Source organism: Ictalurus furcatus, chromosome 24 (genome assembly GCF_023375685.1).
Source record: "Ictalurus furcatus strain D&B chromosome 24, Billie_1.0, whole genome shotgun sequence".
NCBI classification, from domain to species: Eukaryota; Metazoa; Chordata; class Actinopteri; order Siluriformes; family Ictaluridae; genus Ictalurus; species Ictalurus furcatus.
The window spans coordinates 9,071,538-9,215,716 of record NC_071278.1 but is presented as its reverse complement, the minus strand read 5'-3'; the positions used below and the strand labels follow the sequence as shown (position 1 = coordinate 9,215,716).

Below are 144,179 nucleotides of genomic sequence, written 5' to 3'. Positions count from 1 at the left end.
AGTAAAATTGCAGTAAAACACAAGTGTTTCTGCTCCCCGTGACATCAGTTTACATGTGCTTGCTATGTAACCAAAGGCTACAAAGGTTTACCAGACTGGTCTTGCAGAAACACATCAGACAATGCTTGTTGTAGCTGGGCTCAAAGTCAAGCATAATAAACAACGTGATTTCTCCCCCCTTTAGACCAGAAAAGCAACATTTAGCATGAATATATCTTTTTCTCAGACATAGAATAGTAAAAAAAAAAAAATAATAATAATAATAATAATAATAATAATAATAATAATAATAATAATAATAATAATAAATTTCAAGAAGTTTTTTTTATCCACATAAAAACTAGAGCTTTTGTACACTGCATATCAGGGGACTGTAAGCAACAAATTAACACGTACTTTCAAAATGTTCTTGCTAACACCTGGTCACAAATCCTTTGCAGCTGATCCATTCACTATCTTTAGTAACCACTATATTTTGGTCAGGGTCATGGTGGGTTCTATCTCTGGAGCACATACATACATACATACATACATACATACATACATACACCCTGCATGAGACACCAGTCTTTGAAACTGCCATGATTATAATGAAGACATTTTTCAGTTAATTCTTTATTTTTTGCTTAAATACCGTGAACATTGTGCTCTAATTAATTATGTTTAGGGGAAAAAAACAAGTAAGAACATTCATTCATTAATCAATCAATTCATTTATTCACTCATTTATTCTTCTTCAGTAAGTGCTTTATCCTGGTCAGGTCCACAGTGAGCCAATCTGCAGCCAATCCCAGGAACATGGAGCACGATGCTACAACACAAATTAAAATAATGTGTCCCAATTGTTCAGTTATTTAACTGTGTGCAGTGACACAGAGCTGACCAAGAAACACCAGAACAGCCAACTTATCTAACTGCATTTGATCTTCCGGCGACAGGGCCGCAGGCCAGTCAGAGTGCCCACGCTGATCCCTGTCCAACCCCAAAAGCAACTACAGTGTTTATGTGAGCTTGAGAATTGGGTAATGGAGCAACGGAAGAAGGTGGCCTGGTCTGATGAATCATGTTTTCTTTTACATCATGGGGATTGTGGATGGTTGTGTGTGTGTGTGTGTGTGTGTGTGTGTGTGTGTGTGTGTGTGTGTGTGTGTGTGTACCTGGGGAAGAGATGGCACCAGGATGCACTATGGGAAGAAGGCAGTGTGATTCTCTGGGAAACCTTGGGTCCTGGCATTCATGTGGATGTTACTTTGACACGTACCATCTACCTACACATTGTTGCAGACCAAGTACAGTACACCTCATTCATTTTATACACACACATGCTGAAATAGTCATTGTTTTCAAACTGAATGTGCTGGAGTACAAAGTCAAAACAACATAAAAGCAACCGTCCTATCATTATGGACTATGCCGTACATCTCGGCTTTTTGGTCACTGGAGAAGGAATCCGTGTTCCAAGCACAACTCATAATAAACTTATGATGCAGCATGGTAGATTTAGAGAGTTATTCTGTATTTACATTTGCATTGGCATTTGCTCATGCTTTTATCCAAAGTGTCTTACAATTCATAATCCCTTTTCTACTGGTTATATACCAAGCTCACTGTTCAGTTAATTGTAGACCCCATGCCATTGTAGCTGGATCTCTGGTGCACATCCTGAAAGTGTAAAGACTCACAAATGAGGAGTTCTGCATGAATTGTACACCATGTTAGAGTTACACCGTTGTTGGTGTGCAATGATGTAATGCCGTGATTGCGTTTGAATCGTGTTAATGATAACTACAATCCCCACAATTCTCTGACATAAAGCTACAAGAGGTGTTTTCGGAGCTCGCGAGTTTCCGTGTTGCCAGATTGTGCGGTTTACTTCCCGATATGGCTGTAATCTGGTTCGGATATAGAAATTGCACTGAGATGGGGGATTTAATATGTGGAAAAGTTGTTATCTTTGCCAAGTTTTTACTGTAGTAAAATGGGATAGTATTAAGCGCTGATAAGGCTGGAAACCGACGCTCCAATCTGGCAACAGTGGGTCTGGGGACTTGACAGGATTTGCCCGCGGCAAGTGTTAACAAGCGCGAGGAGATGAGCTGCTGAGAATGCTGGTGATCCTGCCCCCGTGAACATTATGTGTGAAGTAGAAGAATGGCTGTCGAAGGTAAGATTTTAAACTGAGACGTCGAGGGTGTTATTAGAGTCTCATATTGACCTTCTGGATAAGAAACCGGGGACATCAGTAAGCAACTGATGCGAGGCGCGAGCTAGGGTTTATGATTGGCTTGTGCAGCAGCAGCAGCACGCGCACGCATCCTCGTCCTCTGTGTAGCTGTATTGCATGTGATGGAGATGGACTTGCAAGACCACAGAGAGCGCGCGCGCGCGCGAGAGAGAATCCTGTGCACATACTGTAGGGATTTGTGATCTGGCATGATTAATTCAGCATGCTTTTTTTTTTCTTCAAGCCGCTCGTGCACAGGAGAAGCAGACAAATGCACAGTTAGGACAAGAAGTGTGAAATGCACGCGCGCGCATGGCACAAAGACTATACGGTTTTTGTTGTTGTTGTTGTAAGCAATGGAAGGCTTTAAATGGTTACAATCCTAACACACACACACACACACACACACACACACACACATATATATATATATATATATATAGTTTGCTTATTCTAGACTGATATTCAGACATTACTAAACGTTTCAGTGGTTTTATTCATTGCAAGTGGTATGAAGTGTCATGGCACGCGCGCGCAAAGGGGCCAGAATTGAGTGCGTGACTGATTTGTAAAGAAAGCGCTGCACACAGCTGAACTGAACGGCACTCTGTAGGTCATGATGCTCGGCCAGTCTCCACATCTTGTTGGGGGAATTCTCTGGATTCAGAACCCCATGCGAGGTATGTGCTTTCCGTTCCTAAAGAACTGTGCACTGATAAGCATCGAGCCATCACTGTGATTGAGGAGCATTCCAGCATGTGTAATGAATAATCACGCTTCACTGTTGTCTCTGGGTCTGCTCCGGTCCGACGGCATGCTTAATCAAGAATCTGATCTCGGAGTTAATTACGAATTATTCACGCAATTATGCAAGGACGTTAAGGTTGTGCTCCTGCATGGCTCACGTTGTTGTTGGCTGTAGGTTTATTGGATGGTGAGGACACATACATCATTCAGCCTCAACACATGGTTTAGTGGTTAGCACGTTTTTCTCACAGGGTTGGGGGTTCAAATCCTGCCTCTGCCATGTGTGCACAAAGTTTCCCCTGTGATGGGTTGGCACCCCATCCAAGGTGTTCCCCGTCTTGCGCCTCAATGTCTCAGGTCTCCTCTGCGTCCCTCCCCAGGTTCCAGACCCCCCTGTGACCCTGCATAGGATAAGCAGTATGGAAGATGGAGGGATTAGATAACTGGGACATTTTTGGTCAATGGAGAAAATTGCTTTTGTATATTCTGCAGATTTTACCATTGTTGGTTCTGATGATATACTTACTCTTGGGTTGTTAACTGTTTTATTCTGGGGCGCACGGTGGCTCAGTGGTAAGCATGTTCGCCTCCAGGGTCGGGGGTTCAATTCCCACCGTGGCCCTGTGTGTGTGGAGTTTGCATGTTCTCCCCGTGCTGTGGAGGTTTCCTCCGGGTACCCCGGTTTCCTCCCCCAGTCCAAAGACATGCATGGTAGGCTGATTGGCATGTCTAAAGTGTCCGTAGTGTATGAATGGGTGTGTGAGTGTGTATGTGATTGTGCCCTGCGATGGATTGGCACCCTGTCCAGGGTGTACCCTGCCTTGTGCCTGATACTCCCTGGGATAGGCTCCAGGTTTCCCCGTGACCCTGAAAAGGATAAAGTGGTATAGAAGATGGATGGATGGATGGATGTTTTATCCTGGTCAGGGTTGCGTGGCTCCAGACCCAATCCCCAAACACTCTTTCAAATTTAGGGTCAATTTAGCATAGCCAGTTTACCTACTGGCATGTTTTTGTGAGGTCAAAGGAAATCAGAGAACCTAAAATCAACCCTCAGGAACATAGGGAAAACACATGAAAGTCCACAGAGGGACAGAGCTCAGGACTAAACTTGGATCTGAGCAGCGTCACTTCTAACCACCACTGCTGCTTAAAAATAGGTTGTATTCAGAATAATACTAGTTATTTTACCATCGCCTGGGTGTTTAAGGGGATCGACTTAATGCATGTATTGAAGAGTAAAAATAAGTTGATTTACTCTGCATTTCCTTTACCTCGTAGTGGACATTAAAAAAAATCCATATACATTTTTTTCTGTCATTTTTATTCATACTGCAGTCAGATATTTTTACTTTGCTTTTTTGTAATCATGAAAGTTTCTTTAACGATTAACATCAGAATGGCCTGAGATCTCATCTCAATCACAGGATTTTCTGTTGAGACTGTAGCCACGCTGCTCCAGTCACCCAGATGGGCTTCAGCCTTGAGCTATTGATTTCCTCACTCTAAATCTAGTTTGTCCCTGGGGAATTTTATGGCCATCTTTGCCCCTGGTGTTCATGATATAATTGCTGTGGGTCTTTACAGTGCTTTTACTTTAATGAAGTGCATTCAGGGACATAGCATATAGAAGTACAGCTATGAGGCAGGAATTATCGCAAGTTCGCTGTTCTGCGCATGTCCTGTTAAATGATTCATCATGTGTGGAGAAGAAGCTCAATTCAAGGTTAAAGGAGTTCACATTAACTGGTGTGGAATGTGATGGAAGAATAAAAATAAATAACAACATCACTGAAGACACACGGACACGCTGCTGTAACTATATGTAGCCATGTGGACAGAGTTGTTGTATTGTCTTGCATCAATGTTGCATCACATTCCATGAAATATAATATTTTATCCCACTGTATACATGTACTGTATATAGATGGAATGTGAAATAAGACTTGACTTAGGTTTATGTTAGTGCATTAAGAAAGACAGATGATGAATGAGGTCTGTGATGGAGGGAGGGTTTTTTTTGCAGTAGAAATGATTTGGGAAATATGAATTTAAATATAAGATATATTTATATTGTGTACAGTTTCTTGAAGACAATCATTTGTAAAGTACTAGGCTTACTAAAAAGCAAAATATAACACATGAAATGCCATGGTCTTTTGGATGCCAGGGCGCTCACGCACACCTGATTATCATCCCACTGATTGAAAACATCCTGACTCTAATTTCAGCTTCAAATTAACCACTAATCCTAGAGGTTCACATACTTTTGTAATATTGGATAATTTTCCTTAATAAATAAGTGACTAACTATAATATTTTTGTCTCATTTATTTAGTTGGGTTCTTTTGGTCTACTTTTAGGACTTATGTGAAAATCTGATGATGTTTTAGGTTATATATATATATATATATATAATTCTAAGGGGTTCACAAACTTTCAAGCACCACTGCAGTATGCAGACTGTCTAATTGGAAAAGAAATCCTTTCATTAATACACACATATAGGCTATGCTGACTTGACATGAGAATTTAGATGATTGTTTTCATGTATAAAATCATGAAAACACATTTGATCACATCATGCACTGGGATTTAATTTATCCTGTTTAGGAAATCCTTTGTGATCCTCAGCAATGTTGTGAATAGTTTTAAGCTTTTACTGCCACTTTAAGGAGAACTCTTAGTGGAAAGATAAAATTCTTTGTGAGTATGACCCCTGATCTTTATTGCATTCATCTACTGCCTGTTATAATGATTAAAGTAAATGATGACCTCTGAGGTTCTGCAGTTTGACTGTCTTTAAGGTTTTTCACTCCGCTTCCAATTATTTCCATTTATGGCATTTGGCAGATGCCCTTATCCAGAGCAACTTACATTTATTTCTTTTATACATCTGAGCTGTTGAGGGTTAACTCAAGGGTTCAACAGTCAGTACGTTTACATGGACAACAATAATCCAATATTAACCCGATTAAGACGATACTCTGAATAAGAAACTAGCGATTATCGATGACCTTAATCTGACTAAAGTCATACTCGAAGTAAACACAAATGGAATGAAGACGTGGAGTATTCCTGTATTAGTCACATTATGGACGTGTATTACAGACATGTACACACCTTAATCACACTATTAACATCATGTGGGAGTTTTCACCGCATTATGTGACAGGACACATACACACACGGCAGTGCTCAACCATTTGACGGCAAACAAGAGAGCACGGCTGCGTCCCAAACCATGTACTTACCTACTATATAGTAGGAAAAATACATGTATTTCGGCTACTATATAGTATGTAAGTACACGGTTTAGGACACAGCCCACGGCTTCAAGCAGTCGTCTATTTTCACGTATAGCATGACTAATTATTAACTGCACTTGAAGCTTTCGTAAAAATTAAAATTAAAACACCAAAAACTGTATACGGTACCATAATGAAGACGAACTGTATGTCAATACGTGAAATTCTCGAGGGACGTCGGACGGCGTGGTGTGGGGACGTAATGACATGTGCCGTTAATCGATCTATGTTCTAGAACATGTAAAACAGGAACATGAAAGGAGTATTCTAAAAGCGATTCATGTAAACACCTTAATCACAATATTGTCTTATTCAGAATGAGGTCAATAAATAGTTTACTGCTGTCCATGTAAACGTAGTCAGTGGCAGCTTGGTGGTGCTGGAGTTTGAACTTACGATTTTCCATTTTCTTGGTGAAAAAATGATCGTATTAGATTTAGTCAGCCAGATTGTACACAAGGTCACGAGTGTTTTTTTTTTTTAAAAATCATGTTAATGACAAGCATTTCCTTGTGACATACCTGCTGTTGGTTGTTTTAGTGTTAGTTAGTGGTAGTCATGTAACTTTTCCTCCCACTGTTTCCGCAACAAAGCCACAGCAAAAGTCAAGAAAAAAGCAGCGTCTTCAGTTAATACTGTTTTGATCTTCCCATACTGTGATGACTATAAAGTGTTGGACTATAAATATAAAAAGACAAAGATGTGTCCGTGCTATAGTACTTTTGGAGCTTACTGTTCCTCGTTTTCTTTGTTTCAGATGCTCCAATGAATCATTTGATTGACCAGTCAAGAATGTTCTACAGTGCTGCCATTCTCCCCACACACTATTATGCTGACAGATTTTCTATTCATACGTGACTGACTAAAGGGGACTTATAGTACACAATACACATCTTGTTAACTGTCATCTCAATAATGGCCTTTGTTAAATTCAGAAGCCTACATGAGACTTTTGTTTGATTGTGTTTGATTTGTTTGATAAAGTCTGTGGACTCAGAAAAGATCCATATTAAGATGCTGTGAGTCTTCTGATTGCTTATGAGATTTACTTGTTTAAATAAATGTATACATTCTGATCAATTATGCAGTTCAAATCCAGGTCATATACATTTTAATAAATTGTAATAAAAAGGTACATTGCATTTTTTATCATGTAATCACAATATATTTTGTTAATGCTCTGCACTCCTAGTACATATCCTAGTGTTTCAGTGACATGGTTTTTTCTGTTACGGTCGGCATATTTGGGACTGAATTTCTGGCTTCGCCTCTTGGACATTATCCAGTCTTCAAATGTCCAGTTTGAGTAAACCTGTGCCCACTGTAGGCTCAGATTCCTGTTCTTGGCTGACAGGAGTGGAAGCTGGCATGGTCTTTGCTGTTGTAGACCATCCACCTCAAGGTTTAGTGTGTAGTGCCTTCTGAGATGCTTTTCTACTCATCACGGTCTACTCATCTGATTATTTGAGTTACCGTAGCCTTCCTGTCAGCGTGAACCAGCTGTCTAGGTGGTCAGAAATATAATGAACACAATCACTTAGTAGTTGATCAACAAAGCATGGACAGAACTGTAAAGTGAAATTTAATCAGAGTTTGACTTTGTGGGGTTTAGTGCTTGATCTGGGAATGGTCTCATCTTTAAGCCTGGTAGATCACGCTAATTAAAGCTGGATCAGTAGTGTGTTTGCGGACTGTACCTATTTATACCCTTGTCAGGTCTATTATTACTGAGGTGCTGGTGCTGTTGGCTCAGGGAAAGGAGGCGAGCTAATTTTATCTCTGATTAGCATTTTAGAGAGCTCCAGTTGCTGTGCCGTGATATTTACAGAGGTAGATGTGATGAATCACCCTAGACTTGTCTATAAGAGTAATAATCGATGTCATAGTGAATCGTTTGCAATCTATTCAACAGCAAGTATTGGTGTGGACTCCTTGCGTTACAGCAACAGTGCTATTCAGACCTCACAGGTTTCCTGAGAATATACTCCAGAATATACCATAGAAGCACTTCTTCATCAAAATCAACAATGCAGCTTACACATTTGATAGCAAAAGGCAAGCTTATTTTTACTCGTATTGTCTGCAGAATGTTCTTTAAAGTTGATAGAAGTGGGCAGAGGTGATGAGACCTGTCACTTCTGGAGGAATCAAGAATAGTACTTCACCTCAGTCTCTCTGCCAATAAGATAGAGAGACTGATACAGAGAGGCCGATATCTTTAACACACTTGTCTCCCCACAACCTTCAGAATCTTGAAGGTTGCAATCTGAACGACTTCCTGCACTTCCATGTATACACTGTGATACATTGAGCTTGTAGGAGCATTATATATCGATCAGCCATATCATTAAAACCACCTGTCTAATATTGTGTCCCCCTTGTGCCACCAAAGCAGCTCTGAGCTGTCGAGGCATGGCTTCCACGTGACCTCTGAAGGTGTTTTGTGGTATCTTGAACCAAGACATTAGCACAGATCCTTTAAGCATTGTAAGTCCTTGCGAGGTGGGGAATCCATGGATCAACTTGTTTGTCCAGCACAAGGTCTGCAGCTACGCAGCCTCATACGCAGCATGCTGCAATGCAATGTGTGTTCTGACTCCCTTCTATCACAGTCAACATGAACTTCTTCAGCAATTTGTGCTACAGTAAATCTTCTGTAGGATCGGACCAGACGGGCTAGCCTTCGTTCCTCATGCGCATCAATATCTTGAAAATTGTAAAGTAGCAATTCTTTCAAACAGTAGAAGAATTAGAAAAGCACTGATGTTTGTGTCAAGGGACTTTTTCACATAGCCAAAGTTATTTATCATTATTTAATAGTAATGGGGTAAAAACAATTTAATGCAGAACTGAAAAGCTGAACCTTGTAAAATGCTACAACCTTGTAAAAAGAAACCCTGCTAACTTTAAAGTCAGTTTTCCAAATGAATTGTTTGCCAGCTTTCCCGTTGCTGAATGAGAATATGGGATTTGATAAAAGTGAAACAAAATGAGCTGAAAATGGACGTGTACACATTTCCTTTTGGTTTCCAGGGCTGGAGAGGAGATTTCGGGAGGCGGTTTGTCAGATTTACAGCCTGTCTTGGTTAGGTCACATCACATCAAAGATTTTTGCAATCACTTCAAGGTCCAGGTCCACTTACTTAGTCAACAAGGTAGTATTTTATCTTGATGGAAAATTTATAGCTACTTGTTTCCTTTGTCCATGTTTGCCTTGCATCCTGTTTAGGTACTCTTCCTACAAACGAATAGCATTTATTCAGAGAACAGTACACGGTGTGTTTATCATGTTGTTGTTTGTTTAGAGCATTAGTGGCTGTTAGAAAAGTGAGTCAAGTGTGTGTTTTTGGTAGACTTTGTTTTTTAGGGCTGAACATATCTGTCTCTGAGTCTGACATAACACATTAACAGGCAGAGAGTCATAAACTCAGAGGCCACTATGGCTGGCCATCCTTGTCTTCTGTTAATGTTTGCTTTTGTATCAGGGTGAATTAAAGGGAATTAAAAGGCTCTTTTCCACTGTAAAGACGAATGTACTGCAGTGGTATTACTACATGTATTACAATGAAGAAATATCAAGCCCCTTGAATTAAATGTAATATGAGGCTATAATGTCAACCATTTAGTTTATTTCACTTAGGAATATAGGAGTTGTGTGATTTTATTTTTAAAGGAGACCTATTATGACCCTTTTTACAAGATGAAATATAAGTCTCAGGTGTCCCCAGACTGTGTCTGTGTGAAGTTTCAGCTCAAAATACCCCACGGATCATTTATTATACCCTGCTGTAAATGCCCCTTTTTGGGTGGAAAACATGCTATTTTCTTTGTGTCTCTTTAAATGCAAATGAGCTGCTGCTCCCCGCCCCCTTTCCGGAAAAGGGCTGTGCCTTTACAGCTCTTGCTTCCGACACTGCGGCAACAACAAATCAGGAGAACTAGTATGACTGACACCGTAAATACCGGTGTTTAGCACTATATGTATGAAGGAGAGACTCTGGCAGAAGTAACAACTGTGAGAATGAACCAGTTTCTGAATGGTTACTCCGTGAATACAATCAGAGACAATGGTAACTTTCGCCGCATTAGCCGTGGAATCTGTTTACAAAGCAATCTGGTGTAAAATGATTCGCACAAAACAAAACGTACACAGTTTTCGAAAAGACAATCACCTTACTGTATGCTGCATAATAACGGTGCGGTTATGAATTATACAGACAGTAAGTGTTTTTGGGTTAAAAATAAAAATTATGACATAGCTCTGGTCTCTGTGAATACAATAAGAGACACTGGTAACTTTAGCCGTGGAATCTGCTAACAAGCTCATTCGGAAAGGCGATTTACAAACATTCACAAAATATTAAGTGTGATATTTAAGTCTTCTGGATATGAAGCTGGATCACGAACAGTTAGTACTGATCCATGCTTGAGAATCAACTTTTCAGCAAATCCTGCATTGTGTTGACCCTCGTTCACAAAGCAGTCTGGGGTAAAATGATTCGCACAAAAATGCACGAATTTAGCTATTTTATCTCCTTCAAAAATAAAACTTCTCCACTGCGTCTTCAGTGGCTCTGACACCGAGAGTACATGACGACTCTTATGTTCATTTTCACAGCCAACAAAAGAACACTTACAACGCTTACGAAGCGGAGACATTCTTCTCATCACTACAGCTGATAGAGTCCGTCACCAGTCGTGGGCGGGGCTTGTTCCAGTGTGACATCACATTGGAGACAAAATGAAAACGACTCATTTTGAGACACTGTTTAATATTTATGGGGAATCTAAAAAAAAGGATTGGGTGGATTTGTACCGTTGTAGGGTGGTTGTGTACATACACTGCTGACTCACATTTATGTTCACACACCATGTAAAAGTGAATTTTGCATAATAGGTCCCCTTTAATGCTCATGCATGAGCAGTGTGCTGTTTTGCACAGACTGCATTGTACCTTGCATTTGAATTTTTTTGTGAATCAGCGCTGTATCTCTTTCTTTTTGTGATTCCTCGTGTTGCCACCATTACATATGTTCTATGTGTAAGAGAGAGAGAGAGAGAAAGCGGTTCATCATTTTGTTTTCGGTTACATTCAAATGAACACAGCACAAAATGACATTAAACCTTTTTTTTCCAAGTCTGATGGCTCCGTTCGGCTTTTTGTTGTCTAAGCAATAGCTTAAGCAAAATATGTTACCACGAATAGGGAAAAAAATATCCTTGAATGTGGTTGATTAATTCTGGGATTACAGTGAAACATTTATTTATATAAGAGTAGTTTATCATTTCATCTTATATTTAGACTAGGTTATCTAGGTTTAGACATCATTTCCTTATCATCATCATCATCATGAATATTTTAAACCATATCGCCCCAATGTGGAAGTAGTTACATTAAATAAGTAAGTAAAAGACACAGGTTGGGGTGTCACAATTATTAAATACATCTTCGAGCAGCAGTTAAAAGCTCAAAGAATTTTGCAATAAACTGTGGCATTGTGGAACTTGATCCTTTCTGTCAGGGTCGATAATGAATCCAGGTTATCTTGGATGGAATTTTTTATTTTGGGAGGGAGAGGTTTTCATAAGCATTTTAGTTTGTGTGTTAATTCTAGCACTTGTTGAAGACGTGTAGAGTGAGGTCTTAAGCTCATATATTATGAGCTTATATATTATATTATATATATATATATTGTGTTACTCGACCTTAGTGCAGCTTTTGATACTATAGATCACACTATTCTCCTTGATAGATTAGAAAATGTTGTTGGCATTAAGGGAACAGTCCTCTCCTGGCTCAGGTCTTATCTGACCGATCGTTATCAGTTCGTAGATGTAAATGGTGAATTCTCCATGCGTACTGAGGTTACTTTTGGAGTTCCACAGGGTTCTGTTTTAGGCCCACTGCTCTTTACTTTATATATGCTACTCCTAGGTCAAATTATTCGTAAACATGGAATTAGCTTCCACTGTTATGCTGATGATACACAGTTGTATGTTTCAGCGAAGCCAGAGGACAGACAGAAGCTTAGTAAAGTTGAGGATTGTGTAAAGGACATTAGACATTGGATGTTAACTAACTTCCTTCTACTTAATTCTGATAAAACAGAAATACTTTTATTAGGCCCACGTGTAGCTAGAAGTAATCTTTCTGATCACATGGTTACTCTGGATGGTCTTTCTGTTTCATCATGTGCAGCAGTTAAAGACCTTGGAGTGATTATTGACTCCAGCCTATCATTTGATGCTCATGTAGATAATATTACTAGGATAGCCTTCTTTCATCTCAGAAATATTTCTAAAATAAGAAACATATTGTCACTACACGATGCGGAAATACTACTTCATGCATTCGTCACCTCTAGATTAGATTACTGTAATGCCTTACTGTCTGGATGTTCCAGTAGGAATATAAATAAGCTCCAGTTAGTCCAGAATGCAGCTGCTAGAGTCCTAACTAGAACTAGAAGGTACGACCATATCACACCGATATTATCAATACTGCATTGGCTCCCAGTAAAATCTCGCATTAACTATAAAATACTTTTATTAACCTATAAAGCACTAAATGGTCTCGCGCCACAATATCTAAGCGACCTTTTGGTTTTATATAATCCGCCATGCCTACTTAGATCAAAAGATGCAGGCTATTTGACGGTACCTCGAATAGTGAAGGCTACAGCAGGGGGAAGAGCTGTCTATTATAGAGCCCCACAGTTATGGAACAGTCTTCCTATTAGTGTTCGGGACTCAGACACAGTCTCAGTGTTTAAGTCTAGGCTTAAAACGTATTTGTTTACTCAAGCCTACCCTGACTAGATTCTGTTCTACTACTTCGCAGTCATAATTATCTTTTTTCTCCCTCTCTCCTTTCGCCGAGCCCCACACGAATTTATGGAGATACTAGAGATCCAGATCCTTTCTGCCTCTGGATGGAGCTCAAATCTTCTTTAATTCCAGACTGCTGGGACTACGGCTGCTCCTAAGGCCATACAGACTTCATATAAATCCATAATGAACTTTTTCACACTATCTGTTGTTACCCAGATGAGGATGGGTTCCCTTCTGAGTCGGGTTCCTCTCAAGGTTTCTTCCTCTTAAAACATCTTAGGGAGTTTTTCCTTGCCACCGTCGCCACTCAGTGGCTTGCTCAGTTGGGATAAATTCGCACCTTTAATATCTGTATACCATGTTGATATTTCTGTAAAGCTGCTTTGAGACAATGTCTATTGTAAAAAGCACTATACAAATAAAATTGAATTGAATTGAATTGAATATATAGTCCGAATGCCATAAAGCATTGCTGAGATACAAGCTCACTAACTGGTTGGTCTCCTTGTCATCAACTTTGTTATTGGTTACTGGTTACGAATATAAACCAATCCATCCATCCATCCATCCATCTTCTACCACTTACTCCTTTTCAGGGTCACAGGGAACCTGGAGCCTATCCCAGGGAGCATCGGGCACAAGGCGGGGTACACCCTGGACAGGGTGCCAATACATCGCAGGGCAATATAAACCAAATCATTCTGTAATATTTGTGAGGCCTAAGAGATTAGATTCAAGATGCAAAATGACAGCCAGTCTAATATGGCGGACCTTGAAGCAATCATAACCATAACCTTGTCATGACCTAATGAATCATATGAAAACTGTAATGCTGATTCTGTGACAAGCCCTAATGAAACCACCCTGGACAGACCTGATGTTCCAGTCCTAACCATGTCCAGGTGGCAAAGCCACTGGAACATTTCCCTTTATTCTCAGAATCATTTGGCTCTACAGTGGAAAAGATGCCAAAAAAGAGCAAATCCTATCACCGGTTCCCACGGCCTGAGATGTGCAGAGTGACCTGCTCTGCTTTGAAATCTATCTTAGACATAATGTGGGGTACCATCGCATTCATTTCAAGGGAAAAAAAAAAAAGTTCTGAATCCTTAACCAGTGCTGAAGTGAAGCTGACCTACTTCAGTAGACTGATACAACTCCTTCATCTTGGTCTCTGGTGGGAGAGAGGGAAAGAGAGAGAGAACGTGCTTTTGGCTCTAATATGGCATCATTATTTCCTTCTTTTCTCTGTCTCCTTTCTAGTCTTCAAAGAGCTCAATTAGAACTTTAGTAAGCATGTAACAAGGAACCCCTGCTGACAGGAAAGCTGTTCTTTAGGGCTTAAAAAGCTCCATTGAACTGAACCGTACACATGGCAGAAGAAACTGTCTACATTTTCTCATGTGGCGAATGGGAGACTGATTACTGCTTGAAATCCCAAGATGGCACGACTTGAATAGCTAAATGGAGTCGTCTTCGGCCAGAATGGAAAAAAATGCAAGCAATCCAAATTTACAAGGTTGTGCATTAAGTCAGTTTCATTCACTCTATGAATATGGAATACTGGGTTACTTCCAACAGCTACATAAATGTCCCATGTTAGGAGTAGAAATGCATTGTAGAGTAGAATACAAATGCATTATTTGGAAAGAACAGATAATAAATTCTAAACAGATACAGATATGAAACCTTGCCAGAAAGATTCACAGGGCATCTGGTTCAGATTAAAGATGTGCATCAGGACTGGGATCCTGTGGGATGCGACAGCAAAGTTGCAGAGAATGGGAGGTTTTTTTACTTTCCCGTAGGCACGAGCGAGCAAACCAAAGGCCACGTTCATTAACATGCATTTACAGCATTCATTCATTCATCCTTAGTAACTGCCTGGTTTAAAATAGGCCAGTAGTTTGTTAGAAAATATAGTGGGCAGGTACAAACAAAAATAATAAGTGCACTAATGGGATTGAATAAAATATGTAAAGCCCACAGCTCTAGTTGAGACCAATTATGAACTCGAGGGATGCATCTGAGGTTGTGGAAGGTTTTAAATCTGAACACAGGTACAGGAATTCAGAGTACTAAACAGATATAATTACAGATAGTTGCATTGTGTTACACCCCTAGACCATATTAGAAACATAAATACCCTTTCCCCGTTATTATATGTGTGTGTTCTGATATGTTTGTTGCTTATGTATGGGTCATTGCTCCGACTTGCTAATAGTGAATTGCCTGTTGTGCTGTTTATATTTTCTGACACGGACACAGCGTATATCTTCCTCTTATTCCATGGTCTCTCTGAATACTCGATTCTGATTGGCTGGAAGGCGTGCGTTCAAACGGTTCAATGCACAGGTAGTTCCTGTCAGTTTAATTACCGTTCTAAATTAACGAGTTGCCTATAAGCAATTGTAACCGTAATAACCTACAGTTACAGTTGCATACGGTAGTTAAACTCATAGCTTCGTTATTATTAAAGACGCGGCACAGACGCAGGTTCACACACACACACACACACACACACACACATCTCTCTTTCTCTCTCTCTCTCTCTCTGTCTCTCGCTCTCCCTAATAAATTTAATTTAACTCATTCAAATAAATGTAATCTTATCGCACTACTTTATCAGTAATATTTATCACTGATTTAGAGAGGGCAGAATTCTAGATCTAAAATAACTAGAGAAAATTAACTGTTATTGTTATCCTTTCAGTTAAATTTTGTACTGCAAACATCAGAGACAGCTTTAACTTGTCAATGCTGGCAAGTGACCGTGGTATAAGTGGGATAATGCACAGCTAGGTGTGCCAGTTTGTGCCGGTTGGTTCTTTGCCTCCACATCGTGCGTTAAAATCTGTGGAATAACCCTTACTTATGTTTATACACTATATCTTCCTCCCTTTAATATACACTGAACACGTTCATCCACCTCACTGTAGTCATGTGCTTATTACACTTTCATCAAGTCTCATGCTTTTCTTAGGTGATCCTCCAGGTAGTGAAGCCTTTATCTGAATGCTGTAGGTCACAAATTGCATTGACTGGCCTGTTCAAACCAATCAAACCCAGCTTCACGTCTAATTATGTACTCCTCACAAGCGATATCTACACGAATACTCGATTTATGCAGACGATCTGTTTCGCTGATTGCGTCAGGGTGTGTTCTGCTACCGCTGAGTAGCAGGATCTATCTGGTGTTCATTAACGACTGTTCTTTCTCATCTTCTCCTTCTTGAATGACCTGAGAACAAGGCAGATGGAGGAGGGCTGGGGAGCTCACTGATGTGCCTCTCTTCTCACTGCGCATGTCAGACAAGCAAGGGCAAAAAAATATTCAGAGCTATCTTTAGAAGATGATGTAAATCGAATCCTAACATCACCCCTGATCCCAGCCCAAGATGCTCTCTAACCGCAGAAACAAGACTCTCTTTTTCTCTGTTTTGTTCTGCGTGCCTCCTTTTCTTGTTTCCCTCCGTTCGCTTTTGCCCTCTTCTTTCATTCTGTTTCAGCCAGTCTTGCTCTTTCTACATCATCACTCCCAATATAGCTCAGCCAGATGCATAATTTATTTAAACTGTGGAGCAGGTGAACATTAGGTGGATGGTGCGCTTCATGGATGGAGAGACATGGTGAGAAAGCAAGACAGAAGAAGAGAAAAGGAAGGAGGTGGCAGGGTCTGAGAGAGAGAGATAAGCGCTTTATGTGCTGTGCATGCTAAGTTGCCTTTGTTTAAAAGGCTGTCTCACTGCAGATGTGGGTGTTGTCACTGATACAAAGCAGATATACAAGGGGCAAACAGTTATCCACAGAAGTCTTAATTTAACTCAGTTTACTCCCATTATATTAAAACCACTTTCATTTACTTTATATAGTCCTTCTTTTTTTTCTTTTTTTTTTTATAAACACTGTCACAAAGTGGCTTTACGAATATCTAATCTAGTCCAGGAATTAGCAAGCCAAAGGTAGTCATCTGTGTCAATCAAATGTGCTTTTGAGATTAAGATTGTGCTGAATTACAACGCCTCCGAATGTTATACTGGATGTTAGATACAAGAAAATTGTGTCTCAATACGTGGCATAACAGCAGGTTTTAAACACCGCAGCAGATCTTGATTAGTGCAGATCTCATGGCATGATTCACTACAGCAGGAAGGCACAGTTGGTACATACAAATGGCTCTTAGACTAAATAATTAATTCAATTTCAATTCAAAATCAATTAATTTGATAAAAATTCATCAGATTAATCAAAACACCTTAATGAGTGATCTGACCTGATGAAGTTAACTTTACTCATGTCGTTTTGGCTTTGTTCATTGCCAGCTTTACATAATGCTTTCAACTGCTGATGAAAACAGGTGGTTGGTGTCAGGAGGCACAGAATCGTTCAACTTTGCACAGTGGTTGTTTATAAAAAAAATAATAATAAATAGGTATCTATAATAAATGGGCGGCTGTGGCTCAGGTGGTAGAGCGGGTTGTCCACTAATCGTAGGGTTGGCGGTTCGATTCCTGGCCCACGTGACTCCACATACCAAAGTGTCCTTGGGTAAGGCACTGAACTCCGAGTTGGTCCCGATGGCAAGTCAGCGCCTTGCATGGCAGCTCTGCTACCATTGGTGTGTGAGTGTGTGTGTGTGAATGGGTGAATGAGACACAGTGTAAAGCGCTTTGGAACCTCTAAGGTTAAAAAAAAGGCGCTATATAAGTGCAGACCATTTACCATTACCATCTCATTCAAGTTTTCTGCAAGCAGTGTAGTCGATCAGATGAGTACTAATCACTTTCTCTCTGTCTGTCTGTCTGTCTGTCAGGGAAGTGCTTTGCTTCTGGTATTTACTTTGGGATTTTAATTCCAGACCAGGATTCTTGTAATCCCTGGCAAAACAAGCTTAGCTGCATTGTTCTGATTTCTTCAAAGTCACTTGACCAGCAGTGTCATTTTTCATTTGTTTAGCTCTGATGTTCGGAGCGTGTCAGGGACGTGGCTGGAGAATAATCCTGTAATGTAATGTGTATGGATTAAACACTTCAGCTGACTGGTTTGAGTGGCATAGGGAATTAGATGTTTGACCTTGTGTCTAACGCTCATATGGCAGTTAAAGCTCTATGATCATGGTCTTTTAATAAAGGTTGTTTTGAAAATGATAAAGCTCTGTGCAGGAAATTGTCATGCCCAGGAGCTATCACTTTGAAATAGATTTGGACAATATTATCATTTATTAGAGCTGCAGTAATTAATCAATAGCGGACTAATAGTAAAAAAAAAAAAAAGAAGAGGTATTTGTCAGTCAGCAGATGTGTTGCTTAATTTGAATGAAGGTAGAAGCTAAATCTGTTCATTATTACATTAGTGTAACATGTGGTGAGAGGCAGGACGCAGGTGTGTAAACTCAGTTTGAGCTCCATTAGGGAAAACATTAGGGCTGCAACAACTAATTGATAAAAATCGATAATTATAATAATCGACAGTGAATGTCATTATGGATGAGTCAGGACTGTGATGTCACTGTGGATAACCTCCCTGTCAGTGACGTCACTTCACAACGGTGAAAACGCGTTTCTGAATATGAATAAAACCCATCTGAGAAACACAAAGTCACAGAGTGAGCTGCTGCAGGAAATGTCCACGATCCAGGTCGTCCAAAACATGAGAATGTTTTATATTAAGCGCTTCAAACAAACTCGTAAGTGTATTAACGTGGCTCGTCGTGTCGGATGCTGCGACAGACACGTGTGCTGTTTAATGTGTTCCAGACATGCTTTCTTCAGTGCAGAAAAGACATTTTTATCTTTATATCCTTATAAATGTTAGAAATTCATGCCAGTATTTATTTTACATAAAGCCTCGTCCTGACAGCGAGCGAGTCTCCATTAAACTTCACTGAATGAGCGCGAGTCCACACATGCGCATCAATCAAACAGCGCGCGATAGAAAGGAAGCGCAATAACTCTGACTAAAATATTCATTCTGATTAAATATGTTGTTTGATGCTGTATTTAACGATATTTAGAAACAAAAGTAATTGTGTTCTTTATGAGCGCAGTTATTGTGTAGAAATGTAAGAAGTGTTGTGCATTTACAGAATAAAGGAACATGTTACTGTGTTAAAATGAGTGAATGTGTGTGTCACTGCAGAACATTCAACCTCTTACCAGTTAACACTTAGTTTGTGCTTTTGTTTTTCTTTTTTAGCGTTTTAATATAGTGATTTAACTTGTGGACTTAAAGCTTAACTTATTGCTTGTGGACAATCAGTTGTTTTTTTTGTTTTCAAAATATAAATGTTAATATTTTAAAAAATCCTTTGTATAGCATAGCCCACATAGATACATTTAATACCTTTTTCATAGTCTTCCATTTGCACAATGTTTGAAGGACAACATCGGACAGAATGTGAAATAACGTTTTTTTCGAGAAAAAAAAAATACAGAAAATTAAAATTGGCCAATCAAAATAATTGTTAGTTGCAGCCCTAGAAGACCCACAAATCATAACATAGCCGGGGTCAAAACACAGGCAGGCAATGTTAAATAAAGATAATCTAGAAATGGAAATCAGGAACGAGGGTCAAAATCAGGAAATCTCGGAAATAACAAACACTTTGATATACAGAAAAAAAAGCCTTGGGCTTAATTACAGTAATGCGTGATCAGGTGAACACAGTAAGGTAACAAACCAATGACAGGACAGGGGTGGAGACAGGATTAGAACAGAGACTAAAACATGAACACGTTGTGTTCAGGACCATGGGAATGATTACTCAAAGGGAGGAATCATGAAAGATAAAAGTAAGCTTGTAGCATTTCGATGGATGATTAATTGTCAAGCAATTGCCATTAACAATGTAATGATCTTTTGTGTTGTTTGGGCTATTGGTTTATAATCAACAAACATAACGAGAAGGAAAAGAACCCTGTGTTTGCCGATATGTTCTGCTTGACTGACACCACATACAGACAGGTGATAAATTAAGGTGGGGGGGACCCACAATGGCTTGTATACTACGAGGCATTTTGCTGGCATGGTTTGAGTCTATCCCTCCAAGTCAAAATGAATTTATTCTGACTGATCACCTTCATACTATGATGAAACATTTCTGCCCTGATGGGAATAGTTTCTTCCAGGATGACCCTATCCCCATAAATCATACGCTTTGACTTTCACAGTCACCAGATGTCAAATTGAACACCTATGAGAGAGGCTCCACCATCATCAAAACTCCAGCTGATGGAATGTCTTTTGATAATTGGTGTTCATCCCTCTAGTAGTTTTCTATAGAGCTGTGAATCGAAATCTTAATCGCTACCAGCTCAAATAATCGACATGTGTCTTTGATAGAATTCTTTTCTAGTACACACTGAAATGAGTGCTTTTTGTTTTTTGTACTCAGTTTGTAAAGTTGAAGCCAGGGGTTTTAGCTTACACCTCTGACAGATTAAAGTTCTCTGGTACTGTAAGGGATTTGAATCTTATTGATTTTATAGAGGAAAAAAAAATTCCCAGACGTGGCCATTTCTGGTCTTCGTTGATATATTGTGTCTCCTCTAGAGGTCATTCAGAATGCGGATGCTTGCTTGATTTATAACCTCCTCTCATGTGACTCCCTTGCTGAGGTCAGTCTGCTGGCTCCCTGTGGCAGCAAGAATCAAATTCAGAACTCCTATCCTCATATTCCAGGCCTCAAATGGCTCTGTACCACATTATCGAAGCACCTTGGTTCAGAACAGCACACACGCATCCAGCTTAGGTCATTACCTTCAGGACGAATGTCATGGTCCTTCTCTGAGGTCTAAACAGGCTCATAAGGCTTTGGTGTTCTGGCTGCTCAGTGAGCTTTCCTCTCTACTTCACACAGACTTGTGTCTTAATTCCCTCTGCAAAGCTCGAAAGACCAACATCTTCAGAGAACATGGAGGGTAACACTATGGATTTTCTCTTTTCGTTTTGTATTAATTGCTCTTTTTGTTACTTCTTAGATTTCTGAACTATATATGTTACCAACTAGAACGCTCTATTATTTCTACAAACCAGCATTATTCTTCAGTCATTTCAGGTTATTAAGTCCTTATAGCTGCCTCAAATACTTCTGTAAGTCTGCACTTTCAGCTGTTTGCACATTTACAGGATTGTTGAGGATGAGCGTCTGCCAAATAGCTCAATGTAGTTCTAAACATTTATTGAGGGGCGGTGTGGACACTAAGTCTAAACGAAATGATTTCAACTGAAAGTCTTTATTGATTCTTTATTCATAGCAGACGATTCACTGATTCTCAGGAAAGGGAGAGGCAAAACAAGGGCAGATGTACACACAGGCTCATCTAACGTTCAAATGTTTTCAAGTTTTGCCTGATGTTCTATACACTGATCAGCCATAATATTAAAACCACTGATAGGTGAAGTGATTAACATTGATTATCTCGTTACAGTGGCACCTGTCAATGTGCGGGATATATTAGGCAGCTAGTGAACAGACAGTTCTCGATTTGATGTGTTGGAAGCAGGACAAATGGGCCAGCATAACAATCTTAGTCACTTTGACAAGGGTCAAATTGTGATGGCTAGGCGGCTGGGTCAGAGCAGCTCCAAAACAGCAGATCTTGTGGGGTGTTCTCAGTATGCAGTGGTTCGTACATACCTAATGTTTTCCATAGAACAATGGAAGAAGGTGGCTTTTATCTGATGAATTACATTTTCTTTTACATCATGTGGACAGCCAGGTGTGTGTGCGTCGCTTACCTGGAGAAGAGATGGCACAAGGATGCACTATGGGAAGAAGGTAAATTGGTGGAGGAAGTGTGATGCTCTGGGTAATGTTCTACTGGGAAACCGTGGGTCCTGGCATTCATGTGGATGTTACTTTGACACGCACCACCTTCCTAAACATGGTTGCAGACCAAATGCAACCCTTTATGGCAACGATATTTCCTAATAGCAGTGGCCTCTTTCAGCACACTGCAAAAAGTGTTCAGGAATGGTTTGAAGAACATGACAAAAATTCACAGCGTTGCCTTGGACACCAAATTCCCCAGATCTCAATCCGATCGACGTCCTGGACAAACAAGTCTGATCCATGGAGGCCCCACCTCGCAACTTACAGGACTTAAAGGATAACATCTTGGTGCCAGATACCACAGCACACCTTCAGAGGTCTTGCGGAGTCCATGCCTCGACGGGTCATAGCTGTTTTGGTGGCACGTGCTGTGCACAAGGAGGACCTACGCAATAGTAGGCAGGCGGTTTAATTGTTATGGCTGATCAGTGTAAGAACATTTTTGAGAGAAAGAAGGAATTTGTCTTACAGCCTCAAATCTACTTCCTAATCTGATTTTCATATTTTGTATTAAATCAAATCTATTTTTAGATCCTCACATATTTTCATATCTTTTAGACTTTGGAACTTGGCAAATTTTTTTGAAAGCACATGAATACATAGAAGTCTGCCTGAAAAGAAAAATAATATAATAAAAACTTGAACAGTTATGTTCAGAACTGTTAATAATATACATTTTAAGGTGGCTTTACACTGTGTGATTTTCAGCCTGATTTCAGCCTGATTATTTGGTCATGGGTTGAGATTGGTGGTCTTAAATCACATAATGTGGCATGCTCATTGAAGGCCAGTTTAGTGCCGTGGTGACTGAAGATATTCGATGACAAAGGCACTGTCACAGTGTTTTTAATTCAAATGTCATGACACTAAAAGTCTCTAATAGGAGGACAGCACAGGATTATGAGAAAGTCAGGCAACAGCGATTAACAGAAATAGAAATACAAATAAATCAGATAAATTAATATAACTTTACCAGCCTGCATGTTTGGTCCCTTGTACAATGAGTTGCAAAGCTACCACCTATGTTAATGGACAGAAAAAATATCCTTATTATCTCAGGCCTCAAAAGTGTGCGTTGTCCATGTTGGAGCTGATGGCTCCAGAGTCTTCCTTTTTTAAAACGTGACAAGTGAAAATCTGAAAAAGCTGAAATCACACAGTGTAAACAGTCTTTAGTGGGCATGATGTGGTTTGGGACACAGCCTTAAATTGTGTATTAAATTGTGTATTGAGTGTGTATTGCAGACATGAGATTAACGCTCACACCACTTAATTAATCCGCTTACATGCTGTAGCTTAAAAAATAATTGAAGCTGTATTTGTTCATAGTGGTTGCTCTGATTCATGGTACAGTAGTTGAAGTACTACAGTGAATCCTATTAGGATGTATAAATGTGTATACACCCAGCTCCAGAAAGGTTAGGTTCCAAAATACTTTGTGGTTCATTAATTAATTAGTTAATTAACTGAAAATATGAGAGAAATCTAACATCTAATTAAAGTAAATGTATCTAAGAGAAAACAATTCTCTTTTTTTTTTTAAGACAACCTCATCTACATTTATGGCATTTGGCAGACGCTCTTATCCAGAGTGACTTACATTTATCTCATTTATACAACTGAGCAATTGAGGGTTAAGGGCATTGCTCAAGGCCCCATCAGTGTTAGCTTGGCAGTGCTGGGGCTTGAACTCCTGACCTTCTGATCAGTAACCCAGAGTCTTTAACCACTGCTCATCTGTTGTTATTATTGGCACCCCTGCATTTACTATTTTATGCAACCTTCCTTTGACAGTACTGAAACTGAGTGCTATAATGCTTGACAAGAATATAGAGAAAGCAATCTGAGAGCATTCCTCAATACAGAACTTCCCTGTTAATTCTCCACTTCAGTTCACCCCAAGTGCAGAACTGTGATCACTGAGACATTCTGTCTGGGTTTAGACATTCTATACCAGGGGTGTCCAGTCTTATCCGGAAAGGGCCGGTGTGGGTGCAGGTTTTCATTCCAACCAAGCAGAAGCCACACCTGAGTCTATTGAAAGCCAAGATCAACTGATTAAGCAAGTGGAATCAGGTGTGGCTCCTGCTTGATTGGAATGAAAACCTGCACTCACACCGGCCCTTTGCAGATAAGATTGGACACTTCTGTACTATAAGTCATTGTCCTGCTGGAAGATCCAAGCATGACCTAGTGGCAGTAGTTGAAACAGCCCATCCATCCATCCAGCCTTGTATCCTAACCAGGTTTCCAGTATTTGTGGAGGAAAAACAGCTGCACAACATCACAGATCTTCCACCATAGTAACACTGGTGGAACAAGTAACTTCTTGTTACTGCAGAGTGTTTGTTGCCAGAAAGCTATATTTTTGTCTCATCTTACCAGTCAAAGTTCAGGCAGCCATGGCTGTAACTAGCTATTAGGACACTGAGGTCCAGAAATCTGTAGCATTGGAAGCTTTGGCAGGTTTTCATAGCGTTTAGTTGTAAAATCCAAAGTGGGAACATTGCAACGTCCTGACAACATGATGAAGAGTAAAGTTTACAAGCCTGCATTCCAACACCCACTCAGCAGTGATGGCTGTTTCTCAACTGACCTCAGAGCAGATTAAGAGGACGTTTTAATTTTGCCCATAGACTTAATCATCCATTATGCTTAGCACTCACTAGACACTGTTCTTTCAGACTTACAAACTTCTTGTTGATAGGTATACATGAGCTGCCTGTTTAAGGTCCTGCCATAGCATCTCAATTGGTTCAAGTCAGGAGTTTGACTAGGCCACTCCAAAACTTTCATTTAGCTTTTTTTTGAGTCATTCAGAGGTAGACTTACTCATTTGCTTTGGATCATTCAGTACGTTTACAGGGACAACAATAATCCAATATGAACCTGATTAAGACAATACTCTGATTAAGAAACTACCATGTAAATAGCAATTTTTTATTACCTTAATCCGACTAAAGTCATACTTGAAGTAAACACAAATTGAATTAAGACATGTGGAGTATTCCTGTTTTAGTTGCATTATCGTCGTGCGTTAGACATGTACACACCTTAATCACACTATTAACGGGAGTTTTCACCGCATTTTGCGACAGGACACGTACACACACGGCAGTGCTCAACCATTTGACGGCGAACTAGAGAGCACGGCTGCGTCCCAAACCACGTACTTACCTGCTATATAGTAGGAGAAATACATGTATCTCGGCTACTATATAGTAGGTCAGTACGCGGTTTGGGACGCAGCTCACGGCTCCAAGCAGTCGTCTATTTGCACGTACAGCATGACAAATAATTAACTGCACTTGAAGAGTTCATAAAAATTAAAAATAAAACACCCAGAACTGTATACGGTCCCATAACGAAGACGAACTGTATGTCGATACATGAAATTCTGGAGGGAACGTCGGACGGCGTGGCATGGTGACATAATGACGTGTGACATTAATCGATCTGTGTTCTATAACATGTAACACAGGAACATGAAAGGAATATTCTAAAAGTGACTCATGTAAACACCTTAATCAGAATATTATCTTATTCAGAATAAGGTCAATAAATAGATTACTGCTGTCCATGTAAACATAGTCATTGTCTTGCTGCATAATCCAGTTGCACTTGAGTTTCAACTTATGGACTGAAGACATTCTCCTTTAGGATTTTCAGGTAGAGAGCAGAATTCATGTTTCCCTCAATTACTGCAAGTTGTCCAGGCCCTGAAGCAGCAAGGCATCCCCATATCATCACACTTCCTCCACCATGCTTGACTGTAGGTATGATGATCTTTTGTGGAATTTGGTGTTTGGTTTACGCCAGATGTAACGGGACCCCTGTCTTTCAAACAGTTCCACTTTCGACTCATCAATCCACAGAACATTTTCCCAAAAGGTTTGAGGATCATCAAGGTGTGTTTTGGTGTTAATGTTCTTCTGGGTTAGCAGTGGTTTTCACCTCACCACTCTTCCATGGATGCCATTTTTGCTCAGTGTCTTTCTGATAGTGGAGTCATGAACAGTGACCTTTATTGATGCAAGAGAGGCCTGTAGTTCCTTTGATGTTGTCCTTGGCTCTTTTGTGACTTCCTGGATGAGTAGTTGCCGTGGTCTTGGAGGAATTTTGGAAGGTTGACCACTTCTGGGAAGGTTCAATACTGTCCCGAGTTTTTCCATTTGGAGATAATGGCTCTCACTGTGGTTCTGTTGAGTCCCAGAGCCTTTAATATAGCTTTGATGCTGATGTATTTCAATCACCTTCTTCCTCATCATTTCTAGAATTTTCATGATGTTGAAAAAGTTCTATTTAAGTGTTGATTTGATTGAACAGGCTTTGTAGTAATCAGGCCTGTGAACTCCAGGTGCTTATGATTGTGCTTAGGTGAAAAACAAGGATTTCATCTTGCTTGCCTTTCATATACTGTAGTTTATGAAATAGAGGTAGTGTGGTGTGTAATTATAGATTAAGACACCCCAAAATGCTGCAAACCTGCCAAAAAAAAAAAATCCTCTCTAATCATCATCTTCAATGTTCTAGACAGCTTCAATGCAGCTCTTGTTGCATTAAATCTCTAAATTATTGTCCTAATAGTGGATTGTGGCTATTTCAAGAGTGTACAGTACAGCTTTTATTATAGCGATTGACTGATTTATGAAGATCAACACTCTTTTGTCTCATTTTATTCGTGTATTCTCTAATCTCTCCCATGTTAATGAATGGCTAAGGGAATATGGCTTATGGGTCACCTCCTATTTATATCCTAATAAAACAGGAAGCCATGGATAATCAATTAAGAGTTAAAAAAATATAAATGAGAACATACTTCAGTTACATTTTGCTCCTTCTTTTCTCAGCTTTCTTGGGCTGCCATCAGTTTTAATGTGTGTGTGTGTTTATATATATATATATATATATATATATATATATATATATATATATATATATATAAAGAAAATTAATAAACCATAATACATTTTAAAAATATATAGATACTAAATAATAAGGCTATTGAGGAGTTGAAAAGCAAAAAAAAAAAAATGTGTAGGAAAGCAGAAAAAATAGGAAATGGTTGCATCCAAATCAGGGAAAATCAGTGAGCGAACAAAATCAGTACGCTGCAAGTGTTCAGTATAACTGATGCATAAATTCTGCATCAGGGTTTTTTTTCTTCTGGTTTTGCATTTCTATTTTTTCATGTGCAACTGATATTGATAACCTTGACATTTACTTGAGCTGCAGCGTAGAGTGTAGCAGTGTACTGTGGTGCCACCTAGTGTTTATGAATAGTAAAACAGCAGCAAGGTGATGTTGAGCTTTTCTATATATAACATTACTGACCTAGATGTTTTCATTTTCAGTGACACAGATTTGCAACAACAAAAAAAAACAACCCTCCATGGAGATTCTTTAGAGCGTCCCTCAAGGATTTTGATAAAATATTGTATTAATTGGTTCAGGAACTAAACTTCAGAATAAGTCAAATCTAACCCTGTCCACAGTTTTTAAGTGTCTTTAAGTGTCTTGTCTTTTGTTTATAATGAAAGGTTTTTATAGTGAATAGTCGTTAATGTTGTCCTGGTCTCTCCAGCTGTCCACTGCAACCTGAGTCAGAATGGGATCGATCACCAGGTGTGTATGGCGGATGCAAGCTCACACGTGAAAGAGGAGTCTGTAGGTCGGGGCGCAGGACTGATTGATGACGGCTCGGGTTTTCAACACCTCAGTCCTGGTTTCCAGTGCTGTACTCCACCACAACGCTCCGTCTCTGAATCTGAACTCTCCAAGGTAAACACCAGAGACAGACAAGCACAACCACACACTATCCTCTACTAGTGATGTTGAGAGATTCATGAAGATACAGTAAATCCCCAAACCATAAATGGTGGACAATTTTAGTCTAAATTAAGCCTTAATCTGTGTCTGGAAATGCAGCGGACTTACAGTGCATCCGGAAAGTATTCACAGCGCTTCACTTTTTCCACATTTTGTTATGTTACTGCCTTATTCCAAAATGGATTAAATTCATTATTTTCCTCAAAATTCTACAAACAATACTCCATAATGACAATATGAAAGAAGTTTGTTTGAAATCTTTGCAAATGTATTAAAAATAAAAAACAAAAAATGCACATGTACATAAGTATTCACAGCCTTTGCTCAATACTTTGTTGAAGCACCTTTGGCACCAATTACAGCCTCAAGTCTTTTTGAGTATGATGCTACAAGCTTGGCACACCTATTTTTGGGCAGTTTCTCCCATTCTTCTTTGCAGGACCTCTCAAGCTCCATCAGGTTGGATGGGGAGCGTCGGTGCACAGCCATTTTCAGATCTCTTCAGAGATGTTCAATCGGGTTCAAGTCTGGGCTCTGGCTCGGTCACTCATGGACATTCACAGAGTTGTCCTGTAGCCACTCCTTTGTTATCTTGGCTGTGCGCTTAGGGTCGTTGTCCTGTTGGAAGATGAACCTTCACCCCAGTCTGAGGTCCAGAGCACTCTGGAGCAGGTTTTCATCAAGCATGTCTCTGTACATTGCTGCATTCATCTTTCCCTCGATCCTGACTAGTCTCCCAGTTCCTGCCGCTAAAAAACATCCCCACAGCATGATGCTGCCACCACCATGCTTCACTGTAGGGATGGTATTGGCCAGGTGATGACTGGTGCCTGGTTTCCTCCACACATGATGCTTGCCATTCAGGCCAAAGAGTTCAATCTTTGTTCAAACTTTGGTCTGAGAGTCCTTCAGGTGCCTTTTGGCAAACTCCAGGCGGGCTGTCATAAGCCTTTTACTGAGGAGTGGCTTCTGTCTGGCCACTCTACCATTCAGGCCTGATTGCTGGAGTGCTGCAGAGATGGTTGTTCTTTTAGAAGGTTCTCCTCTCTCCACAGAGACATGCTGGAGCTCTGTCAGAGTGACCATCAGGTTTTTGGTCACCTCCGCGACTAAGGCCCTTCTCCCCCGATCGCTCAGTTTGGCCAGGTGGCCAGCTCTAGGAAGAGTCCTGCTGGTTCCAAGCTTCTTCCATTTACGGATGATGGAGGCCACTGTGCTCATTGGGACCTTCAATGCTGCAGAAATGTTTCTGTATCCTTCCCCAGATCTGTGCCTCGATACAATCCTGTCTCGGAGGGCTACAGACAATTCCTTGGACTTCATGGCTTGGTTTGTGCTCTGACGTGCATTGTTAACTGTGGGACCTTATACAGACAGGTGTGTGCCTTTCCAAATCATGTCCAATCAACTGAATTTACCACAGGTGGACTCCAATCAAGTTGTAGAAACATCTCAAGGATGATCAGTGGAAACAGGATGCACCTGAGCTCAATTTTGAGTGTCATGGCAAAGGCTGTGAATACTTATGTACATGTGCTTTTTTGTTGTTTTTTATTTTTAATAAATTTGCAAAGATTTCAAACAAACTTCTTTCACGTTGTCATTATGGGGTACTGTTTGTAGAATTTTGAGGAAAATAATGAATTTAATCCATTTTGGAATATGGCTATAACAAAACAAAATGTGGGAAAAGTGAAGCGCTGTGAATACTTTCCGGATGCACTGTATTTGTTTATTTGAAGGTCATGGCTACTTTTAGTCCTAGACCCTAATGGTTTTAAGTCAAGATTGGGCAATGTTAATTGTACTGTTTTTATTAAAAGTCATATTATATCCATTTCACTGCAAACAAAAGCATAGAATAATGCACAGCCGTGCAGAATAATCATTAGTGATGCATCGCTGAGCCATGCGTCTGTGCAGCAGTGTTTTATTTTGGTGTTGAGAACTAATGGATTCTATCTCTCTGTCTCTCAGTTGTGCTTTAAAATAAATAACCCATGCCCATATGCAGCGATGATTTGAAACTATGATAAATCATCTACTTACAAAGCTTTGTGTTTTTTAGTAACAAGACAAAAATAGTGCTCGAGCAACTTTACCGTCTGTGTGTGTTTCTATACAGGAAATAGCTGCACGTTCTGTAGTTTTGCAAACTCTAGTGAGAGACAGGGCCTGAACAGCACACCTGCACAGGGGGCGTTATGGGCCTTCAAGCACTATGACAAGACAGTAATACCTGCAGCATTCCAGCTCTGTACAGGAAGTTTGGAATGTGAATTAAAACACTGCTGATCAGGAATGGTTTCCGGACACGGATACCGCTTATGTGTAGAGTACTATCTAAAGTCTACTTTCATTTCACGACTTATCAAATACAACATTTGCTAATTAGATACATATTATTCAGAAATACATTATATAAAACTGACAAATCAATGGTTTGTGTCTTTAGTCTTTAAATCTTTAAACCCATCTGGGTAACGAAATGTATCTGGATATCCTCTTTAGCCACCATTTGCTTCTTTTTAAAATTGAAAGTATAAAACGTTTTTGCTCCTAACAGATTGTTAATTGCTGTCTCTGAGAGCATCTGGTTGTGTTTGTATCTGGTTTAATGAAAGGGTTTCAAATGCGCTTTACTGTCCTACTAGTGATTTATTATTATTATGACTTATTTATTAAGCCTTTATGACTGTGTGTTTTGTGGTAAAGCTTGGCAAGATCAGATTATATAACTTTGTCATATTTTCCGTTTATAATGTCGTGACAAACGCAAAAATAATAATAATAATAAAGTCAGAAACTATAGTCTTAGTTTTTCAATGTGCCCAGGTGTAAATAATGAGTATTATGAAAAAAAATATGGTTAACTAGATAGAAATACAGATTGTCTACCAGTGCTAATTATAGCTGGATCATAGTGCAGCCACTCCCCTCATTCTCATTCATTTCACAGTATATATATATATTTATGTGAGGTAGAACCACTCAATGTTGCCAGATATACAGTAAACTACTACACTTTAAACAGTGTATCTAAAATATTAAAAATGATAACTGGACACAAACAGGCTGAGTGAGCAGGTAGAAGGCAGTTCAGTTTCTGTGCTCAGGGTAAATTAGTTGATGACTAATCTTGTTTGAGAGCTATAACAACTATAAATTGAATTTTCCATAAACAGTCCAGATAGCAGATTCTGACTTCTTAACCCCATTATAACTAGGATTTGGTGTGGGTGTTCGGTGTGGTTCACGTTTTGCACAATGTATTTTGTGCCCCCAACCCCACACCTCAAGAGCACACGACATCTCCATCCATCCCTACATGTACTAAATATACAGATGGGTGACAAATTAAAGGGGAAGAAAGCAACGCCGCTGTGAGAGGCGTTTTGTTGGCGTGGTTTGGGATCACTTGTCCACTTAAAGAGAATGTTCACTGCAAATGAATAGAAAGGTCTTCTGACTAATCATCTTTATACTATCATGAAACATATCTATGTTGATGGGAGTGGTCTCTTCCAGGTTGACTCCTCCCCCATCCACAGAGCATGAGGTCTTAATGAACAGTCTGATAAGTGTGGAAATGATATGCTATGGCCTTCTCAGTCACCAGATCTCTACCCAATGACACCTTTCCTATGGGAGACTTGTAGAGAATTCTAGAGAACCTAGCTGTTCTGGTGGCTCGTAGTGGCTCACCTTACACTTTGTTTTGTTTATTACTTTAATTTGTCACCTGTCTGTATATCTTCCTGAGAACCAAGGTTGAAAACGTTAGCACGTTTGCCTCGCACCTCTGGGGTTGGGGGTCAAAGTCAAAGTCTCCAAAAGAACTGTGACTGGTTCTGCAAGGTGCTCAGTAAATCTTACAGCTCATTTCCTTATAAAACTGCACCTGAGACCTGTACCTGAGAATACGTTTGTTTTTTCTTCTTGACTTTGATTAATTTATTACTGTTTACTGCTCTTTATAGTATTTTCTTAATGCAGAAACATTTCATTTAATTATTTTTGCTCTTTTGCACAATACTGTACTAATGCAGTAACCTCTGGATATACATTAACGTTACAGTGCATTAAAAGTGCTTTATTCCATGAAGCCATAATTACAGACTGCTATCATATAGAGTGTGTTTTTGCATTACTATTGTTATTTAATTTTTATCCATGAACATACTCATTTTATAATTAGGATGTATTACTGAAGAAATGTAAAAAAAAAAAAAAAAAAAAAAGACAGTGATGGTCGGATATGAGAAAGATACTAGCTTAAGGCTGAACTGCTCTAATACACCACACGATGGCGTTGTGCGTTCATTTAAATGGTCATCGTTATAACGGATGGGTTTTTGGCTGTGATCCAATGTGGGGCTCCTTCTGATGAGCACCTCTCTCTGCTTCCTGAAAGTAAATCACTGACATGCTAAAAAAGACTCAACATTTCAAGTGGTTGCACCAGAGAAAAAGGATTCGCCTGAATATTGAAGAACGTAGCCAGTTCATAAGACCGCTTGCCGTTTTTGCAACGTTTTTCACTTGAATGAAAAAACAAAAAAGAAAAAGGTAATCAGTTCTAGTCCTGAAAAAAAGTATGTCCATTATTGTAGTTTACTAATGAATGTGATAGCACTCTGGAGCCACATCGTTTTGAACGTTCCCTCGATATCTCTGAAATCTTGGTGTATTAACATTGAATAAATCAGCACCATCTGTGAGGTTTCAAGAGCAAAGACTTGAAGCTTTGTTGCTATAGGAACATCGAAATACCTGTGTTGTGCAATTATGCAAAGGACTGTGAGTGTGTGTGTATATGTGTGTGTGTTTGTGCGTGTGCTAATATGTATTTGTATATGTATATGAGTGTATTTATTTGTGTAAGTGTCTGAGCAAGAGCTATTTCCACACCGTGTCCAGGTCCCTGTCGCTACCCTACAGCTCTCTCTCTCTCTCTCTCTCTCTCTCTCTCTCTCTCTCTATTATTTTAAATGGAAATCCTTGTACAGTACAGCGAAATTCTATTTTTGGATCTACATGGGTACACACTGCATTTCTTTCCTTAAAACACATTTCTCTCTTTCCCCTCCCAAATCAGAGCATAGCACAACACCAGAGCACACATTAGGAAAATAACACACACCCAGGTGTGTTCTGTTGACAGCTGTGTTATTTCTGAATTAGCACACCTGTGAAAACAAGCTGGAGCTCTAGCAATGTGGTCAGAAGAGTGTGATATCCACAAGATTTCAGATGATTGTTGGTCTGCTATAGATGACAGCCATACCTGTAAATACTGTATATTATGAATTTGGTCGTACTATGCAGTATCATATTTCAAGGGACGTAAATATTTTATTCTCTTGATCATATTGCACTTGCTTAACAATACCCACTGCGTTGACAAGCGAGTTGTAGCAAAGTCGGATGGCACAAGTCCAGATGGCACAACTTCCCAAACAGCACTCATAAATAGTACAAACTCCATAGTTTATTGAGTTTGATTATCACACAAGTATTAATAATACTACTTCCTATTGTGGATGGCTCAGACTGATGCCATAGCACATGGGTTGTGATCAAGCAACATTCAGAAATCTGTGAAGACAGAGCATGGGTTCTGTATGACACTCCTCTTAGTGTTGCCCAGAAAGTAGCCATAGTGTGTATGAACATCATCCATCCATCCATCTTCTACTGCTTACTCCTTTTCACGGTCACGGGGAACCTGGAGCCTATCCCAGGGAGCATGGGGCACAAGGCGGGGTACACACTGGACAGAGTGCCAGTTCATCGCAGGGCACAATCACATACACACTCACACACCCATTCATACACTACGGACACTTTAGACACGCCAATCAGCCTACCATGCATGTCTTTGGACTGGGAGGGAGTACCCGGAGGAAACCCCCGCAGCACGGGGAGAACATGCAAACTCCACACACACAGGGCCACGGTGGGAATCGAACCCCGGACCCTGGAGGTGTGAGGCGAACGTGAACATCATTTTATAGAAAAACTCTTGACAGCTGAAAACATCTTGAATATAGTCAGATTTAGCTAGTATTTCCTATAGATTTAAATAAACAAAATATAAGATTATTAAGACAACTTTTGACATTCCAAGCTTTAAATTGTCTGATACTATTGGCAGATAATTTTGCTTATTTCTCGAAATGAATGCTAAAATAAACTGCAAAGATTTCTGAAAATCAAACGAGACTATTTCACGCTTGAAACTGGTCAATGCTGGCCACATCATCTTCTGGATCTTTACTGGATATTGCAAGTTGCACAAACTACCTAGTGTTAAATCCAGATCTTTCTGTTTCATCAGTGTTTTGCATGAGATGCCAGTGCTTCAGTTGCAGGGGATCCAGCCACGTGATTTCAGAATCACTGCAGGGATCCTCTGGAACTTTTGGTATTTCATGCTTTAGAAGCTTGATCACACTCTGCTGTGGCACAAAACACCCCTATGTTCTGGGCAGCTGTGTTAGCACCATGTCACATAGCTCCTCCATTTGCGTTCTTTGAAACACAACTCTGTGGGAATAATGCGTTGGCATGGTCAAGCACCTAAATTCTGTTGTCTGTTGTCTAACCTGTTGAGACAAATTCTCATGTCTCGGATAGAATGAGGCGATCGTTTAATGGCTCCCGGGCCTGTGAGTCGAAGACCTGCCCAGGCACCAGTGGAAGCTCGTGAAGCATCTTTTTACAACTCTCCACCAGTGGCATTTGACACAACCAAACTTCTCTCATCTTCTGCTTTAACTGCCACAGATTTGCCATACCCTGTTGCTATGACTGCCTTCACTTGAATTTGTACTGTACTGTCTATAAGATCTCTGTGCACACTGCATCTTTTATTTCCTTAAGGCCAGTAGGAACCGTGCCAGCTTCCACTCACCAGCGTATGATATGGTTCACAAATCAGCATGTCAGCTCTTATATAAAGCTTCCTCAGCCTGTACCCCTAATGAGGGGATGCCGAGTCTTTCTGCATCCGCATTCTGCATCGATCACATGCCTAGGGTTTCTGCATCTGTAGTTGCAGACAGTAAGCCTTTTTAAGCATTTTATCAAGTCGCAGCTTCAACCATTTCTGAAATGTGCGTTAGAGATCATCAGGGAAATCAGCCGATTGTGGAGTAAGCGTAGCCATGTGCAAGGGCAGATGGGTTAGGCTTGTGTTCAGTGCACCAGTCTGTGGCGTATTCAGTGCTCCTGCTTTCTTTTCTGCTGTGTAGGGCTGCAACTAACGATTATTTTCATAATCGATTAGTTGGCTGATTATTTTATTATTGTTATTATTATTATTTCGATTAATCGGGGGGGGGGGGCAAACTTTCAGTAGCATTTTTTACATTTATTTAAAATAAAATCCACAAACTGAGTGTTACAAATATAAACTTCAGACTAAAACTTTACACAACTGTTTGTCCAAAACAGAAAAGAACCCAACACACACACACACACACACACACACACACCAGAATATATATTATTAATTTAGGACTGTAGTTTAATTCGGTGCTTTTTGTGCCTCCATAAAAAAATAATGCATAAATACTTGTATACAATATAAACTAGAATGAATAAATAAAATAAATTTACATATATACACCCACACACACACACACACACACACACACACATATATATATATATATATATATATATACACACACACACATATATATATATATATATATATATATATATATATATATATATATATATATATATGTAATTTATTTTATAGTATTTATGCATTACTTTTTATGCACAAAAAGCACTGAATTAAGCTCCAGTCCTAAATGAATAATAAAAACTCCCTTTCACTGCACCTTGTGGTTTCTGTTCCTCACTGCCTTTAGGAATATTATTTTACTTGTGTTTACTTGTGATCATAATGTTTTAATTAGACATTACAGATCTTACTTGCACTACACTGTACATCACCACATCTACACCGCACGTGATCAGCAACGCGGCCTCGTTACTAACACGTCACTTCCGTTATAATAAACAACAGAATTTACACTGCAAGTGCACAAATACAGCATAATGACAATAAACTTAAATTAAACTAAACCTTTTAAGCAGCTTGCACCAGTTTCCCCTGCCCCTTACACACAGTGGAGCATTTTGGATATAAACATAACTTTGTGCTCGTGCAGCACTGTTTGATCTCTGCGGTGTTTAATATAAAATGCTCCCTGCCTTAGAGGACTTTCTTCCTCAGTCACGTGACGATTTCTCCTCCGTCTGATGGAGACTGAGGTCATGTTGGGAATAAAAGGTAACGTTAACATAAACAGTAAATTGAAAAACATCAGTGTCGGTGCTTCTGGGTGTCTGCTAATGCTAGCGTGCGTATGACGTCATGCGCCGTCGACTAGAAGCGGCTTATACGTGTGGTTAGTAAAAAAAAACGCTAGATGATATTACCTTTCTAAAATCCACACACTAGACGGTAGAGTACATAGTGCATAGTGTAAGTGTACAGTACTTCATTTGGGACACAACTTTAGTATTTACTCTCCGAAGCATGTTTTCGGAACAGAAGTAATGTAATGAGTAAACATGCCCCGTGCTGTGCGCAGACCAACTTATCCATAATGAGATTTGTTGACAACGATTTTGATTGATTATTATTGATTTTATCGATTAGTTGTTGCAGCTCTACTGCTGTTCAGCCTGCTTCGGTGACAAGCTACCAGCACTCCTTGCTGAAGTGGCCATCAAATTCAGAGAAGGAGACAATATAGCGCATCGGGGTCTGTCTCTGAATGTGAGGCTCTTGTACTAGGCTGCTTCAGGACACCACTTTTGCATTTGGCCCTTGACTGCTGCCAGCTCAGTGCAATAATGCAGTAAAGACACTTTGTCCTATTCCATGGGATTGCTCAGTGGGGTCTTCTGAGTACTTTTGCTCCTGCTGCTGCAACACAATAGAGGAGCTTACAGTACCTAATTCTTCCTAATGAACTCCATAGCCGTATGTGCTGTTCGTAATGCCGCAATGCCTGTTGCACATTCTCAGGTTTCAAACAGTGTGGGCATTTATATTGTCCATCATCTACTCCATTAGATTCTGGCAGGACAAACAACTTGCCATCCTGCCCTGAAATACACACTATATTGGGAAAGTTGACAATTTTTGAATAATTTGTGAAGCTATAATTTAGTGAACTTGCTAAGATTTTAAGATTAGTCACTCTCTATCCACAGTGCAGAAGAGCACATTTCCTGATTACTAAGAATTTGTTTTGACAGTTAAAATCACAATTTTACTCTTGAGTGACTCGATGTGTATGATACGTTCCAGCCCGGATTATAAACGATGCTGTTGGGTTGCACAGATTTATTTTTTTTTACTTGAGAAAAAGATATGCATTAAACACAAGAGTACTATTCCACTGCATTAGACGATTAGAGATACTGTGTTCTCTATTGCTATATCTTAGTTTTCAGCCATCTGGTTATTTTTAAGACTACAGTATCAATGTGGAATCCAAAAAAAAGCAATCTAATATTGTAATCGTGATGCATTGTGCACAATCAGCTATTATTAAATTTTTATTTATTAAATATAACAGCAGCACACCCAACTGTGAGTTTATTCTAAATAATCCCTCCCCTTTTTACAATTATGTCCATCTGAGCCAGGTTACCGTATACACTAAGGCCACACCCACATGATCACCAAAATAGGGTCCTGTGTGTGAATAGAGGGTGTATTTAATTAATGCAAACTTTTGTCTTGTCTGTTGTCCAGTCAGGGACGGTGAAACTGTCCAAACCAGTGGCTTTGTGGACTCAGCAGGATGTGTGTAAGTGGCTGAAGAAGCACTGCCCAAACCAGCACCAAGTCTACAGTGATGCCTTCAAACAGCACGATATTACAGGTACACACTGTTTCTGTCAATCATCACATAATAAGCCAGGCCAAGTACACACACACACACACACACACACACTGCTTTAATTAACTCATGCATAATGATAGACAAAATTTTCTATTGCTGATCTGCCACAACCTCTTGGCTGAGATCACGGTATTTTTATCATCTCTGTAGTACTTGAGGACGTGATGTAGTTTTATATTGATTAATGTTCAGTGTTATTCAGTGTGAGTGTAAACAGCAGATGAGGAAAATGATTATGCAGTTTTAAGGCAGCATACTTTAGCAAGCTACAGACCTGTTGACACGGATAATATTTGACGTGATCCAGACTCGAACCAGTAAAACAACTAAAATAGCACCTAGTACATTGTATTGGTTTTTTTTTCCCCTTTTCCCCGTAATCAGACATCAAATATTCATTGTCGAAGAAATCTGTCACAACCTGGGCTTTCCTTTTTACATTTTTTACGTCTGATACCGTATATAAACAGCACTGACAACTGAAAAAATTGAGTGTCCTTACCTAAATCATTCTAATGTGTCTCGAAGGATCTCGGTTACACTTTGTGTTAAGGGTCTGGTCAATGCACACGCCAATTAGCTGTAATTTATGCGGAAAATATGGAAGCAACTGAGTTCTACTATCCCGCATTAATGAACAGAATCTCGTTAACAAACACCAGGCCTCACCAATTAGTGACACAATGCAATTTGCATCTCTCTCTCCAGTGATTGTAACATGAAGTACCACTCTACACACTTCATTAGAGTAAACAAAAGATTATGTCTCAGATGTACATAACAGTGTGGGAAAAACTTGCTTTGATCAAGGACACAAATACAAATGGCACACTCAGGAAGTCACTGGTGTCAAATCTGGGTCGCTGTTTTGAATATTAAAGGAATTTCTCTTAAATTCACTAGAGCTGCAACAACTAATCGATAATAATCGATTATGAAAATCGTTGTCAACGAATCTCATTATCGGTTAGTCGGTCTGCGTGTGGAACGAGGGAGATTTACTCACCACGTTATTTCTGTTCCGGAAACACGCTTTGGAGAGTAAATACTAAAGTTGTATCCCAAATGAAGTACTATACACTTACACTATGCACTATATACTCTACCGTCTAGTGTATGAAGTTTAGAAAGGTAATATCATCTCAAATGGAACACTAGCAGGTTTTTTTTAAGTATAAGCCGTTTCCCAGTCGAGGGTGCATGATGTCATACGCATGCAATGCGACACTGCTAGCTTTAGCAGATACCCAGAGTCACCAACAGTGACTTTCTTCAGTTTACTGTTTATATTAGCGTTACCGTTTATGCTCACCATGACCTCAGTCACCGTCAGACGGAGGCGAAATCGTCAAGTGACGGCAGAAAAAAGTGTGTGACCCAAGTCCTCTAAGGCAAGGGAGCATTTTATATTAAACACCATGGAGAAGATCAAACTTTACAAAGTGGAGGTTGTGTAGCAGGGAAGCACAACAGTGATGCACGAGCACAAACTTATGTTTATATCCAAAATGCTCCACTGTGCAAGGGGTTGGGGAAACTGGTTCAAAAGGTTCTGTAATGTCATGTGTAACATCCAGTTAAATGTCCATTACATCTGTAATGCCCAATTAAAACACTACGGTCAAAATAAACAGAAGTAAAACAATATTCCTAATGGTAGTGAGGAACAGAAACCACAAGGTGCAGTGAAAGTGAGTTTTTATTATTAATTTAGGACTGTAGTTTAATTCAGTGCTTTTTTTTGTGCATCCATAAAAATAATGCATAAATACATAAATACTTAAATAAAGTTTTAGTCTGAAGTTTATATTTGTAACACTCAGTTTGTGGATTTTATTTTAAATAAACAAAAAAATGGTACTGAATGTTTAAGCCCCCAGAAACAACCCCCCCCCCCCCCCCCGACCCCCGCCCACCAATCCGATAATCGGCTAAATCGAAAAATAATCAACTGACTAATCTATGATGAAAATAATCGTTAGTTGCAGCCCTATTCACATATTTAAAGCAGAGGTTCTCAAATTTCTTGCAGATCTCTTTAAATGTTTTGGGACCCCTTTAACTGTACAATAAATTTGACCGACCCCAGAATATTCTGGCAATCTACTGGCACGAGAGGGCATTTTTTTCCTTAACTGTCCACGGATAAAACACGTGAGGTCCAGTTTGGCATTATGTATAGGTCTCCATGTTTTGAGTTAGATATAAGGTTATATAAGGGTTGGATTAAACTCATTCGATTTAAGTAACCAGTCAAACAGACTAATACCCATAAGAAGTCAGTAATAAAGAAATGCGTTTGATAATTAGGGGTTCTATCAAAATACAAAAATCATGGACCCCCCTGGCCATACTTCATGTACCGCACTTTGAGATCAATCTAACCTAGTATTATTTCCCTTATAATAACTTTCAAGCTCAATAGAACCCCTGCTGTTTTAATTATATGTCCATTTTAAAGCATACTGAGCTTGATGCATTTTGCCCCTTGGTCTCAGGTTTAATTAGGCCTCATTCTGTTCCCTGAAATATAAAGTAAGATTGTGTTATTGTTTACAAAATTCTCCTTTTTTACTTGGACTGCTGGACATATAATGGATTGGTGTCCCAGGGTGTCATGTCCAGTGTATCCATGATAGTCTCTGGATCCACTACAACCCTGACCACAATAAAATGCCTGCTAAAGATGAATGAAGTCCCCCCTAGAACCTTTCTATAACTAAGAAGATTTCTTAACTTTGATTTGTGCTAACAAGTTTGTCACTTCTTTACCAAACTTCTTTCATCTCCTCTTTAATCCTGAGCTTTTTTACACTGTTCAGTAGTAAATGGTCACAGGTGCAGTATGAGCGATGAGCTTTACAGCCCTAGTAAAATTAACATTCATTTCTGACTCACTGTGAGCGCCTTGTGGGGTTCTCTCAAGTCACGTCTCATGCGGCACCTCCTCACGTACAGTACGTACACTTGGCCCTCACAGTTTCAGAAGATTCCCGTTTACTCAAGGTGAAATCTCACAATTTCAATTCATAAGACATATAATGCGCTTGCTTCAGGCAACTTGTTTCCCTCAGTGCAGACATAAACGTTTCTCACTGGTTCTGTTCTTCTCTCTTCAGACTCCCTGAGATTAATTTGAACACTGAACTGTTATTAAAATTGCATTAATGCATATTAAGGCATAATTAGATATTAGTCGCTAATCTGCAGTAATTACAAAGACAGATCAGGCGAGTCGTTTTGGTAAATGAGTTAAGCACATATTTTTGGTAGCGTAGGAGGAAGTGCACTCTCCCTGTTAATGTGCTGATTTACTGAGCAGACTGTAGCAGAGCACAGTTTTTCGCTCTGTCGCTGCTACCATGGCTTTTGAAAACACCAACGAGTACAAGAATACCGCAAGAACTATTTAGATGGCAGGAGGGAGGAGGTGAGCTATAAAACGGCATTGAAATTAGGCACTCGTTCACATTAAATGCTTTAATAATATAGCTTATAATAATATATTGCTAAATTTACAGCAAGGAGTTCATTTTAATTAAAGCAGATGGATGGAAGATTTGGTTCATTTGCCCAGTCTTGTACAAAAATGTGATTGCAAGGTACTCATTGAAAAACATTTTGCAAAATGCTGTGCCATTCTCAACTGCCTAGGTGTTATCCGAGGGCTGTGAGACGCAAGTGATAGTGAGAATTCAGGGCTGCATCCCAAACCGTATTCTATATACTATTGTACATAGGCAACAATGACATCGTTTCTGACACCTTTTGTGTACTGATAGACTATTTAGTAGTGCAGCGTTAGGGATGCGACCTAAACTAGAGGCTGCTGCTATCATACGGTGTCTTGTGTTTTGAGAATAAAAACGTTATTGTGCACCAAGAACACAGCCAGAAATATAAATGTATGAGTGTCTATAGACATGCAAGGTGTGCCATTGAGGCAGTTGGCTCAATTCACCAATAAGAGCTGACTCAAAGCTGACTTTTTGACCTCAGTTATATCTGAGGATGAGGGTGCACGGTGGCTTAGTGGGTAGCATGTCTGCCTCGCACCTCCATGGTTGGGGGTTCAGTTTCTGCCTTTGCATGTTCACCCCGTGCTTCAGGGGTTTCCTCTGGGTGCTCCGGTTTCTTCCCCCAGTCCAAAGACATGCATTGTAGGCTGATTGGCATTTCCAAATTGTTCGTAGTGTGTGAATGAGTGTACGATTGTGCCCTGCGATGGGCTCCACGCAACCTTGTGTAGGTTAAGCGGTACAGAAAATGGATGGATGGATATCTGAGGATGATACCTGTCCATATAACCCCATGTTCATTTAAAAGAGGTGGCTAAAAAGATTGCTAATTTACGAACAACTTATCACTACAAAGCCCAGAGTATCACACAGAACCAAATTTTTAAAGGCGCAAACCTAGCCCTGGATTATACGTGGTAAAACCATCATAAAGGCCGTAAGCAGTGATGCTCATGATAATTACAGCAACAGCAATACAACAATCCAACCTGACATGAAAGTTTAACTTTACCAGATACATTCATGATGCATTCATGCATTCAGTCAAAAAGATAGTATACTGTAAAAGTATGTTTAAAATGACTGGTACCAGCAGAAAACACAAATTATGCCTAAAGCAGTAGAGGCCAGAAAAGCACTGGAGTGTTGCAATTAGGTCTAAATGGAAAAATTGGCTGCATGCTTCTTTAGGGCTGCTGTGCGGCAGTACAGGAAAATGGCATTATATTCTTGTAATATGAAATTTCAGTAAGCTCTTTCACAAGAAAATAAGTGGTAAATAGTTTAATCATCCAGTGAGCACATTCGTCCTTTAAGAATGCAAGCGTTTCCTCCTTTAGCCTGTCAATAAATTCATTGAATTCATTGAGGAGTCGCTCTTTTAATCCTCTATATCAGGGGTTGTCGACTAGCCTGAAATGTCGACAGCCTGAAATGAACCAACATGAGCACTTGAAAAAATACTGTACCAATCGACGTAAAGCTGAAGGCAGCTTATTGAGATAGGGAAGAGCTTTCACAGACTTTCATTGATAGTTCTTATTTCATTTACCTCCTCTGGTCTGAGTCATAAAGTGTCGACATCCATCCTGATGCCCTACTTCTGGTTGGACTTCTCAGCACTTGGAAATCGCTTGCTGCTGCTGAGGATGGCCCCACACAGACAGCCGTAAAGACACATTGGATTACTGTGGATGGTCCCACTTAAAAACCGTGAAGATGGCTTTGGCCTGCAATTGATACGAACCGTTTTGTTACAATGGCTTAGAATTACAATTGCCATGATAGCCATCCATCAGTGAACAGTTGATAACTTCAACAGAATAGACTTCCTGGTTATACAATTGCACTTTTTGACCATGTAGTACACATTTATAGAAGGGAATTATTTATAATCGCACTATTCGGTGTTACCCAGATGAGGACGGGTTGCCTTTTGAGTCTGGTTCCTCTCATATCGTCTCAGGGAGTTGATAATGACTTTAGTTTCAGTTTTTAACCAAAAAAAAATTGTACTGCAGCTTTATATTGCACTCTTTAACATCTACATTTTCACAGCATGGAAACATTACTAAAACATGATATGCTTGTTGACCTTAGGAAGGATCTTAGAATCTACTCCCACAATATTATAAAATGCTCTGTTAAAATAATTTGGTACAGTGATAGACAAACTGTTTTGACCTCAATGTGGTGTTTTTGATAAAATACAGCATCATCTTTTTTATTTTTTTATTTTTGTAGAGAAGGAATTTATTTCATATTCACACATCTATACTGTAAGGCCAACCAAACGTTTGCGGACACCTGACCATTGCATATGTCCCATATGTGCTTTTTGAACATCCCATTCCAGCTTTAGCTTACCTTTGCTGTTATAATAACCTCCACTCTTTAGGGAAGGCTTTCCTCTAGATTTTGGAGCGTGGCTGTGAGGATTTGTGATCATTCAGCTACAAGAGATCAGGTACTGATGTTAGGTGAGGAGGTCTGGGGTGCAGTCGGTTTTCCGGTTCATCTCAAAGGCGTTCAGTAGTGTTGAGGTCAGTACTCTCGAATTGTGCAGGACACTCGAGTTCTTCCAGTCCAACTTTCTTAAACCATGTCTTCATGGAGCTCGCTTTGTGTCATCGTCATGCTGGCACAGATTTCGGCCTCTTAGTTCCAGTGAAGGGAAATTATAATGTTACAGCATACAAAGACATTCATATACAAATGTGTGCTTCCAACTTTGTGGCAACAGATTGGAAAAGAACCACATATGGATGTGATGGTTAGGTGTCCACATACTTTTGGCCATTTAGTGTATGATGACAAACAGTAGCTTTGTTAAATCTGTTTCAACAGTTTGCATCTTAGTATGATCTTATTAGTTCATTTGATTAATAAGAACAGACTTAACAGCTTTAAGAAAATGGCTGCAGCTTTAAGGCTCATCTTGGAATGATTAGATATGTCTAAACCTCTTTTATCTGTATAGTCATTGCCCTGGTGACCATGTAGTAGAAGGTTCGAGTTGTTTTGAGGTGTTGTATTGTCTGTGTCTGATTTCAGTTAAGACCGCGAGGCATCCTGTTGCAAGCCGAATGTCACTTTTGGAGAGTTTGAACTGGCATTGGTATGACATTTTGAATACCTAGCATTGTTTGGAGGTGCTGTAGCGAGTGCATTACAGCAATTGATTTCTTTATGATCAGTCATATGGAACTCAAACCTCAAATTACTGCCTTAGATCGTCTTTGCTGTGATTCTGTGCCATGCCTCCTGGGTTGTCAATGTGGCATCCTCTGCTTAGGCATTTCCTGTTCAGGGAATTCTTGTTTTTCCACACTACTTGACAAATTGCAGGTGGCACTGAAAAAACTAGAGCAGCACTGCATTAACAGTGCTTTAGTAGGTTTTGTAAGAGCTTTACTTCTCTGAGATTCAGCCCTGGCTGAGTGTAGCATAACACGTGTACAAGTGGCTTGTTAGGTGCTACTGTGACTTTATAGCGCCGTTAATAAGACCTGCATAAGAACTATGTTAATACTTTCATTTCAGTGTTATTGTAGCACACGCTCGTCCAATTTGGAGCATTGCACAAGCTGGGCCCATCAGCTGCAGGACTGTTGTACGATAACCTGGAACGTAATTATATGTCATGAACCGGCTCTCTGAATCTTTTTACACTAAAGCCCAGCAGATTTAATGTACACATGCGTGGAGTTTTCCTAGGACGGGGGCTGCGGCAATGAAGGGAAAGAAGGCAGACAGGAAAGTCAGCCAGCTCTTCTGCTGTCAAGCTAAATGAAACCAGCTGGGATGCTTCTCGTTAACAGGCTGTACTCTCATGTCCTCACTGGAAAGCAAATGAGTCTGGAGCATTTTGGCCCGAAAGGGTTCACGCTCCCGTTGCCAAAAAAACAGTGGGGGGAATTTTTACAGAGGGTGTGTTTTGAAAGCTGGGTTTATTTACGAGCGTTGATGATAGTTTTATAAAGAACCAGCATAAGTGAGGCACTCGCAAGCTGTCATACTATACTCATTCTTGGCTTGAGAATGAAGAAGAATCTGATGCCTCTTGTTTCTCTCTTTTTATTTGCGCACACAGAACCTATGAAGTATTTTTTTATTGCAGACATGAGGTTGTTCAGGGTTCGTCTCTTTTCACCGTCATCCTTTTTCATTCTGCAACGACAGCTTGCATCTAAATATCTTCTAAAAGCTGCTAGATGAAAAACATCATTAAATCAGAGGAGGCTTCAGCAGATGAACTTTGAGAACATCTATGGTCTGAATGGTCTGCACTTATATAGCACTTTTTTAACCTTAGCGGTTCTACAAAGTGCTTTGCGCTGATTCTCATTCACCCATTCACCCACACACACACACACACACTCACACACCAATGATAGCAGAGCTGCCATGCCAGGCTCTAACTTGCCATCGGGACCAACTTGGGGTTCAGTGTCTTGCCCAAGGACACTTCGGTATATGGAGTCATGTGGACCAGAAATCGAACCTCCAACCCTACGACCTGCTAACCCTACTCAAAATTCTACAAATAAAACATTAATATTATAATATATTATTAATATACCCATTAATAAAAGGTGTTCTGAAATCTTTCTATCATAGCCAGCATTATTTTTTCAGCAGTTTGTGCTACAGTAGCTCTTCTGTGGAATCGGACCAGATGGCCTGGCCTTCGCTAGCCACGTGGATCAATAAGCCTTGGACGCCAATGACCCTGTAGCCAGTTCACTAGTTGTCCTTCCTTGGACCACTTTTGATAGGTGCATACCAGGAACATCCCACAAAACCGGTCATTGTGGAGATGCTCTGACCCAGTCGTCTAGCCATCATAATGTGACCTTTGTCAGAGTCTGCTTCCAACATATCAACTTTGAGAACTGACTGTTCACGTGCTGCCTAATATATCCCACCCCTTGACAGGCACGTTGTAATGAGATAATCAATGTTATTCACTTCACCTGTCAGTATTTTGATTTATTTTTATTTTTTTATAGCTGATCAGTGTCTATATATTGTTAATATATATCATAAACCATAACGATGGGAAAATGTACAGTGCATTAATTTCATTTTCAGCCAAACATCCATAAATAATAAACATTATTTATGCAGGTTAATATGAAAGTTTAGTATTACAAATAAAATCTTTAAAGATTTCATACTGTTTCTACAGTTGAAGACCTTTGTGTGATTCACGAACAATGACAATAATGAACATTAATTATGGGAAGATGTATTTGACAGAAAAAAAAAAACTAATATGAAATCTGTCAATATTTTATTTGGAATATCGATCCGTTCAGATTTCTAGCTCAAGTAATGTGAATTTGCAGGTGTTCTGAGAATCTCTGGTGTATTTTGATATATGGTTATATTTGTGATGGCTATTTTGTATGGGTTGAGGTGAAAATGCAGTGTTCCGGAGTGATATAGATATAACTGCAGTGATCTTATAAGCGCATGCATAATGTGACATGGACAGTGCTGTTATTGTTGTTCTGGATCACAAGTAATGCTAGAACTCATGCATTATAATCAGGGCATTTTAGAAACAAGTCCACACTCTGAGAAATAAAGGAATCAAACTGTACTTTTCCTTGTTGCTAGGGTGGTACCATCAAAGGTACATTTTTTGTACCTTTAGTATGTATCTTCCACCTTTAAAATCGTTTAAGGTACATAATTGGACCTTGGACCTTAAAGCTTTACTCTAAAACCAATTAAAGTTACACAACATGCACTTTCCTAGATAAAAGATACATACTAAAGTTACACAAGACCTGCCCTAGATAGTACCACTCCAAAAACAAGGAACGGCACAGTTCCATCCATCCATCCATCTTCTATACCGCTTATCCTTTTCAGGGTCACGGGGAAACCTGGAGCCTATCCCAGGGAGCATGGGGCACAAAGCGGGGTATACCCTGGACAGGGTGCCAATCCATCTCAGGGCACAATCACATGCACACTCACACACCCATTCATACACTACGGACACTTTGGACACGCCAATCAGCCTACTATGCATGTCTTTGGACTGGGCAAGGAAACCGGAGTACCCGGAGGAAACCCCCGCAGCACGGGGAGAACATGCAAACTCCGCACACACAGGGCCACGGTGGGAATCGAACCCCCGACCCTGGAGGTGTGAGGCGAACTTTTATTTCTGAGCGTATATAGCACTATAACATAGTCTTGAGCACAGACAAAATGTTGCATCACTCATTGTTTCGAATACAGTCTCCTATAAACCTTAACAATTTATACTGTATACCAAAGACTGAATTCCAAAATGGTCAAAAAGAAACGTGCATGTATTCTGTAACAAGACAACAATCCAGCGTAAAGCAGAATCAGTGAATAGGTTTCGCGTTGGCTATTTTCACCTTTAGACCTGATTTGAAGAAGGCAATTTCTGACATTTGGTAGGATTATAATAGACATATCAAGAAAAATGCAAATATTGGCCAAGCATCTGGCAGAATAATACAACCTAGAGGAGCCGAAAGCTTTATGGAGGACATGCCGAGGTTGGAGAGAGTTATAAAGTCAAAGGGGGGTATACAAGATATTAGCGGCTATTTATACATATCACATTTCGTAATGAAGATGCAAACCTGTGAATTGCTGTTATTTTTTGTTCGCAGTTAATATCTTAGTGTACAATATTTGACCACTTATCTTCTAACAAATGATTCTCTGTAAAAACCTAATGTGCCTATGTGATCATTTTATCCTACAGATATGCAAACTAAGTTACATTGATACTGTCATGACTTAACACTTAGGCCCACAACATTGCTCTTTGTCTCAGCTATAAAGGCAAAGATGATTAGCACGTTTGGTAACTCATGTTATATGAAATACCACAGCAGGGAGGACAAAGTAGAGAAGAAAACTTTGATCTGTCATTTCAATGTGAAGAAGAGAGCTGTGTGTTCTCTAAGTGGATCACAGCGAGTCTTTCTTAGTTAAGGGATCTCTGTGTGCCTGTACAATGAGGGAGGTGAAGAACAGGCTGTTATTAGGCACTGATTACCATGTGGTTATGGAACTGCTCTCATTATAAAGGAGGAGCTCATAGTCATTAGAATAATGCCCTCCTTTACTCTGTCTTCTCCAGAGAAATCAGTATGTCATCAGAGGGAGATTTGCCGCTTGTAGTCAGTTGGGAGAAGGGGTTAGGGTGGAGGGGTGACGGGTTTCTTTGGATGTGAAACACAATTATAGATGAGAAACAGTAAGCCTGTTCTTATTGACATTTCCTCCCTCCGTCTTTCTCGATCTCGCCTTCATCGTCCCGACACATCGTCACTTTTATCTTACCTGCTTCAAGATTTTAGTATCTTAATGCTTGTCAACCAATTTTGTCCTTTTGTCTAATTATCACCACAGATTTGTCCGTGAAATGAGTCGAGTAAGAATGAAAAAACTTCAGGATGTGCATTTATAGGAAGATATTGCATGATGCAGATTATTCCCTCGTAATGTTAATAAGACAAAAGAAAAAAATGTACCTAGAATCTGGAACGGGTCTTCAATCCTCTGCCCTGAGGACTTTCCTGTGGTGGAAAACTCACTGACTGTTACAGTGCTACAGTTTATTATGAAATATTGCAATCTTACAGGATACAGTCCTCAGTGATTGTTCACACTTTAAGTGTGGTATATCTGTACATGGCAGACATTGCTGGAGGTTTAGTAAAGTAGCCTTGGGGCTAGAACATATTCAGTGTGTACAGTAGAAGCTAGACACTCATACATGCTTTGGTTAAAATGATGGGCCACTATGGTGCCTCCTCTGTTTCTGTCAAAATGAGTTTCTCTATTCAAATTCACATTAGAATTTACAAAATATTTACCTATTGGAGTATAAAAATCCCAATTTGCATCAGGTACAAAAACCTTTGTCTCTTGATGGATGTAGGAAAAGGGGTCTGTCAATGGGGGTCAGTAGGCAAAATCTTTATACTGTAATTTTCCCCCACTTGCTAGCGGGGTTTTTGCTAAATTGCTGGAAAGTGGTAGACAAAACAATGAGAAAAACAAATTACGTGCTAAATGTGGTGACCTAAAATCTTAATTTAAATTGATAGTGCCCTCAAAAATTATTGGCACACATCATAAAAATTTAGCTACATTTATTGTATACAGTAATTAGTTGTTAGAACGTTGTATCTCTGGGGTTGAGGATTTAAATCCCTATTCCACCTTGTGTGCGTGGAGTTTCTCCCCGTGCTTCAGGGGTTTCCTCCGGGCACTCCAGTTTCCTCCCCAATCCAAAGAATTGCGTTGTAGGCTGATTGGCATTCCTAAATTGTCTGAAGTGTGTGATTGTGCCCTGTGATGGGTTGGACCCCAAATTCCTGGGATAGGCTCCCAACCTTGTTTATTCACTTACAGTCAATAAATCTATATAAAAAGTGTAAACACTCATCTAACTACATTAATGTACGAAATCCATGTGATTTAATACTTTTGTAGTGGGATGTCAAGATGAGCAGAATCAGCAGATAGTGTCTGGAGGAACCCATATGAGAATAGGAATTTAAAATGAAATCAGTATTCCGCAGTCCAGAACAGCAAAGTGTTTTAAATCATTTTCACAGTTAAATGAGCAAAAATAAGTGGATCTGGAAGGAAGAAAACAAAAATTTTTGGTAGGTAATTCTCCTGGCTGTGTTCCCAAACAAAAAGCAATGGACACTAACACTATTTCAGTCGTTTAAAAAGATAAACACAGAGTTTCTTCAGCCACACAGGAGTACACAAATGAGTAGTACCCTGGCACTCGTAATAGATCGTGCATACAGCTTGTTTGTTGAGTTTGTTTTTAATGGAAAATCACTACATATAGGATTTTTAAACACTGTTCTGGGTCTCCTACAGTGGAGCGTATAACCAAAAATTCATGAGTACAAAAATATTCTAATTTAGGATTAAAAAGTATAATCATTTAAAAATGTTCCAATGGGACACCTCACAGTTGTGGGAATCTGTCAGCTCATGTATGCATAAGAGGGCAGATAGCAGTTTGCTTCAAATGGGATACACTGCCCTGTGATGCAAGGGGAGCATCCATCCATCTTCTATACTGCTTATCCTTTTCAGGGTCACGGGGAACCTGGAGCCTATCCCAGGGAGCATCGGGCACAAAGCGGGGTACACCCTGGACAGGGTGCCAATCCATCACAGGGCACAATCACATACACACTCACACACCCATTCATACACTACGGACACTTTGGACACGCAAATCAGCCTACCATGCATGTCTTTGGACTGGGGGAGGAAACCGGAGTACCCGGAGGAAACCCCCGCAGCACGGGGAGAACATGCATGCTCCACACACACAGGGCCACGGTGGGAATCGAACCCCCAACCCTGGAGGTGTGAGGCGAACATGCCAACTACTAAGCCACTTGCAAGCAGCAATTCGAAAAAAAAATGGAGGTTGACTTGCTTCATTTGTCTCTGAGGAAGCACATGTTAGCCTTCAACCTCCTTGGTAAGTAGCTAATGGGGAGAGTTGGCTGGTGGGTGGGAATTGGATGGTGATCAAATTGGGGAGAAAATGTTGGGGGGGGGGGGTTAGATGTTACAGGCACATATCAGAGTATGCAGATTTCTTTTAAAATGACATGCAGAAGAAGGTATTCAGGTGATTCTCACCACTCTTGGCAGTTAGGAGGAATGAAATGAAACCAATTATTACCTTACCAGTGATTTTTCTGCATTTATTTCCATACAGGTTTGAGACACATCTGTTTTTCCTCTTGTTACCTAACTTATTTTTGATGGATGCACACTGGTGAGAGTAGAGGTGTAGTAAAAAAGCCATAATCACAGTTGTTGTGACTGAGTACATGTCTCCTCATGGTAAACCGTGGCAGTGTAGCTCCCACAGGCGCAATAACTTTATTGCCTTTTATGGCTTGTTTCTCTCCCACTTGACATGCTTTATAAGATGGCTTGGTGCATTCGGATGAACTGCAACATCTTGCCTGTTTTTCTTTAGTCTTAAGGTAGTGTGGTTGTCTCCCACTCAGTGACCTTTGATGTTCACAGCTGAGCAACATCCATAATATTTTTATAGGACATGTTTATGTTCTGAGCTCTATTTTGAATGGCTTCATTCCCGGTTCCCTTGCTGCTTGTTTGGTTTATAATTTGCCGACTGTCTTCGAATCTCCTCATTTCATCTTCTCTTCTTGTTTCGTCCTCTATTTTCTCATATTCCCTCTAATCTCCCCTCTGTCTTCTCTTCTCCTTCTCTTCTCCTCAGTGTGCTAGTATTAAGCATGGTTTGACTCATCCCTTTCTGCGTCTTTCTGGGATTTTGAAGGCACTGAGTCAGAAAGATGGACTAAGTTCCAGCTCTGGCTGCCAAATGAAGAGCTCGTCTGGCCCACGTCCACTTTACGGAGAAGCCTCAGTCTGATCACGTCCACCCACACAAGAGCCCTCATTCTCTTCTTCCAATGTAGCGTGGCTAAACATAGCACCCAGCCAGAAACTCATTGTAGGCGTTTTTGAAATGTCAGTAAAAATTTTATATGTCCTTTAACGCATCTGTTGCTCAGTGACAGGCCTGGAAGCACTGCTGTTGTCGCTATGCTTTTATATCCATCAATTATATTGTGAACGTGTCCAATTTCAATCAAGCTTACCAAATAATACGCACAGTTTTTTATCTCCTGTTCTCGTTCCTATTGCTTTTATTCTATTGTCACGCTTTCTTTGGTCTGTGCAGGCTCTGTAACCATTGCGCCCATTAAAGGCTTCCTGGAGTCTTTCCACCTACTCTTTCTCATTCAAATATATATATATATATATATAATTTTTTTTCTGCATTTACACATTACGCTCTCTGTGGATAAGGTGGTTAGAAATTTTAGAGGCCTGATTTGTTAGGGAGCTTTAAGCAGGTTTGCACACATGCAGCACACACTTTGCTCTAAATAACTGTCTGGCTGTCAACAACCACTGCTGGCGTAAATGCTTTTGCAGGGCAGGAAAACGGTCACGTCAGCGACACTCTATTGGCTAACCTACTTTGTAGATAATGGTGGCTGGGAGAATTTCACTGAGAGAGAATGTGAGAGAGCTGTCTTCGCTTGCGTCATCCAACAAGAAAAGAGGATTCATAAGAGCACATATTCTGTATCACTGCTGAATGCTGTATACTTAAACTTCTGAGTGAATAAATGTGCAATGTCTTTTTCACAGCTAAAATTCCACTGTTTATCCCATACAAAGCGATGTGCCTCACGTCAAAAGGCAATAAATGCCGAACATCAGATGAAGCAATGAAAATTCATAAGATTTTGGTGTATTCACTTTGCTCTTAGCAATGTCATTAGGAAACAGGAACTGGTGAGAAATTCAGTGAACGTCATCTGACCTTGACTAGTATGTTATCTGGAGCAAGAAAAAAATTCTAGTTCATTTCCTTTCATTAGTGTTTTTCCTTTTTAATATATTGCAGGATAGAGTTGAATGCTACACTGAAGTCTTAACAAGGCAGATCTTGTTCAGGTTCAGTTCATGATGCACATATTAGCCATGGTGAATTAATTACAGGGTGTTTTGTGTAAATACTTGGTAAGCATTAGCTTTGTAATTACTGCCGATATTCATTACGGTGCTGAGTTCTGTCACTCGGAAGTAGTTTGCTACTTGTGTCTGCAGTTATGGTATAAAATTCAAGTTCTTTGTGTCTGCAGGCCGAGCTTTGATGAGGCTGACAGACAGGAAGCTGGAGAGGATGGGGATCATGCAGGAGAGCCAGAGACAGTACATCCTGCAACAGGTCCTGCAGCTCCGCGTCAGAGAGGAGGTCCGCACCCTGCAGCTCCTCACACAAGGTACACACACACGCACACATGTACACACGCACACACAAACGCACACATTCACACATATTCACACATGTGCGCAGACTGGTATTATAAATGAAATCATGTTTAACTGAAGAATTTCTGGGAAGCATTTTTGTAGCCATGATGGATCTAGTATTTCCTATTATAAGATTAGATGAAACCAAATATTACATTATTCTACTTATTTCTAGACATTTTTTTTTTTTACTAATTTCAAGCTTCTATTGGCGGATATTCTGCTTCACTCTAGAAATAATTGCTTAAAATTTTAAACTAAATGTTTTGTCAATAGAGCAAGAAATTAGTAAACAAACTGTCTAGAAATAGGTTTAATAACGATACATTTGGTTTAGTGTAATCGTATAATAGGAAATGCTAGATACATTTGAATATATTCAAGATATTTTCACTTGCTGTCATTTTTTGCTGAGTATACACTGGACTAAAGTTTTTTGAACGTCTCATTCTAGATTTAGTCCCATTTTGCTGTTATAATAACCTCCACTCTTCTGGGAAGGCTTTCCACTAGATTTTGGGGCATGGCTGTGGGGATTTGTGTTCATTCAGCTACAAGAGCATTAGTGATTTTAGGTGAGGAGGTCTGGGGTGCAGTCGGTGTTCCAGTTCATCCCAAAGGTGTTCAGTAGGGTTGAGGTCAGGGATCTGTGCAGGACACTCGAGTTCTTCCAGTCAAATCTTCTCAAACCATGTCTTCATGGAGCTCGCTTTGTGCACAGGAGCAACGTCATGCTGGAACACTTTTGGGCCTCTTAGTTCCAGTGAAAGGAAATTATATTGTTACAGCGTACAAAGACATTCTATACAACTGTGTGCTTCCAACTTTGAGGAAACGGTTTGGGGAAGAACCACATATGGGCGTCTACATACTTTTGGCCATATAATGTATGTCATATGAGCAATAATGAGCAATAGGAAACCAAACGTGGAGGTTTAGAGCAAATTACAGCAAGCTGGCACGTCATTGAAAATGAAATGGAATAAAACTTATGTAATTTGTTTGTATTAAATGGTGCCTATACTGTTTGTGCTGGTTTAGTTTCTGAGATATAAGGTCGCGGGTGACGTCACAGCGTACACGTCACATTAAACCCCACTCATTTCAAAACCAAACCATTTGTGTTGATTTGTGCTGTGCAAAGTGGAGTTTTTTTGTCTCTGAGATTTGGGGATATTACACATTCAGTTCACTGTGATATCAATTTCAGTCGTTCACTTACACTGATGTGCATCCCTAGAATATCTACAAAGCCAAACTGGCAGAATCAAGGCACAAACACAGCACAAACAAATGATACATACATTTCACTTCACCTGTCATTAACAGTGTTTGTATTTTTCAACAGTGTCCATAGTCTCTATAATGTTATGCCCTTTCAAATTAGTTCATCTGTCAGTTTTTATCAAACATTCTCATGGACAGCTATCAATATTAAAATGTTTTGTCTGTTGGAGAATGATTTTAATAAATATAAATGTAGTGGAGCTACACATTGCACAAAATAATATATATAATATATGATATAAACAAATTGTCACTTTATCACATATCTCTGACTGGCAGTTGTACCATTTTTACCATGTAAATCTATATGGAGGTTGAGTGAGACATCTCAGCTTATTATTCAGTTATTCATCTTAGCGCATTTTATTAAATCATTCAGTCAGTACATTTACATGGACAACAATAATCGTATATTAACCCGATTAAGATGATACTCTGATTAAGAAACTACCATGCAAACCACAATTTCTGATGACCTTAAGCCGACTAAAGTCATACTCGAAGTAAACACAAATGGAATTAAGACATGTGGCGTATTCCTGTTTTAGTCGCATTATCGAAGTGTATTACAGACATGTACACACCTTAATCACACTATTAACGTCGTGTGGGAGTTTTCACCGCATTTTGTGACAGGACACGTACACACACGGCAGTGCTCAACCGTTTGACAGTAAACAAGAGAGCACGACTGCATCCCAAACCGCGTACTTGCCTTCTATATAGTAGGTGAAATACATATATTTCGGCGACTATATAGTAGGTAAGTACGCGGTTTGGGACGCAGCCCACGGCTTCAAGCAGTCGTCTATTTGCATGTATAGCATGACAAATAATTAACCACACTTTCCTAAAATTACAAATAAAACACCCAGAACTGTATACGGTCCCATAACGAAGACGAACTGTATGTCGATACGTGGAATTCTGAAGGGAACGTTGGACGGCGTGTCGTGGGGACGTAATGACGTGTGCTGTTAATCCGTCTATGTTCTATAACATGTAAAACCTGAACATGAAAGGAATATTCTAAAAGCGACTCATGTAAACACCTTAATCACAATATTGTCTTATTCAGAATAAGGTCAATAATTAGATTACTGCTGTCCATGTAAACGGAGTCAGTGACTGCAGTGGAGCTACTGGGACTGATAACATGACGAAAATAAACACGATCATGTAAATAGGTACTAAGAGTGTTCCAAAAGCACAGTGGAGTTAGTCAACTACATTCAACACAAGGAAAGGGGTAAAAGCTCTGAACTATTTAGAAAGATTTGGACTTGCTAGAATATATGGGGAAGACTTTGCCACAGGCTGTGGAGAGTGCCATTTATATCATCACTGAGTAAATGAGCTGCAGGTGAGTCAAATGAACCAAGTAACCATGGAAATAGTTCATTATATTACAGGCTACAGGAATCTTCACTGGTAAGTATGATACGTGGATGTGACACCAAAGCTATGCCTTAAATGACAAAGAAATTTGTACAATTTTACTGTGTCCCAATTGGATAGTTTGGGCATGTCTGGAAACTTAAATTGCTGATGCACCAAGTGAGCATAGAAAAGATTTAACTGCACGTTGTTTCTATAGAGCAGGGGAATTCAACTAAAATTTGTCAAGGTCAAGCTAAGTAAAATTCCTTCCTTAGAAATGATACAATAGGCAACAGTAGTTAGCTTTCACTGCTTAACCATTGATGAGCTGTAAATAAGACGTGTTCATTTAAATTGGTTCTGTTTTGTTTCGCCCTTGGTGCTTTACTAGCCTCATGGACTCATGTCTTTAAACATTGTTTTCATTGAGGATTTGAACAAACCATCTTGTCATTTTACTAATCAGATCAGTGAGGATAAATGAATAAAAATCTCTGACAGTCTGTGTAGACTCTTTTCTATCTTGATAAGATGCCTACTGTAATCTGTTTGATTTTCCACAGAAGATGTTCTGCTCTTAAAAAAAATACTAGCTGAACTAGCTGAGCCAGTTATTGGCTTGAAGTACTTCATTTGTCATTTTCTTTTAGTAAAAATGCATTAAAAAAATCCATATGCAGTAGTACATAGTGAAGTACATAGTGTATGATCTGGTAAGAATATATATGATAGGTATATGATTGGGGGCATGGTGCCTTAGTGCAGGGGTTCCCAAACTTTTCCAGGGCAAGACACCCCAAATGGTATTAAAAATTGACCGAGGCCCCCCTTTTGCAAGATGTCTTTAAAACACATTAAAAATACAGACTTCTGAATATATCCCCCTTTTTTATTAATAATTACATCTTACATCTTTACATTACATTACATTATGAATTGATTGTGTGTGTGTGTGTGTGTATGTGTGGTTGTCTGAGAGTGAGAAATAGAAAACATACATTTATTTATTTTTCACATCAAATTGTTGAGGCCCCCCGGGCGTCCCCTGGTGGCCCCCAAGGGGGCGGCCCCCACTTTGAAAACCACTGGCTTAGTGGTTAGCACATTTGCCTCACACCTCCGGGGTTGGGAGCTCGAATCCAGCCTCTGCCCTGTGGGCGCAGGATTTGCAAATTCTCCGTGTGCTTTCCTCCAGGTACTCGGGTTTCCTCCCCCAGTCCAAAGACATGCACTGTAGGCTGATTGGCATTTCCATTGGCATTGTCCCTGTGTGAATGTGTGCGATTGGTCCCTGCATCCTGGTTGTCCCTAATCTTGTGCCCCAAGTTCCCTAGGATAGGCTGGAGGCTCCCCCATGACCCTGTGTAGGATAAGCGGTATGGAAAATGGGTGAATGGATGGTGGTGTATGAGGATGCATATCATAGCAATACAGAGATGTCCTAAATCTCCAGAGCTAGTTGATGGAAGGAATGAAGGAAAGTGTATGGACAAACTGTCTTAAAGATTCTGACATACTGTATAATGGAGTATGTCAAATCCACATGTGGATGTGGATTTGATGAATGCTGAGCTTACTTTATTCATCCATCCATCCACCCATTCATTCATTCATTCATTCATTCATCCATCCTAGACACCAGTCCATCCTAGGGCAGGGCTTACTTTAGCTCCTGTCAGTTGAGCTCATATCATTCTATCTTTAGCTTATTGACCAAACATACGGTACAGTGTAAGAATAAGCCATAGGAGTGGAGAGAAATTACAGAAATATACATTCTTACATCAGTTATTATTTCTAGTCATGGCAGTGAAACCAACCATTACTGTATATTTGGCTCACGTTTTAGACAGTCTGGCTAAAGTAGTTAGCGTAAGTATTCTTTCTCCACCGATGAACTTCGTGCCATTAAAGTGCTTCCACAGATTCACACGTCTGGACAGCAATTAACCTTTATGGCTCATTGGTTCTTGGAAGGAAAATAATTAGATTCTGGTTTGGTGAAAGCTAGTGAGGATGATTGGAACGTAATGGCTTTATCAGTTACAGTCAACCAAGCAGCAGCAGCCTCGTATTGTTCATGGCTCGCGTAGCAGGGTACTGGGCAGAAAGAACGGATTGACTCTCGTCCTTCACGTCACTTTTGTCATCACTAGAACTGACCTAGCTGGAGTTTGTGCAGTCGCTCATGCAGATCAGAAAGTGATCATGATGCAGTCTAGCAGGCAGCTGACTAAGAATAGCAATCTCCTTCCATTTCTAAAGTAGGTTCAATGAATCAGATTAATTGAATTATCTTTGCACGTCTGAGGTGTTCCACTAGCAGCTTCAGGAAGGAGGATGTGCTGGTCCAGGATCCCTTATGAGCTTTTGTATGAATGTGTCTAAATGGCGTTTCAAATTTGATTGAAACTTTTGAGATGAATTTTGTATGTAAATAAATTCTTTATACCAGTTTATTCCACTCCAACAAATAAAATCTAAACATTGAAAAGAAATAACAGGTTATGAGCATGAATGCCATGTGGTCATTAGTCTGGCAGAGCAGATGGCATGGACTGCAGTGGTTCAGCTGTGTATCAGACTTACGTAAACTGCTTGTTCCTAATACATATATTTTTCATTAGTGTTTTATATAGTACCTACAGATCTGTATCCATGACTACGTCTACTAATCATCCACTTCAAGGCAATCTGTGGTTAGAATAATAATAAGAAAAATAATCTTTTTCGTAGCATTCACTTATTTAATGAATTCCAGCCACAGCTTGCATAAGGACCAAAGGATGACTGTCAGATGACAAGAGAGCATTTTCCCTTGTACGTTCTTATTTTACCTGTTTATCTCTTTCCCAATCCCAAGTTGTTCCTGTTGCAAATACAGTCTAGTCAGGGGTGTACTCGGGGGGCAATTTCAGGTTTGAATCTCCCCTTGTTATGATTCTCTGTTTAACACCCCCAGAGGCCTGTTTCACGAAGCCGGTTTCGGTGCTTTGGGTGTAATTTGAGCAAACACTGGTTTTTCGGTCTCAACAAGGTGGAGTGGTTTTTAGCGGGTTTCATCACCATGGTAACTTACGCTACACGGCTAACCTGCTCCGGAGCAGATTTTATTCGGGGTAATAAAACTCAAACCCAATTTGGACCAATCAGCTGTGAGCAAACTGATATGCATATTTATATCAGTGTTTGTGCTGGCTTTTCCCCATGACCATCTGTACGAAAGATATGGATATTGGCCAGATGGTATAGTTTATCATACCAGCTTCTGGAGCCGCACATTAAAAATCTGACACGCCAAAGCCATGCTCTTACTCTACCACAACCTGTATGTGTTGCTTTGCGGTTCCTTGCGAGTGATACATGCCATGCGGTGGCATTATTCCTCCTGTCCTAATATATTTTCACAAATTGATATTTATTTTATTTGTGGCATGTTAATGTGTGCGCGCGGCCATGTGAGGGGTTGCCACCCCATCCTGTCTTGTGTCCCGAGTTCCCTGGGATAGGCTCCAGGTTCCCCCACGACCCTGTGTAGGGTATGCGGTATGGAAAATGGATGGACGGATGGTAGATCGGTCCTTACATAATCAAATAACAAACTCGAGCAATCACTGCTCTTTTACTGTCTGGCATCCACCCAAAATGCATTGTCTATATATTGTCTAGTAGTGTACTTTATAAGATAATCGTCATATACTTTGAGGAATGTACTCAAATCACATCTGTATAGTTTAGCTATTTGGCATGAAGATTGCTGTCCAGTGTGATTAAAGACAGACGACCTTTGTCTGTCTTTAATCACACTGGACAGCAATCTTCATGCCAAATAGGCTCCAAAAGCTTTTAAAAGCGAGAGGAGAAAAAGCCCTGTGCTTTGCAGTGATTTATATTAATCATCATAAAACTTTCAACTCTTTAAAATACTTAGCTTCCAGATGTGTAAAATGCCTACAGGCCATAAAGGGATGCCTGACCTTATAAAAATGTCAGAATGCTTAAAAAAAAATTTAGGATTTTTTTTCCAAGCTGTTTCTCATGCACTGAATGTCTCCAGGGTTTTTTGTTGTTGTTTTTTTTTTTTTTTTGTGAAGTGAGAGCGTTGTTGTTGTAAAAGTGTATCTCTCATTGACCTGTGTTGAAAGCATCGGGGATTGATGTGGTTGTCTTTGTGTGTTAGTCACAGTTAAGTCACAGTTGTAATATCAGTTAATCAGTAGATGCTTTTTCTAAGGTGGGATGCTAGACGCTACACACTGCAGTCTGTGAATAGCAGACATACTGTAGATTGTGCTTCTAGTTAGTCAGGACGTAACATGCATTTTGAGTATCAGGCGTAACTTTGCTCCCATATACCTACAGGGGGTCCGAAAAGTGAGGAACGAATGAAAGTAAAACTACATATATTTAAGTTTGTGTTGCTCTATATGTTCACCCTTACACTCTATGCACATTCTCAGCCACTGTATCCTATTAATGTCGACTTTGCTCAAAGTATTTGTCATGGATATCCTAGAAGATAGTCCAGATTACAGTTCCCAGGAGCCACTGCGCCACACCATCTGTGTCACATGACCACCTGAACCCGAGTCTGTTTCATGATAACGATCACCATGTGTACATATTGCACAGTTTTGCACTGCATGGGTTGTCTTGAGTTTATCTTTTGTTGCTGTCATTTCTGTCATTTCTTAATGTTTATTCCCTGCCGTAGAGTCTTGCCTCAAGATCATAGTGTCTTTTTGTCTTTATTAAAACTTAAAATCTGCACTTTGCATCCGTCTCCTCCTCCAAACCGTGACAGTATTCAGCTTGACCTACACTATAATATTTGCTAAGCATATTCTCGTTGGTTACTTTTCGGACACCCTGTAGATCTATAGTAGCACTAGCTTCGTCTCCTAGCTAAGCTAGCGGCATGAGATAACCAAGCTGAAAGTTTCTGAACATCTACCATTGTATGCTTGTCATAGCAAAAACAGTCTATCTTAAATGTTTGTTCATTACAATTGTGTGTGTGTGTGTGTGTGTGTGTGTGTGTGTGTGTGTGAAAGCTATGGGGATGTGAAGTGGAATCAGCATTCTTTGCTCTGGGGGTCAGAAAAGAAAGAAAAGCTGATTGGTGTTATTATCTGCCAAAGCCTAAGGCTCCACACTGGGAAATTCTCCCTGCGTCCTCCAGAAGGTCAGATTAATTTCACTTTTTTTTGTTTTAATTGCTTTCCTAGGCTTTCCCCACAGAGACTCCATACTGGTGTTTGGGAAGCTGTGATTATGTCTTGCCAGTGAGGGGAAAAAGAAGATGGCAAAGAATAGTATGTCATATTGTATAATGCCTCTATGTAGATATATTGCATATAATTAATGTTCTCTATCGTCTCATGCTCGAGACATGAACTTAATAGGAGTCCGATCTGGCCGTATTTGATTAGGTGTGCTAACTCGTCACAGGGGGCTCATTAAAGTGGGGCGTGAGTTGAGAATGTTGCAGTCGTAGTACTAGGGTTACAGAAGGTTCCAGTGTGTTGGGAATTAAATCTGACATGACGTACAGTGCAAGTGCAGATTTCCTGCGTCACAGGGTGTGTAATGTTGCTTATTAATTACTGTGTATGAAAGACGTAGAGTTGCTCCCTGGTTTGGGAGTGCTCCCGGATAGTAAAACTGCAAGTCTGTAAGTGCTCCACAAACAGATTTGAGTAATGGAATGATCTGGACAAAACTCTGGTGTATGTCAAATTAAATGCATAAAAATGATGTTGGCATGTAGTATATAGCCTGGTAAACTGCCATGTTCAGAGATGTGCATGTATTTTCAGTAATATTTCCTTCCACCCACTTCAGACGAAAATACCCCGGACATGAGGAGGGGAGAGCTCTTCATTTCCAGCTATAAGCTGCATGTTCTTTGTTAGTCACCCAAGGCTAATCTTAGTTCTACCACTCTGGGTTTTCTCCTTCTCCGTTCTGCGACATGTGGACAGACACTGCAAAGGTCAGTTTCATCCAGGAGTCATGTCTGGATGGATGAGTGTCTGTGTAGCTATATTCATGTAGGTATGTGGGTGTATGTGTGTGGTGTGTGTGTGTGGGTATGCAAGCTGTCTTAGTGGTGGTGTGGGAGTGTGTGTATGAGAAGTCGGTTCTCAAGGACAGTAAGCTCTCTAAGAATCAGGAGCACTCAGGAACAAGCCACATGCACACGGATCTTGAGTGTTTAAGCGTGCTAGAGATAAGAATAACACTGAGACAGAATGGGTTTGCACACAGATGCAGGAGCACACACACTTATACATATGTACTGTATATAGGGCAGGTATATTGAAAAAGCTATAATAAAACCCTGCTTCTGGAGACTCATAGATTTGAAGGCACTGATGAAATGAATAGGTGTGTGGGGGTGTTTCCTGACAGGATGGTTTTTAAAAAGTCCTACGAACCTTTTTTTCATCCATCCATCTTCTACCGCTTACTCCTTCTTCAGGGTCACGGGGAAACCTGGAGCCTATCCCAGGGAGCATGGGGCACAAGGCAGGGTACACCCTGGACAGGGTGCCAATCCATCACAGGGCACAATCACATACACACTCACACACCCATTCATACACTACGGACACTTTAGACACGCCAATCAGCCTACCATGCATGTCTTTGGACTGGGGGAGGAAACCGGAGTACCCGGAGGGAACCCCCGCAGCACGGGGAGAACATGCAAACTCCGCACACACACGGCCCCGGCGGGAATCAAACCCTTGCCCCTGGAGGTGTGAGGCGAACGTGCTACCCACTAAGCCACCGTGCACCCCCAAACCTTTTTTTATTTTATTTTATCATTCAAGAATAAAAGAACTTGCACCTTTTTTTGGTTTTTGTTTTTAAAGACGTTTGTGCAAAAGTGTGCACCCCCCTTAATTTCTTGGTGGCAAACCTCTATTTTCCAATTTCTGAAAAGGAAACCCAAGTGTAAGGTGCTGCGTAGAACCTTTAAGGGTTCTCTGAGGAACAAAAAAAGGTCGAGTTTAGCTAAATCTACCAGTGATGTGTACACGTACATGTCTTTGAATAGACTAAAGGTTATATGTTGATGGATAAAATGATAATCATGATTATTTTTGCTCAAATTATCATGACTTATCATAATTATTCGGCCAACGTAGGAAGAAAATAATGGAATTCATTAACATTTTAATCCACAAAAAAAGAGTTCTTTAACGGTGTACGTTATAAAGATGTATTCCTTCAAATGTATCAATCTTTCGACCAAAATAAGACACGTTATCGTATTAGATACTTTCTCTACCGATACAACATACTGAGAAAGGGGAAAAAAAGGTGGGGGGGGGGCTCAGAATCCATCCATCCATCCATCTTTTTTCTGTGCCGCTTATCCTACACAGGGTCGTGTAGAGCCTGGAGCATATCTCAGAGGACTCGGACACAAGGTGGGGGACACACCGGAGGGAACAACCCATCACAGGGCACAATCACACACACATTCTCACACTATGGACAATTTGGAAATGCCATTCAACCTACAACATGTCTTTGAGCATGGGGTAGGACACCAGAGTAACCTGAATGAGAACATGCAAGCTCCAAGCAAGTACACAGGCAGGATTTGAACTCCCAACCCCTGGAGGTGTGAGGCAAATGTACTAACCACTAAGCCACATGCCCCCCTAGCTCAGAATTCAATTCTGCTTAATTACAAAATCACTAACAGCAATTACACTGGTTTAATGACTAACACTTGTTATTGACTCAATTAGTACAGTTCTGTGAGTTATTTTTACTCACTGCTGCTCCCGGTAAATAACACTTTTTGGACTAATACGATCATATATCGTTGTTCGAGAAATATATTTGAGCAAATGATTATTTCGTCAGAAGCAATATTGGACATGGAGAAGCCTGTATGGAAGAGTGTACAGTTTTGCATGCAGTGAGAGAAGACATGAGCTCTTCTGGTTTAGCCAATGGCCCTGTTTTGTGCAAATCTATGTACTGGAAATTGATATCGTTCTATATTATTAGTGGATGGCAGGGTATAATCTTAGACTGAAGAAATGCTAACTGACTGTCATAGTACCTGACTTTGAATCTGGTTTGAAGAGAAAAGTGTGCATGAGCGCAATGACAGCGCACTCAAGGCTATCGTGAGATCTATTCTGCAGAATAAAAGGCATATTTCTTCAAAAATTGAAGCTAATGGTAAATGTGTAACTTATCTCTCAACTTTATCTGACCAACCTGAAATAGAGAAGAAGAAAAAAAAAACAGCATCTGCCGAGTGAAGACAATATACAGTAGCAGATCAAGTTAGCAAGATGGAAAATAGATATGACTTAAACATAATGATCTAGACAAGCAGTTGGACCAAAATACAGATTTTTAGCTGGAGGGTGGTATCACAGCAGACTTTGTAGTAGATTATTCTCCAGATTTGGAGCAGTATTCCGGTTCCATCGTTTATGAGAAGACACATCACTTGAGCGAAACGCCTCTTGATTCAGACAAATGATTGTAAAGCTCCTCAAAGGACACTGTTTTTCTACTGTGATAAGGATCTACATCACATCTAGGACAACTCAAATATACATTCAGGAAAAATCACTGAGAATGATAGGAATCACGTACTGTATGGCTGGGAGTTGAGCACAATGGATCCATCCAGTAATTTTTCAATGAGTGCCGCCTGAAGAACCTGGAACAGAATGAACAGAGGAGCATGGGAAAAGTCGATTAGCTTCGGTCAACAGTCAAGGCACTTAAAATCGGCAAGTTCAGACTCTGTGATGTCGAGAGAGCACTAATTTCCCAGTTTTTATGCAAGCTGATTTGTATTAGCCAGCAACTTCATAGTCATTTTGTACAGTTTTGCTGTAAATTACATGGGTAGCACAGTGTAGTATTGCTGCCTCACAGCTCCCGTGTTCGATCCTGAGCTCAGGTTACTAGGTGGCGTTTCGCATGTTCTAGCTGTGTCCATATGAGTTTCCTACAGGTTTTCCATTTCCCTCTAATATGCATGTAGGTGGAGTGACTGCTCTAAATTGCCCCGCAAGTGTGAATGTGTGTTTGGCAGGTTGAATTCCTGCCTCACGAGTCCAGTGTTCCTGAGAAAGGCTCACATCATGATATTACTTTTGGTTGTTTTTTTTTTTTATTGTTTTTTTTTTTTGCCTTCACAATAACAATATTTAATCCCCTTCTAGATAATATTGTAGTGTAGACTCCATTAGTGAATTTTAAGGGTCTGTGATAGGGTTATGTGAGGTGTGGCCTTTTAGATTCTGATATTTCCTGAGGGATGGCGACGACATTAATATTATTAATATTTTTACCTATGCGTGGGTAGGCATCAGGTTGTGTATCTTAAGCTATTTAATGAACAACATTATAAATAATGCTGTTCTTTAGGAGACCCGATTATTTCTGAATAATATGAAGTATTGAAGAATTTATGTTGATTATGTATTCTTTTCATCGTTTTGATCTAAAGTGCAAGGATATGCCGCAGTTATTAATAAATGCATTGAGGTTTAAAAGTACATCAGTAGAAAAAGAGAAGAATGGAAAAAGTCGATGTAATTAACGTGGATAGTAGGACACTGACTCCAACTATGATGACCCAAGTTTTTGCAAAACTTATTAAGGAGCCTGGCTCCATCGGCGGCTTGTAGTCTTATCAGAGAATACTTTAATCTTTTCCTGAACCAATCATTAGATCGCTTAGCCCTTAGGACATTCACCCCTTCAAAGTCTGCTCTAATTCTTAATCAAGCGCATAAAAGATCCAGGGCCATATGACATTTCAACATGTTCAGTGCTTCCAAAAGAAGAAATTACTTGGTCCAAATGTGCATGGCTCTTATCCCAGATTCATTATGTTCCTGAACCCCAAAGTAGCAATTATTAAAATAGTATACTGTGTGTACCTAGCTGCCACAATATCTGATCATGAAGCAGTTACGATTATTTGAGAAATGGAACAAGGCCCACACACATCTATGGAAGCATTTTGCGCACAATTTTCAAAAGCAATTGCAGACTGTATTTGCAGTTGCGTTTCCTAATTGTGGACTCATATCTTGTGACATAATGCAAATGAAAATGCAAATCGTGTATTTTCGTTTTCGTTTACACAAACCTACAGTGTCTGCCAAATTTCAAATGGAAATGCAAAGTCCATTTACATTTGCATTTCCCATGTCTTACAATTTATGATCCTGTCATATCGAAACAGCAATAGAAATTACCCTGTTTGCTATCTCACTCCCATGGGGTCATGTACGGAGCCTGAGAAAATTCAAACAGAATATCAAATCCTTTTGCATTTGCATTTCCGATGCCTTGCACAGAAACCTGTCAATCAGTGTTGGGGTGGGAGTATACTATGGGGCGTGTTTGTATTTGGAAGTGACGTCATTCACTGTCGACCACATGTTAGAGCGCCTTGGGGTCGTACACGGTCATAATAAAGCATCGGCGGTTTAAAGTTTTTGTTGGGATGTCATTTTAACCGTAACAAATTGCCCATAAATCTGACAGGATCATGAGAACTCATAAGACATGGGCAATGCCATTGCAAATGGACTTTGCGTTTCCAGTTGAAATTTGCCAGACACTGTAGGTTTGTGTAAACGAAAATACACAATCCTACCAGGTGGAAATTCAACCATTTTGATTTTGTAACTTTTTTGACCAAGCTATCTATCTATTCACAAATATATTCAAGGATGCATTCAGTGAAGGATCACAAGGTTCACTGGACCTGGTTACGATCAAGCACTTACCTGGCAACGCTACATGAAATTGTCGCTTTTATAGTTCTTTTGAATTCTGCTTTCTTTTGAATTCTGAAGGTTCTCACTACACTGACAGGGAAGAAAATGTTATCCCCACAGAGCTTATTCATCTTGTCCTGTCACCTTGACCAGACAAGGATTATAAGAAGTAGACTTTGGTTTGACGAGGTGCACTGACAACCTTGCCATGTTGATACTATTGATTGATTTAGAGAAAGCCTTTGACAGGATAGAACAAGATATCTTTTTCCAAATCAAAACAGTTTTTAAAGCCCCCAAAGCTTGAATTTAAACTGATGAAATTCTTTCAGATTCATCCTGAACCCAGAGTGTGTAGAAATGCCATCCATGCTTCCAGTTGCTATTTTCAATTGCTATCTAACCACTGGCCTGATCTGTCATGAGCTCGTTCCGTCGTCTTCTGCTAGATTTTGCACACTGAGACCACCAGGTTTTCACCTACACAGATGTGTAACATCTTGTAGTCAATTTCCATAACATCCTGTAGTCCATTTATTTGTTTTTGCTTGTTATATTTTATTTATATTTTTCAGTGTGTACTATAACTAACTAACTATATGGCCACCTCAGGTAATACTGCATATTCCATTTATCCCAAACTGAAGAGTATCCAATTAGCACTTCTTCCATTGTTAGAAAGATGGGGTCAGAGCATGCGGGTCAGCCATGATATAGCACCCCTGGAGCAGAGAGGGATAAGGGTCTTTGCTCAAGGGCACAACAGTGGCAGCTTGGCAGTGCCAGAGTATGAATTCACAACCTTCTGATCAGTAGCCCAGAGGCACCACTGCCTCTAATATAAAGGCTATTTCTATTTAAAACCATCAACAGTCCACTATACAGTACACATGCTCAGTCACTCAGTCAGTCAGACTGTCAGTTGATTTATGGACTGTATATCCCTTACAAGCTCTTTAAATATTCATATTTTACATTTGACACCCAGCTTGAGAACTACTTCATGAATTAGACACATACCTAATGAATAGAATGATTTCAGCTGTTTTTCAATGTCAGTAATCAGAAACTGCCAAGCTGAATATAAAGCAATAATTAGAATAGATTTGAGTACCGTATCTATGAGTATCAAATTTTTAATACATTTTTTTGTTCACATGACATACAGTTTATATTACATATAGGCTAAATATTTCTAATAGAGATGGAAGACAATCATATGATATGGAGCTATAGTACTAATATACTACTATACCAATATTCCACCAATATTGGGCAATACGCACTGTTGGGGAATGGGAAATGCTTGTTTACAGTGGAAAAAGACTGGCTAGATTTCAGAAGTAACTGCATTCAGGCTTGAATTTCAGGGCATGGAGCCTTGTTTATCAGGCTTGAATAAGCAGTATAGTCCATTAAAAAGACATGGGCCCGGTTCCACTCTGTCTGGCCCCCACCTCAGCACCATACATATCACTGGCACTAACACAGACTCTCTGCTCATGCTCACACTCAGCCATGCACTTTCACACACAGACACACAGTGGGGTCCAAAAGTCCCACTAATGAAAATGCTTGTTTTTTCAATTTACAAATTATACAAATTTTCATTACAAATTATAATATCAGCAACAACTTGAGTGAAAAGTAGAATCTTAGAAATATTTACATGAATTTCAGTATTTCTTAGTATTTGGCGCATCCCCTTTTATGCTTTAATAATAGTGTGCACTCAATCTGGCACAGACTCCACAAGTTTGTGTAAAACCTGATGATCCCTGTTAGAGCAAACCCATCGGCATATCGTCTGAGCACGTGCTTCAACGGAAGGGATGAGACTCGCGGAAAAACCGATCTTTTGTACAAAGGAGTTAACATGGTCAATATCACAAATGTATGAAAAATGTCAATACTAACCTAGAAATTGTGCAAAAACTTGAATAGTGTATAGAATTTTCACATTTTTCAAACTTTCGGTTTATTTCCATTGTTTATATAGTGGTCTCACCATCCACTTTATTAGGAAGACCTGCTCATTTATCCAGTTATCTAATCGGCCAATCATGTGGCAGCAGCACAATGCAAGAAATCATTGTAGATTCAGGTCAAGAGCTTCAGTTGATGTTCACATCAATTATCAGAATGATGAAAAAGTGTGATCTCAGTGACTTTAACTTTGGCATGACTGTTGGTGACTGATGGGTTGGTTTGAGGATTTCAGAAACTGCGGATCTCCTGGGATTTTCACACACAGCAGTCTCTAGAGTTTACACAGGATGGTGCGAAAAACAAAAAAACACTGAGTGAGAGACAGTCATGTGGGTGGAAACGCCTTGTTGATAAGAGAGATCTGAGGAGAATGACCAGACTGGTTCGAGCTGCCAGGAAGGATATAGTAACTCATATAATCACTCTTTACAACTGTGGTGAGCAGAAAAGCATCTCAGCATGCACAAGACATCAGACCTTGAGGTTGAAGGACTACAATAGTAGAAGACCACATCGGGTTCCTCTCCTGTCAGACAAGAACAGGAATCTGAGGCTATCATGGGCACAGACACCTAAACTAGACAGACAGCTGGTCCCCAGGTCTTTTTCCAGTCTTCAGCTGGACACTTTTTAGAACACAGTCTGTCAGTCGGACATTTGAGAAGTCATTCACATTGTTGTAGCGACTAGAGCAAAACAGTGGACCTGGAGAAGCAGAATCAGCAGAACATGAGTAAGAACTACAAGCCGATCGTAAGAGCTTCAGGCCAGTTGTAACCCATGAGGATGGTTTTTTTGGAATATAGGTGGGAATATTACAACTTGCTTGAAACTGCTTGCTTTTTCCACATTTCTTGATGGACTTACGGATGCCCCACACATGTACATTTCAGCAACGTGGTGTTAGTCAGTGAGCATAAATGCCTCTTGTAGTTCATAAAAAGGATGCAGTCTATGCATCAGAAAAGAAAAACAACATTTCTATTTGTAAAAAAAAAAAATGTATGTATGTAATTGTCTGGTTAGTACAGTACATTACTGTCTATACATACAGACATCTAACTCTACCAATGTGCTTCTCCTAACTGTGTTGCTGCAAGTGCCACTTTGATCCAACTGAAATATAATATAATGGAATGGAATACAAATATTACCTATTGTCCATTCCATCAATAAGCTGGACAGAGAAAGCGATCTAGATCCAGCTGCTGAGATCATGAAGACAGCTTTGAGCAGAACTAGCCAGTGAAAACTCTGACCTTGTCTGGACCAGAGGGAGAGAAAAAAAATCACATGCTGCGCATGAGCCAAGTGTAACACCTGGTGCTCCTTCAGCTTTAAACGCAATGGTAATTTGAGCATACGACCCCTTAAATCAGCTAACGTGCAGCAAAGCTTTTTCAACAAACGTATTATGCAGCATTCTTGCTTGAATTTACACATTCTTAACCAACTGAGCACAATTTTCTCTCTTTGGCAGTAGCCTAATTGTGGCTTTTCATTGCACCACTGAGTATCGCTCTTGTTGAGAAAGTGCACACACAAGTGTACACGTGTGCTCTCGCTCGCTCGTTTTCTCTCTCTCTCTCTCTCTCTCTCTGTCTCTCTTTCTCTCTCACACACACACACATCTTCTCTGCCTTCACGCTCACTCTCTGTCCCGCTCTCTTATTCACTTCTCTAAATCCTATAGCATTTTCAAACACCAATCAACAATCTGACAATCCATCATTAGACATAATTGGTGCTACTGCACATTTCATGTTTAATTGCCTGTCCAAATGTTCCTTTCCTTTGCTTTGTGGGTGAGCTTGATGGGAAGTGATTATTGTCTGCAATTTTGGGTTTATGGAAGCAGAGAGGACAGACCCAAACACCTGTGATCATTTGATCTCCCTACTCATTTTCTGCATGGAAAGTGACTGTAATTAGCAGAGATTAGTCTGGATCATGAAGCAGCCATATTACTGTTTGTGCAGACCCAGAAAATAACAGACCTTAGGGTTAGGGTTATAATGTACAGGACGACCACAGATCCATGTGAAATACTGCATTAATGTGTGTGTGTTTGCATACATTGTATTCAGTCATTGTCCAGTGTGTAGTGGCTCAATATTTCAGTGTGTGTGTGTATATATATGTATATATATATATATATATATATATATATATATATATATATATATATATATATATATATATATATCCTGTGAAATCCTGTATGGACTGATATACATTTACATGTATGAGGAATTTTTCTTGGTGTTTGGTCACAACACGATACACTCAATACATCTTACAACACGCACATTGCAGACAACACAACACAATTATCTGTGCAAAAATGCTGGGTAAGAAAAGCTTACATCCAGCAAAAAGATGGATTTTGGCACTAGAAGTCCGAAATTGTGCTTTTTCCATTAATCACTGGTCCAGTACCAAAAATTCCAGTTGTGCTAACAATGGTATTCGCACTTGAGGCAAGGCTAGCAGCATTGTTTGTCAGACATTTTGATTGGTTAACCAAATCAAGCATAACAATGTCAATCTTCCAGGTTGAACTTCACAGAGGTGTTTCTGCATCCCAAAATAATGATGTAGCTGCTTCTACCCTTCCATCTGGTAGAAAATAAACCAGAATTACATTCCCCAGGTTCTTTCCGTTCCTGATTTGAGCCGGTTTGTACTCGAGCCAGTGGATTATTATTTTTGGATATGCAGGGAAAAACCACTCGAAGATTTGCATTGTTGTACACTGTGATAGAATTGCACAGCGTTCTTGGCCTTTGACAGTTTATATTTACACTCCTGTAATAAGCCTTTTAGCCACAATTGGCTTGCTTGCCAAATCTGTGATATGTCACATATCCGGATTCTTAATTCTTCTTCTTTCACCTCTTTCTTCACTGAAGCAGTGGATGTACTGTATATGCTTAAACACTTTCAAGATGTCATTGAGTTTTGAAGCATTGTGGGTGGGATCGTGCAGTCGCTCAAGCAGGACTGTTTATTCGTGTAATTGGTTTAGAGTTTTGTAGTAAGCCAATATTTATAGATGAAAGGATGTTTGACAGGTGTGATGCATATGTGTCACTAAAACTCTTTAATTCAAAGTGCATCTCCGTGTGTAAGAGGGTGGAGTGCATGTCCTGATGCCTTTTAATGGCACAAGCTGTATTAACACACAAGCGGTCCCCTGCATCAAGGTCATCAAGGTTCAACATGTTCTGCATTCTGACATGCTTTTCTGCTCACCAACACTGTCAGGAGTGGTTATTTGAGTTATCGTAGCCTTCCTGTCAGCTCAAACCGGTCTGGCTATTCTCCTCTGACCTCTCTCATCAGCAAGGCGTTTCCACCCTTGGAACTGCTACTGACTGGATGGTGTATATTATTTTATTTTGTTTTGTTTTTCACACTATTTTCTAACAGGGCGCACGGTGGCTTAGTGGTTAGCACGTTCGCCTCGCGCCTCCAGGGTTGGGAGTTCGATTCCCACCGTGGCCCTGTGTGTGCGGAGTTTGCATGTTTTCCTTGTGCTGCGTGGGGTTTTCTCCGGGTACTCTGGTTTGCTCCCCCAATCCAAAGACATGCATTGTAGGTTGATTGGCATGTCCAATGTGTATGTGATTGTGCCCTGCGATGGATTGAACCCTGGGATAGGCTCCAGGTTCCCCATGACCCTGAAGGAAAGGATAAGCAGTATAGAGGATGGATGGATGGACTATTCTCTAACACTATTCACAAACGCTAGTGACTCTAGTGTCTGTATAAAAATCCCAGGAGATTTCTGAAATACTCAAACCAACCTGTCTGGCACCATGCCATATTAAAAGTCACAGAGATTTCCCCATTCTGATGTTTGATGTGAACATTAACTGAAGCGTTTGACCTGTACCTGTATGATTTTATGCATTGCACTGCTGCCACATGATTGGCTGATTGGCTAATTGTACAAATGACCAGAGGTAAAGGTGTTCATACTAACCCTAACCCTACATACATATTGGGTAAATGAGACATATTTTTCTAAGTAGTGATTAACACATGATTGTTTAATTGCACCTTTTTAGACTGAATCATCTAATATTAAAATTCCCACTTCCACCTCAAATGTGCGTGCATCGAATGATATTTCCCAGTACGCACTCTGGTTTTGCACTCCAGACTGTATGCATATCTGAGCCTGTTCTTTAGCAGAGTGAGAGAAGAGGAGCAGAAGGAGCGGACAGCCATCACCTGCTCTTACACAGGTCCAGACGGCGGAACCCAGATGGTGCCGTGTCATGGCCAATGACGTCCCCGTAAACCATTGATTGATGGCTCGTTACCTAACCCCCGGGCCCGGTCAGCAGATGACCCCCTTGTCCTGTCCGTTGTTTGTGTAGCAGCTCATTTTATTATACGGCATGTGATTTGTTACCTCATATGTGAGAACGCCGCCGGGGCTTCCATTTTTGTTGCGAAATGCACTGTTCTGTGCTGTTTTTTTCTTTCCGAGGCTAGTTAATCTCAGGAGTTGCTAAGCATCCATGTTCCTGAAAGAGAAGCATGACAGATTGTCTAGTAGACAGAAGTAGAGAGCAGTCATGCCCTGTTGTGCTTTCACTGGCTTACATGCATGTCGGGCTGTCAGGAATGAATCACACTTTTAAAAGCACTACCAATGGATTTCTGGCTCGTTCTAGTGAAAATGTGACTCAAATGAAACAAAAAGCCTTTATGGACCCATCTCGGTAAACATCTTGAAGCCAAGCTGACAGAAATTTCTGCAAAATCGAACACTCGAGGTCGTTTCATAATCTGTTAGTTATGTAGAAAAATATTTCGTTTATAAATGTCAAACTCAGTTGACTTTCACACTCGGAATATTTGCTACTATTTAGTGCGAGTGTAGTAAATGATATTGTGAGGATATGTGGTGGATCCCAATAACATTCCCAATCATACTTCTTGAATACTGAATACTTCTTCTTGACCTCTGTTATATCTGGAGAACATTTTTTTCTTAGGCAGACATTATTTGAGAGACAAGCAATGCAACTGAAATCTTGCATGTGCATAAATTTGGTTCGGATTACATGCACACAAGAACAGATTTTTATTATGGGATGTTGTTTCGAATGTATAATATAAACAGTTAAATTGTAATTTGCGACAGCGATCGATTCACTTGGATTGCACTTAAAGATTTTGTTTTTGTCTTCCACTTCAGCTATGTAATTTGTATGAATGCAGGGACCTTCGTCCAATAAGTTAACTTTTGGATTGTTCCTGAAAGAGTTCTTCAAATGAAATTCTTAAATTATTTATCATTGTATAATAAAAAAAAAAATTCTATTTCTAGTTCTGTTTAACACAAACACACTGTATACAGTGGTGTCCAAAAGTCTGAGACCACATTGAAAATCTGGGTTTGTTTGTTTGTATGTTTTTTCATTTAAAATTTTAACTAAAACAGAAGATTTTGGAATTTTGTAAATATTTCAATTAAAGAAAGTAAATATTTCATATTGAAGATGCTGCACTATTCCTAGGTCAATATTTAAACGTAAGCAAATTTGTGATATTGACCGTGTTAGCGGATTTTCCGTAGTGATAAAACATGAACAAAGTATTTGGAAAAGTTCAAAGAGAGTTTCATCCATCTTCTACCGCTTACTCCTTTTCAGGTTCACGGGGAAACCTGGAGCCTATCCCAGGAAGCATGGGGCACAAAGCGGGGTACACCCTGGACAGGGTGCTAACCCATCGCAGGGCACAATCACATACACACTCACACACCCATTCATACACTACGGACACTTTAGACACGCCAATCAGCCTACCATGCATGTCTTTGGACTGGGGGAGGAAACCGGAGTACCCGGAGGAAACCCCCACAGCACGGGGAGAACATGAGAGTACTTTTATTAGCATAAAATCATTAGCATTTGTATGAATACAGATTAAAACAAACGTTTTAAATATTTATACAAATTTTACAGGCAAGGACATGACATGTTAACTTCTTTGATGAGCATAAATCAGTTAATTTTGCTACTGTCACCTCATTAGGGATGTAAATCGACAGCTTCAATCCCAAACTTGGGTAAAGGTCCTGAAAGTTATATAATAAGAAAAGTAAAATTAGCGATTTCATTTTTAAAACCGGAATTTTTATTTCTAACTGAAGATGAATGTGCGTGTTTGGGATTCTGGCATTCTGGGAATGCATATCATTATGATTTTCATAGTAAATGAGATACTGTGCATGAAGGTCCTTAAAGGCATAAGCGTTTACACACCTATACACAAAATACACTTGCTTTTTGTTTATTGGCACATCTTGGAGTTTACATGTGGGTTGTGGGATGAGCTATGTGTATATAACAAGCTTCTTTTTATTTTGGTAACAGTTAATCTGTTATGTTCTTTCTCACTTTCAGTGCACATTCTGTAAAATGAAACCCTCCAGATGTCACGCCACATGACCGCTGATGAAAAACCTCAGGAATAACTCTACATACGCGTGGCGCGGAGAGACCATTCAGGAAGTAGTCCGATGCAGTGAAATCATTCCTGCACTTATTTTGAACAGGCCGGTGTCAGTTTATACTTTAGGTTTAGAACAAAAGCTGTATAGACTGCATTGGAAACGACGTGCTGACTTGAAATCGAGTATTGTCGGTGCAGTCCCTCGAGCAAGTGCTCCTCCACAGGTGTCTGGTGCACCGGCATGCTGGGAGGCCACAGGCTTTTCCGGAGGGCTGAAACACTTGCAACAGATGTCCACAAATCACAGAATTTCTATGGTGCCTTGATTTAGCATGGTCTATCTGACCACATGCACATGTGAGGCTTTCATTACTGTCATAATTTTATGCTTAATTATGGATACTGCTGAAGGGAAAGTGGAACTTGTGTGTGTGTGTGTTTTCTCTAATCTGGATGTAGGAAGGAGGAGGTGTGCTGTCTGCCTGGCACACAGGCTATTTGCAATTAAGCTGCGTGATCAAGGAGAGTCATGGCGGGCATTTCGGCATCCCAACAAATCAAATCTAACCACCTGCACCACGCCTGCTCGTCCTTCCCACAACCCCCCTCTCTTAATGCAGGTCAGCGTGTCCTCTAGCTATTTGCAACAAAGCAGCTCTAGCGAATCAATTACAGAGAGAACTCTAACCGAATGTATTTATTATATGCATTTGCATAATTACGCTGCCCGTGTGTAGATGTGTACGGTACCGACATTTTGAGTCTACCCTCTGTTTTATCGTAATAGTGCCATTTATAGTCATTTGTTCTGATCAGAGCGATGATTCATAAGACAGAAATCTGAATGTGAAGTGAATGTAACGATCCCCCTTCCTTTTTCACAACTGTAACTATTCACTCTCGCATGCAGTCTTTTACTCTCACACCCAGTCTGACTCATCATATCTTGGAAATCTGGCGCCCTACAGGGGAACAAACAATGATTTGGCAACTTTCATTGCTAGGCAAGATCTTCATATGTGCAGGACTTCATTCTCTGACCTCGCCCCTTATATCAAGCATGTATCTGCGTGGTCTAGGAGCCGTTGTCTTAGGTCTTAGGAGCTGTGGAGTATCCCTTCACCTTTTTAACAGTTAGATAATGCTATCAGATGGCAGCATAGCAGTTCCCACCATACCAGTGGTCCACTTTGTGTAGGAGATTTAAGTGTCGGTCCAGGCAGCATGGGTGAAATCTCATCACCGCTTGCCGCTGTCTGCTCAGTCTGGAGCCACATCACACAGATGGGCCCGATCACCTCCGTGCTGATACACCCAATCTGTCCTCCATCCTTCGCTCTTTCTCCCTGTGTGCACAGCCGTGGTGATAAGGGCAGACTAAAACCTCCTCGAGCGTCTGACTCTGACCCTGCCGGACTGATCCTCGAGCTGATTCCAGCATTCCTTCTGCGATAAAGAATCTTTCTCTTGTTCTTGTTCTCTATCTTTCGCAGCATCTCTGCTTCTAAAAAGAATTTTCCCATGTTGCACTTATATACACTTAACTCTTAACATTTACTAAAGAGCGTTTGCATATGAAACATTCCAGGTAAAATAATCACTGTGCAAGTAGGATTATTATTCCATGTGTTTTATTCACATTTGAGTAAATATGCATTGAGCCAAAAGGATTATTACATGGATTTATAAGAATATCCCCTTCAGATAGGCCTAATTATTTACATAGCCAAAGATCACCGAAAACTGACTGCGTGTCAGGGGATAAGTCTCTGTTGGGGGATGTCGTTGGCCCGATATCTATGTGTTACCGTGCGAACAGTAAGGCTCCTCTGGTGCTGGCGAAATGTCAGGCAGATTTGCGGCCCACTTTGTCTTAATTAGGCGTTCCATCAGCGAATGCATGCTTATGTGGCCTGCTCCATTTTTTAGCTTTTAAGCACCAGGTATTCGCAGTGTTCTACAATAGATGTTTCCCCTGGCAGTGTGGCCTCAGGGCATCTTATTTCTGCAGTAATGCGTTACGAGGCCATTCGTCATCTTCAGCCTCTTATCTCAAGACGTCCTGAGCTTGCAACACTTGTGAGTATCGTCCATTTTTAGTACTGTATTCATTAGCCAAAGGTATGCTGTCAGTACTGAGCATGTTTCCAGTAGCAGGAGATGCCGACGTGGTACAACCTGATCAGAGACAAGCAAAGTGAGAGATGGACTGGAGAGCTTTATTGACCTGTAGGTCAGTCATCCTGCCCTGTCCTTTTGTCTCTATAGATTCCCAATACACTTGAAAGAAGTGTCCAGGTTTGTAACTTGCAACACACGTCACGCATCACACTGCTGCAGCCTGTAATAGTCTGCTGCCTGCATTCCTGCACAAGTTTTGTTCTTCACATACTTCACAAATTGGTTCCACTTAATCCTACTGACCAAAACAGGCCTGCGTTTAATAACACTGCATACAGGAGAACGGCTCTGCCTCAGTGGGATTAATAGATAACATGTTTCAGCTGATTGAAGACCAAGAGTAGAAGCAAGAGTGTGTCTAACAGACGAGGAGGTAGATAAGCCTTTTACCATCATGGTGACATCAATGGTCCCTAAATTTGAACCGGCCTTTTCCTCTTCAGAAAACCTGGTTCTTTAATGACAAAGTCAGCGTTGTTGTAAAATCCAAATGCGCCTCGTCCGAAACCAGTGAGCCATATTTAGTCGATGTATCGAGTAAGATTTTATGCCAGCGCCATATCTCTCTGCAGCTCTTGCCTGAAGCGAAGCAGGGTTGAGCCGGGCCAGTACCTGGATGGAAGACTTCCTGAGGAAAACTAAGGTTGCTGCAGGAAGTGGTATTAGTGAGGCCAGCAGGGGGCGCTCATCATGTGGTCTGTGTGGGTCCTAATGCCCCAGGATAGTGATGGGGACTATACTATAAAAACAGCACCATCTTTCGGATGAGACGTTAAACCAAGGTCCTGACTCTCTGTGGTCACTAAAAATCCCAGGGCACTTATCGTAAAAGAGTAGGGGTATAACCCCGGTGCCCTGGTGAAATTCCCCCACTGGCCCTTCTCTATCATGGCCCCTTAATAATCTCCATCTCTGAACTGCTGTCTGACGTCCACCTGAACCACACGAGCGTGTCACACTAAACTGTTTAAATATACAGATGAGAAAAACAGTTGTGATTTTAGTTAGTATAGTTCCTCATCCCATCGAAATTCATTTCTGGTTACGTCACTTCCAGAGCAACACACAATGTGTTACAGAATCATTTTGAGCCCCGAGTGTGACATACATCAAGTGCAGCACACGGAAATGATTTTTCATGGTGTTTATCAAGCCAGCCACGGTAGAACCCGGACTTCACATATATACCGAGCTTTACAGTATCTACCCTTCAGATGGCTACGCTACAGATCTGCTGTGAATTTGTTGAGCGGTAGTGTACTGCACGCCATTTTGGTATTATTTTTTCCAAGTTCACGTGGGCTGAATTAAACGAGGCTTCGGACCTCATGTTTGACACGTGCCATAACGCATCCTTCTGATTAGCTTAACTGAAAGGTAGAGGTAGAGCTCATAATGAATATTAAACGGAAATATGTGATGCAATATGAGCAGCAAATTCGCCTCGGCTGTATTTTGTATTGCGATTTTTGAGACGATATTTTGCATCATGCCTACAGTTTCATATATCATAGCCTGAGATAGAAACTCATTTTTATTGCAAATTAGAGCACACTGAATGGGAGGTGTACTGCTAATCCTAATGCTACCAAAACTTTGTTTCAGCTGCTATGCACACAGTCTCTCTAAAACCAATAACACATATCTCCTATCTTGCACATAGTTCTTTTTGTCTAGGATGACGCCTTTGTGCTGGGTATACACGATAACGGATTTGATTTTGAATGATAAAATGTTCCCAAAACCAGATGTACAAGTTCCTCCACGGTTGTTATCTTTACTCCCACAGCTGATTATGCAATGGTTCCCAAACTGGTAGAAATGCAGGAAGGTTTCTCGAAAGGTTTGCTAATTCCTTGAAATTGTTGTGTGTGTGTGTGTGTGTGTGTGTGAGAGAGAGAGAGAGAGAGAGAGAGAGAGAGAATTGGTTTGTAGCAATGTGAAATTTAGAACTCTTAAGATTTCTTAGAGTTCTTCGGTTTTTGCTCTGGGGGCACCGTTAAAGGTTCTATGTACAGTCCTGCAACAGAGTGTAGTATCAGAATATAACACACAACCATGTTTGGTGAATACTGAATACTGAATACACTGGAACCAGTGTGTTTGTGCCCATGTATGTGTGTGTACAACAAAGAAATTTGAATATGAATTCAATTATTGTTTTGTTTTCCAAGTTCTATGTCAAATGCAAACAGACATTTTCTTACTTTCATTGGAAAGTGTATATATATATATATATATATATATATATATATATATATATATATATATATATATATATATATATATATATTATATAGTGTGTGTTTCTCTTTTGAAGGGTTGCTGAGACATGTTCCTCATACTAGACCCTCTCTTCTTGGCTTCTTCCTCAATTCCATTTCTTCTCCCAGAAAAGTGTGATGAGAATGAAACAGAGAGTGACAGGAACACATTGAGAGAAAGACTGATAGCGAGAAACCGATGGAGGCAAAGGGAGGCTCCAGGGAAATACAATGTAATATTCCATCCAGTGGGTTCTGCCCCACGCAATTACAATATATCTGACAAAGATATTGAACCAAGATCCCCTGCCAGCCCGGCTGAGGGCCTGTCTTTGGCTGGATTTCCCTGAAAACAGCATCCAGAAATTGCATTAAGAGTCTTACTGAAAAGCAGTGAAAACTGAACAGTATTAGACTAACAGTACTGCAGACCATGGAGAGACCATGGAGGCACTAGAATGTGACAAAGATTTTGGTGGAAATATGGATGGAGATGAAAAGGGTGATATACAAAGTGTCGGTGTGATCTGACATGATTCCTGGATATGGTCTAATCAAAAAAATGTCATGCATGTAATGCAAGTGAAACAGAAATATTATGTGATTAAATAGATCGTTATAGATGTTAATGAAGTGACGGGCAAGGTGGCTTAGTGGTTAGCATGTTTGCCTCACATTTCCAGGCCTGGGGGTTCGAATCCCGCCTCCGCCCTGTGTGCATGGAGCTTGCACATTCTCCCCATGCTTTGGGACTTTTCCTTTGTGTACTCTGCTTTCCTCCCCAGTCCAAAGACATGCGAGATGAGTTGGCACCTCGTCCACGGTGGCCCCCAAGTTCCCTGGGTGAGGCTCCAGGCACCCCTCGACCCTGTGTAGGATAAGCAGTATGGAAAATGGATGGATTGATGGATGGATATTCATGAAGGGTGAAAAACTAATAGCTCCGCTGAGCATGTTCACTGTATTTTACAAAACAAATAGTCTCCTGTCAAACAAAGGTGTGCATGTGGCTTGTGAAGTTAGTACCTCAGCAATAGGCTTTGTGTTGAGTAACGATGCTGTCTGTCCATGAATATCAAGTTGCTGAAGCAAGATTAATTTTCTTTAATCTAGAATAATGTTCTTTTATAAAATCACGCAGAGATTCAATTCATCATTATTCACTGTAAATTATAGATTTTTTTCTGTTGAAAAGCTGTCTGTGAGTAGATTACAGCAAGTTCAGGGAGAGTGCACGTAGCTAGGATTAGCATATAGGGTGAATTCTGATGTATTAGAACACACTGTGAATTTCCAATCCGTCTAAGCTTTCTTGCCATTGATAAAACAAACATCCCAACACATATTACATTTCTGACATCTTCTAGGTGTCGACTATCTACATATGAAGAATCTTATTTTAACGAAATATGGCTTACCTTTGTGTCGAGACTGACTGAAAGCCATTTTAATGGCGTTTGGTCATTTGGCGTCACGTGTTTTCATTGATTTAGGCTTTTACTTTCATTTATAATTGCATGTCTAAAACATTATTTATTTCCACTTCCACTGCCAGAGCTTAGTAACAAAGGTTTTGGCTTGGACATATAAGTAAACTGCTGCTAAGATTAACTGTCCAAATTTACCTTGTCCCAATATACCTTAATTCACACTATGCTGTGTTATTGCAGTCTTCACTGTTAACGCTCTCTAGCTAAATAGCAAACGTTATTTCTGAGAGGATTTTTAACCTCCAGTATATTTATGTGTACACTGTAACAATAATCACTTTCAAGGCATTCAGCTTTAGTCTGATATCAGTGTGTAATTTCTAAAACCCATATTTTTTGTTAAGTTTATGGTAGTTATCTCGAATACAAATGTCGTTTATTAGCCTGGAAAGATATTTGACTAGCCAACTAGGTCATCCAGGTGAGCTAAAAGTTATGTATTAAATGTGGGCAGAATTATTGGCACTGTTGATAATGGTTATGTATCATGTTTCAGTAGGGTATACATATGACCTGACAGAGAGTGCAAATTCCATAGTTCATCAATATGGGGAAGATAAGAAGAACAAAAAAAAACTAATGAAATAAGTCAAGTGTGTTTTGTTGATCTTTTAAATCAGGCTATATACAGCATGACTTATGATTTATATGACTATGAAAATAGCTACATTCTTGAAAATGCCAATATCTACTGTATATATATATGGGCAATACCTAAGAAGTTTAACACAGCTGTTAGGAACCTGCCTGAAAGAGGATGCAGGTGGTATTTTGCCCACACATAGTGAGGAGCGTGGTTAGAGAGGTAAAAACTTCTCCAGGAATAACAGGTTTGCAGAAGATGTGAGCATTTTTGAGTCTCCAACTCTCCAAAACTACAATTTGACAGCTTCACGGCAAGAAACTATTTGGAGATGTGCCAGAAGAAAGCCTTTCTTTTCATCTAACCCCAAACGTAAGTTCACTAGACGCTGCTGGGACTAGAACCAGGATCTATAGTCCGATGAGCCAAAAATGGAACTTTTTGGCAACAAAAAGAAGGAATTTTATACAAAAAACTATCTAATGCCCACTGCTAAGTATGGTGGAAGATCTGTGATGTTGAGAGGCTGTTTTTACTCTCTAAACGCCCTGTGAACCTTGTTACATGCTGTCATGGAATATACCTCCATGATGTACCAGGAGATTTTAAATGAAAATCTGGCATCTGGTTGGATCTTCCAGCAAGACAGTTACCCAGAACATATAGTACATCCAATGTTTCAATACCTACAGAATCAATTTGTGATGTGGCCATTCCAGTTCGTGAACTACACCCTATTGAATACCTGTTATGCAAGCTGAAGTCTATAAGAGAGGACCTAGGACCCTGGAGGATCTGGAGAGATTCTGTATTGAGGAGTGTTCTCAGATTCCTGACTCTGAGTGTGAGAGCAATGACACCAAATTTAACACACCTGCTCCCCATTCACACCTGAGACCTTGTAACACTAACAAGTCACATGACACCGGATAGGGAAAATGGCTAATTGGGCCCAATTTGGACATTTTCACTTAGGGGTGTACTCACTTTTGTTGCCAGCGGTTTAAACTTTAATGGCTGTGTGTTGAGTTATTTTGAGGGGACAGCAAATTTACACTGTTACACAAGCTGTACACTCACTACTTTACATTGTAGCAAAGTGTCATTTCTTCAGTGTTGTCATTTGAAAAGATATAATCAAATATTTACAAAAATGTGAGGGGTGTACTCAGTTTTTGAGATACTGTGTATGTATATGTATGTATTTTTTTTTTAATTTATAAATGTACTTCAATTAAAGGTTAGATTTCTTTCATGTTTTCAGTATGAAATTAAGTGAATTAACCACAAAGATTTTTTTCTCCCAATAATGTTTTTTACCCATATTTACAAAGGGTGCCAATAATGTTTGAGCTAACTGTAAGGCTACCTGCACCTGGTTAGAAATAATAACATATATGCGAGATTAGAAATATACATAAAATCCACTCTATATATCTTGTAACAATTGGATGACACTAGTTCCCAGGTTTCATTAAATATAATTGTGCTGAAGCACAGAATGGTCACACAGAGTGATTGTGGAGTGAAGCACTGGCAGTGTATCTCTGATTGACTCAGGCAGGACAAAAGCCCAAGGCTGGCTCTTCCAACCTGTTCACTCTGTTCCCCACACATAGAGAAGCAAAGTAAACCCGAAGCACTAGGTAGCTGAACAGTGTGAAGCCATTAAACCTCTTTGCCAGTATCCACATGCTCCTGCTTTCAGCTTTGCTTGTAACTGGGTTGAATAGACGAAGTTGGATCTGGAACAGGTGCTTGAAAATAGCAATGGTATGCCGCTATATAGGATGTGACATATTGCATGGTGACATTTGTGTACTTCTGCTAGAAAGTGCCATGCCAAGAATAATATACTGTATGTCCAACACTGCTTTACTGGAGCACATAGTGTATATTGTTAAAATAGGTCCTGCAAAGGTTGCAGGAGCTTCCTGCTTCTTTTACACTGATGCTAAATGTAGCTAGCAAAGAAGCACTGCCCTGAAAGTGAACGAAGGAGTTAGGCAGTGCGTATTTAGAGATCTAGAGTAGCATAGTTATTTTAAAACCTGGCAACTGTCTGTATGACATTTCAAAATGACTTTTGGAGTCAATCTTTATTTGCACATTGGCTTATTAAAGTTTAATACAAATCGCGAAATGGTTATTTAAGGGTAATTTGATGATTTTAATGATTGGGATAATTAAGGGATCTTAGCGGGTTCTACATGAAACCCTTTCTGGCGGTGAAACGCTCCATTGTAGGGTTCCACAAGAAGTATAATACTGTATAACTTATACAATGGTGCACAAAGCACTCAGACCAGATACTGAAAGCAAAGGTTCACATACTTTTGCCACTCACAGATATGTAGTATTGGATCATTTTCCTCAATAAATAAATGACCAAGTGTAATATTTTTGTCTCATTTGTTTAATTGAGTTGTCTTTCTCTACTTTTAGGACTTAGTGTGAAAATCCGATGATGTTTTAGGTCATAATTATGCAGAAAGGGGTTCACAAACTTTCAAGCACCACCGTAATGTTAATTATTAATTAAACCCACAGAGATGTTGGCAGTTCCTTTAAAAGACATTGTGTTCTGTACATATCTATGGCTCACACACAAGCAGAATGGAGGTCAAAGATCTCTTGTGTAGCAATGATACACTATCATACAGCTGTTCTACTGACCCAGGCTCAGCTTCTGCTTATCTTTCAGTTTTGCCCAGCTGATCAATGCTCGCAAACATAAGGTCGTTGCTCTCAAAACTATTAACACTATCTCATTTGAGCTCAGTACCTGGAAATGATGAAATATCAGAAGATGTTTTTTCTTGGGGTTGCTGTTGCACAGTTGAATGCCGTTTATACAAATACGATGTTACAAATGAAATAAACGAGACATGATATTTGCATTCATATCTACTAGTAAAAGATGCTAACGTGAAAGTATATAATAAAATGTTCAGTAGTGCCTCTCAGGGTTAAGTGTATCTGGATATACACTCACTGTCCACTTTATTAGGTACACCTGTACACATGCACATTCATGCAGTTATCTAATCAACCAATCATGTGGCATCAGAGCAAATAATAAATATATAAAATAAAAAATCATGCAGATACATGTCTAGATCTTCAGGTAATTTTCACATCAGACATCAGAATGAAGAAAAATCTCACAGAGCCATCTCTGTGACTTGAATATTGGTAGCAGATGAGCTGGTTTGAGTATTTCAGAATCTGCTGGGATTTTCACACACAGCAGTCTCTAGAGTTTACACAGGATGGTGCGATAAACAAAAAACATTATCTTGTTCTGATGTGGTCTTCTGCTGTTGTAGCTCATCCACCTCAAGGTTTGATGTGTTGCGTGTTCTGAGATGTTTTTCTGCTCAACAAGGTGTTTCAACCTGCAGACCCTCCATACACAGGATGGTGTTGGGTTTTTTTTTTTTTTTGTATTGAGTGTAATGTCTAGAGACTTGTGTGTGAAAATCCCAGGAGATCAACAGTTTCTGAAATACTCATCCCAGCCCATTTGGCACCAACAACCACGCCACTGTTAAAGTCACAGAGATCACATTTTTTCTTCATTATGATGTTTGACATAAACATTAACTGAAGCTCTTGACCTGTATCTGCATGATTATATGCATTGGGCTGCTGCCACATGATTGGCTGATGGGATAACTGCATAAACGTGCAGGTGTACAGGTGTTCCTATTAAAGTAGACGGTGAGTATATAGTTTGATGATAATTTGATCCATTATAACCATTTTAATAATGGACAATTTTCCAGTATTTGCTTTTTAAGATAATTAATATATCTGATATCAAAGTGATGAAAATTATTTTTTTTAAATGTAAAAAGTTAAACTGGTGATTAAATGTAAAAAAGGAACTGATTTACTAATGGGCTCGCATATTTGCTTTCACATTAATACCATGTTTTGAACATTTTTTTCGACTTGTCTCACCACCTTCAATCTGCATCATACATCACACACAATTACACATACACATCTGACGAGTTTGAGTTTTCCTCTTCCAGAGATCCGTTTGAAACTGTTCCAAACTCACACATCGAGAACAATTAGCTTACACAAACGCCTCATTTTATTATTATTTCCTCCCACTACTTTGCACGTGATGTCATTTCTACAGTTATTTTTTCATAATCACCTGGAAAGTCCTCATTAATCTTGCACGCAATTTCTCAGATAGCCTACGCAAATTAACACTCTTGGGATATGTGTAAATCAGGGCTTAATTATACAGTAGTTCTGAAATATCAGTTCATTTGTCTACATTTAAAGTAGTATTCTTACCATGGATAATCCTACATGCAAACTTTTGTCAAAATCCTTCGTTCTCAGTGACTTTGAGATGTGGTTGAAGATCGTTACAGCTCCTGCAGGAGACTCTCTGGAGTGTTGAGAGGACACAGATAGGTTATGGGTAGTGTTAAGGTGCCCTAACTGCTCACAGTCCATGAACAGAATATATATTTAAAATACACTGGGATTTTGAAAGTGTACTCACATACCATAAATGTCAAAGTGGTTTTATTGAACACACAGAGCAGTTTTATGGCATTGGAGCCTTGAAAGGTGTAGCGGGGTTTAGGTTGCCATTTTCTTGATGGCTCGTCTTAAAGTGACGGGTGAGAAGAAGCTGTCTTTTTGCAAAATATGAATAAGAAATATATTGGGTGACATATATTATAATATATATAGATATTGGGTCTTCTCACTCAAATGTGTATGCTTTAACAACTTATTTCCCCACATTTTATAAATATTTGGACACTCTTGTTCTTGTTCTTTGATCTGATATAGTTCCAGTGTGTTGAGCGTTGAAGGAGATTCCTAAAGTTTTCAGGTACAATATTATTAAACAACACTCAAGTGGGAGAAGCTCAACTGGTACTGTAATATACAGGGTGAAAAGTTGCTGTCAATATTTCATTGCCTCATCCTTTCCATAGCCAGAACCATAAAATACTCAATGGTGAGAAATCCTGCATGAAAATAAAAATTGTCACAATTCATCTACATTTGAGCATTACCGTGTTTCCACTTTCACACACTGGAACATAAACACCAATCAGCCATAACACTGATTATCTCATTATAGTGTAAAGGGGTGGGATATATTAGGAAGCACGTGAACAGTCAGTTCTCAAAGTTGACATGTTGGAAGCAGGAATAATGGGCAAGTGTAAAGATCTGAGCGACTTTGACAAGGGCCAAATTGCGATGGCTAGACGACTGGGTCGGAACATCTCCAAAACGGCAGATCTTGTGGGGTGTTCCTGGTATTCCATGGTTAGTACCTAATGTTCTGCTGGGAAACCTTGGGTCCTGGCATTCATGTGGACGTTCCTGTGGCACGTACCACCTTCCTAAACATGGTTACAGACCAAGTACTCCCCTTCATGGCAACAGTATTCCCTAATGGCAATGGCCTCTTTCAGCAGGATAATGCATCCTGCCACACTGCAAAAATTGTTCAGGAATGGTTTGAGGAACATGACAAAGAGTTCAAGGTGTTGAGTTGGCCTCCAAATTTCCCAGATCTCAGTCTGATCGAGCATCTGTGGGATGTGCTGGACATCTTGGTGCCAGGTACCACAGCACACCTTCAGAGGTCTTGAGGAGTCCATGCATTGACAGGTCAAAGCTGTTTTGGAAGCACAAGGGGAACCTACACAATATTAGGCAGGTAGTTTTATTGTTATGGCTGAATGGTGTAGATTGAGAAGAGATCACTGGAGGCTTTGTGTTTTAATGCTTGATTATATTTTATGTTCTTTTATATATATATTTTTTTTTTGTTTGTTTGTTTTTGTTTTTTTTTTTTTTGTTTTTTTTGTTTTGTTTTTTTTTCCTGAAACTAAAACACATGGCAGATGCTGATGGTGTGTTCATGTGCTCAGAGCGAGAAGATTAAAAGTTTATGTTTGCTCTAGTCTGTGGGCTAGATACTACATGGGGATCATGCAGGAGGGTGTATGTTTACGGTGTGTACATTCATGCCCAAGAGTGTATTCTGTAGAGGGTCTTGCATATGGAAAAGGCTTGCTTGGTTAGTGTTTAACCTTGCTCTGTGCTTTGCTGTGACGTAGGTTTCAGAGAATAATTACCTTTGCCTGGAAGGCGGGGCATGGGGGCACAGGGAGGTATTGGAAAGGGGGGGGGAGGGGTAAGAAAGGAGACAGATGCTTTGATCCCTTTTGTCTGCCCTTGTCACATGCAAAAGCAATTAAAAAGTGGGTGTATGTGAGTGTGACCAGAACAATTCTAACATGGCTTTCATTATGACTGTTTACAGCTGGGGTTAGAGAGTCCCCTCTGCACTGGAAGCCTGCGTTCCTGTTAACCCCTATTAGCCTTCTACATCAGAGGGGATTAACTGCATACAAATGGCAACCTCACTCACAGTCCTCTCTCAGACATTTCACTTACAGTAAATATACACTCAAAATGATCAGTGTACCTTGACCAGTAATGTTCAGACTTTACACCATTCAAACTTCCAGCCTTCTACCAGGATGCACATGTTAACGTTTAACCATGAAAGTCAGGATGTGACTCATAACAAATCACATATACAAGAGATTTGGAGGAATCTACCTTTCAGACACTCTCTACACTCTACGAATGTTGTTCTAGCATGATGGTGATTTCCCTCATTAATAACTGAATTTATTTGACGCATAATTCTGTTTTTTCTTGCATGTGAGGGCTAATTGTTTAAAAAATGTGAAAATTGAAGAAGGAAGGAAGGATTTGGATTTGGTTTACCATATAATCTGCATATGAATAATCCAGCCATGATGAGACAAAAAGATTTAGCACTGTTTGCAGGACTACCAGACTGAAAAAATAAACAACTTTTTGGCTGTCTAACACGAGACTAGGCTAGTTTGGTATCTCTAGCCACAGTGCCATGCAAAGTACATTAGCTGTCCTTATGCTCTGCTCATATCATGGTCACGTATTTCCACGACACGAGTATTTCCACGTATTTTCCTCTAAGCACTGTCTGATTGGCCTTGCCGCTGTTCACTGAAGATAAAGTGCAACACTCACTGAAAATACAAAATGACAAGACCGCTGTCTTCATTGACTGGAATTCAGTTACGTAGTGATAAACCGCTCCAAGTGGAGAATTATTCAGGGCTAAAGAAAAAAAGCTTTGCGGGTACAGCCCCAAATGCCCAAGCCAGGTTATGACCCTGGTCCGTATAAGCAACTGTCATGGTACAATAACTAATAGTTACATTTTAAAGCTTAGCCAACAGTTTAAGGCAATAAATAAGACAATTCGAAGTGGTTGCGCCTCACACCTCCAGGGTCTGGGGTTCGATTCCCACCGTGGTCCTGTGTGTGTGGAGTTTGCATGTTCTCCCCGTGCTGCGGGGGTTTCCTCCGGGTACTCCGGTTTCCTCCCCCAGTCCAAAGACATGCATGGTAGGCTGATTGGCATGTCCAAAGTGTCCGTAGTGTATGAATGTGTATGTGATTGTGCCTGGCGATGGATTGGCACCCTGTCCGGGGTGTACCCCGCCTTGTGCCCGATGCTCCCTGGGATAGGCTCCAGGTTTCCCCGTGACCCTGAAAAGGATAAGCGCTATAGAAGATGGATGGATGGAAGTGGTTGTGTTTTGTTTCGCAATTGCATTTCACATTACTACTTTTGACTAGTGGCACAGACTTGAACCAGTTTGAGAATAAACCCATACTTCTTTATCTAATCATCTTTAAACATGAAAAGCTGTGAAAATTCTGCTCTTTTTGACCTTTTAGTCCTGTAGCTAGTCTAGATGCCTTCAGCTAAATAATTAACATAAATGCATGTGACTGCATAAACCAGAAAATATGATCTGCAAAAGAAGCCTGCACTGGATCATGTTCAGAAACCTGGAGTCACAGAACTATGTTTTTTTTTTCTAGTTTGGTCCACATTCCAAACATGCCCCATCAATTGGTGACCCCAGCGCCTTATAATATCCCAGGAAATGCACTAGGTCACATCCTGGCCGATTACCATATTAATTTTCCCAGGAATTTGACTTGCATTCACACTTAACCACTTAAGGAACAGTTTCCTTTTACACCTCCCTCATTATGACTGTCATAAATGGAATATAACAGCTGATCATAGTTCATAGTTGTTGACCACAAAGCAGGGTTGCTATTGGCATAGCAGTTAGTTATGCTGAATTCTAAGAGCAATCTCATTGTGCCAATCAAAATGGGTTCTGGTGGAGCTGGCTGTTTATTTTCATGGGCTGCATTAGAATATAAATGCAGGCATCAGTAAATGACCTTTAAAGCAAAGAAAAATTCAACACTCTGGGATGTGTGAAGCCACATGGTCTCTGTAGGACTCAAAGAAAATAAGCATTGCTCATGAGAGGACTTGCTGAGCTGGCACTAATGTAGGAAAAACCTGTTTAATGAAGACATAGAAGACAGTGACGGATGATGAGGATGACCTCTTATCTGCACACAATCATTGGAAATGTCATCAGTCTATTAGGTCTGACTTATCCCAGCCTGTATCTTACAGTGTACATCACATTGCATATTAGAAGCATAGAACGTAACAGAAAAAGCACTGGTGTGGGGTTTAGTGCCATAACACGGTTATTTTCTGACCCATTCATGTCAGTGGTGCATTGTTAATTTCGTTGGAGATGGTGTCAAACTCCTAATTTGTAATATTAACAACCAGAGGCGCCATTTTGCTAGCAAGAAATAGCATATCAGATGACACCCCACCAAAGTCACTGAATTAATTGACTTTTATAAGCTGTATGCAACATAATAAATGTGCTCACTAGAGTTATTGAATGCCTCCAGTTCCCTATAACAGAGCTGCTGCGTTTTGGACACACGGTTGTAACCGTATGATTTCAGCAGAAGGACAAAGACTTTAGGAAGCCCATAATAGCAAAAGAAATTGGGCAAATGCAAGGATGATAAAACACCAAATCGGTTCGTTCTCACTGACTAAAATGTTTCCTTTTTCTTCATGAAAATTGATGTGGTTTTTCATCAACTAAATCTAGACTAGACTGATGAGTCATCATTCATTCATCTTCAGTGACCACCATATGCCAGTCAGGGTGTTGGTGGATCCAGAGCCTGTTCTGGGAACACTGCTGGTGAGCTGGGAATACACCCTGAACAGCACCACCAGGAAACAGGAGAACCTGGAAGAAACCCACACAGACATGGGGAGAACATGCGCAGAAACCCCGCACAGACAGCTCACAATAAACTGTCAATCACTACGTCATCGCATAAAACTAAAACATGCCAAAAACTATTCTTTAATTGTTTTGGTTTTAATCCAAAGACCAAAATTAACTGTAAAATGAACACTGCACTGGTGTCACTGGTGTTTGTCTTAGTGTGTGCCTGTGAGACTTACCCAGCATCCTGAATCGTTATATCCTTAGACCACCCGGATATAATGAGTTGGCAGGATAACACCCTGTAGAAAAGCACATTTGAAGAAGAACATGAATGTGTATTATGGCTATATTAAAGACTGTGCATGTTGGAAAGAAAGAATGCATGTGTACGCACTGTTCTGTGCAGCTCAGCAAAGTATATAAGCTATGTTTTATTCCAGGCTCATATCCCAACTCCATCGTTCATCATGCTTGAGGCAGAGTTGAATTTGTCTTCTTTTTTTTTTTTTTTCCTTTTTCTTTTCTGAAGACGTTACTTTCCCATCTTCCTACTGTGGTAAGTGGTAATCTCATAAACTTTATGATGGTTTGGATCAACTCTGACTGAGCAAAGAAAACACAAGAACATTATAAATCCCCCAAAGGAATTGCGCTCCCAAGGGAGTTGCAAAAACAAATCTGTTTAGAGAGAAATCGAGGGGGAAATGTGTGCTGAATCCCCAAGAATGTCTCTGTTCCGATCGCATTTGTCACCAAAGTTTTTGTGTGAAACCCACACATTCCCGAGAACCCTCCGTAAACCATTTGGTGGGTGTGTGTGTGTGTGTACATAAAAGTTTCATTGGTAGCTGAGGCAAATGACACCGCTTACCCTCAACCGTTGGCTTTAAATGTCAAGAGACATTTTGTCCATGGTGAGATTGCAACGCTCTCATGTGAAGTTTCTCTCAATTACTGCGATGACCTGAAGTAGCACTCTAATTACAGGTTGGCCAGAAGACCGTTTGCTGTAACACTCCACATTAGGCTGGGAAAGGAAAAATGTTTCTTAAACACTTGTCACGGCAGTCTCTTCCATCCACCCGAAACCTTGATTAAGATCTCCAGTAGTGGCTGCAATTGCGGAAGCCTGGACAACAAGATCTGTCAGTAGAGGCAAGCCCAGACAAGCCCATCTTTCATGAACAAACCCATCTGAACAATGAGGTTCTGGGTATCATCCAGCTGAGTGTGTCTGCTTTGTCAGCAGCTGTCCTGCTGTCCTGATAATGAAATAACTCACTGGGCTGTAAGTCCATTAGGTGAGACCTCTGTCAATGAAACATATGGAGACATTCAGTAACGAGCTGTTCAGAAGAACGAGGAATGTTTAACCTTGCAGCCTTCACAGGATTCTCTCAGGCAGGCCACTATCTGCAAAACAGGCCCCAGTCATTTCTCCTGCTAGAACGATAGCACTCTTAGATTGATAGATGGATAGATAGATACATAATTAAACAGCAGGGGGGTGGGGCTAAGTGGTTAGCATGTTTTCCTCGCACTTTCAGCGTTGGGGGCTCGAATCCTGCCTCCGCCCTGTGTGCACGAAGCCTGCGTGGTCTCCCTGTGCTTCGGGGGTCTGCTCCTGGGCACTCCGCATTCCTCCGCCAGTCCAAAGACATGCATTGTAGACATCCGATGGGTTGGCACTCCGGCATAAAAATAAGCTGAGTTGTGTTTGCCGCTGTGTGCGTATGACGGGGTGACAAACTAATTTTCTCCTTTCCTAATGAAGAATGAAATCTCGCAGTTTGTTTTTTTCCTCATTCCATAGTGTGACAACCTGTCCTCAGCTTTACTGGATGCAGTCACGGGGAGAAGACTACCGAAGGCCTATGGTGAAAAGTGGATGATGACAAATGATTTAAACCGTGAAACGAAATGCAGCGCACGCACATGCTGACACCGTTCACAGACGGACAGCCACGTGGCAGCATACACACTTCAAAATGAATATTTCCATTGATTTACCTTCTACAGTGTCGAATTGTTATTCTTGTGTGTGTGTGTATGTGTGTGTGTTGGACCTAATGGGCTTGGTCTGCTGTGCTGTGCAGTGCAGTATGCTTTGTGTCAGGGCTGATTAGAGAGAGAGAGAGAGAGAGAGAGGGTGTGTCAGGGCTAGATGAGCATGGCTGATTTACCAGCTTTGCTGGTCTACATCTCCTGGCTTGCCCACGTCTGTTGTCTTGTGTGGTTAGCTGTGTTAGGAAAAGGGGATTAAAATCCCGTGAATGAATTGGCTTATTTGTTGGGCTTGTTTGTTGCTGCATGTTGGATTTCTTTTTGAAGAGCGATTAAACACAACTGACTCATTTCCCTTTTGTGTGCTTACCCCCCCCCCCCCCATCTTCTGTTCCAGCTGAAGTGAGAAACATCAGCGAGTCCCGCTTCCCAAGAACGGAGTGGTTATTGTAGACGTGTAAAGGGAAAATGTTTTCATATACGATCACCGCTTCATTGAGCTCTCCCAAAGCTCCTAGCAGTTTTTAATTGTAAAAGATAACAAGGACACTTCCTTTGTGCTCGCTCTCTCTCACTCTCTCACTCTCTTTCTCTTTCTTTCTTTCTCTCTTTGTCTCATTTTTTAAATCCTGCTATTTTTCCCACGTCGTGTCTTTGTTTAGCAAACATTTGGTGATTCGTTTTGAACTTTTTCCGCATTGGCCCCTAGTCAGATATGCCATTTCTCCAGCACACAGAGGTGTGTTTGCTGAGCCAACAGTTCACACAGTATAGTCTAGGGTGTGGGAGGAATAAGGTGGAGCTGAGCTAACAGTAAAGATATATCTCTCCATGATTCAGAGGCATGTGGATGTCTGATTAAGCAAGTCATGAGTTGCAGTCACGGATGAGTGAATACAAAATCATTTTTTGCTTTAATTACTGTACCAATTTTTACTCTACTATAGTTAGGCAGCTCAGGTTGACGCCGCTTGGCTGATGGTGATACTTTTCTCAGCTGAAAGGAGGTGATGAGCAGCCGACATTTCAGAGAAGGAAGGAAGCAAGTCGTCATGGCGACATTCAGTCCCCAGAGTCCCTATGCACTCTTGGTATTAATATTTATCATTTAGTTGCTTGGCAAACACTCTTGTGATGCGACCTACATTGCTGACAGTCGCTAACGTGATTCATAATGTACACAGAATCTAATCTGTGCTGATGGCTGCCCAAAAAGTTTGTGATCCCACTTTGGGATCAGCACTGTTGACCTTATGGTCTTAATTCTTCACTTCTTTTTATATACACTATATGGCCAAAAGTTTGTGGACGCCTGATTCCAAATTCCAGATTTAGTCCGTCTTTGCTGTTATAATCAGCTCCACTCTTCTGGGAAGGCTTTCCACTAGATTTTGGAGCGTGGATGTGGGGATTTGTGATCATTCAGGTACAAGAGCATTAGTGAGATCAGGTGAGGAGGTCTGGGGTGCAGTCGGCGTTCCAGTTCATCCCAAAGGTGCTCAGTAGGGTTGAGGTCAGAGCTCTGTGCAGGACATTGAGTTCTTCCAATCTTGGGAGAACCGTGGCTTCATGGAGCTCGTTTTAGGCCCCTTAGTTCCAGTCAAGGGAAATCATAATGCTACAGCATACAAAGACATTCTGTACAATTGTGTGCTTCAAACTTTGTGGAACCCGTTTGGGGAAGAACCACATATGGATGTGAACAATCAGGTGTCCACATGCTTTTGGCTATATATTGTATAAAGTATGACGAATAGACCCTTTTCACAATGACATCAGAAAACTTCCGCCTTTCCGCAAAGCAGTGTATACCTACTTCCGTTTTACATTACGTTGCCATAGTAACATGGGTGGCACAACTAACATTCCACTTTTGACAACAGAACAGTTTTCTTGCTGCTAAAATGAAACATTCTGGAGAGAGAGAATCTTATATAAAATTCACCAGTGTATATATACACATCATATCCTACGAGATGAAGGAGAAGCGGTGTGTGCTCTGCCATCTACCTGTGGCGAAAGCACAAGCGCCAGTTAGCTTAGCTTAGCTTAGCTTACAGCCTTAGTGCTTTTAAAGCAAAATAATAATGAAACACGCTCACTTTTTGTTGCAATTGAGCAAAATCCCGGTGTAGCTCCTATCTCAGTAAGTGAGCATCACCATCAGGGTGTCATTCACTATGTGTTCGATGGTGACCGGGAGCCGGACCGCAGCTCTACGACTCGGTGCTGCTCGTTCCCGGGCGCCGATGCAGCGACAAGCTGGACACTTCACCCAAGATAGGAGCGACACTGACGTTTTGCTCAAAAATTGAGTATTTCATTATTATTTATTCAATTAATACGTTTATTTTTTTCTTTAAATCAATAGCTAGCATCAGTAATATGGAAACACAAATGCAACAAGAGTTTGCCGTCTGTATTACAGTAACTTAATCAACAGTAAGGACTTAAAGACTTTCTATTTGCAGAAGAGAATGCTAACAACTACCGTTATCCTAACTCCTCCGCTAACGTAAGCCGGGCTGGACGATACAAAAATGCTTACTTTCCTAATCAAACAGGTACTACTCAATGAAGAATTTGTATCCTTTATCAAACTTAGAACGTGTCGTAAGTGAAAATTTGTCTGCAGGTCGCTGTACATCATCTAGACGTATTTCCGGCACATGTTTAAGGGACTGGGTAAACTCCACAGCGTTCCACTATGCTAGCGGAAGTAACCATACACTGCTTTGAGTCCGAACGGAAGTTGCGTGACATCATGTGAAAAGGGTCTATTTAAACAACATCAGAGCCAAACCAGTCGTACACTGCGTGATTTTCATTGTCATTGATCATATAATTTACCCTAAAGGTGTCACCCTTTCGATTGTCCTTCAGTTGCTTCGGTTTTCTATTAATTTTTTTGTTTGTTTTGGCTTTTTTGTTCAGTCCTTCCTTTCTCAGAGCCGGGATAAATCGATATAAACTCGACTTAAGTAGAATTTCCTGTTTCTGAAAAACAAACCAAAAGGGGTGAGGGTAGTTAAGGAAGAAGGGTTCTTGTAATCAGCCAAAATGACTCAGCCCAAATTCCAACACCCACACTCTTAGACGAGCCCTTACTTTTTTCCCAGACTAGTTGTTTGATGAATTGGTTTCTGATTTAATTACAGGATTTTAAGAGTTCAGTTCCCACAAAGCACTGGGTCATGCAGTAAGGGTGGGAAAGCGCAGAGCAGTATTGTGAGATAAAGGCGCTCGATCTGATCTTTTTAATATGCTTAACTTGTTTTTTTTGTGTCTCACTTTCTTCTAGGAACTTGATTAGTTATTAATATTTGCCCTTCACTGCCCCCAAGACATTGTGACATGTTTATAGATGTTTACTGCCTTACAACTTGAAGACTTTCTCTTTTTTTCTTCTTTTTTTTTTACTCTTTTGATCATGACCTAGTTTTCTGTACAGTATATGGATGCAGAAAAATCCTGTTATGAGTAAATTGCTGATTATTTCCATTTTGAAGTCTGATGTAAGCTTTATAAAGGGGTAAAAATAAAAAAATAAAAGAGACGTTCTGTAGTTTCATAACAAGTTCAAAGGAATGTAAGACATCTTCGTCGATAAACTTTCATCTCTTAAAGCTCTTAATCTTTTTTTATATGCCGTACTTCTTCGTTTATTTCACTCTGTGCACCATCTGCGCTGCCATTCTTTGTCAATGAGTAGAAAATTTAGTGACAGCAATTTGGGAGTCCACTGAAATGAAAACAATGTCTTTTTCCCATAAGACCCATGCCAGCTCACAGAGCTGAGTCATTATTCACCAATGAATCTCAAGGTTATAGAGATACAGCATGCAGTCAAAACATTAGGATTCCTTCCTGGACCCATTTCCTGGCCGACATGGATCGCTGCCACTGAAAGTGCAGAAATGTCACATTTTAGGGCTCTTTTGAGAGGTTTTTTTTCGTCACAGATGAAAGCCTAATGAGCTTCAGCACCTCACAGATTAGCTCAGGCCAGTTTACGCTACTTTGCACCACAGAATCTTGCCAGCATAGCGAGGAGAACTGTTGATTACGTTTTTATTAATGTGTAATGTAATTGCTGCTGGCAAATAGGAAGTTCTGCAAAAGTGTGAATGTTATTATTTTCCCCTCAACAGAGGGGTGTTTTTTTTTTTCTACCAGCAGATAACGAGAGCAGAGGCACAACCTCAGTTCATTATGCGCATTTGCTAATGTGGCGTTCAAATAGTTCTGTGAGGAAATACGAGGTACGCAGAGGGTTATCATGATCTTGGTGAAGGAAGCCATTTTCCAGAAGCACAATGCAGGCAGGCTTGTTCAGGCTAAATAAATTATCACAGGAGCTATTTTTACACTGAAGTATAAATGCGGTAGTCCTCCGAGCAGGAGCTGAGAGTCTATACTCAGAATGACATTAGGGAATACAACCCACCCCTTTTCACTGTGCTCACACTTTCCACTTTCTTTGTTATCCATTCCTGCATGCGTTCTATCTTATAATGCGATTCTTCTTTCGAGGGTATATTGCAAGAGGATAATAACAGATTTTATTGGTAAATTTTATTTGTATGGTGTTATTGGTAATTGTGTTTGGAATAAAACACAACTGGGCTTTGCTGTTGTAGGAAAATAATTTACGAGTGTGTGGCATGATGCCCAAAGTTGATTACTTTGCAATAACGGTATGTCGAGAAGTGTTTTATTCCCCTAACATCATAGCAGTTTGCGAGTGATTACAATCTTTTATTAATTAAAGAATCACACATGATACTTTTTATTTTATTTATAGTTGTATCTGGGAATGTTCCTCGAAACAAGGTAGTTCCTGTTAGCACTTACTTTTTAAATAGCTATGATCAGTCCCCTTTCCAGCCTCTCTGTTTGTCATGTTACTGTAAAATCACCAAGCCATGTCACAAAACTCTGACTGCTAAATAAACATTCAATTCAATTCAATTTTATTTGTATAGCACTTTTTACAATAGACTTTGTCTCAAAGCAGCTTTACAGAAATATCAACATGGTATACAGATATTAAAGGTACGAATTTATCCCAATAGAGCAAGCCACTGAGTGTCGACGGTGGCAAGGAAAAACTCTCTAAGATGTTAAGAGGAATAAACCTTGAGAGGAACCAGACTCAGAAGGGAATCCATCCTCATCTGGGTAACAACAGATAGTGTGAAAAAGTTCATTATGGATTTATATGAAGTCTGTTTGGCCTTAGAAGCAGCCGTAGTCCCAGCAATCTGGAATTGGAGTAGATGAGAGTTCCATCCAGAGGTAGGACATCTGAAACGGATCAGGCAGGTCCGGAGAGCAGAGAGGATCAGGATCTCTAGTATCTCCATAAAATCATGTGTGGCTCGACAGAAGGAGAGAGGGAGAGAAAAGATTATTAGGACTGTGCTTAGTGTAACAGAAAGTCTAGTCAGGGTAGGCTTGAGTAAACAAATAAGCCTAACGTCTTTAAGCCTAGACTTAAACACCGAGCCTGTGTCTGAGTCCCGAACACTAATTGGAAGGCTGTTCCATAACTGTGGGGCTCTATAAGAGAAAGCTCTCCCCCCTGCTGTAGCCTTCACTATTCGAGGTACCATCAGATAGCCTGCGTCTTTAGATCTAAGTAGGCGTGGCAGATCATAGAAAACCAAAAGGTCGCTTAGATACTGTGGTGTGAGACCGTTTAATGCTTTATAAGTTAATAATAGTATTTTATAATCAATGCGAGATTTCACTGGGAGCCAATGCAGTGTTGATAAGATCGGGGTGATGTGGTCGTATCTTCTGGTTCTAGTTAGGACTCTAGCAGCTGCATTCTGGACTAACTGGAGTTTGTTTATGCTCCTACTGGAACATCCAGACAGTATGACATTACAGTAATCTAGTCTAGAGGTGACGAAAGCATGAACTAATATTTCTGCATCATGTAGTGACATTATAGTTCTTATATTAGAAATATTTCTGAGATGAAAGAAGGCTATCCTAGTAATATGCATGAGCATCAAAGGATAGACTGGAGTCAATAATCACACCGAGGACTTTTACTGCTGCTCATGATGAAACAGATAAACTATCCAGAGTAACCATGTGATCGGAAAGCTTACTTCTAGCTACATGTGGTCCTAATAAAAGTACTTCTGTCTTATCAGAATTAAGTAAAAGGAAGTTAGTTAGCATCCAACGTCTAATGTCCTTTACACATTCTTCAACTTTACTAAGCTGCTGTCTGTCCTCTGGCTTCGCTGAAACATACAACTGTGTATTATCAGCATAACAGTGGAAGCTAATTCCATGTTTACGAATAAATTCCATGTTTACGAATAAACATCTCTTCACAGAAAACTTTACCATATTGTCTTTTAAAGGTGCGTTAGGTAAGATTAGTGGGGGGGTTTTTCCAAGATTGGGTGTGTTTGACATTTGAATGATTCCCGCCCATGTTACGAAGCTCTGCCCCAAAGGTTTTAGGTGGCCCATATAATGTCTATAAAATAACTGACAGGAGACGCATCCAAAGCATTCAAGACCAAAATTCTGTTTTTCCAAACAGGTTTTCTCAACAACTTAATAAACTTTTGCTAAGGCCATGGCTTAATCCGTTGTTGCTGTTGTTGTTTTCTACATGTCTTCCAGGTTATTTGCAATAAAATTAATCGACTATTGCACCTTTAATCTGTTATAAGGAATGTCCACCTTACAATCCCCTGTCTAAGTTCTTACTATAGAAAGATAACGTATTAAAACGAGTGCATTAACAGCTGGTTACTGTCTGAGCCTCTGTCATAGAGAATTAATCAGCACGTTCTGACCAATCATAATGCAGCATTAATCAGCACTGTGGTACATACAGTACATATACTCCACATACTGTATACTCCAGCACTCCAAAGTAAACCCAGCCAACATTGGTGCCTCTCTCTGCAAAAGCTTTTGCTTTATAATAATGGTACCTAATAAAGTTTAATTGAGTGTCGTTGATCGCTGGCTGGAGGTCAGGTTCTGCAGGAGAAAGTAAGTGTTGTTTCAATGGGGAGCAGGTATTTACCAGTGTCAGACAAGCTTGGCTCCATGCACCATTGATTACCGCCAGAACTGCACCAATAAATCACAGAAAGGAAAGTTTCCTCCTTCTCAGACATGATTCCAGCTTCTGCCATCCCAAACCCCCTGAGTGTCAGGTTTTATTCTTCTCTCTTTGTTTTTTGTTCGTGTTTACAATGAGACTGGCAAATTTAGATTGCACCACGCAGTTGCAGTTTTATCATAAAGCCCATTTCTTTGAAACCTATTTATACAGCGTAGAATGTCTCTCCAGCTCTTTGCTCTTGCAGCGTTTCGTTCCTCCCTCTCTGCACTACTCTCTCCATGCTTGGTTTATGATGGGGGAGGAGGGAAGGAGTATGAAGACAATAGATATGGCAAGAGAACACTGGCTAAGGTGCTGTGTTATCCCTCATTTTTGCATTGGCTCACCTGCTGAGTAAAGGTGCATTCACACATACAGCAATTTTATCGCTGCAAGTCGCCAGTCGCTGTACTATGAAGTCACCAGTAGGCGTTCCTGGTACTGGTTGCTATAGTAACATTCCACTTTTGACAACAAACCAGTTGCTAAAATTAAACATTCTGGAGGGAGCGCAATCTTATATAAAATTCACCAGTGTATCTATGCATCATATCATACGAGATGAAGGAGAAGCAGTGTGTGCTCGGCCATCTACCTGTGGCAAAAGCACAAGCGCCAATTAGCTTAGCTTAGTTTATGGCCTTAGCATGTTTAAAGCAAAATAATAATAAAGAAGACTCACGTTTTGTTGCAATTGAGCAAAATCCCGATGTAGCTCCTATCTCAGTAAGTGAGCGTCACCATCAGGGTGTCATTCACTAGTGTTCGATGGTGAACGGGAGCCAGACCGCAGCTCTTCAGTGAGTGTGTTTCAATATTATTTCTTTTATTTATTTATTTATTTATTTGCTTTCAACCCACTATGATCCTAAGCTAAGCTAAGCTAATTGGCTACTGCCACAATGGCGCTGCTTCTGCTAGTGAGCAGGGGGTGGCTACGGATCACGTGCGCTCTACTGTCTTCACTCCCATTGGTAGTCGCTGCTCTAAGTTGCTCAAAATTTTCAAAGTCAAAATTTTCAACCTTCAAAGTCGCTAGACACGCCCACATCTAGTCGCCAATGGTCGCTGTCGCTGGACGTCACCAGCTGTCGTTGAAAATGAATGTGTGAACGTACCTTAAGGATTCAGAGTTGCCATTGTAATCATAACCTTGCAGCCTACATTCTAGGTCCTTGGTGATGAAAATTCACACATAATATATAAATACTGTTGAATAAATAATCATATAAATCATGCACGCTTCTACCGCAAAAGCATTTTTCACCCCTAAGCTTTACACTTTCTGTATGGTTTTTAAATCATATCTTCAACAAAGAGCTGTGAATCAATTGCACAAAACTGTATCTGTGAGCATGCAAATAGTGCAGTGGCAGTGTTGAGCACTTCATCATGCTATTTGTTTATTTATTTATTTATTTATTGCCTGCTTTTTGACTTGCTTCCATTATTATTAGTTGCTGCTATATACTGGTATCAGTGCTGCTTTGTAGGCTGGAAGTCAGTTAATGTGGGTGGATTTGAGATTGCTAAATTAAGACGAACATGCAAAGATGGAAAATGAATGCAATTATTACAAATAGGACTATTCATGATTATCAATATATTCTCAATATATTAGGCTACTAATACACACTCACTGACCACTGTACATCTGTTCATTTACACAATTATCCAATCGGCCAATCATGTGGCGGCAACATAATCCATAAAATCATGCAGATACAGTTCAGTTGATGGGGACATCAAATATCGGAATATGAAGAAAAAGAAATCTCAGTGACTTTGACTGTGGCATTGTTGTTGGTACCAAACGGGCTGGTTTGAGTGACTACAATTCATGCTGCCACACTGTCCACGGTATCCTTTGCCTCGTGACCCGAGTCCCCCAGAATAGGCTCCAAGCTCCCCTGCGACCCTGTGTAGGATAAGCTGTACGGAAGATGGATGGATGGATGGATGGATGGATCTTGTTTTAACAGGGTGGTCTATACAATACTGAAAATCTCTCATGGTAAACAGGTAGCACACAGGTCATTCTTAATGTGCACAGAAAATCAGCTTAAGCCCCTGTGTAAGTTGGGTCTGAACATGGATAATAGTCCCTGTATTGATTCAACTTATGTTTGCAACTTTGAATACAGCCCTATGTGAATGAATGTCCTACAAACAGCATCCCGGTTTGATTTTTAGTGGAAAGTGCAATATTTTAGCAATTAAGTATTATTCTGATATTTTGATGATCGTGTGTTTGTTCATTGTTTCCATTTGAGGACAACCTATGAGCTACTTAGCATTTAGTCCTACAAAGCTGTATTATGCTTTTAAATCTTCAGCAGCAGCCCCCCCCCCCGCCCCCCCTCTCTCTCTCTCATCTCACATGGCTATTTACCATTTAGAAATATTATGCTTAACTAAAATTGCAGCTTCAAGGAATGAAGGAATGTGTTAGCAAGAATACTGTCTTGTTTAATTATTTTATGAGCAGGCATTGGTATTACACTGTTAGTGTCTATTTCCATAAATTGAGGAGAATACAATAGATAATGTAATAGAGTATATTCAGCAAAGCGGCTCATCAAACTATTCATAAAGACAACTTGACCTTGAATATATACGAATGGTCAAGAACTAATTTAGTGAATTCATATTATTCAGCTTAAGTAGAGAAAAGATTTTAATTGCTAGAATGATTACCGCTTTAAATGTCTTATAGTTCAACAGTGAGTGATTAAGCGGCTCTTCCTGAAGTGAGGGGGGGGATAGGCGAGCACAAGAGTTAGGAATGATACTGCTTTCTTTCTTCACACTCTTATACTCATCATTTCCTATATGCAGCCCAGTTCGAGAGGAAGCGGGTGAGCAGAGGGGAAGTGACTGGTGTGAGCGTTACCGATGAGAGTCAGAAAGTCTACATAAATAGACCTCTTTACATAGCCTCTGTGGGTTATGCTGATGAGCTGTTTTGTTTGAACAACTTCTCTCTTTTGTTTGTTATCGGAATCCAGGGCAAGGGAAAGAAGGCACTAAAAGGAGAACAGGACGGCCTATTTAAACCTGCACACAAGCAGATCAAAAGTTCTGTGTGTAAAGATGTCCTTTTATGTGTGTGCTGATGGGAAATGGGCAGGCAGGTTTCACTGCTGGTGAGGACTGTGGTGTGACACAAAGCGCAATGCTTTAAATGTCTTTTTTTTGTCCTAAAGTAGAACAAATAGCGCAGTATGTTCTAGGAGCGTATTTGAAGTGAGGCGTCTTACTGTACATTTAAGGACCATCGCTGTGTCGAACAAATCACGGTGCATTTCAGACGTACATAGCAGCAGACAAACAATGCGCCTTGTGTTTGTGTAAGCCAAACCGAATGAAATCTTTTTGCCGGATTTACAAACGTTTCAGAAACGCTGATTTCCTTTGTATTTGCGTGCATATGTTGATGAATGCCAGTCACTTGTACATCACCAGGCCATAAAACTCTATAAAAGGAAAAGCTCATGCAGCTGAAGTTAAAAGCCAAAGGCAAAAATAGGCTTTCTCAGAGGGAAAATTGAAAGTTATTTTGACTCGTATCTATTAATTATGAATTAAGTGAGGTTAAAAGAAAATGTTTTGACATAATATATCTGCGTTTTCGTTGCACCTCCGGGGTTGGGGGTTCGAATCCCGCCTCCGCTCTGTGTGTGCGGAGTCTGCATGTTCTCCCCATGTTCTCCAGGGTTTCCTCCGTGCACTCCGGTTTCCTCCGCCAGTTCACAGACATGCGTTATAGACTGATTAGTACCTCTAAATTGAACGTGGTGTGTGAATGAGTGTGTGTGTGATTGTGCCTTGCGATGGGTTGTCCCCCCCTCCAGAGTGTCCCCCGCCTTGTGCCCCGAGTCCCCCAGGGAAAGGCTCCACGCTCCCCGTGACCCTGTGTAGGATAAGCAGTACAGAAAATGGATGGATTTGATGCACATATTCAAAGTGTGTTTGCATTATGAACTGGAATAAATGGACTAAAATCAACTATTTTTGATCAAACTATATTTCATTTTAAAATAAAATTTTAAAGGAACAATCGAAGCGTGGTTAAATATTTATTTGTTTGTTTGCTTGCTTGCTTATTGCTCATACACAGGATAAAGTATAAATAAGTGCTTTATCTTATTTTACCAGGATAAAGCAAGTGTAATATGTTAAATTGAGTACATATGTGAGTGCCAGTGTTCCTATCATAAATGTCCCTTCTCATCAGTATCTTGATCGTGGTACCATTGATACTGCAACAGTGATCTTTTCTGACTTGGTCATCATACAATAACAACGTCTAACCATAACACACCTGTAGTGAGGCGCGCCTCTCCTCCTTCGGAGTTCTCAAACATAGCCCCGGGTCATTTGCCAAACCAGAAGCCGCAGTGGATCAACGCCACCAAAAATACTTGCGAGTCTTCCAATCACTGAGCTCCTCAGCCACTACAAAGGCAAATCTGCCAGCTCCTAGGGCTTTGGGAAGAATTCAGCAGAGAGAAACTGGGCTTGAAAGAGTCCAAGGCTGAGCTGGAATTTACTGGTAGAAGTATGAACTAATTAGGAATGCATAGGTAGCCTCCAGCTTCTTCTCCAGAGCTCTCTTCCTGGATTTCGCCCCTCTCTCTCTCTCTCTCTCTCTCTCTCTCTCTCTCTCTCTCTCTCTCTCTCTGTCGTCTCTGAAGGCGGCTCATCTGTAATTCATTTGAATCCAGTCCATTTCCACCAGGGCTGAGAGGGGAGCCAGTACGGTGCACAAAAAGAGAACAAGATCTCACCCTCTATCTTCTTCATATTTTATAGCACTATAAATTTTGTCAAAGGAAGGTTACAGTGATAAATATCCTTTGTTTTCAGAGGAAACATAAAAAGCAGGCGTGTAATGTGTAACACATGAGCTGCGCCGACTCTGTCTGTGTTCCATTATGAGTAAATCACATTGTTTGAGGATGGAGTCAGTGGGGTGAAAGAGACTGGAGTGTGTCCTCTGGCTAGAGGGAGTTATAAAGAGAAGTGGACAATTTCTCTCATTCCTCGTACTTGATTTACGACGGGGATCGAGAAGGAAATTTGTCCTCTGTCTAAGTGGCGGGTACGGTAGAAACAGATCCGTGGATATTATTATTCCAGTCATGGTTCATAATGTCAGAGAGTCAGAGAGACTCACTATTTGGAAATTCGTACTGACAGGTACTTTTTTAAATTCCTCCCAACAGCAAGCTTTCCATTACCACTTTTAGCCCAACACTTCCTCCTACATGCCATAGTGTGGGCATTCAAATAGTAGCTGTCATGTTGGCATTTCTCCTGGTGAAGAAGTGAAAATCCTTGACCTTGATTCAAGGATTCAGGATCAGCCCAAAAACCTCCCGAGTCAGCCTCGCGCACCACCTGCTCATGTGCTTCTGCATGAGATGGAGGGCTTGTGATGATCTGACAGCTTGTCAGGATACTCCATGGTAATGGACTTCAAATACATGCTGTGTTTTCCTGTGTGTATCCATGAGGCAGTGCATGTTCCTGTAGAGGGTAGAAGCACTAATATGCTTTTTTAATGTTCTGAGTTCTTATAAAGCTTGGGTTGGTACCCAGGTGGTGTTATCGTATCGGGCATATCCGGACTAGTCCTGCTGCTGAGTGTCAGATGTGTCATGTCATGACGTGTGACTCTGTGTGTGTCGGGGCAGGTGAGTCAGTGGGGTGCCAGGTTCATTGACACTGTCTTGTGCTAGTGGTGAACTATAGTTCTATTGATTTACCACTGCAACTGCCATATAAATCTGATGTTCTCTTTGTTCTCTCCTCTGCTGTTCTTCCCTCTTTGCTGTCTAAATTCTTCATGTCCTTAATGCCTCGTCCTGTGCATTTCCACTTCTCTGCCTGTGTACGCTTTTGCCTCTATCCATTTCCTCAAACTGTATTTGTTATTTTGCATCTAATTTCCCTTCTTCCTCTCAATCTCCCTCAATCCCTCGTGTCATTTCCTGCATACTCCTTTACACTCTGCTTTTCCCTCTTCGTTCCTCTGTCTCTCGTTTTTTGTTTTTTGTTTTTTTTGCCTTATCTTTCTTTCTCTGTTCTGTCCTGTCTTCCTTTCCTATTCGTCCTAACCTCCCTCCTTAAATCCCTCTCTTTCTCTTTTTTTTCTGTCCTTCTCTACAGCATCTTTGGAGAGCTCTCCATAACCTGAGCAGTCCCAGAGACCCACCAGCCACCACGTGACCGTCCGAGTATCTTCTCGAATGTCGGCAGCACACACCAGCCTTTCAGCCCAAACGGAGTCGCCCCAAGCCCTGAATCAAACCCTTATGTCTTAGGACCCTTATCTTTTCCTTTTCTCTTTCCCTTTCCCCACCCCATCCCCCTCCAAATGCAAGCCCTTAAGACATTTCTATTCTTCTTCTTCCTTTGTCAAGTGGAACGTCTCTGAATTGGACCACAGATATTCTTCTTGCTATAAGGACAATTGGCATTGAGAGACTAATTGGCCAATTAGCCCATTCACTGTATGTCATCCTTCCAAGTGTAGCACTTTACCTTTCCTGTAGAGAGTCTGTTAGCTACGCTCGTCAGACTAGCATAATGTTCGGACGCACATATTAGATCTTCTAGTCGCTAGTGCTACTGGACACTTTTTTTTTTTTAGACTTCTGCTTACTTTTTTCTTACTCTATTTCTGTTTTTGTGACTTCGCCTCTCTACTCTACAGAAAGACTGCATAGAGACATTTTGCACATCTGTATAGTATTTGTGCCTCGTGTTTATTCCTCTGAGTCGGTTGTCTCTTTCTGTTATGTGAACAGTATGTTGTGGGCTTGTCCTCTCTTTGGTCTGTTTTTCTGTTGATCTGTTTCCTCGGTTCCCTCGGTTTTTCTGTACTGAAAACCCTTTCGCTCGTCCTTCCCTTAATCTGATCTACACTGTGACTCTGACCAGCTGTCTTAACGTGGCAGACGCCACCGCATCTACTCTCCTGCACTCTCACCCCTTCAAATGAAGGCAAATCTTCATGCTTTCCAGGATATATTAAAAAAAATAATAATAATTGGAATATGATTAAGGAGAAAGGTCAGTCATTGCAAGTGAGGCAAAAGACTATTCCCATTTATTAATGGACAGCACATGGCGTCTGTTCAGTGTCTGAACTGAGAGCAGTGAGAGAACTTGAATCCACCGTGTTGGGAAAATGGCCAGTATGATTTCTCACAGGGGAAAGAGAAAAAGAAACCTTGAAAATAATGGATGATGGTCCTCTCCTAAGACTAGGGGCTTGTCAAGCCCGTGGAAGAAAAGCATAAATTTAAAAATAAAGAAGAAATCTAGCTATGAAACAGCACTTTTAAAGAATTACAAAAATATAACAAAGCAGGACAATGTGTCAAAGAAAACAGGATGTGCGAAGCCTGTCGAATTGAAGTCAGGAATTTGTTCTTCACTGTCTGCAGACGTTTTCTGAGGCATCGCTGTGGTATGATATGGCCGTACACTGTTACCTTTATTACTATGAAGCACACAGAACTGCTCAACTGAATGGACATTGCTTAGTCATTGTTATTTATCTTAAATATCTGTATTAAGTCCACATAATACAGTATATCAGCTGGGGGGAAAAAAAATACATACATTTGTAACTGTAGCATATCACACATGACTAGCCTTCCGAATATTTTAACGAGAATTCGCGTGTTGGAGTCCGTGTAAAAGATCGGTTCTAGGTTGGTGAAATTAAAGGCTACATGAAGTCAATTCATGATCTAAAAAATGGAAAGTTGTAGCAGACTGAATGGTATTGATTATACTGTATGTACAAGTATTACCTAACCACAAGAACAGTAGTGTTGTTGAGAATCGCATAGGAAAAGACATGTTTCAGTTAAACTACTCGCCGCCATTTCACGGCTGGATGAAGCCACTATCTGGTACACAAGAGAACACTTTTGGAAATTGGAAGTTGTGTAGTAATAGAATAGTGAGTGAGGCATATAATTAATCTTTCATCTGCTAGACTATCTTCATGCGTGTCAGGATCAGAGCCGGCGCTATGAAAGTTGCGTGGTTCATGAAGTATAAGCGCGGTATTAAAGTTAAACAGACTTTAACAGGTAATATTTATTTACATATCATTTGCCTCTACTGTGAGACGAGCACTGAAAACGGACACTATGTACTATAACCTTTCTATTTGAACTTTGCTTCCTCGGTTCTGATCTTAAGCTTGAAAAGGTTTCACCGACTGTAGAGCAGTGGAAAAAAAAAAAAAAGCATCTCATTTACCGATAGACGGAAATTTTTGTCTGCGTTTTCGTTTCCCTGAAGCATTTTTAGCCTTTTTTTTTTTTTGGTTAAAAAAAAATTGATAGATGAAAGAGTGCTTGTGGAGGAAGAACCATTTGAGAAAATGATTTGATGACCTCTGGAAAATTTGACAGCTAATGTTCCATGATATTACAAAATGTCAAATGGGAAAGATGGTGGGCAAAGTTGAAGAATAAGAATCCTGCAAAACTGAAACTTTAGATCTTTCCTATCAAAGTTGTAGAAGATGGCTGCGGCTATGGACCATGTACGACATTTTAGTTTTCAAAAATGCATAAGAACTGAGGATAGAGATTGAATTAATTGGCACAACATACCTCTGAATACTCTTGTCTGTGTACCTCAACATTCTTTTACCTAGAGCTAAAAGCCCATTCACCGTAATGAAATAAGTATCACATATCTCAGAGTATGGATCTCAGTCAGCTCCATTTAGTCAACGTGATGGTGTTTATTCGTATTTAAAGAAACAGAACACTTATTTTGGAACTACTAATCACAACACGTCTTAGCTTAATATAAGTGTTAATATAGGATGATGTGCTTTCTGTTTAATAATCTTCCAGAAACTTCTCAAGAGACATGCCGTGAAAAGCCTCAAATAAAAGTGATGATCGTGAGGAATTGGAGTATTGATGGACATGTCTGTAGTAATGTTGTATTACACACCTGAAATCTGCACATGCACACTTCAGTTAGGATTTAATCTAGCACTGATGACTGTCCACGCGTTTCAGCTCACTGATCCGCTTGATTCAGGTGCCGTCTAGGCAAACGTCTCTATCTATAACGGCTGCTGCTTATAGAGTGAGTCGGTTATTCTGAAAGAACTGTACACAAGTGTATGTCTGATTGAACACTCAGACGAAGCATACACATATATATACTTACATGCATGCTAATATTTGCATACAATACATTTTGTACTTTCTTTTCTGATATGCTTAATTATACATTGTTGGTTATGACCTGTCGTTTCCCACCAGACCAGGGGTACTCGACTAAAATTTCCAGTTACATAACATTACTTGTTTACAAAGGTCTGGATAAGCAACTACTGACTGAATGGCAGCAACAGTTAGCTTTTTAATAATGAACCTTTAATGATTTGGCAATGAATAAGTAAGAAAAATTGTCTGTTTTCACCATTGACCTTTTTTTTTTTAAAACAAGCCATGTAACCACTACACTAATCAGACCTGAAAAGATTGTCAAATCTATGAAAGTCGGTGATAACCCTCCACTTTCTGAGATGTCTTTAGCCTTGTACCTAGTCACCGGTCCAATGAGCTGCCTTTAGCATGTGATTGGATAAATCACAACAGAGAATCTACTACACAATCCATGCAGGTTCATGTTTAAAAACCAGAGTCGCTGGACAACAACAGGTTTTTTCCTACGTTGATCGGTTCAACTACTCGATTCAGTCCACTGAAATACTTTGCAGGACCACCATTTGATTACCCCTGCTCCAGATCTTTGACATTTTTGTTTTCAGAGCTCACAACACAGTTGAACCAACCGTTGCATGATCATGTATGCGCACGTCACGTCAGCACAATCACAGATAATGAGATTAGTCACTTAATAAACTCTCATACACTATCATCTTCTGTTTAAGACACTCTGGGCTTGGTGAGACCTACCAAGAGCTATGTCTGAATTGTCCCAAAGTTGTCAAAAACACTATAGACAAAACAAACTATACATACTACACACACACACACACACACAATACAGGCTGTCCCACAAGTCTCCATACATAGGGATTTTAACACTTGTTAGCAAAATGTCTTCCAAAATGTTTCATACTTAGTTTACATTATAATTTTTTTTCACACGGCCTTTTAAGAATGCCAAAAGAAGAACGTATTAAAATCGTTCTCACGGCCGGATCGGGACGCTGTCGCAAGGTTGTGATGGACTTTAACAGGAAACATAGTGAACACATCACACACGATACCGTTATTTATTAAACTTATTATCAATTTTTTAAAAAGACTGGAAGTGTTGCGGATGTCCTCCACGAACATCCAGTGATCTAGACACAACCGACATGGTGCTGACAAACACAGTCCCCTGTGTATGGAGACTTTTGGGACACTTACTAGTTAGCTTAAAATCTGTAGTTTACCAGAAAATCAATCAAACAATTGAAAAGCATCAATACACTAAAGGCACTGGATCATTTTGTCTCACCAATGGGACAGCTGAGCAAAAATGCAAACCATCTGGGTCCAGGAGTACTGGTTTGAGAAACACTGGGTTATGTTAATGCATACTCTTTCTCTCTCTCTCTCACTCTCTCTCTCTCTCGTAACAGTTAAAATTAATATCTACGCATATGACTGCACATTCACATACATGGCTGAAAACAACTGTTTGATTTTAGCCATTTTGTAGCATGCTGCGTTATTCTTTTCTGCTCTTGTGTATGAAACAGGCATGCAGACCAAACCTTTAGAGCCCTGACTTTTCCTCCATTTCCATATAGTGTGCCTACTGATGGATCAAAATATTAAAAACTTAATAAATGCATTAATATGTTACAAGCATTGGTCTACCTGTGTCTTATATTTTATTGTGTGCTTCTGTTTGTCAATGAAATGCACAGACAGGACTGGAAAATATTTTGTACAAGTTGGTCTCTTGTACATCATGGTTTCTTTTTCTTCTTCTTCTTCTTCTTATTCTTCTTCTTCTTCTTCCCAGCCACAAGTAAAGGGACAGTTTGTATTCTTAGAGCCCTCTGCTGCCTTTGAGGCAGTTTACAGTGAAACACTATCAAGTCTTCACGTTGCTCCACCTGACCCCAGCGCTCTGTTAAATCTACATATGCTGTGTCTTAAAGAATAGGGCAGTTCTGTTTTGGATGAGGATGGAGCTGATTTCTGGGCCAGAAAACAAAAGAATAAAATATGAGAGGGTGTGCTGTTATGGAAAAAAAATTAATGATGAGCTGGTGGGTTGGGTTACCTTTTGATTATAACACTAACAGCACATCACTAAGTGTTTTATTTATATATATATTTATATATGTGTATATATATATATATATATATATATATATATATATATATATATATATATATAATAAAGAATTACTTGTACTTTTTATCAATTTATAGCTACATTTAATGTTGTGGAATGTTCGTAAAACAAGATAGTTCCTGTTATCACCCGTTATAGAAACTGTAAACAATCCTTCACTCACCAGCCTCTTTTTCTTTCTCTTGAAGTTAATAAGACAAAAAAAACCCCAGCTTGAAATGAGAAAAAAGTGCTCCATAACTGGACGCCATAAATGTTAAATACATGTTTCTGAAAGATTCACCTTATCAACAGGGTGTATTTAACGTTTCTGTGTTTTTTTGTTAAATAACTAAACATTTTAATGTTTATTATTCACCTTAGATGATGTGGAAAGTTCTCACGTTAGAACAGATAATGTACTAAAATTATAAAAGCACATGAATATAAACCTGAGATTTACCTTGCAGGGGGGAACATGGTTTAGAGGTTAGCACGTTTGCCTCACACCTCCGGGGGTTGGGGGTTGGGGCCTGGCTGCTTGGGGGGGTTTCCTACAGGTACTCCACCTTTCCCCCTTCCAGTCCAAAGACATGCGTTGTAGGCTGATTTGCCTTGCAAGCAGAACTACTGTCAGAGCTGCCTTTGTAGAAAACGAATCAATGCCTTCTGACCAATCAGATTGAAGAATTCAGCAGCACTGCAGTATAAATAGCAATATGGCAAATACGAGGGTTTTTTTCTTCCATTAAGCTTTGAAATGATTTGATTATCATAGATCTAGAAACACTTTAATTCAGTCCCATGTTTGTTCAGTCTGCATTAGATAACTTCACTGTACATTCTTAATATAATATCATAAACACAAGGGAAGAGCAGATGCTGTTTAACTCAGTTATGTGTGTTTTAAGGGAGGTGGGAAACCCTTTAAAACAACATACATGTTGAGATTATCTACACAGTAAACTGAAATTGACCTGCACCAACACACACACACACACACACACACACACACACACACAAAAAGCTTAACTCATTTTGCTGATGGAGTGAATTGAGGCTAGCTGGAGACAAGGCTGAGAGATGATCATCCATTACTCTGACTCTAGCAGAGACACTTATCTCATATCTCATTTCTAACACCCGTCTCTGTTTTTGTCTCACTCGCTCACTCCTTTGTGTCCATCTCTCTTTGTGTCACTCTTTGTCACATAAGCAATGTTGTTTTATTCTATTTGTATTCACTATAGATGGAGCAAATTTATTCTTGCTTTCCCTTTCCATCATCATCTTTGTTCCCCCCCTCTCTGTCTCTCTCCAGCTCAGCTTCTCTTGTCTTCCTCTGTCTTTCTCTCACTGTGGATGGTGTGAACTCAGGAGGCATCTACACACTATCAAATGAATTAAATATCACAGGCAGCATTCTGAGAGCTTGCCAAATTCAGAGCAGCCAGGCGTGTGTGTGTGTGTGTGTGTGTGTGTGTGTACAAATCCTTGTGTGCTTTAGGTAAGCTAAATCATCTCATTCAGCAGGGATAGGTCAGGCATCTGATTTCTCTTCTGTGAAACTCACACAGTTACAGAAAATATTTTACACCTAACATTAGATTGGTACGTTTTCCTGCAATCAATCTTTTACGCATGATCTTTGTTATAAGTCTTAATCTTTCTCTTCCGTTCAAATAAATGTTTTGATTCCCTCTGTTTTTAGAATGGTTCCCTCTTCTCTCTCTGTGTTGTGCTTAAGAAGGAGTCCCCTGATGGTCCCCTGATATCCACACATGGTCCGTATCAGGAGAATATTCAGACTCGCATCCCATAATAACTGCTGTTTCAAGAATGTTCAACATCCTAAACCACGTGCACACACACACACACACACACACACACACACACACACTAGGAGGAACTTTATAGTGGAAAAGGGCTGCTTAAAAGCTGAGTTTGTGGCGCTCACCTTTACAACTGCAGTCAGCCTATACTTCAAGTCTGACCAAACACACACACACACACACACACACACAAAAACTCATTATTACTCCACTCAAATGTTTCACATTACACTGAAGGAGTGTGTGTTGGTGTTCGAATGTACATCCAGTTTCACAATATAAAGGATCATACACACATGTTCAATTGTGTGTGTGACTTGTGCTTATGACTTGGCGATACCTGGTGGTCACCTCTGCCCAGTTAACCAGCCCAGTAGGGAATCCATGCACTTTCAGCAGCCTCCAGGCGCCACTAAGTTCGATAGAGTGCTGTGAGAACGCTCATTAAAGCCTGCATGGCCACTAAAAATCTTCCTTCTCCTCCCCCCAACTCTCTCTCTCTCTCTCTCTCTCTCTCAACTCCTTTAACCTCTCTAACCAATAATGAGGAGCTCATGCTGGCACTGTGTGTCATTAGCTCCAACACCACACACACACGCACACACACACACACACACACACACACACACACGGCTTCTTCTCACCATTGCATCTGCTAACTGTAACCGGTTGTGTAGCCTCCCTGAGGTGGGCAATGAAGCTTGTTTAGCTGTGAGACCATGTGGTAGAGCTGGAACTGCACTTGGGAACTTGGTCCACCATTTTGGAGCACAACAAAGTGCTCCATAGTTCCATTTCTTTGTCAATTCAATGAACGATAAAATATTGCGATTGTAGCTTTTAACAAATATTTTCGCATTTGTCTTTTGTCTCAGTCGTATAAGTTCTGCCAGCAGGAAGAAATACCCTGTTAAAAACATTTTCCGTGCATTGTACTTCTGGAAAGATTCCAGTTTATTCTGGGAAAACTACAGTATACTACTACAGCTATCCAGCTAAGCATCAGCCAGCCAGGTGTCAATGTGGACCATTTCCTTCTATCATTAAACTACACATTTGTAGGGAAAATAGTTTGTCCTTCTTCCTGGTGCATAGCTCGCTCTATTGTAGATCACTTTTCATTCAGTCTTTGTTGATGGTGTATAAAGTCATGATTTAGATGCAATTTTCAATCTCTTTGGTGCTACACCTCAGCCTGTTCCTCTTTTCTCTTCTTACAGTACAGCAGTTTGCCAAGGATTTCCTTTTTTACATTTTTTTTTTATTATTGAAACACGACCATGATACGTCAGGCGCTGTAGAAAATCCAGTTAGTTCCTGTTATCTCTGGTGTCTTTCTGTCACCAGCTTCATTTACTGTTTCTCTCTTGATGTAATAAGACAAAAAAAGGCCACTTATCATGTTACTGAGAAACCAGAACGCTCAAAGCCCTCTGTCGTGAAGACGTTCTCATGGCCTTTACAAAGTGCTGACACTGGAAACTCCCATAAATGTACAGAAAGCTTCACCATCTCAGCAATGATATGTTTTTTTTTTTGTCGAATGAGTGTTAATATAAAACTGAATTAGCCCGCGACACTATAAGAGCCGTGCTGTTATAGGAAATCAATTCACACCTTCTTACCAGCACTGTCTTATAACAGTGTTTATTACATGGAATATCTTCTTAGCTGATATTGTGCCGAATTTGGGAAGTTTGTGTAATACTTTATACACAAAGTTACACAGTAGGAGAAGGATCTTACCGTAAGACTGCCACTGTTAATACCGTGGAACAATATTCAGCCGATTACCTAGAACACTGAACATTAAAGTGCAGGGAAAGTTCCAGGAAAAGATGTTCACTTACTCAACTTTTGCTTAGTCAGCTTCCTCTAAGAGCTCTATGTACTTCTGTATTATTGTTATTACCTCATTATACTCACAGGAACTGCCCACGGCTCCACACTTACAGTACATTCTTCCCATTCACGAATACATACTATTAGTTTCTCTAGAACTACTGAACAGTATTCTTCATGATGACTAACGGAACATGCCAAGAGTTTAAGTGACCTCGCCTATTGTCAGTAAATCTGATCTGGTTTTATATCAGAATTGTGCAACTAAGCTTCTTGAGCAAAACATGTGATTCACTGTTTCTATGTGTACCTAAGAAATGTGTAAGTGTGCATATGTAGAAGGGAAAAAAGCAGTTGTCCAGGTACAAAGAACTGATGTGTCATTGCTGGATATGCAGATCTATCACACCTCCTTTTCCCCCCCTCTCTTAGACATGTCTGTACAACCATCCTGGCCTTGTGCCAGGTATAAGTGAATAACATGACCCCCATTTATTGCAATCAGATAGTAGAACTTCCCTCAACACCTTTTATACACTGTATAAGGGTGCTGATGATGTTTCACATTTACCTTTAAGTGGGGCAGCTGTGGCTCAGGTGGTAGAGCGGGTTGTCCATTGATCGTAGGGTTGGCGTTTCGATTCCCGGCCCACATGACTCCACATGCCAAAGTGTCCTTGGGCAAGACACTGAACCTCAAGTTGCTCCCGATGGCAAGTTAGCACCTTGCATGGCAGCTCTGCTACCATTGGTGTATGAGTGTGTGTGTGTGAATGGGTGAATGAGACACAGTGTAAAGTACTTTGGATAAAAGCGCTATATAAGTGCAGACCATTTACCTTTAGAGGACTAGGAACACGTTAGACATTATTAATACATTATATTAACAATACATGAAAAAGAAGGGGTTTTTTTTTTAAATGGCTGGAAACTATTTATATATTAAAATGTAAAAGAACATCCATCATTATCCATGTTAGTTAAAGAGCAGTCATTGAGTGTAAAGCAAGGGCTATATATGTGGTGAGGACCTCACTTTTTTCATGAGTGTCAACACTTTTATAACCATATAATGTATTTGTTATTATACAAAGTTTTCAATTTTGACATCCAGTCAATATGATTTCAAACAGGATGTTTGATATATCTATGAACATCCTGAGGGCTTCATTTAACTGTACACTGTGGTGTATAATTGGTCTTTGGATAGTTAAGTTCCTGAAGGGATTCTACTTAGAACCCTTTCTGAACGATAAACCTTCTGTTCTAGGGTTCTGCAGAGAACATTTGGGGTTCAAACAGGACAAGCAGAAGGATTGTTTGAAGATTGTAGAGAATACAGTCGGATGGCTTAGGACTAAAATTGCCATCATACCTTTAGGACTGCTATTGCCATGAACAGTTTTGCACTCGTGTCTCTACCAGTGAACATTTGATAACAAAAGAGACTTCATGTTAGAACTATAACGGATTTCCTGGATACACAATTGCACTTTTTGACCAGCAAAAGGGAATTATTTATAATCACACTATCCAGCGCCACCCAGATGAGCATGGGTTCCCGTTTTGAGTCTGGTTCCTCTCAGTGTTTCTTCCTCACATCGTCTAAGCGAGTTTTTCCTTGCCACTGTTGCCTTTGGCTTGCTTATTAGGGATACATTTATAAATCTATTATTTATATCTGTAATTGATATATTTATGTAAAGCTGCTTTGTGACAAGGTCCAAAAAGGACTATCCAAATAAATAGCATTGAATTGAATTGAATGGCCAGACATTGACGTTAGCTCCTTTATTTTTTCTTCGAAAGATATCAAAAGATCTATTTCTTCTGTCAAAGACACCTTCGCAGGTGCCGTGACCCAACCAGAAAAAAAAAATACTAGTTAAACAAATAAGCAAAATGAACACTAGCATCTTTCCACATCTTTTGAATGTAGTAGTTCTTTTCACTGGTCATATACATCTCATTTAACTCTTGATTAGCACCTGATTAGCAAGTTTAAACACTGTTTAAACAACAAAGTTTGCCTTTGAAAGCGCTTAGCAACAGCCTGAACAGTCAACATTATAATTGGACAAATTGCCTAGTTTCTTTATACATAAACTATTCAAACGTGACGGTGTAATCTGTGCGTATATAAAAGTAGCTGATTGCAAGTTGTATAAATTGAAAATGATCGATCGAGGTTTAGATTAGTCTGATTACGTATCGTTTTACACACACGCAGGAGAAGTTGGATATGAATGTTCAATATGGCAGAATTTACTCGAATACCACAGTTTCATACTCTCACATAAATGATTTACAAATAAATCCGTTCGTATCCAGCTTGAAAAAACAAGGCTCTGTGTCATTTCTGGATCATCCACTTCTTTCAGCCATCTTTGAGTAGAATGTGTGATTTAAATCTGTCAGTGGGGTAAGACAGCACCAACTCTTGTTGATGATTTATTAAATCTCCACTCTCTCGCTATGTGAGGGGGAGATTCAGCTCAATTTCCCTTTCCTCCATCTGAAGGCAAATTTCCTCCAGACATTAATCGAAATAACGTATATTTTGGGGTGTTGTTTAACCAGTAACTAATCACTGACTACAATCGGCAACTAAATATATATTCTAACTGGTCTAAAGGTATAAAATGCAATATTTTAAGTACATGTATTAGCAGTAACTCAGAACAACTTTTCAGCAATGTTTTGGAACGATCTTAGATAGCTTTATAGGCTACTTAATATTTGAGCCCTTACTAACTAATTTTTTTGTAGCAAGTGGAAATATTTTGAAACAGCACAAAGCATTTAAAATGTACTACAAAGCTAAAACCAATCAGGAATTAAATCATGGCGCAATAGAAGGCAAGGTCACGCGGGCTTTCGAGTAGCCATAGATGTCTATAGTAATTACGGCAAATATTTCCCACTGATTGTTTTAGAAATAACTTACAGTTCCATCAAATTTAATACAGCTCAGCTCTGCTTTTCATTGACATAAAGCTAAGGTGCAAGAGCTCCACTCGTGTCTGCTCCCATCTAATTTAAGACCTGTGGGTCATATCACAGCAAACCAGTGACTACATTTCCCATCCTGCACTGCAGCTTACAAACATGGCCGCCATGGACCGCAATTCCCAGAACTTGTTTATGCCCGTTTGCCAATCGCCTGACCTGTTGCCTGTTTATCATCACGTCTATGTTTCACGATTTGGATTTGTCTGCCTGTCTCTCATATAATAAAGCTCTTATCTGCATTTGCACCCGTCCTCAATTCCATTACGTGACACTGTGGCTCTGGTATTACAATGAGCTGGTCTTGGACATTGAGTCATTGAGACCATAAGGCCTAACGTGCCATCATGTGTTTCCAGATCAAAGAAACTGCACCACTGTCACACCTCGTTAAAGTGCTTCAAATCCTCAATCATTTATTCATCTCATGGATTATTAGTCAGTAACTACTGTGAATTATTCATTAATTGTAGTGAAAATAATAATAACATACAGTCATGTGAAAAAATAAGTAGGTTTTTTTGACATATTTGGACAAGCAAATATTTGATCCTCTTTGAAACAGATTAATAAAGGTGATACACTCTGTCAAATGACACATAAAATCGACATTTTGTAGTAATTTTCATAATTTAAATTAAATGGTAAATATATATTATATAGCACTTTTATCCAAAGCACTTTACACTGTGTCTCATTCACCCATTCACACACACACACACACACACACACTCATACACCAATGGTAGCAGAGTTGCAATGCAAGGTGCTAACTTGCCATCAGGACCAACTTGGGGTTCAGTGTCTTGCCCAAGGACACTTCGCCATGTGGAGTCATGTGGGCCTACGATTAGCAGACAACCCGCTACAGATCAGTCACATGGGAAAAGTAAGTACACCCCTACATTTATCGCACCTGCACATCCATAAAATGAGAATCAGGTGTTGAAGATTGGGTGCCAGTGATTAGAACCTGCTTAGGGAGTGCAGGTGGAACCAGTCTTATTTGTACCCCTCTCATATCTAGTGTCTGGTGTTCCCTTTGTTATTGAGGTGTGTGGTGTCATCATGCCAAGATCGAAAGAGTTCTATAAGGCCTTCAGAAAAAAAGGTTGTGGATGATTGAGTCTGGCAATGGATTTAAAAAGATCTCCAAAGTATTTGAAATACATCATTTCACTGTAACGAAAATAATCTACATATGGCGAAGATTTCAAACAACTGCCAATTAGTCCAGGACTGACCGTCCCAGCAATTCAAACCAATAGCAGACTGTCTGATGCAAAAAGAATTCTCCAAGAACCCCAAAAATTTCATCACAGGATCTGCTAGTAAGTCTTGCAACTGTTGGTGTCAAAGTACATGCTTCTACAATCAGAATGAGATTGCACAAATTTGACCTGCATGAGAGGCGTGCCAGGAAAAAGCCTTTGTAAGACTACAGTTTGCCAATGAGCGAAGACCAGGCCTTTTGGAATAATGCGTTCCAAATATGTCAAAAAAGCCAACAATTTCCATGTGGTGTACTTTTTTTTTTTGTATGTAGTTACAAGATGCAGGAATGCCGATCAGTCCTTGGACTTTAAACTGTATTTATTCATTTATTTATTTATTTGACTTTTTCTTTTAAGTTGGTGTGAGTTTAAATCTTCAAAGAATCACAAGAAACAATTCTCACATTTCATTATAGTTATCTTACACCTTTAACCAGAGTCATCTTAAAAGTCCACGTACACACGTGGTCTGATCTAGATATTGACAAGGTACAGTCGGGACCCGTAAGTATTTAGACAATGACACAATTTTTTGTCATTTTGCCTCTGTACAATACAATGGATTTGAAATGAAGCAATCAAGATGTGATGGAAGTGCAGATATTCAGCTTTAAGACAAGGGGTTTAACAAAAATGTGACAGCTGATAGAAGTAGCAGGATGAATTCTACAGTGTATAGAGCTATACTTTCTACTCAAATGCTGCAAAATTAATAGGACGGCACTTCACAGTACAGATGGGTAATAACCCATAACATTCCGGGAAAGCAACCCAAGGGCTTCTTAAGGCAAAGAAATGGAATGTTCTTAAATGTCCTGACCAGTCACCTGACCTCAGCTCAATTTAGCATGGTTTTCACTTACTCAACACAAAACTGAAGGCAGAAAGACCCACAATGGTGATGTCCATGCGTTTCAGACTTCAAGCAGTCACTAACTACAAAGAATTTGCATCCAAATATTAAAAGTAATCCTAATTTTTATAATTATGTTAGTTTTGAGCCTGTGAACATGGAGGGACTCTGTAATAAAAAATGGCTGTAATTCTTGAAAGGGCAATGGAATATTTGTTAAACCCCTTGAATTCAAAATTATTTTTTAAACATAAAAATTTACAAAAATTGTGTAACTGTCCAAATACTTATGGACCTGACTGTGCATTCACAATTGGCTTATTCAACCACTTTTTGCCTTTATCCTTGATTAAATCCAGGTATATTTGAACTCCTCTAACAATCTCCCTATCTCAGTCCTGTATTAAGCCTGTAAGTGTTTGTTACAACCATGTAAAGATACATATGTCATAAAGATGACATAGATCATTTAATATGTTTTTGCTGTCATTAGCAAAGACGGGTATTATTCCTACTTATTCATTCACTCATTCACTCACTCACTCACTCACTTTCAGTAACTGCTTTATCCTGGTCAGGGTACCTGTGGGTCTGGAGTCTATCCTGGGACCACTGAGTGTGAGGCCAGTCTGTTGCACTATGGGCACTAAGCACACATGTTAACGCACACATCTAAGGGCAATTTATCTTAGCCAGTCCACCTACTGGCATGCTTTTGAGAGATAGGAGGAAACTGGAGAAACCTATGCAGACACAGGGAGAACATGCAGAGAAACTCCACACAGTCACAGTTACTCAGGATCGAACCCAAGAAGCAACGCTATCCGCTTCACCACCATGCCATCTGTTTATTTATTTATTGTGGTATTTTGTTTACTGTATGTACGACTCCTTATTTAAATTCATGTTCATTTTTTATTGCATATCACTTGAACACTTATTAGCATGTATTATTATTATTATTATTATTATTATTATTATTATTAAGGCCATCTCCACTCACCCATTCCTTTTCTTTCAACATTAATGAAACAGAAACATGTTTAAGATCATGATGCTATCTGTCTGAAGACAGGGTATTAATTAAGTCCATTTGCTGTGCTTGGAGAGACAATGGTTTCCCTCACAGACTCCTGGCCCTGTGCTGTTAGAGTATTTTCATCACAAAGCCACCATTGTTTTGCACAAATGTGCTGTTATTTTCCAATCCAACCCCATAACCACAAGGCATCCTGCATCAGTTTCAAACTTGTGTCTCATCTAAATCCCCTTGGATACCTTTCCATCCTATGGGGCCTCTTTGGATTTTGGATTTGTTCTGTTTTGCATCTTAGGAAGACGCGTGGGAGATTAATGATGGGGAGCTTGGATGTGGCACATTGTTAATGCTCCTGTCAGATTTTGATGTTCTGAACATGTGTGGGCCAGGCAATGTGCGCGATGAAAGGGCAGGGGTGTATTTGTGTGACTGTGTGTTTGTGTGAGGGGTCTGCAGGGTCTGGCAGGCCAGCTGGAAGCTTTCTCAGCGCTGGAAGCAAGTCTGTCTCTGGGGCATCCGGCTTGGCACAGGGCTGGCTGGAGCAAAATTTGCAGCTCTGCTACATCATCCTAGCCTGAGAAGCTCTGCATCACAGCACTGAAAAATCAACAACAACAACGGGGTGAGACTTTTTAGTGAGCAGGTAACCATAGATGATTACACCAGATGTGTAATTACGCCTTGTGGATTTGTTTTTTTTTTTTTTTACAGGGATGAGAAGAGGTGAATGAGGATCAAGGTTAAGTCATTCACTAGAGACTCTGTGATAGTATAATTATTTCTGTTCTGAGGATGTCAAATCTCGTTTAAAATGCATTCAGATTTTAATTACATCAGCAGTCTAGTAGTCAAATGAATTTAAATATTAACTAACCTACAAAGGTGTTAAACTATGCCTTCATATGGATTTACATATACAGTGCTGTGTAAAAGTCTTAGGCACCTGCAAAGAAATGCTGTAGAGCAAAGATGCCTTCAAAAAGAATGAAATTAAATGTTTTTTTTAATTTAAAAAATATAGAATATAAAATGCAGTAAACAGTAATAAATGAAGCAAAGTCAGTATCTGGTGTGACGACCCATTGCTTTCAAATAAATCAGAACAGAACATATAAGGAAATGAGCTGTAAGTTTTATTGAGCATCTTGCAGAACCAGTCACGGTTCTTCTGGAGACTTTAACTGTCGCACTTGCTTCTTATTTTTGCAGCAAAACCCAGCAGCCTTCATTATGTTTATCATCTGAAAAGTGTCCTCTTGGGTCATCTGCTGCTTTCTTTACTGACATACAAACATTATTCTGTAACATTTAATTTTGTGCTGGAAAACTAATATTTGAGAATCTAAAATGTTTTTGGACTGACTCCATAATGTAAAAATCTGTAACAAAGTTTGTACTAAAAAATAAGACTTTTGCTCAGTTCTGAACATTTAAAGCATTGAACAGACAAACAGATCTTCATGTACAAATAGGCCATGGTCTGAAAATATCTTAAAGCTAAAAGGAGTTAGTATGAGAATCATTACAGCAAAGAAAACAGTACAAGTTGAGGTTTCTTGTAGTTTGGGTTTTTTTTTTTTTGGCTGATCAGGCAGCCTGGGAAAGTTCATTCCACCACCTTGGTGTCAGGACAAAGAACAGCCTTGATACATCTGCTTTATGTCTTGAAGGATCTTATGGCTTGTGGGTCTTATGGCATGATGCAGAGCAGGGTTTGATCAGTGTCTTCAGGAACATGGGTTTAATCCATTTATTTGGCTTTGTAAGCGAGCATCAGTGTTTTAAATCTTATTTGAGCACCTATAGGAAGCCAATAGTTGGAATGCAGTAATGAGCTGCATTAGGGATCAGTGCTGGAGCATGGGACTGATGGGATACAGGAGACGACCTGCCAGGGGTGAGTTACTGAACAACTGAACAACCACCTACACCTAAACATACTGTAACAACCATAGAAAAATAACAATTGTCTAGTTCTAAAACAAATAGTAGCACTAGTACTAGTACTAGTAAGTCCACTCTAAAAGGATTTTATCTTACTGCTATTCTTAATACTAGAATGATGATGTTTTTACTGGAGTCTATAAAGGCAAGGCAGGGTAAGGCAAAGGATAGACCTATAGACCCCTGTACAACTTGTCTGCTATTATTTCAGTGAAATTGTGTTACAAACATAGCAAAAAGAAGACTCCAATGTGTTTTGAAAGCTCACTCTGCTTTGATATTAACACCCTTTTGAAGCAGAACTGGCACATAGAGGTCACAAGACCAGCGATAAACACTGGAGGGAGCATTAGACGTCTCCTCCCACTTTCTCCGCCCACTTTGTCTCTCCACATTCATTACAGGTCAAAGGAGCACTCATTATTTCCTATGTCTCTCTCCATCTCTGAGTCATGCAGCCTGCCTTTATCTGTCTGACATCAACTGATGTGTTCTGAAGCACCAGGTACCTCCCTCCCTCTGCCCTCTTAATGGGACTGATAGCTGTTGGTGTCAGCTGCTATATTGCCCTACCTCATCATAATTACTGCTACTGCTGCCTCTAAACGCAGGATAGCAGAGTAGTTTGTAGGGCTCACAATGATTAATCACTTGCCAAACTGATTGCTTCTGTCTCTGCAGCAGCACAACAGGCCTAGCTTTAACCAGCACAACGTGCTAGGAATGGTGTCCAGTAGGGAGGTATGTGTGTGGAAGGAGTTAGCATAAGTAATTGGTGTGCCAGACCATTTGGTAACAACTTGTGATGCATATAATTCCATTGGTGCAGTGGAAGAAATTTAATTTGCATTATTCATAGGAGTGTAACCCAATGACACTATCTGTATTCAAATTTAACCCTAATGTTTCCATGACCTAAACCAGAAGGTTGTTGTTGTTGTTGTTTTTTAACTTTGCCCCACCAGTGGCAAAGTGGTTAGCATGTTTGCCTCGTACCTCCAGGGTTGGGGGTTCAATTCCTGCCCCCACCCTGTGCGTGCAAGTTTGCATGTTCTCCCCGTGCTTCGGGGTTTCCTCCAGGCACACCAGTTTCCTCCCACAGTCCAAAACCATGCATCGTAGGCCGATTTCCAAATTATCCGTATCGTGTGAATGTGTGTGTGATGGGTTGGCACCCTTCCATGGTGTTTCCCACCTCGTTCCCGAGTTCCCTGGGACCCTGTGCAGGATTAGCAATATGGATGGATTGATGGATGGATGGATGGATGGATGGATGAACCCTGCTACTATGTTCCTGAAAACACAATTGAAAAAAGGTAGATGTGCCAGAACTGTCAGTACAGTCTGTGAAATTTGGCTCTGACAGTTCGTCAACCTCAGCTGCATAGCTCGATTTCATAATTGGTATCAATTACAGATGTTTTTTATTTGCTTGTTTGTTTGTTTTTGTACCTGACTGTGATCATTATTTCTAATGATTTTAGTTGGTTATTTTTCCCCAAATGTAAACAAACTACTTCAACCCTGACCAGGCAGTTACTAAGGATGAATGAAAGAACAATGTAATTCCTTCCTGCATATTCATGAACGTTGTATTCATATCTGACCATTTGCTCATGCTCTCATAAAAGTAAAATCCTCTCACATGCACAGCCTATTTGTTACATCCTGCAGGGTCCCAGTCCCAATGCACATCCCTGGTCTCAACCCGATGAACCTTTCTGTAAGCCTTCCCTAAATAAATAAATAATAGTGTGCCCCCTTTTCGTATCTGTATTTGAATCTGTTTAGAATGTTATCTGTTCACTCCAAATTCCATCCATCCATCCATCCATTTTCCATACTACTTATCCTACACAGGGTCACAGGAAGCCTGGAGCCTATCCCAGGGAATTTGGGGCACAAGGCGGGGAACACCCTGGACAGGGTGTCAACCCATCATAGGGCACAATTGCACACACATTCACACACACTATGGACAATTTTTTTGGAAATGCCAATCGGCCTACAACACATGTCTTTGGATTGGGGGAGGAAACCGTAGTACCCGGAGGAAACCCCCGAAGCATGGAGAGAACAAACAAACTCCGTGCACACAGGGAGGAGGCATGAAACGAACCCCCAATCCTGGAGGGGAGAGGCAAATGTGCTAACCACTAAGCCACTGTGCTCCCCTTCATTCTGAATTGTGTATTCTCATTCAGTTACCTTCCTAATACATATGTATTAATGCTGTTTGTTTTCCAGCAGGTTCCAGTTATCCAACTATCAGCGTCACCTTTGTCTGTCCTGAATTACAGATTCACTTGTGTTATCTATAAAATTTCATTGGAAAACACCTCAGATTAACCTTCATTTCTATCAGATCACTCCCCAGGCACTGCTTTACCTTTCACCCTCCTCAACTCCCTCTGGGTCTGGACGACGGGGGGGGGGGGGGAAGACATTTTCTTTTTCTTCAGCTGTCTGCCTCTTAGCAGAGAGCGTTAAATGAAGTTAAAACAAGTCTAAACCCAGAGACATTCCCTCCATTCTCCAAGGAACCTGTTTTCCTCAAAATGTTGGTCTATATATCTTCCAGGCAGCCACTCACTGACCTGAGTCATCCTGGTGGGCTGTCTCACAGGGTTTTCTAAGCAAATCTGCACACACACACACAGTGTCTATATTTCTTGATGAAAAAAAAGCCACTGTTCATCCTCAGATGGCGACTGTCTCTTCTATGCCAGCCTGGGTTTGTCTCAGAGAAATCTTGCACATTGTGCACACACACACACACACACCTGCTGGAATCTGAGGACAAACAGTGCCTTTTTTTCATCTTCGAAGTGCACCATCCTGTAGTATTTACACACAGATATGCAAAAAAGTTCATGTTTGGAGATTCTTACTTTCTTGGCACATGTGGTGTACCTGCAGAGTATGATTTACAAGGCTGTGTTCCTCCAAGGCTTGACAGACACAGCTGGAGGTGTGGGTGTTCATCTGTTCATGCTTCTGCCATGTGTATGTGTGTGTGTGAGAGAGTCTGATTGGTATCCAGCTTCTTGCCTGTGGCTCCGCAATCCAGATTGTTGCTTTCCAGCTGTCACTAGGCTCATGCAAGGGCCTTGATATTAGGTCCCAGTGTTTTACATACATGTAGACCTATATACCAGTGTGGATGTGTTTCGGTGTGGTGGGGGTGGGGTGGGGGGGTGGGGTGTTTGTGGGCACGTTTTTAGACCTTGGTGAGGACCGACGACCTAATGATAGGAATATAATGTTTTCACCTTCTGGTGGCATTGTGGTGGTCTCTATGAGGAACTAAATAAAAGTGCAAAAAGTTTTTCATTTGGTTTCTGATGTTAATTGCAGGGTTAGATTTAGGTGTAGACAATTAGCTATACCCTGACATTAAACATTAATTATCTGCATTATCAATTATGTCAATGGAAGGTAATCGCAAGGATATTAAGACAAGCTACAAGCGTGTGTGGAGGTGGTGGTGGGGGGGGGGGGGGAGGTGCACATTATTCATAATGAACGCAGGCTGCCGGGGCCTTCTGTATTTTTTATGTTTTGTTTCCACTAAATGCTTTGGCATGAGCCAGGGAGTTATGTAAGACTAATGGTTTTCACAGAGGGCCTTTGGTGTGCATTGCAGTGCATTAATGCAAAGAGCAGACCATCATGTCAATTTGCCCATAACCCACTATGTCCTAGTGGAACCTAATTTCCTTCTGCCGTCACACTCGCAGCCTGAGCCTGTATTTTTTAAGTCTGCCTGCTGGAAAAAGTGAGGAAATGCATCAGACAAGGTTGGTTTATTTGACAGCTCCTGAGTTATGCCTGTCATAAAATGTATAACATGCCTCAATAATGCATGCATGATGAAAGGCTCTATGGTGGACCATACAGAATAGTAAATGTTTCTGCAATTTGTGAGATTTGCCCAAGGCATAATGTCCTGGCCCCTTAGCTCACAGCTGAAATATTAACGGGACAACGGATTAGTTGCTTTCAAACAAAGACTGCGCAAGGAACTCTCTGAAACAAGCAACAGTTAACACTGACCCTCCCAAAAACACTCATTCGTTTGCATAATTAACCCATTCCCAAAACACAACACACACAGGCTACAGGAGCTACATTTCAGTTTCATTTTCACACATATCCAGATTGTGACAACAATAGTAATGCATGCTGAAAGCTTCTCAGAAGCTGACTTGCGATATTGTTCTCTCAGCAGCAGTTTTCTTATGGAAAGCCACGTTGTGATTTGCCACACATTGTGTTCTTGTCAGAGGGCACTCTGCTTGCCTGATTCAGCATTAGTGCTACTGACTCGCCACACACAACCCTGGCACCATGCCATCCCTCCCGGCAATGCCAGGCAAGCACTGTGTCATTCAACCAACATTCACTACGTGCACTAACAATGGCACTGACAGGATCATAATTATTTGACAGGATCTTTTAAGATACCGATACGCACTGACACAGACGAAATCATCTCTTACATAGATTCTCCTTGTGTAGCGAGCCGTAAAAAGTTAGAATCATATTCGAATACTTAGACATACAAGGAGTATAAAAAATGAATGAATATTAGAATTGAGAAGTGTTAATAATGAACTATTGTTGATACTCTAAGTAATGGGATGATACACTCACCATCCACTTAGTGAAGAACACCTGTACACCTGCGCATTCATGCAGTTCTCTAATCGTCCAATCATGTGGCAGCAGTGCAATGAAAAAAATCATGCAAATGCAGGTCAAGAGCTTCAATCAAACATCAGAATGAAGAAAAAGTGTGATCTGTGTGACTTTGATCGTTGCATAGTTCTTGGAAACAGAAGGGCTGGTTTGCGTGTTTCAGAAACTGCTGATCTCCTGGGATTTGTGCACACAATGTCTCTTGTACACAGAATGGTGCAAAAAACGAAAATGATGTCCCATGAGCCGTGTAAGATCCGCCTCCTTCCCCCACACAAGCCGAATATACTGTATCGATTATATACAGTATATATTATATAGGGTATGTATTGAATGTACTATATGCCTGGAAGAGCTCTTGCATATTCAAAAAGCCAAGCAAACACCTCTTTCCATAATGCCCAGCCAGCCAGTGAACTACATAACCGATCATGATCCATCAAAACCCATGATCAAACTCAAGTATCCTTCCTCCGTTCGCATTCACCTGATTACTGATTACACATGATCTTTATCTCCCAAAGCCACTGACTCATAGACCTTGTCAAGTCTCATTCTCATTCTGCGACATTATTGATCCTTTTGTTCATTGCACGCTTTTTGGATTTACAGCTTGCTTTGTTTTCACATTTACCCTGTTTAGTCTTGCTTAATTTACAGTCGGTATGTCTGTTTAGCCTGACTCTTTGCCTGTTACTGTGTTGAGTATTTTTTTTTGCTGTTGTTTAAACCTTTAACCTGCACCTGTGTCCTCCCGTCTGCAGTCCAATGACTAAGCGTAAAATTACAGTTAAATGGATTTCTTGCCTTCAAATTTGTAAATATAAAGAGCTTCTTTGGTGACAGTGTGGTTATTATTTAATAAGGCATACCACAAAAAATAATACATTGAGGCCACGAGGTAATATTTCAAGGCCACAAACTAAATATCTCATGGCCACAAATGATTATCAGATGCCAAAGTCATGGCCAGGAATTATTTCATCTGAGATCATGACCTAATATGTTTTGAATCATCCTGCTTATTACATGAGCTCCAGTTGTTATTATTATTTGGCAGGAATAGGTGAAAAAATTCTATTCACTTTAAAAACTCACTTACGATGATGTGGGTTATGGGTATACAGTGGTGTGAAAAAGTATTTGATTTCTTCTGTTTTTGTGTATATCTCATAATAAATAGTTTTAATTTTAGTAATAGTTTTTTATTATTATTATTATTGAAACAAATTTATTAAAAAAGTTATCCAATATCAATCACCATGTGAAACAGTAATTGCCCCCTTAAACTTAAAATCTGGTTGTTCTGATAACTTGAGATCAGTCTTTCACTTACTTCTAGGACTAGGATTTACTCCTATGCTTTGGATCATTGTCTTGCTTCATAATCCAGTTGCACTTCAGTTTCAATTTACGGACTGAAGACCGGACATTCTCCTTTAGGATTTTCTGGTAGAGATCAGAATTCATGTTTCCCTCAATTATTGTAAGTTGCCCAGGCCCTGAAGCAGCAAAACATCCCCACATCATCACACTTCCTCCACCATGCTTGACCGTAGGTATGATGATCTTTTTGTGGAATTCTGTGTTTGGTTTACGCCAGATGTAACGGGACCCCTGTCTTCCAAACAGTTCCACTTTCAACTCATCAGTCCACAGAACATTCTCCCAAAAGGTTTGAGGATCATCAAGGTGTGTTTTGGCAAAATTCAGATGAGCCTTAATGTTCTTCTGGGTTAGCAGTGGTTTTCACCTCACCACTCTTCCATGGATGCCATTTTTGCCCAGTGTCTTTCTGATAGTGGAGTCATGAACAGTGACCTTTATTGATGCAAGAGAGACCTGTAGGTCTTTTGATGTTGTCCTTGGCTCTTTTGTGACTTCCTGGATCAGTAGTTGCTGTGCTCTTGGAGGAATTTTAGAAGGTCAGCCACTTCTGGGAAGGTTCACTACTGTGCTGAGTTTTTCCGTTTGGAGATAACGGCTCTCACTGTGGTTCTTTGGAGTCCCAGAGCCTTTGAAATAGCTTTGTAACCCTTCCCAGACTGTTGTATTTCAATCACCTTCTTCCTCATCATTTCTGGAATTTCTTTCAATTTTGGCATAGTGTGTTACTGGGTAAAACCTTTTAACCAAATTCATGCTGTTGAAAAAGTTCTATTTAAGTGTTGATTTGATTGAACAGGGTTTGCGGTAATCAGACCTGGTTGCGTCTAGTTGTGTGTTTACCCAGGTTGCCTTTGTTTTATCTTAGATTTTGTTTTAATTTCTGAAACAATTTAATATGAGATATACACCGAAACAGAACAAATCAGGGCAAATACTTTTTCACACCACTGTATCCATGTCACAATACCAGTGACTCCAATAGTTTCTTATGTGTCATTTCAAGATTGGCAGTGTAATGTTATCAGTTATTTCCACACTTCAGTTTCTGTGACCACAATAGTCTAATTCAATTGTTTTCACGTGGTCTCACTCATTTTAAAATACAATAGTTGCCAAAAGACTTCATTCGTGGTCTCAATATATTCATTTGTGGCAACACATTATTAGAAATAACCACAATGTCGCCTCAATGACTCCGTGAATGTCCAGTAATGTTCCTGAATGTATTGTATTTGGTGCAAACAACATTAACAGGAACTGAAGAAGTGGTATAAGCAATGACGCTACTGCTAGTGACACGAGGTTCTCTCTAATGACTGTATAAATTCTATGGTCTTGTCCCAACCTGCCTTCATGCCGGTTTTCGTTTGTTCTTGTTCTTGTCACAAATTTCTGATGTGAATTAGTGCTATGCACCAGATGACGTTTCATGATTTACGGGCTTTAAAACCGCATCCACACTTTCCTAAGTAAATGCATTAAACAAATTTGAGCTACGCATCTGAATATACAGTGGATATTAAACGTATACACGCCCCTGTTTAAATGATATGTGATTATCGCAATCAAAAAAATTCAAGTGAGAAACAAATAGAAACATTTTAGAAAACAAACCAAAAACACTTACAATAACATGATTGCTTAGGTGAAGTGAGCCCACTATTTTATAATGGGGTATGTAAAGGGGTTCATCGGAATCACTTCACTGATGACAGGTATATGATCATTACTTTTGAACGTGAGTTTGAATGTGATCGTTTAATTCTGAGCACAGTCACGTGCCCCATTATAAAGAGTCTGAACACTTTTGCAGCCTGGTTATTGTATGTTTTTGAATTTGTCTTATTCTTTTTTTCACCTAAATCTTTTTTCCCCCACTCGAACAAACGATTCACACTTGAAATTGTTAGTTGCTATATCACATTAAAGGTGGAAATTTATCTTGGTTTCATATTTTACAGCACAAAAAAAAAAAAACCCTACAATTTTAACAGTGGTGTGCAAACTTTAGCCATACTTGCCCATAATTCATTATTTCTTCCTAAAATGATGGCATCTTGTCTTATTCGTGTCTTTCACGTGTCTTTTCGTTGCAGTATTTGCTATAAGTACAGCACTTAAATGTTTCCTTTGTAATACCCAAGAAGATATGAATACGATGAACAAAACATAACTATTGTGTAACTTAATTAATTAATGAATGAATTAATTAATTAATTAATGTGTCGTCGTTTTTACACTTAACACATTTTGTCCTTTTATCACCGTAATGAGATGATGATCAGGTTCCGCTTTCCCTCTTCTGTAATGACCCGACTCTCCCAGGAAGTGCTGACAGGTGATAAGAGACAGACTTAATACCCTTGGAATTTCGGGGGGGGGGGAATAAATAAAAAAGAGGAAAATGGGGGATTAAATTATAGAAATCTGTTCAACAACATTCGTTTTAACAACTGGCTCCTAAAGCTAAAGCATTTTGAATCGTCACTGCTCAAGTGGAACAACTGAAGAAATTTCAAGCTGGATTGTCTTTTTTATTTATACAACCATAACCATATGACAGTCTACAATGTGAAGAATATAAACATCTGCAGTGTGAGTAGACCTTTGTTCTGTAAAGGCTAGCTGACAGTGAGGAAGAATGAGAGTGCAGAATGTGGGTGTCGGTGTAAGATCTTAGGATTCCTAGCTGATGGGGCATCTATCCAGATGCCTGTTGCTGTTCAGCAGCTGGGAAATGTAAGCGGAAGCATGGGGAGGTTCAGAGGGGTGCGGAAAGATGCTTGCTGATCTAATCTCACCCTGTGAAGGTAGTGCATTAACATCCTCCCTGTGTGTCATGAAAGAGAGGCCCAAATGTGTGTGTGTGTGTGTGTGTGTGTGTGTGTGTGCAATGTGTTAACATCACACTCCTCTGTTTCTTTTGAACTAAATTACAGGCCTTGTTGTTTTTCTTTTCTTCTAGTCTTGCTAATTGTAAAATGTAGTTTTCTGTACATATGTATACAAGAACAGTATAAGGAAGTAGTTACTGTATATGTAACATACAATATAATGTATATAAGGATCACTAAAATAATGAAAATAATGATGTACTGTATATTGCTTTATTAAAATCTCATAAATAAAGGCAGTATATGTAAGTCGTGTAATTATTACATGGTGCACTAAAAGAATTCTTGACTCTTTATAGAAAATGCAGTGTTTTCTCATTTGCACACTTTCTCCCAAGACTTTTTTAATCACCCTGCTATGTACAGTATGTCAAATGTAAAGGGTCTTGGGCTAGCTTTTAGCTACTAAAAGACTCACTTCACCTCTCAAATATACTCCAATTCCCTAGTCCAAATCTGTAAGAATAAATTGTGTCAGAATACAAATGAAGGGGTGCAGAAGTCAAGAGCTCTGCTTTTTTTTAATGAGGACAAAAACCTATCAGCACATCTAACCCTTTCCGCTTCATTTACTGCCTCTGTCTCCCTGAAGACACTGAAATCTTGTGTTTTTCTTTTTCTTTTTTCGCTTTTTTTTTTTTTGCCTCAGTGAAATCTCTCTCACAGTCTTTCTCCATCGCCCTCCCCTTCTACATCTTCCAGAATTGAAACCTTCATGTTGCAGAGAGCTGGCTTTCCACTACGGAAAGGTCACTTAAATAAATAAAGAAACAAGGAGGTATCTAGCCACCCCACACCCTCACTCAGGCTTTGAAAGCTTGTGCTCTGTTTTTCATTTTATTTTTTATTTTTTAAGATTCATTCGCTTAGAGGACATTGGGGAGAGTTAAAAAAGAGGAGTAGAACTTCACTTCACACACTTCACTCCTACTCAGTGACCATGCCGGCATTAGTCACGGAGTAGTGGTTCGATTCCCTAAATGCCTCCGGCTCTGTATCATCTGAGCTCACTCTCTGGGGTGAGCAGACTCTGAACATCTTATCTGTTGGAAGCTGGAAATAGATACAGTGCTGTAAGGAAAATTAATATTCGTCTACTTGAATAGGAAGCAAAATGAAAAATGAAATTATTCTAGTGTATGAAGTCAAAAGATATTATGACAGTGTATTGAAGGCATGCCTTGTGATATGGATCTATTAATCTATATATTGATCAGGGCTAAAACCACATAACAACAAATACAATGGCCAAAGAGATTAATTTTATATAAGCCATGGACACATTCTCATGCATTGATCAGATCTAATAAAAAGACATGGCGCAGGTAATTATTTCAAATACAGTCAGGGGATAAAGGTTGCATTCTTCATCAAAAAAAGTAAGAAATAGGTATAAGTGAACTGAGAAATATTTGTGACTTTTAATTTTTAGAAGATATCTAGATCCAACTGGAAAATGACAATCTGAATAGATCTAATTTTAATCTTGATGATTACGGCTTACAGCTCATGGAAATCAAAAATCCACTATCTCAAAATATTAGAATATATAATAAAAAATTATATATATATATATATATATATATATATATATATATATATATATATATATATATATATATATATATATAATTATATATTAATATAATATATATATAATTTTTTATAAATTATATATTATTTTGAGATACTGGATTTTTGATTTCCATGAGCTGTAAGCCGTAATCATCAAGATTAAAACAAGAAAAGACGAAATATTTCTCTTTATGTGTAATGAATATAGAATATACGAAAGTTCCACTTTTTTAAATAAATTACGGGAAAAAAATTACTTTTCCACGATATTCTAATTTTTTTAGATGCACCTGTGTTGCAATTGATACTAACACTGTCTAATATCAACTTTAAGACAAATCTAGGCTTGCAGTGACTTGCATTCTTACAATATCTGGTTTACAAAACAGGTACACTAGCCTTTACATTAAAATTTACTCGGTAAAAACTCATTTACAGCCCCATTGCAATATTTGAGAGTGGAAAAGGAAGAAGTCTTTATTTGATTGAACATGAGTTTATTTATTTTTTTGTTTCTATGGATATGCGTTCAGAAAAGTTCACAGGCAGTGTACGTACTTTAATCCAGAGCATAAGATGTCAAAAGAAGTTTTGCAATGACATTCTCACTCTCCAGACCAGACCTGAAGAAGGCAGTGTATGATCTCTGGTGAAGTGAATAACACTGATTATCTCGTTACAGTGGCACCTGTAAAGGGGTGGGAGATATTAGGCAGCATGTGAACAGTCAGTTCTCGAAGCTGATGTGTTGGAAGCAGGAAAAATGGGCAAGTGTAAAGATCTGAGCGACTTTGACAAGAGCCGAATTGTGAAGGCTAGACGACTGGGTCAGGGCATCTCCAAAACGGTAGGTCTTGTGGGGTGTTCCCGGTATGCGGTGGTTAGTACTTACCAAAAGTGTTCCAAGGAAGGACAACCGGTGAACCAGCGACAGGGTCAGGGGCGGCCAGGGCTCACTGATGTGCGTATGGAACGAAGGCTAGCCCGTCTGGTCCGATCCCACAGAAGAGCTACTGTAGCTACAAACTCCTGAAAAAAATTCATGCTGGCTATGATAGGAAGGTGTCAGAACACACAGTGCATCACAGTTTGCTGCGTACCCTCAGACCAGTCAGAGTGCCCATGCTGACCCCTGTCCACCGCAAATACAAAACGTTTTATTTCCTCATACACTAGTTCATCATTTTCATTACATCTGATAAAGGAATTTGTGAAACCGAACAATATCTTGGTGCTATAATTAATGTTTGCCTTCATTTTCTTCTAAAGCGATGTTAATATTTGCACTTGACTTTATAACCATTTTTCTGAAAACCTCATTTTTGAAAACCCACGTTTCAATCTCCACGTGAATGCACAACCTCTGCTGTTAAATTCCACTGTTAATGTATCCGTTTGTTGAGGTTTTCCCATAAGGGTGTGTTTTGGCTGTGGGATTGTCTCACCTTGTTCTCTCCTGTACCTGCTCCGTATCACTGCACCCAGGAGTCTCTGGGAATGCAGCGTGTTACATCATCTCGTGTGGCCTTATCGGGCCATGAATCAGGGTCTGCTGGAGGACTCTCAAAGGCTGTTTTGTCTCTCCCTGATCTTAGAACTCTCTGCACCCATGATGCACCTCCTTCAGACAAGAGTATTTGTTTACAGTGGCCCAAATTTGAGGCTTTTTATCGCAGGTTGCTATGCTGTGTGGAGAAGGAAGTGCTTTAGAGCAGGGCCGCTAATCTGCAGCAAGGAACAAAAGGCAATCCTGTAGGTAACCCACCTCTCCAACAACCAGCTGCTCCAGTCCAATCAGTTACTGTCCACCACTTAAAAAAAAAAAAAAAAAAGATTCTTCAGCAAAAGTGAAAGTTGTGATTAGGTATGATTGATAATGATCATTAATAAGTCATTATAATGGGATTTAATGCCCAGTTCCAGCCAGCAGGGTGGCTGTGGAGTAAATGAGGAGCAGATAGCAAGGGAGTGATGCAGAGAACTCCTCTGGTATATTTATGAGGAAATAAACGTTTTTATTCAATTATGTATTAAGAGTCTTCTGTAATTTGTGCTGTGTGCATTGTCAGTGCTTTCTTAATACTGACCATGTTGCACAATGTCACAAGCAGCTGTTTGGAAGATACAATGAAATTTTTAAGAATTGTTTCACTTATCCATGAATGAATAAATCGTTTATTTTTGTAAAACATCATTTAAATGCAGACGGCAAGGTGGCACGGCCGGCAGTGTTGCCGTCTCACAGCTCCAGGGTGCCCTGTTGGATACTGAGCTCGAGTTACCGTGAGTTTCACGTGGGTTTCCTCTGGGTTCTCCGGTTTCCTCCCACCTCCCTCGAAAAAAACATTCAACCCCTATGTGTGAATGTGTGTGTGGTGTCCTGAGATAGACTTAGCATCCAATCCAGGGTGTATTCGCACCTCGCACCCAGTGTTCCAGAGATAGTCTCAAGCTCAAGATGAATGAATGAATGAATGGTTTAATGCAGCACTGCTGATTTGCTTGTACTTTGTTCGCAAACTTAACCGCATGAGAAATATCGTGTATCATGAAAACATCTTTGAGTTGTGTGATGAGGGTGTACTCGACATAACAACATGTCGTTTTTATTGTTCGGGAGGCAGTAAAAGTTTAGCACCATCCTGCAGCATCATGGATGAACAAATTCATTTTTACTTTGCTCAGGAACTCAAGCTGGAGTAACTCTATTCCTGTCAGTAATGGACAACTTCCACATTAGTGTCCAACACTTGAGAAGTAGGCTGTCATGTCTACAACTTTACGTCGAAGACAATATGGCGACCCTGAACGTGTAGTCAGTTTTATTACCCAGCCAGCTTGACGGACCAGGACCTCTGCATGGCTACAGAATGATGTTTGAAAGATGGTGGTGTGATTTCGAGATCACAAGAAAATTAAAAGTCGAGATCACGAGAGAGAAAAAAGAAAGAGAACATAATAATAATAATAATAATAATAATAATAATAATCATAATAATAATGCATGGCCTCTTAGGGCTTCCGTAGTTAGGTGTTATGTCTCATCCTTTTCAACCAGCTATACAGGGTGTCTCCATGCATAGGGGAAATTAACACTTATATATATATATATATATATATATATATATATATATATATATATATATATATATATATATATTTCAGCCGTTAAGAATGCCTTTGACAGAAGAAGGCCATGGTGCACCAGGAAAAAATCCAGTATAATGCGTATAATGCATAATGTGTTGACCTGAGTTCATCATGATTGGGAGAGACGACTCGGTGTGTGTTTACAAAGACGTTTACATTTACATTTATTCATTTAGCAGATGCTTTTATCCAAAGCGACTTACAAAATGAGGACATACAAGCAAAGCGATCGATCAAGCGGAGAACAATAGTAACAAGTAGTGCCACCATACAAGATCTTTTAATTGATTTCCGTGTCATTTTTTTATTGTTTATTTTTTTAAACATAATGTGGGGGTTGGCATTTTCAGGGGTTAGTTACGTGCTCACAGAAGAGGTGGGTCTTGAGCTGTTTTTGGAAGATAGTGACAGATTCTGTGGTCCAGATTGAAGTTGGAAGTTCATCCCACCACTGATGGACAGATAGTGTGAAGGTTCTGGAATGGGACCTTGAGCCACGCTGAGAAATGGCAATCATGTAGAAGATGTGTTGCGAATAAAGTCAGCCTACATTTTGTTAAACTAATTAAAGAAGCAAATACATAAATGATTCATTCCCCCTATATGTATGGAGACTGACTGGTTGTGTGCAGAATAGATGCTGCAGGTTTGATTGAATGAATATGATGTGAAATCATGTAACAAGTGTTTTCATGTTTCTCCATATTTCCTGTAGGGTGTGTTGTGATAGTAGGCTCGGTCAGCACATGCATTGCTCCAGCTGTAGTACTAGACTCGTTAATGCGCGTTACGTTACGCACTTTACGTACCACCTCGATTAAATGGACTGCACTCCGGTAATGAATGGGTGCGCTATGGAAGCCCCGCCTCTTCCGGTGGCCACACGGTCCAATGAGAGCGCACAATGCAGCGCGATGGGACGTAACGTAATCCGCCGTCGTGTCGAGATTGGAATGTAACAGAGTAACAATCGGAACAACTGAGCAAACGGTGATTAGGAAGACGGGACTGAACTACTCGGTTCACGTTATTTCCTGGATAAACCTCGACTCACGAAGTCTTCTCTCTCTCTCTTTCTGCTTCAATCCTGCGGTCCTCATGAAAGGATTTACTTCTTGCGCGTGACGCTCGGAAGAGATGAAAGGAATAAGAGTAGGCTATAATGCAGGGATTTGTAAGGTTAGTGTGGTTAGGATGACGTGACCTCCACCTTTCATACTCTGAGAAGGATTTAATGGAGTTGAAGTGAGCGGAGGAGTGAGGAGAGCTGGGATCATACAGACAGCGATCAACCCTCTCCATCACCATCATCATCATCAACATCATCATCATCATTATTATTATTATTATTAATATCAATCGCTCCACTGGGATTAAAAAGTAGCAGTGCTGTGCGACTCGCTGGAAGTTCATAACAGACTGGAAGGGTTTTAATGGGTGAAGTAAATCCCTGAGGAACACACCAGGTTTGTTTACAGTCAGCTATGGGGCTTGAAATGCTCGTACTAGTCAGCCGAGGGAGAGTGCGGGAATAAGCCGGTAAAGTCGCCCACATGCGCTGGATCAGCGGCTCGGCACGGGATCGGTATCCGAAGCAGAGGGAGGCTCAGGCGGCTCGGGAATCCTGGCAGGCTGGAAGATGGCGGAGCGGCGTGGCAGTATCCGGAGGCGGTGAGAGACAAACTTCGAGATTTGTTCGCAGACGTTCGCAGGGCCCGGCAGCTCTCAGGACCAAATGCAGGCCAAAAAGCGCTACCTGGTTTCGCTGCTCACCGGCGCCTTCCTGCTCCTGCTCTTTTACCTGGCGGGCATCCCGGTGTCCCCGGGCGGAAAGAGCCGGCATGAGCGCAGCCGTCACGGATATCGCCGCTCCGAGCAGCCGTGGCCGCACTTCTCCGACCGCTTAAACTCCTTCAGCCCGTGGGACCAAACCGACGCGGAGGAGTACAACATCCACACGTCTCCCAGGCACAAGCGGGACGTGCACGCCAGCGTGTATAAAGGAAAACGCTGCCGCATGGACTCGTGCTTCGACTTCTCGTTATGTCGCCGGAACGGCTTCAAGGTGTACGTGTACCCGCAGCAGAAGGGCGAGAAGATCTCCGAGAGCTACCTGAACATTTTGGCTACGATCGAGACCTCCCGTTTTTACACGTCCGACCCGGGCCAGGCGTGTGTCTTCGTGCTGAGCTTGGACACCTTGGACCGGGACCAGCTCTCCCCGCATTATGTGCACAACCTGCGAGCCAAGGTGCAGAGCTTACCGCTGTGGAACGACGGCCGGAACCACCTGATCTTCAACTTGTACTCGGGCACCTGGCCCGATTATACGGAGGACCTGGGTTTTGACATCGGCCAGGCCATGTTAGCCAAGGCCAGCATCAGCACAGAGACCTTTCGGCCACGCTTCGACGTGTCCATCCCACTTTTTCCCAAGGAGCATCCAAAAACTGGTGGCGAGAGGGGATACCTCAAGTACAACACGATCCCACCTTTTCGGAAGTACATGCTTGTGTTCAAAGGCAAGCGCTATCTGACAGGGATTGGCTCGGACACGAGGAACGCTTTGTATCATGTCCATAACGCAGAAGATGTGGTTCTGCTGACCACATGTAAACATGGGAAGGATTGGCAGAAGCACAAGGATGCACGCTGTGACCGTGACAACGCAGAGTACGACAAGTAAGTCCTGAATATTAACTCTGCAGGACCGAGTCATTTTGCACGTTCTCACCGGTTTTCCAGAGGCCATTTTTCCATCTCTTGAAAATGCAAAGTATTTAATCCAGGCCCTGAGGGGCCCCTCTACCTCTATGTGAGTTATTTTTGAATGTCTGATAATAATCCAAAAGGTTTGACTGGTTTTAGTGGCACAAGTTTTGAAAAAGTGTTCATCTGATGATTGATCGAATCCCTTTTGTTACAAGTCCTGTCCAAAGCTTATCAAAATAAACATCCATTAGCAAGTGAATGCATTGGGACATGTTAAACATCTCAACCTAAGCACTGTTTGAAATGGTAACACTGGGAACTATAAAACCGTGAGCTTTCCCACAGAATGGAGTTCACTTTTAGTGGCTATTGACATGCAGAGAAATAGTCATTGAATGCCAGATTAGATGCTTTAAGGACCCTCAGTCTGTAGTTTATTCGAAAGTGTGCAGGCTAAATCACTTCTCACGCTTTCCAGCGAAGGAATTTCTCCTCTCATATTGCACTCTGGTGTTTTACCTTTCTTCTGACTCATTCTTTTGATACGGTTCACCAAAACCCAGCGTGTTGAGGGAAGCTTTCATAACTGTCAAACAAATTGTAGCTTTATTCTAGTAAAAAAAAAAAAATGACTGCAGATTAGGATGAAAGCATGCATCATGTTAGTGGGATTACTGTGAAGAAGGATTGCCTGCTGTCAAAGTTAGGGGTCTGGAATTTCTAATATAATTCGTAAACACTCCAGTGTGTGTATTTTTTGTTTGTTTGTTTTTTGTTGTTTTTTTAAAACTGCAAACCTGTTGTTGTTAATGGTCATTGAATGTTGAACATCTTTTAAATCTGTACTGAGTTCATAACGAATATTCATCACTGACTTCTTCATATTCTCGCTTCATGCCGAGTGTGTCATCGCACCTGGGTTAGGTTGCTGCTCAGCCTCCCACTTGTGCTTAGCTATGGCACTAATGTGCAGGGATATTTTTGGCATCAAACCCTTACCTCCCATGGCACTGCAGAGGTGCTGCTCAGCAGGACACACTGACGTTAATTGGGTGTGTGTGTGTGGTGTGCATGCGTGTCCGTGTGCATTGGGAACATGAGCAAGCTGATCCAAGCAGAACTACACCATCTGATATGGTTTTCATGTTTTATTGCTGCTTTTTTTGTGGGTGTCTGGTGAGGGGGGAACTGGTGGAGTTGATTAAATTAGCTAATTAAGCCTGAAGCTCATGTGTGGTTTTTGTACGCGACTGTTTGAAAACACTTTTTTCCTCTTTTATTTGAATGTCATCTTTCCTGTTGGACTGCCCAATCCAATCCAACATTCCACATGCTGTTGGTGAACCCCTCGGCCATTGGTTGATTGTGATTCCAGATGTTTATGCATGTTTTCTTGTGGAACCTTAGTAGAAAGTTCCTGAGTTGGCTCTACTATTGTAAAAACTGTGTAACATTTCGACCAGCTGACAGTTTTTCCCCTCCAGTGTCCTCATTTCTAATAATATGCTGCTCATATCTACAACTAACCTCGAGTATTGCATGTATTATGTCACTCGTGGTTTCAGTGCTGAATCCAGCTTGGTGTTGCGGCCAGTTCATACTTCTACCAAGACCCGAAGCACGGCTTTTTGAGAATTCCTATCAATCTCGGACTTTCTCCTTGACCAGAGTTAAGCTTCAAGGTTTTGAGCATTGTCTTTGCGTAACACTATTACTAGGCAAGCCACAATACAACGCAACCACTGCCAGGCCTGTGTGCCTACCACACATGGAGTAGAAATCTGGTGCTGGAGGCCAAATTCTTCCATTTACCATGCTGCAATAGGTCTCCAGTGCCATGCATTGGTAAACAATGGAATCATTGAGGTCCTTCAAAGGCTCACACTGGTCACTGCCTATAATCTGGGGAAGCACAGAAATCCTATCCATCTCAGTGATTTGTGGAAGTTGTCAAATTGATCAGATACAGATGGAGGAAATGATTATAAATCCCTGGTCCATGCTGGATATTCAGTCTGGCTGCTGTTCCATCTTTGTCTTGAAACCATTTTCTCCAATTCAACAGATTGTGTTTCCTGGAAAATGAGTCAGCGTGCAGACGTGGACGGATAATATTTGTACTGCAGAGGTCCAGGAGGAGGAACTTGACTTGAAAGGCCGTTTTAATATTTAACCTGGTTAAATTTAACCCGAGTGTTTCTGCTCCGTTGGCTGTATGGCCGTGCTTCCGGCCATTCAAGGACAGCGGTCAGATCGCTCTGGTTAGCCTAATTCCCACCCGTAACCCCCCCTGCTGACTTTTTATGGCAAATTTCCATCACGATTTGTCATGTCAGCCGCTTCTGACGGGGCGAGTTCAAATTCCTTCAGATCATCTTGTAGAGAGGAAGGGAAAGTGTTTGAGTCTATCAATTGCCCATGGCCATGTTTGATGTTAATTTGCAGGAATTATTTGGGGAGCGCTCTGTTCTCTATTCCCCATTCTATACACTTTATGGTTCAGAATGGACTTCTTTCTCTCGGTGTGTAGTGAACCATGAGTGTGGTGTTTTTTTTGTTTTTTTTTTTAATTATTCTTTTACAAGCCCATTTTATGCCAGGCGTTTAATTATGAATGAAATAAATGCACTATGTGGTTACTTGTGCTTTTAGTACAGTGTGTATTAGACTGAGATTAACAAGAATGCTTGTGAAAAATTTGTGAAAATCCGGTGTGCAAGTCTTGCTGGCAGGATTCCCTACTGCTTCTGTTATTTGTTTCTGCATTGTTATTGCATTAATAAATTGTGTGTGTGTGTGAGAGAGAGAGAGAGAGAGAGAGAGAGAGAGAGAGAGAGAGAGAGAGTGTGAGTGAGTGAGTGAGTGAGTGTGTGTAAAATGCTAATGTGGAGCTAATTAGTCCAAATAGTGTTCTGCTTAATTACTGGTGGTTTATTATATATTTCTGTGTATAATGTGGTGTGACTGCCTTATCTTAATCAGTGGATTTTTTAAATTTTGTGTGTGTGTGTGTGTGTGTGTGTGTGTGTGTGTGTGTGTGTGTGTGTGTGTGTGAGAGAGAGAGAGCGCGCTCTATGTAGATGTTTATCTTTCCATGTTTTTAGTTCTGTAACAGTTAAAAGTATTTAAAATGTCTTTAATAACGGTCTCTGCCTAACTAGATTGAGGCATATGCTAGCTATCTTATTCTGTATACTTTATCTGTATATCTACAACCGTATTTCGTGTGTGTGGACGTGACGCTAGTCCTCATTGCAACGTTTCTACGTGTTCTGCCTGTCCTGCTCACCCACATTCAAGGGGATTATCATATTGACATTCCTTCAGGGAAAAATGATGAGCAGAAAATCCCTAACTCGGTGCTCGCATGTCTGCAGAAATATGATTTGCTATATCACTATTTTATGTCCTTAATCCCACCAGACTTATCCTGTAACTATTTGTTGAAGTACTGTACCAATTGGTTGCCACTAATCAGTAAAATGTTGATTAGTGACGTCACTTCACAACGGTGAAAACGCATTTCTATGAATAAAACCCATCTGAGAAACACAGAGTCACAAAGTGAGCTGCTGCGTGAAAAGTGCACGATCCGGGTCGTCCAAAACATGAGTGTTTTATATTAAGCACTTCAAACAAACTCGTAAGTGTATTGACGTGACATATTAACACACATTAAATGTGTTCCAGACATGTTTTCTTCAGCGCAGAAATGACATTTTTATCCTTATATCTTTATAAATGTTAGAAATTCACGCCAGTATTTATTTTATATAAAACCTCGTCCTGACAGCGAGCGAGTCTCCATTAAACTTCACTGAATTAACGCGAGTCCACACATGCGCGTCAATCAAACAGCGCGCGACAGACAGGAAGCGCAATAACTCTGACTAAAATATTCATTCTGATCAAATATGTTGTTTGATGCTTTTAGAAACAAAAGTAATTGTATGTTTAAAAGTGTACGTTTTGGGGTAGCGCGGGCTGTAGCAGGTGGCATTTATCAAGTTAAGGAGGCTGTGTTTTTCCTTCATATTGGATTCATATTCTGAATAGTGTTCATGGAAATTTAAATATGTATATCTAAACATGTGCGGTCTTGATAAGAACATACTGAAAATCACCCAGCACTACATTAAAAGTGCCATGTACCCTGCAGCAAACATTACATCAATCAGCTCATGTCACACCAACTAGTAGGCTGATTTGGCTAGGTGTGAACACTCGCATATATCGAATGTTCTCTAATAATCCTAGCTATGTCAGGTGTATATTGCATACCTTTCAGTAAGAAGCTAAAATCTGGAAGTGTAGCATCTTGTGAGCACGAAACATAATGGGAGATTAAGTCTATGGGAAAACCTAAAGTGTCTTCTTAGATCAGTGGAGAATGAGTCATCACTGCTTGGAATGCACATTTCTCCACATATTAGACTATGGTCTTCCACCAAGTTATCAGGATGTTGCCATTTCCATATTAAATTTGACAACTTGGGGTTAAAAACAAATCCCCTAAACCATCTGCAGCTAGCAAGGTCAGGACCTTTGTGTCCTACATCTATGGCTGTAACTGACGGACTGCTTCTGTCCACTGTAAGCCTTTGGAAGGGCTAATATAGTTTAAGGATAAAGTTTACAAGGTTAGGAAGACTTTCTGTAAGTCCCTTTTTGTTTTCT

The 144,179-nt window shown here is 40.2% G+C and overlaps 2 protein-coding genes and 1 long non-coding RNA gene across 3 annotated transcripts in view; 2 read left to right on the top strand and 1 right to left on the bottom strand.

Moving 5' to 3' along the window:
- Positions 1 to 27,631: 27,631 nt before the first annotated feature.
- samd12 (sterile alpha motif domain containing 12) lies at positions 27,632 to 110,797 on the top strand (the record flags this gene model as incomplete). Its single annotated transcript, XM_053613518.1, has 4 exons — positions 27,632 to 27,724; positions 37,563 to 37,692; positions 52,976 to 53,116; positions 106,105 to 110,797. Coding segments are annotated over 4 exons (387 nt in total), but the record flags the coding sequence as incomplete, so codon positions are not given.
- LOC128600196 (uncharacterized) lies at positions 89,547 to 91,918 on the bottom strand. Its single transcript, XR_008384524.1, has 4 exons — positions 91,654 to 91,918; positions 91,177 to 91,385; positions 91,019 to 91,081; positions 89,547 to 90,797 (listed from the first exon to the last, which is right to left on the bottom strand). It is a non-coding gene; the product is annotated as an uncharacterized LOC128600196 (long non-coding RNA).
- Positions 110,798 to 136,893: 26,096 nt separating the features above from the next.
- Positions 136,894 to 144,179, top strand: part of ext1b (exostosin glycosyltransferase 1b) — a 95,099-nt gene continuing 87,813 nt past the window's right edge. Inside the window, exon 1 of the mRNA XM_053612477.1 lies at positions 136,894 to 139,472. Within this exon, the coding sequence (XP_053468452.1) occupies positions 138,526 to 139,472 (947 nt within the window). The 5' untranslated portion in view covers positions 136,894 to 138,525. The remainder of the gene's footprint in view (positions 139,473 to 144,179) is intronic.